Below are 141,192 nucleotides of genomic sequence, written 5' to 3'. Positions count from 1 at the left end.
GGTGGCCATGAGGACCAAAGGCAGCGATGGGCCACTCAGGTAAGAAGCCGTGATGTGTCCGTGCTCACACAGTGGACAGGGAAGATCAAAAGCTGTAGGGGCACCACCAAGGGGACGCCTGCATCTCAGCAGCAGCTCGAACCCGGCTGTGTCTGGGGGGAAGCAGCAGCCCCCGTCCAGCAAGGCAGGCAGCCACCCTGTCCCCAATCAGCACTGCCACCGGCCCTTCGCTCTGTCCTCCCTTCCTCCACTCGCCAGCACAGAGTCCTAAGAACCTGGGCCATGTGATCCTCCACGCCAGGCTAGGCCGGGGCCTCTAGACCTGACAGCATGCCTCCCCTCCCCCTGCCCCCTGGGCACTGGGCCAGGGGGATTGGACGGTTCTGCTGCTGCCCACACGGACTGCTGGAGGAACCTGCGGGGAGGCACTGAGGTGGGCTGGTGGTAGGTGAGAACCCCAGTTCTGGGGTGAGCCTGGGGCCAGGGGCTCCCAGGAAGTTCTGACCCAGCCTGTCTCAGGCCAGACTTTGCACCCTCATGCCCCTCTGTGGGCAAGTGTGCAGAGGTCACCAAAGCTCCCTGCACCTCCACCCTCAGACAGAATGACCACCGGCTCAGCAAGGTAATCCAAGCAAGCGCGTTCCAAGCAGCCCCTGGCCCATGGCCAGCGTTCGTCAGTGTTCCTTGTGCACAGGTGAGAACATGCACCTTGGTGCACCGTGGTGAGAATGCGTGTGGACGGTCTACAGGAAATACCCGTGGGTCAAAATGGGCAGCTTGGGCAAGTTCCCATTCCTTTTAAAGCCTGTCCATAGTACTCCCATAATAACTTCAAGGTTTAGGAAAAAGGCAGAAACCAAGCATCCCCCCAGCCCATATCTGCCTGCCTAAATCCCCCGCCATGACACTCCCGGTGGGAGTGGCCTGCACCTCCTCTCACCCACAGCACAGGCGGCTGTCCTCAGGCTTACGCCAGGACTTCTGTGGCCTCTGTGGGGTCCCTCTGGCTCTGGGGTCCCATGGGACCCCCCCCTTCACGCACCACACCTTCCCTCCCCCCCAGCTTTAGCCAAGGGCTTTTAGACACAGACTAGCAGCTCCCCAGTCCTCCTAGCCAGGGTTTCCAGGAAGGACACCTGCCCCCAATTAGATGGAAAGGCCAGTGGAAAATGCTGAAGTCCCGGGAGATGCAGTGACAGAACGTTACCGGACTCTCAATTCCCAAGGCTGGCTGGGCCCCAGGCTCACCCACAGAGCCTCTAAATACCCAGAGACCTGCCCTTCCCCCTGCAAGGGTCTCCTCTCTTGGACTCCACCTGCCCAGCCTAGGTTTTCGAGCAGAATTGGCCTTGTGGGCTGGGCAGTTTAGCCTGTTGCCTCCTCCACGCAAGCAGCTTGCCCTGGTCCAGAGAGAACAAGTCCGGAAGCAAACCCTGGGTTCTCCCGATGGAGCTGCCGGCCCTGGTTGTTTGTAAGCAGTCTGCCCAGTCCCCAGGAAGCTGTCCTCTGTGCACCCTGTTCCCATCAGGGCACCACTCCTGCATCTGCTTTGCTTCCTCTCCATGACATCAGCCACTCTGCTTCACCCAGCTCTGGACCAGGTCCTCCCCTCCTCCTTCCCTGCACCCCATCCCCCAAGTCGTCTCTCCATCCCCAGCACCCTTGAGCAGGCCAGACCCTTCTCTCACCCCAGGCTCCCTGCAGCAGCCTCCTGGGTCATCTCACCGAACCTCCACCCTCCACAGGCAACCGAGTGGCTATGCCCTCACTTCCCCCTTGCCCTCCCCCAGGGCCTTTGCCTGGCCCATAGCTGGCTCACATCCCCCTGCCCCCAGTCCTCCAGACTAACCAGATCTGCACCGCCCTGCTGTCCCGTGTGCACCGCTGCTCCCCCAGCCAGCCTGGGTTGGCCCTGCCGGTCTCCAGCGTCTGCTAATGAGCTTGCTTGGTCAAGGGCTTCCCTCCCCTCCTTGAAGCCCCCAGGTCCTCTGGGTTGGCCTCCTTTAAACAGTGGCATCTCCTGAGCTTCCAAGCAGACCATAACCTCTCCCAGCCCATCCAGGAGGTGCACGGGTTCATTGAAGGCAGCATGGGGGTGGGGGGCGCTTTTCCCCCTGGGTCCCCACACAGTTGCCTCACTGGCCTCCTATGAGCTTTGCTCAAACTTGACAACCCTTCTAGAAACTGCAGTCCCCAACCCTGCTTTGCTCTTCTATTTTCCATCGCTTATAACCTAACTCGGTATACGACTGACTTTACGTTTCTTTTGAGAATAGCAGGGAGCTTCCCAAAGGTGGGGACCTTCAGCCAATGGGTCCTGGCTGGAGTTCAGCACCCGGATAAGAGCAGCCGCAAGGGGCCCACGGCAGGCACGACATAACGACATATACACTTGCAGTGCAGAGAAAGGGCTGAAGGGCAGCGTGAGTTCTGGCTTCGCTGGCTAACTCATGCGAGGGCTCCGTGGCCCTCGCATCACCGAAACCCAGAGCAAAGCCACAGGGTGACAGGTGACAAACCAAGTCCGTCCGTGTGTGCCCGCAGCATGGGCCGCTCCTGCTTTAATTCAGGCAACACCAGATCCAGGAATTCATCCTTTTCCCTCTTCACACTGGCTCTGGAGAGTTCAGAACCAAATGTGGGCCCAGATGCTGAGTGTGTGGGAAACGGGAGCAAGTGAACAGCAAGGCCATCTTACTTCCTCGTGCTTCACCTCTTACCCCTCGTCTCTCCCCCCCCAATCGCCCTTTTTTTGTTTTCACTTAATCCTTTTGCTCCCAGTGTATGCTTCTGTGCTCCTTGCAGACTTTCTGGAACGCAGAGTCATCAGAGAAAAGCAAGCATTTCCACGTGCATAGGGAGCCCAGCCAAGCAGGCACCAGGGGGAGCAGGCAGCCAAGGTGTGTGGGACGTGTGCCCAGCCCTGCCCCCATTCCCCGTCATGCCAGCCCTTCCTCCCTCAGGGCCTCTGCTCCCCTATCTTGAGGTCAAGTCCCAGGAGCCGCCTTGCTACAGATCGCCTTCTCCCCTGCCCCTCTGCCTCCTTTCCATGCTCCCCACTCCCCACCCCCAGCTTGACGGAAGAAGCAGGAGAAGCCCCTGCTTCTCAAGTGCCTATCCCCTCCGGGAGGGCGCCTGGGGCCTCAGGGGGAGGTGGAGCCTTACCTTGAGGATGAACCCATCGGGGCAGGCACGGTCATACTTGTACACCTTGTAGACAACCAGGAAGACAACACAGGTGAGGAAGGCCAGGGCGAAGAGGACCAGCACGGAGACCTGTGGGTAGAAGTGGGGCCCATCAGGGTGGCTGCGAAGACCCGCGTGCGGGGGCAGCCAGACAGACACACGGACATACTCCAGTGCACGAAGAGACCGTCTCTAGAAGGAGACCCACACTGGAGTCCCGGGAGGCTTTGGGGACGAGAGGTCAGAAGACTCGCTTTTCACTGAACAACTTTCTCACCACATCCACAAGCTCTCTTTATTGTAAACGCCCTGTTTTTAGTCTTCCAGGTCCTGTCTGGGGAGCTCGGGGTACAGACACGATAGACTCATAGACACTTGGAAGCATGGTTGAGCCAGGGGTGCGGGTTGCCTTTCTGCCTGCTGACAGTGACCGAGGTGACTCATCAGCAAGCAGCTCATCAGCTGTTCCAGATGTCTCCTGAGCCCGGGCCACCAGCTCTGCCGTGGGGCCGGGACCGGCGAAGCAGGAAAGCCAGACTCTCCCGGGCCCCCGTCACCTCTGCCCTTAAGCTTCCTGTGTGCTCAGGTGTGCCCCCTCCCCGGAGAGCCGTCCCCGCTGGCGCAGGGGCACGGCCGCCTTCACCGCTGTATGCCAAGCTGGTTGGCACATAGTGTGTGCTCAGCCCACCCATGCGAATGGGTGCGGGACAGGAAAGCGGGTGCGGAGGGCGAGATCCTGCCCCAGCCCGAGAATGCGGAGCATGGGGGACAAAATGACACGGGATCTGAGTACCAAAGCTGCTCGCTTGGCTGCTGGGAGCCCCCTTGGCAAGGGCAGGGCATGTCTGGAGGCTAAAAGCTGATGCAAAGGCTCGACAGGTCAGGTCAGGGGAGCCTCCCCACCCTGCTAGCAGAGACAGCTTTCAGGGGAGAAAGTCCGAGGCAGTGGGCCCCTGGGTGCTGGCACAGGACAGGGGCTCCATAAACGTTAGCTACTCCCCTCCCCCTCCCCTTCCAGAGTCCCCGTGAGCTCCCTCTCCACACTGCACATAGCTCCAAGGCTGCTAAGCACCAGCAGAACTCCACCACTCTCTGGGGCTGCGGAAGAGGCTTGGGGGTGAGCCCCCAGCAAGCTGGGCACGGCCTCAAGCCAAGTGCAATGAGCCCCATCCGGGCTTCAGGAACCCTGGGCAGACGTCCCCTCATCCTGCAGGGCCCCGGTTACCATACTGGCTCTCTCCATCTGTGAAAGAAGAACAGAGTAGCTCTGAGCCAGGTGAGAAGATGCGTGTGAGGAACGCTCACCCAGAGGATAGAGGGACAGACAGCCGCCCCATGCGTCCCCCTCCCCCTGCCTCAGGCACGGCGTCATGGCCCCAGTTCCACTGCAGGGCTGTGGTGGTCCCCAGTCCCCTCACCCATGCCACAAGACGACACTTCCCCACCTCCCAGTTGCTGTGAGGGTAGGAAGGAGGCATGGATGGGCAACACCCACAGAGAATGGTAGTGTCTCCCATGGTGAGTACCGCCCCACCCCTGGGCCCTGCCTCTGTTTCCCAGGCTCTTCGTCACCAGTCTTCAGGGTCCTCGCCAGGCCTGTGTCGTGGTGGCCAGGAGCCCTGGCTGGGGTCAGCGCTGGGCCACTCAGAAGCAAAGCATGTGGCCTGCCATGCTGGGGCCAGCCCCCATGGAGAGCCCTCCCTTTCTGGCACTGGGTGGGCATGAGACATGATCGAGGTAGCCCACACACCTGAGGGCCCACGAGCACCCAGATCCTCCCTCCCCTCACACGCCTACCCTGGCCACCTGCCTCCCCACTCCTCCCCAGGTCACGCTCACAACAGCCAGGGCGACACCTGTCCCCTGTGTTCTCTGGCCCAGGGAACAGCCCTTGAGGCCCCAGGCAGCAAGAAGCCTCTGCATCACCTCCCATGAGGCCCTGCCTCCCCATCCCTAAGTCCCATCCGTCCCAATCACCATTTCTGTCCTCCACTCGCCTTTTCCCTTCCTGTGCCCTTGGGGTACCCTCCCTCACCTGGACTGTCCGGGCCGTGACCCTCTCCAGGTCAGAGAAACCACAGTCTGCCTAGACAGTCCATGCCACACAGGGAGTCCAGGCCTGACACATGGGCACAGGATGAAGTCACAGATAGTTTGGGGCCCGAGGTGCCCACAGGAAAGGCACCATGGGGTTCTGGGGGCTACTACGGCACATGGCAAGAACACAGCCGCAGACCCAGACAGTCCAGGGAGACTGCAGAGGCAGCAGAGAGCAGAGCTGAAGGAGGTCAAATCTGGAAGGAAGGAGAGGGGATGGCAGACCGAGGGCCATACGGTAACAGAGGCAGCAGCCAGAACCCTCGTGCTTTCCAACGAGAGCAGCAGCCTTGCTGGTGCTGACACGGGATGGGCACCTCTGGGCAAGGTGCTCAGCTCCTCTGAGTCTGGCTCCTGTCACCAAAAGGACCCAGCTCTCCTGGCGGATTGGAAGGCTGAAGATTTGATGCGGTCTGACTAAGGCCAGCCCCTGGGCACAGTGTGCACTGTGCAAGGAAGCATTTGCCCTTGTTGCTGCTGCTGTCATGCTTGTCAACCCTGCCCTCACTTGGGTCACAAGGCTACCAGAATGCTGGGCCTACCCCAACCCAATCTCCATGCCTAGGACCCCGCCACCTGCTAGCAGCCCTTCGGGGTAGCAAGGCCCGCTTCAGGGGCTCTGGATTGTCCAGGGCTGCCAGGCTGCCTTCCCCAAGGTGGTCTGTGGCAAGAGCTGTATCTAACAGAACTGGTTTCCTTCATAACCCTCTGTATTTTTTTTTTCCCTAAGTAGGCTCCGTGCCCAGCATGGAGCCCAACACGGGATTGAACTCACGATCCTGAGCTCAAGACCTGAGCTGAGATCAAGAGTAGGATGTTTAACTGACTGAGCCAGCCACATGCCTCATAACCCTTTGTATTTTATTTTAGGCATTTGAAAACATTCCAAAGAGGCACAAAACAGGTTAAGAAGTCCTGTTAGAATATTATCTCCTCAATGAAATATTAGCAAACTGAATTCAGTAATACACTAAAAGGATCATACACTATAATAAAATGGGATTCATTCCAGGAATACAAGGATGGTTCAACACCCGCAAATAAATGTGATCCATCATGTGAATAAAATGAAGGGTAAAAACGTGATCATCTTCAAGAGAGGCTGAACAAGTGTTTGACAAAATTCAACATTTATGATAAAAACTCAACAAAGTGGGTATAGAGGGAACGTGCTTCAACACAATAAAGGCCACCTAGGATGAGCCCACAGCTAACATCGTCATGGTGAAAAACTGAAAGCTTTCCCTCTAAGATCGGGAAAAAGACAAGGATGCCTATTCTCACCCCTTCTATTCACCACAGTACTGCAACCCGAGGCAGAGCATTAAGAAAAAGAAAAGGCATGCACATTGGAAAGGAAGAAGCAAAACTATCACTACTGTAGGATGACATATTACATATTAGAAAACACTGAAGATTCCACCAAATTCCACTCTCAGAACCAATCAACAAATCGATAAAGTTGTAGGACACAAAACCAATACACAAAAAATATGCAGTGTTTCTATACATAATAGCAAACTATCAAAAAGAGAAAGTAAGAAAACAGGCCCATCTGGGGCACCTGGGTGGCTCAGTCAGTTAAGCATCTGCCTTCAGCTCAGGTCTTGATCCCAGGTTCCTAGGATGGAGCCCAGCATTGTGTTCCCCCCTCAGCAGGGAGTCTAATTCTTCCTCTGCCCCTTACCCTGCTCATGCTCTCACACTCTGTGTTCTCTCATAAATAAATAAAATCTTTTTAAAAAATCTGTAATTGCATCTTAAAGAATATCTACAAACAGGTTTAACCAAGGAAGTGAAAGACCTGTACACTGAAATCTCTAAGACACTGATGAGAAAACGTGAAGATGACACAAATAATAGAAAGATACTCTGTGTTCGTGGTTTGGAAGAATATTGTTCAAATGTCCATTCTGCCCAAAGCAATCCACAGATTGAATGCAATGCAATCCCTACCAAAATTGCAGTGGCATTTTTCACAGAAATAGAACAATCTTCAAATCTGTATGGAACCACAAATGACCCCAAATAGCCAAAACCATCTCAAGAAAGAAGAACAAATCTGGAGGTATCGTGCTCCCTGATTTCAAACTACATTACAAAGCAAAAGCAATCAAACTGGTATGGTACAGACATAAAATTAGAGTACAGAACCCAGAAATGAGCCGACATATATGGTCAATTAATTTACAACAAAGAAGCTAAGAATGTACACGGAGCAAGGACAGCCTCTTCAGTAAGCAGTACTGGAAAAACCGGACAGCCAAACGCAAAAGAATGAAACCGGACCACTTTCTTACATGATATACAAAAACTAACTCAAAAGCAATTAAAGACCTAAACATAGGACTTGAAACTATAAAACTCCTAGAAGAACACAGAGGGGAGTTAAGCTCCCTGACACTGGTCTTGGCAATGATTTTTTTACATCTGACTCCAAGAGCAAAGGCAACACATGCAAATAGGCAAGTGGGACATCAGACTAAAAGTGGGACAGCAAAGAAAACCATCAACAAAATGGAAAAGCCAACCTCCTGAGTAGGAGAAAATATTTACAAGCCGTACATATCTGATAAGGGGTTAAAGTCTGAAATACATAAGGAACCCCTACAACTCAATAGCAAAAAACCAAACAATCCAATTTTTATATTGAGTCTTTGTGTTACACTGTTGAAATCACCATAATGGTATATGTCAAACAATTCTCAATGAACATACGCACACACATAATCTTACATCTTAGGGCATTCTTAAGCCTGTCCCTTGAATTTGGAAGCCACAACTGTGTTTGGTTTCCAGCGCCCCATCTGTTTAGGTTTAAAAATAAGCCCCATCTCTCAGCAAGGCTGTGGGGAACCACTTTCTCTGGGGCCCTCCTCCTGGAACCTGGCCTGGGCCTTTTATCTGGGATTCCCAGGCCTGATGACTGAGGAGCTCACAGAACCAAGAAAAGAGAACATGACAGTTCCAGGAATAGTCAAGGGAGAGACGCAAAGAAAGAAATCCATAGACAGGCAGGAGGAGATGCCCGGTGGGGCAAAACCCCTTTCCTGGAGGCTGTCCCCACTCTTCTTCCCCCACACCTTGCAAACCTCAAACCTCTCCTTGGCCCCACGTCTGCACAGACCTGGGAAGTGCCCCATGGTAGGAAAAGAAATGTGGGTTTCCTCTTTGCTCCGTGGCATAATGTTCCCCTGTGGTTATCATGGCCTGAGGAGAGAGCATGGGCCTTTCCAGAAAGATCCCCAGACGGCTCAGAATTGGATCCCAGCTCTGCCACCTGCCAGCTGTGTTCCTAAGCAGATCACCTGCATATCTCATCTCTGGAGAGGAGAACAAAGCCTCGTGCTCTTACACGTTCACTGGGAGAATGACTAGGGATAAAGGGTTTGATCACGTGCTAGGCCCATTAGGGCTTCAACTGTTTCTCTCCCTCCCCAAAATAGGGAAGCCGTACACCTTGGTACCTTTGAATGTGACCTATGGGGTCCCTGCAGATGTGATTAAACTGAGGTCACTGGGCCCTAATCCAATGTGACTATGTCCTTATAAAAAGAGGAAATTTGGACACACACACACACACAAGGAGAACCTTGTGAAGATGGACAGTTGAAGGATGCGTCTGCAAAGCCAACAAATGATAGGGTCACCAGCTACCACTGGAAACTAGGAAGAGGCAACAAAGGATTCCCCTCCCAGCTTCAGAGGGAGCACAGCCCTGCCGACCCCCACCTGGACCTGGGCTTCTGGCCTTTGGAATGGCAAGACCATCAGTTTCTGCTGGTTAAGGCACCAGTCGTGTGTTTGTGAGCTCTGGAGCACATACCATGAGGTTTCTAGCCCATCACTCGATGGCCCAGAGTGAACTCACACGGCCCCGAATGCCAGAGCTCTTTGAGCAGGGCTCACGGCTGGCTCGCCTCCCCTATGGGTGTTCTTTGTCTGTTGTCATCCCTGTCCCTCCCCAGCATGCCAGCCTGCATCACCTTCTCTCCTCCTCACCCTCCAAAGCCCTGACCAGGCCCACTGCCTCCAGGAAGGCTCTGGAACATCCCAGCCCCTCCCAACACCAGCAGCGCGTGCACATACCACATAGCCCAGCATCTCCTCTTCCCCAGTGATTCAAGTGAAATAAAAGTGTGTCCCAATTTGGAGAGTTTCACAAACCTCCCCTTCTCCCATGAGACAACTAAGAATATTCCAGAAAAAAAAAGTGAAAATTACCTACCCAGACATACCTGTCTCCTGGGAGCATTCTTCAGGCTTTCTCAAAGGTCGACAGGCCCTGACCAGAAGCATTCTGGAGAGCCCTAACCACCAGCAGCCCCATCTTTCAATCCATTCCAAAATACTCCAACTAGAAGACAAAACTAGCCATGCACTGCCCAACACGTGTCAAGAGCCCTGGGTTCCAGGCCTGCTCACACCCCACACACAAAGCAACTCTGGAAAAGGCATCCGTCCCCGACCTCTGGTTCCCTCTCTAAAGGAAATGGGCAGGCCAGCCTAGCACCCAAGCTTAGAGGGGGGTGCCCAGGAGACCCCCCCACTGGGCACCCCAGGTCACAGAGTGAACCCTTGTTACACAGCGGGAAGCCCAATCCCACACACTGTTGCAGTGCACATCTGGCCTAACAGAGGCTCAGTCACCCAAAAGACCCCACCTTCAAGTCGAGCCACAAGACCACCACATGATGCGAAGAGCCCAGGGGTGCCTGTGAGACGAGAAGCAGCAGCCACATGCAGGGACCCAGCCTTAAACATAAGGGCTCTGCCTCAGCTGTGTGTGAGAATCACAGGACCCCCCCGAGGATCCCAGCAAGGGGACCCCAGATGGGACCCCCGCCAGAGCCCCAGCAGTGGAATGCTGGGAGCAATACCCAGGCCCTAGTATTCCTTAAAACTTTCCAGATGCTGGGGCGCCTGGGTGGCTCAGTGGGTTAAAGCCTCTGCCTTCGGCTCAGGTCATAATCTCAGGGCCCTGGGATCAAGCCCCGCACCAGGCTCTCTGCTCGCAGGAGCCTGCTTCCCCCTCTCTCTCCCTGCCTGCCTCTCTGCCCACTTCTGGTCTCTGTCTGTCAAATAAATAAATAAAATCTTTTAAAAAAAAAACAAAAAACTTTCCAGATGCTTTGGGACACAACCAAAGCCCAGCACCATGTGGTAAACAGAGGATCCCCTCCTGCATGAAATTCCTGGAGCCTGGGGGCGACTAAGCTCCCACCCCAGCCTTGGCCCCCTTCTGCCAAAGTACCCTATGAAGAGTAGCTCCAGAGACTTCAACCATGCTCTGTGCCAAGGCAGGCAGTTTCAGTAAAGCTGGGGTACCCCTCAGGACAGCACCCGAAGGCACTACTACGGACTGCATTTCTCCTGCAGGGACACTGGGGCTCAGCCAGTGCAGGTGACCAGTGCAAGGCAAGCCAGCTGGGTCGGCTTAGCAGTGTCCCCTAAAGACACCCAGGTCCTAACCCCAGGAACCTGTGCATGTTGTCTTATATGCAAAAAGTGACTCTGCAGATGGATTTAATCCAGGTCTAGAGACAGGAAGGTCTCCTGCGTTATGCAGGTGGGCTCAAGTGAAATCCCAGGGGTCCTTACAAGAGGGAGGCAGAGACAGCAGACACTGGAGGACGCTGGGCTGCAGGTGGAGGAAGGGGCCCCGAGCCAAGGAATGGGGAGATGGTGAGAGCTCAAAAAGGCCAGGAAACAGATCCTCCCCTGGAGCCCCCTGAGGAACCCCCTGCCAATACCATGATGTGGCCCAGTGACGTGGATTCAGGGCTTCGGAGCCCCCAGAACTGTAACAGAATAAATGTGTGTTGTTCTGAGCCGCCCCGCTGGTGGTGCTTGGTTCTGGACGCTCCATGGAGCCAATTCACTTCCTTTGGAGCCCATCTCCCTGGTGCCCACCGAGGGAGGGAGGGTGTGGAGGGATCCAGCTGGCAGGCTGCCCAGCTCCATCTTCTCTGGGGGCACTTATCCAGCCGCCCTCGGGTACCCGAAGCCAACCCAGAGCATCTCCGAATCCAATGGGACATGAATTCAGTTTGCTGAGGTGCCAGTCTGTCTGGGTTTTCCGAGGGAAACGATCATGTACAGGAAGGAGGCGGGACCCGGGATGCTGGAGGCCTGGAGAGCATGGGTCCACAGCCAGCGCTGGTCCCCATCCATGCCCCCAGGGGCGGAGGCCGGGGAGCTCCCAGGGCTGAGGAAGGGGACTCACTTAGATGCAGGGCCACTGCCTCTACGGGGCATGTGAGGCCCAGGGTTGGGCCTGTGATGCTCTCAGCGACCCATGAAAATGGTTTTTAATTTTTGTTAGAAAACCGGAAATAATTATATAATAATTGTGAATCCAGTCTAGATGACAGTCTTCTTTAGACCAAGGTGGTCATAAAATAATGTCCTTTCTTCTTCCACTTTTTTTTTTTTTTAAAAAGAGGAAGGGGCCCACAAAGAAAAGCAAAAAGCCCCTCAGGGCCCAGGGCCCAGCCTTCTTCCATCTTAGAATCCCCTGGTGGCCAGTGGACCTTCTCAAGACAAGACAGAGGCCCCCTTGGCATGTCCTTGGCCGCACGGCTTCAACCCTGGCCTCTCCTGCAAGGTGGTGGCTTGTCACAGCTCCTCCATGGTGGCTGGGGGGTACTGGCAGACCCCACGGTGCTGGAAAAGACTTGGGCTGGGGGAGGGGCAGGGGTACGTCTGGGCCTCGAAGGAAGAGCAGCTCTTCAGGGCAGGAAGGGTGGAAGGTGTGTGCTCTGAGGAAGAAGGCTGTGCCAGAGCCCAGAGGCATCAAGGAATATGGTGCATTCGGCTCGTGTGGCTGGAGCAGCCTGTGTCCTGCAGGAGGGGACCCCCATCCCTGTTTGCCCCATCAAGGAGGAGGAACCCACCAGGCACTGCACAATGCTGGGAGGCAGCTGCCCCTTTGGGACGAATTACCATTTCTCACAGCCCGCGGATATGTGGCCAGTTGGCTGGAAGATGTGTTTGCTACCAATGTGCATTGGGCGGTGGGGGAGCAGATTCTCCATAATCCCCAAATTGTATCACTTTTGTGCAGCTGTCAAGAAGAGCTTTGCAGCAGGACACAGTGGGAAGATGTTAAAGCTACTACGTGGGAGCCGTATCCACTTGGCATCCCCCAGCATGTGATCTGTGGTGGCCCTTGGTGGCTTGGGCCCCACGGCTGGAGGCGGTGGCCTGGAAGGGACAGTGTGTGAGAGCAGCGGGGATCAGGGAGAGCCTGGGGTGGGGTTTCCATATAGATAAGTACACATGTGTATGTGCTTGTTTATTAACACAGCAAACACCAAGATCTCAGAAATACTGTGATTTCAAACCAAAGAGGAGAACACCCCTGTTCTAGGATCCTGGCAGCAGCGGCAGCTGGACACAGAGCCCCGTGTGAGCCGCACTGGCCACAGCCTCAGGCAGAGTGGATACTGCTGGAGTTCAGTACCTCCAGCAGAAAGAGAAGGGCCTCGAACAATGCGAACCAGAGGACACTAATGGAGGAGGTCAGAGACGCAAGTGAATGGAAAGACGTCCTGTGTTCACAGACTCAAGATTCCGTGTTGTGAGGACGAGACTACTTCCAGACTGATCTGCAGATTCAGCGCAATCCCTAGCAGAATCCCGACAGCCTTGTTTGCAGAAATGGAAATTGCAAGGATCCTAAATAGCCAAAGCCATTTTGGAAACAAAGAGTAAGTCAAAGGGCTCATCTTTCCCGATTTCAAAACTTCCTGCAAAGCTACAGTAATTAAAACGGTGTGCTACTGGCATAAGAATCACCATGTAAATGGAAGAGAACAGAGTCCAGAAATAAAACCCAATGTCCGTGATCAGCTGGTTTTCTTAATCTAGATGCTAAGACCATTCAGTGGGGCAAGAAGTCTCTCAGCAGATGGTGTTGGGACAACCGGCCATCTACACCAGAAGCTTGACCCTTACCTCGCACCATATACGAAAATTAACTCAAGGGCGCCAGGGTGGCTCAGTTGGTTAAGCCTCTCTCTGCCTTTGGGTCAGGTCATGATCTCAGGTTATTGGGATCAAGCCCCGCATCAGGCTCTCTGCTCAGTGGGGAGCCTGCTTCCCCCTCTCTCTGCCTGTCTCTCTGCCTACTTGTGATCTGTCAAATAAATAAATAAATATTTTTTTAAAAAATTAACTAAAAATGGAATAAAGACCTAAATATAAAAGCTAAAGCCATAAAACTCTTAGGACAAAACGAAGAGGCAAATCTCCATGACCTTAGACTTGGCAGTGGTAGCTTAGATCTGACACCAAACGCACAAGCAAGGGAAGAGAAAATAAATCGTACTTCCAAATCTAAAAATTGTGTGCAAAGAACAGGAGGAGAACACTGAAAAGGCATCCACAGAACAGTAGCAGATATCTGCAAACGATATGCCTAACAAGAACGTGGTATCCAGAATACCACTGAACACCACAAAAACCACCCAATTAAAAATGGGGAAGGCCCGGAATAGACGTCTCTCCAAAGATACACAAATGACCGTCGGGGCACAGGGACCGATGCTCCCTGTCACTAGCCGTTAGGGAGGGGCAAATCCAAACCACAGTGGGATACCACTTCGCACCCACTCGGCTGGCTACAATTAGACCGAGAATGATAAGTGTTGGCTGGGTGTGCAGATGCTGGGAGCCTTGGACATTACTGGTGGGCTGGGGAATGGGGCAGCTACTCAGTAGGTAAGACATAAAATTACCCCACAAACTCCTGGGTACATACCCAGAAGGACGGAACAAGGACTTTTTGAACAAAAAGTTGTACATGAGTGTTTGCCGCAGTGAATGCTAGAGGTAGTCTAGTCTACTCTAGTCGCTAGTCAAGAGGTAGAAACAGCCCAAGTGTCCATCGCTGGATGAAGGGACAAACAAAAGATGGTCTAGACATACAGCTGCATGTGACTCGGCCAGAAAGAGGAACAAGCACTGACCCCTGGACACATGCGATGTGAAAGCAGCAGTCACAAAGGACACGTACTATATGACTCCACTGATGCGAAATGTCTGGAACCGGGACATCCAGAGACAGAACGTAGGTCTGTGGTCACCTAGGGTTGACAGGAGGAGGAAACGGGGTGCCTGCTGATGGGTAACAGGTCTCCTCTTGGGGTGCTGAAATGTTCTGGAACTAGACACTGGTGAGGGTTGGACAACACCACAAAGGTTCTAAATGTCACTGAGATGAACACTTAAAAATGGGGGCTCCATATGTCACGTCTATTTTATCACACTAAGGAATAATGGGTGAGGGGAGAGAGACGACGCAGGGGAGGCATGGGAGGCACAGGCCTGGGGGTGGGGGTCCTGGCAAGACGAGGAGTCCCAGCCCCAGCAGTCCTGCCCCAGAGGCAGAAGGGATGTTTTCTGGAAAGAACAGCAAGGAAAGGAACGCAAATAGGCTAGGGGCCTCAGGGTGAACTATATACGGAGTTTATAAGGGGGACCCTATCTCCTGGATGCTTATTAGGACAGTCTTGGCCGGTGGTGCCTGCCCCCACATCCCAAATGCAGTGTCCACTGTGCTTCTCCGGAGTGTCCCAGTCCGAGCCTGACTCACAGAGCCACTCGACTTACGAGTCCCTGGTCCACACACCAGTTTTCACCGTGCTGCTGGGGAACTGACAGCTCCCCCACTTTACAGACAGGGGGCTTGAGCGGTATTTGGGTCTGCTTGTGGACATCTGCTCTTCCTGGCCTGGGGCTTCTCCTCCTGCTGGGGGCTTCTTGGTGGGCGGAGGGGCGGGGGAGGAGGGGGTTACACTGCCTGGCTGGGGTGGAACCAGGGCAACGGAAGCAGGGAACAGCCATTCCATGGCGCTCGTGCAGCGGCTGGTGTGGAAGACAGAGCTCGGTGGGCTTCAGGGTGTCAGGTGGGTGTGGGTCTGAACCCTACGTCCGCCCCCGGTTAGCTGGCTGACCTGGAGTTGGCTCCTTAACCTCGCTGACCTTAGTTCCCCACCTACAAAGTCAGGCCAGCAAGATCAACCTTCGAGAGTGTTACTAACACGAAAAGGAGTGCCACTCATACCACTCAGAGCCTCCGCGGGCGCCGGGTCGATGGCGGCTAGGTTATTCCTCCACTGCCCTCCCCCAGGAAGGAGGGGAAAGGAAATGTGTTTTCTGCTGAGTAATGCAGTTAAAAAAAAAAAAAAACTTGGAAAAACAGGATAAATCCTGACATCTTCAAGCATGTGCAACACTAAATATTTTAGGTAACCCACAAAAAAAGTGAACACACAGACACCCCCTCTCCAGGATGATTCAAACCACTTATTATTGGATTCTGGATGAGGCCCCCACTCTAGAGCTGGGCCAGAAAACCGTGGGCTCTGTGACGGAGGACGGCTACGGGATATTGGTAGGCCATTCTAGTCCATTCTAGTCCCCAGTGTCACTGCAGGAAGACCTCCCCCGCTGCTGAATGCCAAGGAAACGGTGTTGCCGTTCATAAATATTTAACAAGTGCATCTTGAAACATGCCGGGGGATTACTGGAGAGTGTGGAAAACAGACGGGCGCGCAGGAAGCTCAAGGTCATTAAGGATGTGAGAAAGATACAAACCGCCCACGGAATCGTTTGTGACAGGATGCAAAGGGACACCCCCGCTGCAGCACCACCAGCCAACAAGGGGAGTGGGGAGCTGTTCAGACAAACTCGGTCTATCCTCCCAGCTCCCAGCTCCGCGTGTACCACGAAAGGCGCTCACATGCAAGGCCATGCAAGGCCGGCCCCAGACCCTCCAGAGCCCTGAGCGCACTGTGGCGCCAGGTGAGAAGGCATGTGGGTTTCAGACACTGCGACAGCTCTCCGCCAAGGCAGCCACAAAGCAGAACTTGATGGAACCTTCCTTTAATGGGCCTAATGATGGCCCCTCCAGCCTCTGTGCTGGGAAAGTGGGCTCAGCAGCACCCCAGCCACACCCCGACCCTCTGCTCTGCTGAGGGGGAGGGGACAGCAGGAACACGTCCCCAGAAGAATGTTTAGGTTTATTTAATTTGAGCTACATCTCAGCCTGTGTTTATTCTCAGCATAAATACACCTTCAATTAATTAAACGAGCACTTTTCCTCGTTGACACTACCCTCTTCAGAAGCCTGGGCTTCTGGCCGCTGCCCCCGGGTGAGTCATCCAGCGATCCCAGTGTGGCAGAGTCTCACAGAACCCTCCCCACCCCCAGCGGTTACCTAGCAACCAGCCTAGCAACCCCAGAGCCAAGAGCTTCATCCCAGAGTGCTAAGCATAAAGTAACGTCCAAAAAGACATCTCCACTCAAGGATGCTATCCAAAGGTATATAAAGAGGAGGCGCAAAGCAGCCAGCTCCCTCCTCCTGAAGTGTACAAATTAGAGACAAAGGAGGACACGTTATGTACTTGTTGCTTCAACAGCCAAAAGACACAATCACATCCTTGCTGTTCACACATGGAAATGAAAAGGACCAAGGAATGACTGGGCAGGCGCCACACAGAAGCTGCCCAGGTCCCTGGCAGGATGAGGAAGACCTTCTGTCCAGACCACAGCCATGAGAGAGCCCCTGGCACCGCCAGGCGTGGGGGTTGGGAGGCAGGTCCTCCTCCCTGCCTCCTGTCGCAGGTTCATCTCCTGCGCCCCCTTTCCCCGCCCACTCCCCAACCCTCCCCCAGCTGCCCCCTCACAGGAGAAGCATGCCCTATTGTGTACTCTCCTCAAAGATGCCAAACACATAACTGGGCAAAAAAAGGCTGGGAGAACACTCCAGAAGGGTGAATGAACACCCTTGGCATTTCCCAAAGGTGTCAGCCCTCCTGAGCCTGCCCCCCACAGATTCAATGTGTCACCTGCAGAGCTCATTACAGTGTGCATTCCCAGGGTCCTGGGTCCCTCTGTTAAAAATCAACCTCTAGGCGATTCCAGTGCGAGCAGTCCCGACCACACTCAGAGCAAGTGCCCTGCGGGCTGCGTCTCCCGCACAGACCTCATGGCAGATGCGTGGGGGACCAGGTACACATCCTTCCCTGCTCAGAAGGGTGTTGGAACTGAAGCCTGATGTGCCCATGGAACACAGGGCATTCAGCTGTGCGAGTCAGTCCCCTGGGCTCCAAGCCAAGTGAGCCAGGCCACCAGGTTCAGGTCACGCTCTGCCACTGACTGACCTTGGGGGTCATTTGCCCGACCGGGTGGGAACTGATGAGTTAACACCTGGAAAGGGCTTACATCCACACACGGCCTAGAGAGAGGGATCCCTAGGGAGCTGCTTTCTTCCACAAGTGAGGGTCCCACAGGCAGACCGTGGAAATCTCCCCAAGTCCCCGTGCACTCCAGGCCAGTGCCATCACTAGTCACCCAGTGACTTGTCAGGCTATTCCTGTGCCAGGACGTACCCCCAGAGAGGACAGGCTCTTATCCAGGCTGGCAGAGGGGCTGCCCCACTGGACCTCACCAGGATGCCCGGTCACACCTGAAGAGAAGCCTGGACCCCTCACTGGGGGAGCCTGGACCCCGTGACATGACGGAAGAGACCAGAGGAAAAGTACTGAAGAACTCAAGAACATGGCCTGCCCCACATCCCGCGGCTGCCAGGAAGGAGGGGGATTTGTGTTCTGTGTGGCTCAGGGGACAGATGGAAGCCCCAGGGCAGAGGTCACCAGGAGGGGTTCAAATCAACAAAGGGGCAAAGGATTCTGAGACGTGCAATAGTCCAGGGGCGCCTGAAGAGCTCAGTCAGTTGAGCGGGTAACTCTTGAATTTGGCTCAGGTCATGATCTCAGATACGTGAGATGGAGCTCCCGGGTCAGTGGGCTCCACGCTTAGCACAGAATCTGCTTGGAATTCTCTCTCTCCACCCCACCCCCTGTGCTGGCTTTCCTCTCTCTAAAATAAATAAATAAAATGTTTATAAAACAAGAGAAAAAGCAGCACCATGGGCTGCCTGGAGCGGGGAGCTCCCCAGGGGAAGCCGCATCACCTCGGGGGGGTCACAGCCAAGTACAGGCTGCCGGGGGCCAAGCTCTCTGCCTCAGTTTCCCCTCCACTGTGAGACGGAGATGACGGGGCACATTTCACAAGGTTTTTATGAGGATTAAGTGAGCTGAGAAGTCTCACGAGCTTGTCGCAGGGTGTGACTCATGGGAGCACTCCCTGTTTTCATCCTGTTACTGCTCCTAACAAAGGACAGCGCAGGCCTCAGGAGGGTGAGGTCAGTCCCCAAAGGTTTCATGGTGGAGCTGGTGGCTGAGCTGGCACTGGAAGGAGCTGGAAGGTGGGCCTGTGCGGAGGTGTGTACGGCAGGAGCGGGGGGGAAGGTACTGGCCTTAGAGGCACAGACCAGTCAGAAGTCTCCTAGCCTCCCGTGACCACCCAGGACTCGAAGGCCTCCGCACTGTGCCCTTCAGTGTGGCTGTGAACCCAATGGAGGCCATGGGCGCTAAGCACATGAACGTGCCCAGACAGTTTAACGTGTAAGACTGGGGACTGTGCTCACTGCGATGCAGTGCTCTACCAATCACGTACTGTATACATCACCTTCTTAGATGTCCCCTAGGAGATGCGGGCAGAGATGAGGCAGGGTTCTGCCACCGCAGCCCCGTCCACAGGGACAGGCTCGGATCCTCTGAGCCCTCAGCTTCTGGGCACCCGGAGCCAGGTAACCACACTGATGCTGGCAAGAGCCCCAGGGGCCCGTATGCATCACCCATGCCTTCCACGGGGGCCCCGGGGACCTGGACCAGGTGAGCATGCGGGAGAAACACAAACAAAGGACATGGGAGCTGGGGGAACAGAGCCAACGGACCCCAAAAGACAAAGGACAGCCTCCCACTCTGGGCGGGTACCTAAAATGCCAGGGCTGAGAGGAACAAAGGTCACATCAGACATGAGAAACCCAGACCCACTCAGATATCCAGATGGCCTCCACCATCAGAATGATGGATAGGATGACCTTGAAATTGAGGTCACTTCTGCCTCCGCCAGGAGGCGATCCCCAGGGCATGGGCTATGCAGGCCGTCTGAGCGGAGCTGGCTGACCAGCGCGAAAGAAAGATGTCAATCTTGGGTCAACCCGATCTGGTCCTGGTAAAGAACTTAATGGTACACGTAGACTGCATAGCCAGGAGCCCCCCGAAGAGCATCTCAGCTCCTACACCATCCTTACACCACCGGCAAGAGCCCCAGACATGGAGCTTTTGCACCTCAACACTGCCACTGCAAAGTGGGGTTTACCAGCTATACCCACCTCTCGGGACAGCTAGGTCACCCGGGGAAACACCCCGCAGACAGAAAATTCTGCGACTCAGGGGGGTCCGCTAGACAGGCAGGCCTGGCAAAGTGTTTTTCCAGCCTGTGTGGCCAGCGGGAGCGATGCGAAGGAGGGATTCAAAGTCACACCCCATCCTGGCATGCCTCCCCGGCCCATGAAGCCACCTCAGCTCTGCGAGCTTCATGTGCAGCTAGGAACCAATCCATGGAGTTTTTGGGACATGGGACAGGACACTGTATGCAGAGGTGCCTTGGGAACTGCAGGGTTGGGGCCCAGGTGTCTGTGCTCCCAAACATCAGCGATCTGCTCACACAGCCACACAGAGCCACAGGAGAGGCGGCCACGGCCACTCTGCAAGGTCGGGGTGACCGCTGGTGTCGATCAAATCACCCCTCTGAAACTGGGTGAGGGCCACCATTTTACAGTCTCTCGTGTGTCCTCAAAGAACAAGCTTTCAGAAGATCCGTATCCAAACTTTCTCCTCCACTGCAGCCGTCTCCACCCTCAGAGGCACCCAGATGTTGGGGGAGGCTCCACCCCCTAGCCTGGCTGAACCCCTGCCCCTTCCAGCAGCTCTTCCTCCCCAGACAACTGTCCAGAACAAGGCCTCCGCCCACTGTGACAGCCATGACTGCTCCGCACCTCAACCTCCCCATCTGTAGGATGGGTCCTCTGGGCAGTCCTGACCTCTGGGGAGGCTCCCTGAGCTCAGAAGCACGAGGAAGGGGCCCAGAAGCGGGTCTTACAGGTAATAAAGAGGCTGCCTTACCTTTGTGTGAGCCTGCGTCCTTCCTGCAACTGTGAGGTAAGGATCTTAAAGTTTGGTAAGTGATTTTTCACATGTCTGTTAGCCGTTGTCTAAAAGAAAGTTTAGGGGTGGGTTTTCCCTGTTATTAAAACTAAGCAAGGGCTGCCTGGGGGGGCTCAGTCGTTAAGCGTCTACCTTCGGCTCAGGTCGTGATCCCAGGGTCCTGGGATTGAGCCCCACATTGGGCTCCCTGCTCAGCGGGGAGCCTGCTTCTCCCCCTGCTTGTGCTCCTGCTCTCACTCCCTCTCTCTCTCTCTCTGTGTCAAATAAATAAATGAAATCTTTAAAACAAACAAACAAACAAACAAAAACCCCCACAAAATGAGACTCTTAACCCTAGAGAACAAACTGGCGGCTGCAGAGGGGAGGGAGGCCAGGGCAGGGGTGAAGTCAGTGAAGGGGATGAAGAAAACACTTACCCTGCCGAGCACTGTGTCACAGACAGACTCAAATCACTATACTGAGCACCCAAAACTCACATAACACTGTAAATTAATCATGCCAGAATTTTTAAAAACAATAAATTAAAATTTAAAAAATGTTCAAACCAAAAAACACTCCTACGAACTTGTATGTGGTCATTCTGGAAGACGAAGGAAAGAAAGAAGATCTGGAAAACCACAGAGTGGGTTCTGCACAGCTGGGATTGGCCAGACAAACGGCATCCGGTCCTATCACTCCAGGGGCCAGTTTACCCTCCACCCCCCACCAGGGCCACTCACCTTGAACCTCTCGGTGACCCCCTCAGTGATGCTGACGGTGAACTCCGCTATCTTGGGAGGACGTGCTTTGCCTTTCTTGCGGTCAGGCTCGTACTCGGTCTTCGTTTTCACAACCACCTTGTCCGGGAAGCAGAGAAGCACAGCATCAGTGGTCAGCGGTGTGGCCCAAAGCCCGTGGACATACCTGTCCGGCGAGGATGGGCATGGGCACCCTGGGGGCCCAGTCAGCATTTCACTGACAACTATTTCACAGAAAAGGAGAACAGCCGTCATTGGCCGGAAATCTCGGGGCCAGGACTTTCGGAGAAATGGCCCATGAGTAATCCTGAGAGCAGCCCCAGGAGGGAAAGACGGTCACTCCCGGCTGGAGAAGTTAAGCTCCTCGGCCAGAGGTGCCCCAGCTAAGAGGGGGCAGGGCTAACTCCTGCTACCATGCTCCTTCCACCACCCAGGGTGCCGCAGAAGCCCCAGTGGTCCAGGGGGTGCCCTCGGCTTCCATGGGTCTTTCTATGCCACCGTGGGTAAAGGGATGGAAGAGGCAATGAGATTAGGAAGGAGCAGGAGCTGGCCTTCATCTCTCAGCCCCCACCCCGCCACCCTCTCCCTCCTCTGCCCCTGCAATGGCCCCCAGAGGATCTCCCTGCTCTTCTTCCCCCTGCTCTCTACTTCGAAGTGAAGAGGTTTCTCCTCCCACGCACCTGCCCCACTCTGCCCCATACACACCCTTCCCTGCTCCCCCAGCAGCTTCCCACGAGCCCCCACCCGCCCTCCATCCTCCCCCGCAGAGACTCCAGCCCCTTCCTCCACTCGCCTGTCAGACGGTTTCCTGCTCTGTTCCCACAGGCCAGGGAGGCCTCAGGGTTTCCACTGCTCTAGTTCCCACTCCTCCACCTCAAATCCAGGAGCCAAGAAGCGGCAGCAGGACTGCAGAGGCCCAGCCACCCATGCTCCCCCCCACCCCAAGACAGCGGGGTTGACCGGCTCTCTGCAACCATAGGCCCCAGGGAAGAGCCAGGGGAGAATCAGGACAGCGAGCCATGGGGGCTGCCGGAGGGGCTCTAGGACTCAGCTATGACCCTGGATCCAGCCGGGAGAAGGAACTGGGAGAGAGAGTGACCCAAGCCAGCTGCCACCGAAAACTGATCCAAGGGCCACAAGACCTGTCATCAACTCTTGCCTTCCCTCCTCAGTCCCTTCCATGCAGGAAGCTCTCTGGATGCCGAGAGGGCGGGCACACTGTGACAGTGCGGGTGCCCACCAGCTCTGGAGCGAGCATTTGTGCATTCCCCTACTGTCCTCAAATCCCAAGTGTCCCTGACTCGCTATGTGACCTTCAGCACCTGCCTGGCCTCTCCAAACCTCAGTGTCCTGGCCTGTGAAATGGGACCAAGGCCTATCTCAGCCCGCTGCAGTGAGGAGGGGGCCGTCCACACAACCCTCAGCACAGCGCGAACCCGGTCAATACTCTACCCGCCCGGATTCAGCTGCCTTTGCCGCTAACATGCTCAGTGACCTCGAACTAGACCCTCTATCTCCACATGTGTAAAACGGGGGCAATGACAGTAAAGTTACTCAACAAATGTCAGGCGAGACCAGCCCGTGCCTTGCTGCCGGCTCCACTGTCACCGGCGACCCTCAGCACTCGGTGCTCGCTCTCAGGACAGGCTCCACTCACAATCCTGGCTGTGTTACCTGACCCCACCAGCCACAGCACCTGGGACAGGAGACATCACCTCCTCTGAGCCCTGCCTGTGAGCAGCACAGCACTGTTGTGCGTGTTAAGCGAGGTCTTGCGTGAGAAGTCACATCCCAAGCAGGATGGAGTGTGGGGCCCTGCCAGAAGCTTCTGTACAGAGGGAGGGGATTGTGGCCTTCCACTGTGTGACCTTGGGCCCATCCCCTTGAACTCTCTGAGACTCAGTCTCCTCATCTGTGACCTCAGAAATCTTCTAGCCCAACCACTGGTTCCTGAATGCCCCAGAGGGGGTTCCCTCCCTCTGACTGAACACTCCCGCCAATTCCCTCCGTCTGTTTGAACACTCCCAGGGATGGGAGACTCACTACCTTTCAGACCTACCTAGGCTACTTCGAAATGGCCCAATTGGTTGGCCAGGATTTCATACCTGCCTGAAATCCACCCCCCCTGGTAGAAGACAACTGTGTGCCAGACAATTCTGGAATGGAACAGACTGAGGGCAAAAGAGGAGACTCAGGCTGAGTGGAGGGAGTCACCTGACAGAGGTGCTGCCTCGGGACACAGAATTCCTGGCACAGGCCACCACCACTCTGGGGCTGAGGAGGGAGGGAAAGGGGGGGGGGCAGCTGAGCTAGCCCAGCAAGTCAGGGAAGGGGGATGCACCGCTGGCAGCCCTGCCCCACCCCTCCCCTCAAGCCTCCTCTAGACCATCAGTACCCCAAATTGGCCTCACGTGGCCTAGGTGCACAGGTGTGCCCTGCGGATCCTCTTCCTGAACCGAAACACCTGCCATCAGCCGCCTTTCCTTCTCCACCCCCCACACCCAATACACAAACAATAGAGTTGGGATGGAAGCCACTCTAGACAGCTGAGTAAGTCAAAGGGTGCACCTGGGAATAAAGGAATCTTCCAGAAGGGAAGGACCCTCTGCTGCCGCCAAGATATCCCCCCATCCCCATCCGGTGGTCAGCAATCACCAGCGAGCCGGAATAAAGGACAAAGACCTGACTCAGAACGTCCTGGTGAGACAATAAATGGAAACGCACTTCGGGAAATAGAATGAACTCGGCTCGCGGCTGGGTGGTTTTTAAGCGGCAGCAAGGTGGTCAGAACGGATGCTGTGTTTATTATTCTAGGTTTGAGTTTTGGAATACAATTGTCGAGACTTTCAATCATTGCCATTTACCTTTTAAAACGTTAACTCCTGAAAAAATTATCCTTCACGTACAGAAACTACTTGATTGGATACTGTACTCAAGAAAAGAAGGGGCTCTAAATTCAGAAAAGGAAAGCCCACTTTGGGGAAACGATGATGAAGGGCTGTCCCCAGTTAGGCTAACACCCGGCCAGCAGAGCACTTACTACAAGATTTCACAAAAGGAACAAAGAGAAGGAAGCTCCCGGGAAGAACAGACGCCCTGCAGCATCTACAGCCGGCCTGGGAGGGGCAGGCGGAGAGGGTGAGGACGGGAACCCAGCCGCTCAATGAGGGTCCACCTGGCCAAGGAGAGGAGCCTCCTCACCGCCACGGGGCGAATCTGAGGGGCGAATGCGACGGAAACCGCCCCACCTGGGCAGGCGCATGGGGCAGCCGCGCCCCAAGGCTCACCCCAGACCCACAGTCCCCTGCTACCTTTGGGAGGGGGCATGGGCGGGGAGAAGCAGGGCCGGGGCCGCCGCGTTGGTACCGGGGGCCCCTCTCGGACAAGACTGCTATGAAAATCCAGAAGGGACCTTCCCCCAATTGCGCTCCCTTGTCGGAACGGAGCTGTCTCCGGATCCCGAATCCCGCGCGGGCACGCGGTCCTCCCGGGGGCCTTCCTCGCGCCGCCCGAGCTCGCCCCCACTTCCCATCTCCCGCGCACGCCGCGCGTCTCTTTTGTTGCGGCCGCCGCCCGAGGCTTGGGGTGCGCACCCGGCAGCGCGGGGGTGCCGGGGGGCTCTCACCTTGTCCGGGGGCGGAAACTGCAGCTGATTGACATCGAGGGGCGTCATCAGGGGGATGGTGTCGAAGCCATCCTCCAGCAGCGGCTGCTTGGTGCCCTTCTCCGCGAAATTGTTCCCCAACTTCACCATCGTTCCGAGAGACCCGAGGCTGCCGCCTGCGAGGGAGGGCCGGGCGGGAGTCACCGCGAGCTCGCCGGCTCCCCCTTGGCCTCTGGGGAGGAGGGGTCGGGAGGACGCAGCTGTCTCGGGCCCAGGACTGGGGTAGGATGGGAAGGAGGGGGTCCCAGGCCCTCCCCGACGCGGGACCCAAGTGCCCGGCTCAGGGGCGCACCGCGGCCGGGGAGAGGGCGCGCCCCGTCCCGGCGCCGGGGACCCGCGCGGAGCACCCCGGTTCCCCACCCACCCACTGGGTGCCCGGCGGCCCGCGAACCCCCGCCTCGGAGGGAAGGCTCGGGCCCGCGGACCCCGCCCTGGGGCGGAAGGCTCGGGCCCGCGGGTCGCACTCACCCACGCCGGCTCGCAGGTCTGGCTCCAAGCGCTCAGCGAGCCTCCGCGTCGGCCGCTCCCGCGCGCAGCAATGGCGGAGGCGGCGCCGCGCGGGGCCGGGCGGGGGAGCCGAGCGATTGGGCTCGCGGCCGCTCCCTCCTCCCGCTCGCCGCCTCCCTTCCCGCCGCCCCCGGGGCCGCCCGTGAGCGGGTGAGTGCGCGCGTGTGGCGGCGGCGGCAACTCCGCCCTGACGCAGCGTGCGGGGCAGCACAAAGGAGCCCTCCCCGGGGACCCGAGCCCGCCCCGACTGCGAGGGGCGCGCCGGGACCCGAGGCTCGGGGCGGCTGCGGGGGGCGGGGCGGGGCGCGGCGAGAAGGGGGAGAGCGGAGGGATGGAGCGATGCGCCAGAGTCGGGGGCACGGGAGCGGGCCCGTGGCGCGCAGCTGGGCTGGGAAGGGGGCCCCGGAAACAGGGCGGAGGGTGTCCCCGCGGGAAGGAGGCGCGGATGCGAATGCTTCGGCAGGAGGGGGAGAGCTCTCCTGAGCGGGGGCCGGCGCCCGGCTGAGAGGACTCCGGGGGGCTACCCGAGGGTTGGGTATTCAGGGCAAAGAGAGCGCTTGGCGCGCTGCGCCGCGTTGGAGGAAGAGGGAAAGGTTTCTCTGGTCTGTTGGTTAGAGGAAGAGGAAGGGGGGTCCCCTCGCTGCAGCCACAGCCTAGAGCATCCCGGTCGCAGAGGAGGGGGGCGCGGAATGAAGGGCGGGGGCTTCCAGCCGCTGTCGCAGCTGCCCAGATTAGGGCGTCGTTTTGCGGACCTGGAGCCAACCCTGGCTGCAGGACTCCCCAGACGAGAAACCGCGCGTGGCGTGCGGGCGAGACCAGAAGCTGGAGGCAGGCCGTTGCAGGGGAATCGGTACCTTGCAGGCACCTGTCTCTTTCGGGCCCTGCTGGAAACACAGACTAGGGGTTCCCGAAGTCTTACTTCCATTCCACACATCAGTTGCACGACTGAAGGCTGAGGCCGCGTCTTTTCCATCAGCCAACTGAGAACCATCACCCGAGCCTGCCTCCCCTCCCCTAGAACCACAGGGAGTACCCAGAGATGGCGGGAGCAGCCACTGCCTGCCTATGCCCTGAGCCTGCAGCCCAGTCTAGGAACCTGGCCCTGGGGGCCCCAATTCCAAATCCCCAGGAGGGCCCCACCCCTTTGACACATGAGCTCCCTGGATTCCTCCACTTGCACCAGCTCCCCAACAGGGTATAAGTGGGCCTTTGACTGCAGGGCAGCCTGGTGGGACCCAGGATCTTGGCAGACACTACCCTTGGCCAGCCTGGGGACAGCAGGTGTCCCAGGTGCTGGCCCCCACCACAGACCTTGGGCGCGGCTGCTAGCATCTTTCCGGCAGAGGCCTTTAAACCACAGCACCAACCCAGTGATACCTGTGAAGTGAAACCCTTTGTGCTTCCGGGAGGAAGTGGCTTTGTCCCCATCTCAGGTGTTGGCATTTTACTGACCCCAACACAGGCCACACACACACACACACTGTGGCTAGAATCTCAGGGAGCTGCAGAGTGGGCTTCCTTGAACCCCATGTGTACCCCTCCTGCTCTCAAAGGCTCTGTGGACAGGGACACAAAGGACCCATGGTTTGACAGAGACAGCAGGGGACAGTCTTGCTTTTTCGTGCTGTCCTGGGTTTTCACGGGGACTTTGCAGTCTCAGTTTGTGTGGTGTCCAAGTGGCATCTGGCCGGGGGAAGGATGCAGGGAAGGACTCGGTGCACAGGCCTACAGCCCAGCCAGCAAAAGCTTGGGGGTGAGTGCCTAGGTGGACAGGGGACCCACCAGAGGGTCACAGTCACTGCCGGGAGGCTGTGGACAAAGTGGGACAGCCCCAGGGAGGGCAAAGGTAACGCAGGAAGGAAAGGGATGTGCAAGGCACTTAGTTTCCTGGCCGCCACGGCAAACCACCGCAAACCGGAGGCATAAAATGTATAGTCTCTCAGGTCCCGAGGCCAGAGGTCCGAAACTCAGGTGTCAGCAGGGCCACACTCCCTACGGAGGCTGCAGGGGACAATGGTTCTGCCTTCTCCAGCCTCCCAGGTCCCGGGAGTCCCTGGGCTTGTGGCCCGGACGGTCTCCCTGCCCCCGGGGATCAGTCACACTGTCTCCTCTTCCCTGGGTGTCCCCCACGAGGACGCTGCTCGCTGGATTTGGGGCCCACTCCATGACCCAGGATTAGCCATCATTGCATGACCTGTGAGATACGTTCGCAGGTCCTGGGGGTTGTGCACGGATGTCTTGGGGGGCCGACCCTGGATTTACCCGGGTACTGAGCCTGCGGGGGGGACCACAGTTCAGGAGCCCCAGGTGGCCCTGGGGGGACAGGGTCTGGGCAAGAGGTCTTCCTGGAGAGGCGGGGGTCACAGAAGTGGAGCCAGCTGAGCCACCACAGTGCTTCTGGGACCGATTTTGGGTGTTTAAAGCATACACACAGTCTCACTGGAGACCTCCTTGCAGGATTTTTGTCATGTATTTAGTTTTTCTAAATGACTCTGTGACACACACCCACCGCCTCTTGGACAATGACCGCAACCCCCATCCCGGTCAGGCTCCCGTTCGCAGGGCAGTCAGCTGCCACTTGGTGCCACTTCCAAGTTCAAGCCTCTCCATGACGCCCTTGCCCAGAGGCTCAAGTCCAGACTGCATGGCAGTGGGGTGGAGGGTGGGGGACAGTGTGATAGCCTGATTTCCAGTCCTGCTGCTCCCACTTCCGTGCTGTGTGACTTCTGACAAGTTGCTTGACTTCTCTGGGCCTCAGTTTCCCCATCCATAAAATGGAGATCGTCATAATACCTCCATCACCGTAGTGCTGGAAGAATCAAACGAGCTACTGCATGATTTTAAACAACAGCACCTATTCTGGCTGCAGCCACGACTTTGAGCGCTACTCGCTGCTCGGTTCCCCTCGATCTCGATTCCCAGGGGACTTACATGGAGCCAGATTGAGGTGCAGGCGCTCATTGTGGGCACAGGATTCAAGCTCGGAGGGACTGAGAAGGCTCTCCCCTAGCATCCTGGTGAGCCTCTAGCAGCTCAGAGAAGGAAATGCCTGGTCCCAGGCCACGGAGGGGGCGGCAGAGTGGAGCAAAGGCAGGGGTGAGGCTGACCCGCAGCTTCCCTGCTAGCAGCCTGGCCCCTGGCACAGGCGAGGGCCACCCAGGGCCACGGCTGCAGGGAGGAGGGGGGAAGGTCCAAGGCCCGAGCATATCGATTAAGGATGGGGCAGACAAGTTTCACCCCCAAGTCTTGCTTTTTTTTTTAATTGAAAAATAATCCACGTGCCACAAATTTCACCATTTTAGATTGTACACATCGTTGAGGTTTTTAGTATACTCACACGGTTGTGCAACCATCACCATTAATTCCAGAACATTTGTATCACCCCAAAAAGAAACCTGTCCCTGTTATAAGCCACTCCCATTCTCCCCGTCCCCCAGCCCCCTACAACTACGAATCTACTTTCTCTTTCAGTGCCAAGACCCTTTCTTTTTAAAAATTTTCCCCAGCTTTACTGATATAAAAGTGTGTCTATTATGGTGTACAACCTGGTGATTCTATGTACGTATAGACTGTGAAGTTATTTCACAATAAGGGTAGTTAACATGTCTAGTACCTTTGTGTGGGGGTGGGAGTAAGAAGTTTAAGACCTATCTAATTACTTTCTCTGGACTTGTCTATTTGGTACACATCCTCCTTTCTGATGGTTTCAAGTCTCTCTGCCCCATCCTTAATTCTGAGTGGGTCAGTACACTGACATGGACTAGGGAGAGAAGCGGGGCTTCTGGATCTTTCTGCGGACGGCAAGAGTCGGCCCACCTGGGCAGTCTTCCCTGTCTCTCCTTGAACCCTACACTCCAGCCACACCCACCTCCTCGTTCCCCAAGCACCTGCCTCCAGGCCTGGGCCAATGCTGTCTCCCTGGCAGGGAACATGTCCCTCATCCCCTCTGCATTTCACAAACTCCTCCTCATCCTTCAGAGCCTAGACCAAATGTCACCTCCTCTTGGAGCCTCACCTGGCCCTTCTCTGTGCTTCTCTCCTGCTGGGTTCCTATATTTATATCTTTTCCTGAATCGTGAGCAAATCCTGGTGGAACAACTTAATCTTTCATTTTTACATCCCCTGAGACTAGAGCAGAGCCCAGCCTATAACAAGGACCTGGAAACGAACACGAAACTGGCATCCCTTCATTTCACATTCACAGTAGATTCAGACATTTAAATGTCAGGTTTGTAAAGCCAAGCTCGAGTGTGTAATAAGGAAATCCACGGTCTAATTCAAGCCAAAGGCAGGCTTGCCCATGACATCACGGTGACATTCTCCCCCCAGATTTAACCTTGCTGCAAATGCTCATTTCTGGAAAACTCCAAACCTTATTTAAAAATACCTAACGTATAGACAAAATCATAAATTCAGTTCCTACTGGCTTTAGTGTTTTGTTTACCTTCGTACTCCATCCCCGACACTTAACACCTACCAAGGACTCAGGCAATGGTTAGGAAATGAATGAAGGACATTTTTGTTTCTTTGTCCTTAGAGAAACTGAGTAAATAGTACTGTGGGGCTCATCATCACCTGGTGACTCGTTACGTATTTAAACAGAGCTCTGTGTGTGTGTGTTTGTGTTTTAGATTTGGGGAGTTCTTGAGTTTTGTTTGTTGTTTTGTGTATGTAGTCTTCACGACCCACTCGGCCATTCCCCACGCCTGTCCCCCCCTCAGCAAATGATCCCCTTGTCATAAATCCCCCTCAGACGATCTGCCCCCCTGGTGCCTTGACAGAACTCGAAGGGAGAACATTCTTGCTCCTGCCTCCATCCTCCCTGGAGCCGCTAGGAAGTGAACCCTCCCCGAGCCTCCTCCAAGGTGAAGAATTATGTGATCTCGCTCTGCCATCTTCTTCTTTTCTTTCCAAGTTTCACGGAAATTCTGAGGGGGAAGGGGCAGGTATGGTTATACCCATTTCACAGCTCAAGGAGCCATCACAACGGGTAGACATGACCCTGTGAGCAACGACTCACATGCAGGGAGTGCTGACGGGCACTTTCTGTGCTCTGTTTCTCGGTGCCCTCCAACCATCTCTGGGGGGGTGGGCTTCTGGTCTTACAGACGCCATAGAGGCTTAGGTGACAGTGTTGTCAAAAAGATGCTTGGAGGACTCACTGGACAAAGAAGGGAGAAAACCAGATGCTTCAAGAACTTCAGACAAAACTGCAGCCCCTCCGGCCATCCAAAGCCCAGCCCTGCCCCACGTGGGTGTCAGGGACCCCGAGGTCCTGGCTACGCCTCTGGTTTCCCAGTTCCATGGTCCACTTAGACCCCCAAAACAGGGGTGGGAGGGGGGAATTCCCTAAACCTGAATATTGCCCCCAGGACCAGCATTCATGGTGCCGTTACTCCCTTAATCGTGGGCAGGCGGGTCATGCTAGTGGTGTGGCCTTGGACAGCACAGGGCCCTCCTGGACCTCAGTTTCCCCATCCACAAAATGAGAGGATTGGGCTAGAATGTTCCAGTTTAGAAGTCCCCGTCTCATTGGTCACAGTCACCATGGAAAGTACAGCCCGGAGCGAATCAGAGTCAAGATTACCGGGGACATGTGGAGGTCAAGGCACTGCACGTGACCTGGGGCATAAACTCTGGGGGCCGCATCATTTCATTCGGCTCTTCCCCTGCCCTGTCCCAGAGCATTCCGTGATCGCCAGCACCGGCTTCTGCACCAGCGTTCCAGCGTGTAGCGATAACTTGGACTAAATTATTTAGCTGGTAACTGATTATAAAAGCACTCTGCCAAAGTAAAGAACCACAGAAAGGCCAAATTCTAATAACAACACCGCCATACGCTTGAATTAATTATTGAATTTTTTAAAAGCCCACAGATGGATGAGTGCAATTCATTCCACGCTCCGTGGAGCCAGGGTCCCTGAGAGAGTGTCTAAAATTCACAGGCTCCCCGGGGTGTGCTGGAGACAGCACAGTGCAAGCCTGAGCTGCATTGCAGGCAGCTTGGCAATGACCTCATGGGGCTTTTCCATCCGCGATGTCTCCGCTCAGCAGCTGCACTGGGCTGGGCTGCGCTGGGCTTGGGTCACAGCAGCATTAGCACGCTCTGAGCTGACCCAGGATTTCTGGCCGTGGCACCCTTTTTTTTTTAAACATCTATAATTTATAACCTTTTCTCTGTCGGGCAGGCTCCCCTGTTTCTCTCATCCAGCTAGGGAAGGGGAGTGGGATCCTTGTGAGCGGATTTTCCAAAGGATTGAAATTTTACCTCTCACTGTCCAATGGTCCTAATTTTGGACCCAGTTTATTCTACAATGCAAGGCACGTTGCCCTTGCCTTCTGAAGCAGAAGATGTTGTAAAGAATCTTATCTCTTCTTGGAAAATCAGGTCAGTTCTCTGCACAGAGCTGGGAGCCCTCACACTGGGCTTGGTCAGTGCTGATTCTGTTTTGGGGAGCTCTTTGACCTCCAGCCCTGCCAGGGGACTGCCTGGGACCATCCTCACCACTCACCCCATCCCCAGTATTTGCTGGGAGCAGACATTCCAAATTGCCCCATTTATTAGAATGACATAAAAAAAAGAGTAAGGAGACTGCAGTGGGTTGATGTGTCCCCTAAAACTTTGTGTCCTTATGGCACCTCAGAATGTGACCTCAGTTGGAAACAGGGTCTCTGCAGATACAATTGGTTGAGGATCCTGGGATGAAACTGCCCTGGATTTGGGTGGGCCCAAAAGCTAATGGCTGGTATCCTTCTATGAGGAGCAGAGGACACAGAAAGATAGGCCAGGTGACTGTTACAAGCCAAGGAACACGGGAGTGCCCCCAGCCACTGGAAACTGGGAGAGAATCACACCACAGATCCTGCCCTAGAGCTATGGGGGGTGGGGTGTAGACCTACTGACACCTTGATTTTGGACCTCTGGCCTCCAGACCTGAGAATAGGTTTTCATTGTTTTAAGCCCCCCAGTCTGTAGTATAGGGGCAAAGGGCAAGCTGCCCCCAAAATGTACTGCTTTGGCATTAATTATTGCCCAGCATAGGGCTCGAACCCAGGACCAAGAGATTAAGACTCAAGCTGAGATCAAGGGTTGGACGCTCAACTGACTGAGCCACCCCAGCGCCCAGGCATTATTTTAAACAAAAGTTACACAAGAGATAGCGAGTGCAAGGACATGCAGACCACCCCTCTGTCCCCTGAAAGCAGGGATAAATCTCCCTGTGAAAAGTACCCTCCCAGCAGCAGGAGGGACAGAGACACCCCAGTCACCAGAGATAGGACATCTGGAGCCAGGAAGGCTACAGAAACAAACCTGATCGCTTTTTACCACCTGACTACCCCGGTCCAAATTGTTTAGAATTCCTTACTAATGGAAGCTCCCAAGCTCCAGTTTTCCCTCTCCTATCAGGACCTCACCGATGTATTATCTCTTTGCCTAAAAAGAATAAAAACTGCCTGCTTGGTCACTTCCTTAGGTCATTTATTACTGGTCCTCCGCACACGTGTCATTAAACTTTGCTTTTCCCTCCTGATAACTTGGTCCCCGTCAATTTCGTTCTTCCTGCAGCCGGAAGACCTTGAAGGTCAGAAGAAAAAGTCTCCCTTGCCTACAACGATCATTTATGATGACGGCCCTAGAAACTTACACAGAAACTCTACAGCCCAAAGAGCTGACCTAATGCTTTTAAGCTTTACATCTTCATCTGTTGAATATGTTGACATCAGATGCAGTTTTAAAATAGCCCCTTAGAGTTTCAAAGCATCTCCCCCTCCCCGGCGTGAATTTGCATGATTGAAGCCCGATAGAGGGAAGGGGCATGGCTGCTGGTCTCTGCGGGGTGGTCCTCACCCCTCACGTGAGCTTGCCAACTCCTTGTCCACACCCTGCCTGCGGGTGATGCCTCTACCCCTGTCCCCCACCCCAGGGGAGCAACTGCATTTTGGGTGTTAGAATCCTGAACCTGGGGGCGCCTGGGTGGCTCAGTGGGTTGGGCTGCTGCCTTCGGCTCGGGTCATGGTCTCAGGGTCCTGGGATCGAGCCCCGCGTCGGGCTCTCTGCTCGGCGGGGAGCCTGCTTCCTCCTCTCTCTCTGCCTGCCTCTCTCTGCCTGCTTGTGATCTCTCTGTCAAGTGAATGAATAAAATCTTTAAAAAAAAAAAAAAAAAAAAAAGAATCCTGAACCTGTATTCCTGAGCTGGAGTGGACTCTAGAGAGTGTTAGCCCAGGGCTGTGGTTTCCAGAGTGGATCCCCAGACCAGGGACATCAGCCTTACCTGGGGACTTGTTAGACATGCAAACTCCTGGGCCCCTGCTCATGGTCACTCTCTCTATCTCTCAAAAAAAACAAAACAAAACCAAAACAAAAAAACAAAAACAAAAACAACACTTAAAAAAATTGCTTTTATTGGAAAGCAGGGAAATTTCACAAAACATCCAGATTCTACTTTCTTTCGAAAATCTGAGACATCTAACAATAAAGACATTCCCATAGAGCAAAAATCTGCTGCAAATGATAACGGCTGCCTGCCCCCAGCCTGCCCTCCACGCCCCCCACCCCCAGCTGCCTCACCCCTGCATTAGAGGAGCTTCTGTTTCATTCACTGGGGCCACCTAACCTGCTTGGCACCTGCAGGCACTTGAATGTGACACCCTAATCTAACCCAGACCTCATTTTACAGGTGGGGAAACGGAGGGACAGACAGGAATGAGCACGTTCCTGGGCTATGCCGTGGTCCACACCTGCCCGCAGGGTGACCCAGCAGCTCAGAAGCCTTTGCTGGCAAACAGAAGAAGCTCATGGAGGGCCCCTAGGAATCCTGCAGTCCCAAGGAAGTGAGACCTGAAATCAGAAACCCGCGGTGGCACCCCAGGGCCTGAGGAAGGGAAAGGGGGGAGGGGCCAAGGCAGTGGTAGGGAGGGGGCAACACAGGAGATACCCCATGGGTGGTGGTGACCACCCCCAGCACCAGAGGACAATGACAAATGTTGGCAGGGAGGTGAGGGACTCAGAACCCTAACCCATGGCCAGTGAGAGTGTCCTGCGGCGTGGCCACCATGGAAAGTGTGGAAAGCAGCCACGTGTCCCCAGAAAGTCAAACACAGATTTGTCATCGGATCCGGCAGTCCCGCCTAAACTGGAGCCCAGAGCACGCGCAGGCAAACAGGGGAGCACGATATTATAAAAGCATCGACTACAGAAGCCAAAGAGGGGAATGACCGAAGTGTCCCCCAGCCAACAGAGAGATACACAACACGTGGGCCATCCCTTCCACCGAGCGTGGCCCGGCCACGGAAAGGAGGGAAGTGTGGGTGCAGGCTGCATGGTGGATGGACCTTGGCGACATCCTGCTGGGTGGAGGAAGGTAGCCATGGAAGATCGCATGCTGTACGGTTCGCTGATGTGAAATGTCCAGGAAAGGCAAGTTCACGCAGACAAAAAGTAGATTCGTGCTTGTCAGACGTTGGGGGTGCGGGGAGAATGGGGGCGACCACCAGCAGACATGGGGCTTCTTTCAGGGGTGACGATAATATTCTAGAATTAGGCGGTTGTGCTGGGTGCATTGCTCCATGAATACACTAAAAGCCAGGGAATGGTACATTTAATGGTATATGAGTTAGGTCTCAAAAAACAAAACAAAACAAAAAAACTGGCTGGTCCTAAATGGCTGGAGCATGAGCAGTTGGGGACGGGGCAGCATGACAAGGAGGGCGTCGACAGCATGACTCAGGCCCAGCAGGACCGGCTGCTAACGTTGTCCGGCACCCACGGGGCAGGCACGCAGCTAAGACCTGGCCGACATCCGAGGCTTGGCACGCGGAACCCGCTGCAAGCATGCGCAGGAGGGGCTGTCCGCGGGAGGGGCTGTCCGCGGAGCCGTTCACACGTGGGGAAACGGAGCACAGGAGGAGCGGCTGGGCTGACACCCCCCCACCCCTCCCTGTCACTGTGGTGGCCTGCGGCATCACGCGGTGACAGCGTGTGTGCGTGTGAGCATGTGAGTATACTGAGCTGGGGTGTGTGTGCACACACACTGGAACTCTGCACACACGTGTACTATGTCTTGCACACCCACAAGAAGCTCCCCAGCATGCCGCAGCTCCCGGTTCCTAGGACACCCCGAGTTCCTCTGCTCCGCCACCGTGACAAAGCACCAGAGACCAGGAGGCTTAAACACTACAAATATGTCTCCCCCCTGTCCTGGCGGCTGGGCATCTGAGACCCGGGCGAGGGCAGCCCTGGTTCCTTGTGAGGCCTCTCTCCTTGGTGGCCAATGACCATCTTCTCCCCGTGTCTCACATGCTCATCCCTGTGCGTGTCTGTGTCCTGATCTCCTTTTCTTGTAAGGGCACCTGTCCTACTGGCTCGGGGCCCACCCAGATGACCTCATTGTAACTAATCACCTCTTTAAAAATCCCATCTCCAAGCACAGTCACATTCTGAGGTCCTGGGGGTTGGGGCTTGGGCACGTGAAATTTGGGGACACGTAATTCAGCTCACAACTGTTCATAGAGCAATGTCGCAGAAGAGAGCTGTGGCTTCCAAGCCAGACCGGCCAGGTAGGGTTCTGACCTGGATCTGGTCGCTTTCCAGTGAAGTGTGAGTCACTTGCCTTCTCTGAGCCTCAATTCCCGCCTCTGAGAAGTAAGAGTCATGAGGAGACCCCAGTGAGAAGACTTCCTGTCTTCTGCAGCTGACAGGGCCCACTCTCCAGCCTCGGGGGAGTCACCCAGCTTCCAGTTCCTGCCCCAAGCTGCAGGGGGGGGCAGCTCTGCAGACTTTCATCTAATCCCCCACCCCCAGCCCTGGGAATGAGGGAGGCACCCTTACATGCTGCATGTTACCCCTGAGGAAACTGAGGCTTACCAAGGTGAAGTACTTGATCAAGGTTGCACAGCTGGGGCTGGACCTGTGTCTCAGGGGTCCCTGTGATCAGAGGCTTCCTCATAAGCCCTCCAGGCCTATCACCCAGCCTTTGTGGGACCGGTTGCCTGGAAGTGACTTGAAATAGACAAGAAATCCGGTTGGGCTGATGGAAGGCCACTGCGTTCGTTATGTTCTCTGGGTCGTCTTGGCTTCCAGAGATTGTTTTTGAACCTCTAACGATGCCCCTTGAATGTGAAATGAAAATATTTTCCCAGCGAAAGACACATTGGTCCGTGTGCAATGGAGGTCGGGCTGCTAATGGCTCAGGCTTAGCAGCTCCCCTCTTCACCCCACGTGGAAGGAGAGGAAATTTATAAGCGATACAGCTAATTGTGTTTTTCTACAAGATTAATTTTATTGTCCCATTATCTGCTCCTTCCGAACCCATTCAGGGGTGGATTATGTCTTCGCTTTCATCTCTGTAGCGTTCATTAATAATTGGGTCACCTTTCAGCCAGAAGCCCGGGATGGCTCAGGCCAGGGAATCTTCCAGCCAGAACGGAAACCCTCAGCATGTTACAGTGTCCTCAGCACTGATGTCAGGGTGCCTCCGGGTCAGGGGAAGCAAGCTTCCTCTAACATCTATTGTCTGTTTGGGGTTTGCTAGATCACAAATACTGTGCCTGGGATACTTTTTCTAGTGAAACTTCATGATAGTCCATTGCACAGAGGAGGGGCCAAGGGTCGCCCCCACAGGATGATAGAGCGGATGTCATCCAACGCCCACACGACCCAGGGACAGCCTGCCTCAAAGCTGGTGCTGCCCCGACCCTGTCCCAGAGCAACTCACCCTCCTGAGTTTAGAGAGTGGGAGGAAAGAGTTTCAGCCAGTTCTGCATAGCTTTGGTTGGTAAAAGATGGGGCGGGTGGTGGGAGGGCTGTAGACTAAGAAGCATGACCATTGACTACGCACTATTTCTTATCTCTGGTCTTCACCATAAGCCTAAAAGATAAGTCCTATTTTCTTCTGTTTTCCAGATGAAGTAGCAGGGGTGCGGGGGCCAGACACTGAATGACTGGCGCACTGTTTGGGCCCCAAACAACGCATGTTGAACACACAGGATGGTTCTGATTTTCCACACTGAGAAGCCACACCGAAACGGACGTCTTTAGGCATATGCCATTCTCGGTGCCCAGCTTTCTTGGTACAGAAATTCCCAGAAGTGAAATCAGTGGTCAAAGGGCACAAATATTTTTGATCTACTATCTGAAAGAAGGCTGGAAAGTGAAATCCTTGGTTTTCCAGACTTCCTTCCATCTAGAGAGGCCATGACACTCAGTTCTGGCCGATAAGCAAAACACACACATATCTTCTGGGAGTGTCCGTGGGAAAGCTTTTGTTTTCCTGTTGATGAGGGACATGCAGGCTGGTGGTACTCTTCATCCTTCTTCCTGGCTTGAATGCAAAAGTGATGCTTGGAGCCACAGCAGCCTTTTTCTGTCCATGAGGTTCCAAGTCTGAGAATGGAAACCAAACCTCCAAGTGTGGTCATCTTCCAAGTGACTATACTGCACCAGCAAGCAAACACTTCTTGTTCTCAGAGAAAACCAAGCCTTATTTGCTCAGGCCCTAATGGGGCAGGATTTTTGTTCCTTGAGGCTGAGCAATTTCTAACTCACAGAGGCTCAAACAGGCTAGGTTTACCAGAAATGAGAATTATTTCCCAATGTACATTCTCCCCTTCTTTCATAATAAAAATCTCCTCCAGGCACATGTCTGCTCAGGTTAAAAATGCCACGGTTTCATCTTCCTTGCAAGGAGGCATGACCTCACAGTACATTCTGGAAAGTAAGTTCTGGAAAGAGAAGCGTTGCGCGGTGGCTGCTAGTCACCGTCTAGGTGCCCACTGCTTGCCTCTGTCCCCTCTGTCCCTTCCTCCCACCTGTCCCTCCTGCTGCCTGTTATGTGGATACCGCCCTCCTGGAGCTTGAGGATAAGGGCCCCAGTGGGGATGGTGCAGCTTGGGCAGGAAGGAGCTGGGCCCCCAAGGACTTCATGGAGCCTCCCACAGCCCTGGCCCCTTAGCCTCCATACTCTGCCTCTGGCTCTTGTCTTTGAGCTGCTGTTCTGTGGGATTTTCTGTCCCAGTCAAACCTAATCCCGACTGTATTCGTTTCCAGGGGTTGCCATAGCAAACTGCCAAAAACTCACAGCCTTACAACCATACAAATGTCTTCTCTTACAGTTCTGGATGCCAGAAGCCTGAAATCAGCCTCACCCAGCCAAAGCTGAGGTGTTGACAAAGCTGGTTCCTCCCGGAGGCTCGTAGGGAGAATCTGTTTCCCTACCTGTCCTACCTTCCAGTGGTTTCCTACATTCCTCAGTTCAAGGCCCCTCCCTCTACCTTCAAAGAGCACACTCCAATCTCTGCTGCAGTCACACTGGCCTCTCCTGTGCCCCCTGACAAGGTCCCCTCGCACAGGGACCCTGCTGATCATGTGAGGCCATCTGGACAATCCAGGATGATCGCCCATCTCAACCTCAACTTGATCTCGTCTGCATTGTCCTTTATTCTCATGTAAGGCAACATTCACAGGTTCCGGGGATGAAGACACACTTAGGTGGAAGGATACTGTTCAGTCTTACCACACTATTATGGACTGAACGTTGTGTCCCCCCACATTCATGGTCTTCTCCAACGGGGAGATGCTCAACCAATACTCAGATGTCACTGCCAATTTCTCTCCTTCTCTCACCACACTCCCATCTGGCCCATCAGCAAATCTTGTTGTTTCCAGCTCCAGACACAGCCCCAGTCTGACCAGCCCTCCCCCTCAATGGCACCCGGCCTTATGCTCACCATCTCTGCCTCGTGGATGACTGGTTGCTCTCCCTGCTTCTACTCGTCTTCTCTGTGTAGTCCTTTCTCCAAACAACAGCCAGATGGGGCTTTCTCCCTGTGACATGAAGCATATTTTTGTAAAATTCACTTTCTGAAGGGGTCCAGTTCTATGAGCTGTGTAACCACTACCACTATGGGAATACAGAGAAGAGTTCATCACCCCCAAATTCCTTTGTAGCTCAAACCTCTTGTCTCTAGTCCCCTGGCCACCACTGGTCTGTTCTCCATGTCTATAGCTTTATCTTTTCCAGAAGGCCATATAAATGAAATCACAGAGAATAGATACCCAGCTTGAGCTCCCATAGCAAAACTAGCATGGACTGGGGTGCTTAAGTCCCATAATGTAGTTTCTCACATTTCTGGAAGCTAGAGCCCAGGATCCAGATGCCAGCCAGCTATGGACTGAAGGTTGGGGGGGGTCCCCTCAAAATTCATGAGTTGAAACCTAATCCCCTAATTCCCACCTGCAATGTACATGGGTTCCATCACCCTGCATCCTCTCCGGCACTGGCACTGGTTTTGTGTGTGTGTGTGTGTGTGTGTGTGTGTGTGTGTGTGTGTGTTTATGTTTTAGCCATTTGAATGGGTTTTTAGTGGTATCTCATTATGCTTTTAATTTGCATTTCTTTAATGCTTAATTATGTTGAGAATATTTCATGCATTGGATGTTCACCTATTTTCCTTGGCAAAGTGTCCACTCAAAATTTTGCCCATTTTAAAAGTTAGATGGCTTGTTCTTTTGTCATTGGTAACATTGGGAAATTCCTTAGTATCCCGAGTAGAAGTTCTTTGTTAGATGTGTGATTTGCAAATATTTTCTCCCAGTCTGTGCCCTTCCTTTCATTTTCTTAGATGTGTCTTTCAAAGAGCAAAAGTTCTAATTGTGATAAAAGTAAATTTATCAGTTTTTTTTTCTTTTATTGTTAGTTGTTACCTAAGAATTCACTGTGGAACTGAAGCCAAAAAGATTTTCTCTTATGCTTTCTTCTAACCATTTCATAGTTTTTTACATTTTACATTTAGGCTTATGATCCATTTTGGGTTAAATTTTTTGTATAAGATGTGAAGTATAGGTGGAGGTCTTTGTTTTGTTTTGTTTTTGCACAAGGATGTCCACTTATTCCAATAATTTGCTGAAAAGATTATTTCTTCTTATTGAATTGCTTTTGTACTTTTGTCAAAATCAGTTAAATATCTGATAAGGGACTTATATTTAGAACATATAAAGAACTCTTACAACTCAATTATAAAAGACAAATAACCCAATTAAAAATGAGAAAAAGATATTTCTCCAAAAAAGATATACAAATGGCCAACAAGCACATGAAAAGATGCCCAACATCATTAGTCATCAGGGAAATGCAAATTAAAACCACAGCGAGATACCACTCTACACCCACTAGGATGGTTATAATTAAAAAGACAGTTAATGACTAGTGTTGGCCCAAATGTAAGGAAGTTGGACTCTCAGGCTCTGCTGGTAGAAACGGAAAATGATGCACCTGCTGTGGGAAGCAGTCTGGCAGTTCCCTACAATGTTAAACTGACTTAACCATATAACCCAGCAGTTATACTCCTTCATGTATACCCTAGAGGATAGCAGCATGTGGCCCCACAGAAATGTGTACATGAATGCTCCCAGCAGCACTGCTCCTAACAGCCAAAAAGTATAAACAACTCCAGTGTCCACCAACCGATGAATCGATGAATAATATATGATATATCCACACAACAACATATTATTCACCGATAAAAAGAAACAAAGCACTGATACACGCTACAACATGGAGGAAGCTTGAAAACATGGCACCACGTGAAGGGAGCCATTCCTGGAAGACCACCGATTGTATGATTCAATTGATATGAAATGTCCGGAATAGGCAAATCCATGGAGATTTGTAGGTTAGCGGTTGCCTAAGGTGTGGGTTAGGTAGGGAGGCAGAATGATGGCCTGAGAGATCAGAATTTCTTTTGGGGGTGATGAAAATATTCCAAAACTGATTATGGTGATGGTTGCACAACTCTGAGGATATACTGAAAACATTGACTTGTACTATGCTTTCAATGGGTAAATTGGGGCTGCTTGGAAGTTGCAGTCAGTTGGGCATCTGACTCCTGGTTTTGGCTTGGGTTGTGATCTCAGGGTCGTGAGATTGAGCCCCTTGTTAGGCTCCGTGCTCAGCTTGGAGATTGCTTGAGATTCTCTCTCCTTTCCCCTCTGCCCCTCCTGCTCTCTGTCTAAAATAAATAAATAAATATTAAAAAAATTAAATCAGTAAAATATATGGTATGGGAATTCTACCTCAATGAGGTATTTCCCAGAAACAAAAATCATGTCATATATTTATGGACTTACTTCTGAACCCTATTCTGTTCCATTGAACTATGTATCTATCCTTTCAACAATACCACAATATTTTGATTACAGTATTTTGATTGTTTTCAGTCTTTAAATCAGGTAGTGTCAGCCTCCAGCTTTGTTCTTCTATTTCAAAGTTGTTTGGGCGTCTTTGTTCTTTTGCTTTTCCATGAGAATTTTTTTCCATATAAATTTTATTTTTTTTAAGATTTTATTTATTTATTTGACAGACAGAGATCACAAGTAGGCAGAGAGGCAGGCAGAGGGAGAGGGAGAAGCAGGCTCCCTGCTGAGTGGAGAGCCCGATGCAGGGCTCAATCCCAGGACCTTGGGATCATGACCTGAGCCTAAGGCAGAGGCTTTAACCCACTGAGTCACCCAGGCGCCCCTCCATATAAATTTTAAATCAGCTTGTTAAGAACTGCAAAAAAAAACCTGTGCATATTGATTTGGATGCGTTATGTATCAATTTGGTGGGAATCAGCAACTTTACAGTATTGACTATTCCAATCCATGAATATAGTATATCTTTCCACTTATTTATATATTCTTTGATTTCTTTCACTAGTGTTTTTGCAGTTTTAACATACGGGTCATGCACATATTTTGTTGTTAATACCTAATTATTTATTTGGAGGGAGAGTAATTATAAATAGCACCATTTTTAAAATTTTAATTTCAAAGAGTTTGTTTTTAGTACATAGAAATATGATTGAATTTTGAATACTGACCCTGTATCCTGTGGCCTTTTTAAGTTAAGTTTTTATTTCTAGAAGCTTTTCTATGTCCTCTGTAAATAGGGATAGTTTTATTTCTTCCTTCCCAATCTATATGCCATTTCTTTCTCTCACCTTATCGTACTGTCTAGGACTTCCATTATGATGTTGAATAGAAGTGTTAAGTGTATATAACTTTGTCTTTTTCCAATTCTGAACATGGAAAGCATTCATTTTTCTACCACTTGTGAGTAAGTTGTAGAATTTTTGAAGATATCTTTTTTCCCAATTAAGGAAGTTGTATTCTATCCTAGTTTGGTAACAGTTTTTGGTTTGGGGCTTTTTTTTTTTTTTTAAATCATGAATGGATATTGATTTTTGTCAAATGACTTTTCTTCATCTGTTGATGTGATCTTGTAGCTCTTCTTCTTTAGTCTTTAACATGGTGAGTTATAAGTGATCAGTTATCAAATGCTGAGCCTTCCTTGAATGCCCCAGATAAATTCCACTTGGTCATGATATAGTATTATTCATTTTATATATTGCTGGAATTGATTTGCTAATGTCTTGTCAATGTTTACATCTACATCCATGAGAGATCTTGGTCTGTAGCTTTTTGTTTTCTGTTTTTAACTTGGAATGTTGCCTGGTTTTCTTATTAGGTCATGCTGATCCTATAAAATGAGTTGGAAAGTGTTTTCCTTCTTCAGTTTTCTTGAAGAATAGTAGTTTCATCCTAATGTGTTAAGTAAAATAAGCTGATGAAGCTATGTGGGCCTGAAATTTTCTTTGTACCACATTTTAAACATTGAAAGTCTGTAATAAATATGACAGGGGCCAAAGCAGGAGGGACCTAGAATAACAGGTTCTTAGTGCATGAGTTGGTAGTTTGTAGATCTCAAAAAGTTGGTCCATTTCATCTATTAATGTCTGTCATCCCGTCTTTCATTCTGCATATTGATAATTCGTCTTCTCTCTTTCTTCTGGGTCAATCTGGTCTAGAAGCTTCTCTCTCTTTCTCCCCAACCAATAATGCTCCAGGGGCCAGACCTTCTTTCTCCTCCTAAAACACAATAATGCTCCCTGAGCTCAGTGCTTGCTGGCACCTCAGTTAGGGATCCTTGAGTTGGAAGGGCTCCTTAAGTGACCCCCTGTTCTGCTCCTTCTTAGGGGATGACTCCAGCTGCATGAGTATGGTTCCCACCAGGGACCGAGCTCACTCGTCATGTCATTTTTTTCCTACCATGGTCAACTGTGCTAGTCATGGGCAATAATAGCTACTGTGTACCAACAGTGATCACGTGTCACATGGCAGGGGTTGGGGGGGACCCCATCTGTCTCTCCAGCAGCCACTTCCCTGGACACTTCCCTCTGCCGAGCTCTGGCTTCTGCTTAGGTCTGTGCTCTGGAACTCCAGGTTCACCCTCATGCCCTCTTCTCTGTAACATCGTACCGCATGACACCTGTTACTGGAGCTAGACTGCTCTAGGTTGCTCACCTTGTGGAAATTACTAAAATTCTCTGAGCCTCTGTGTCCTCATCTACCAAGTGGACCTGATCACATTTTCTCCCTCTTAGGGACATTGTGGGGGCTACATTGGCACCGTCATGTGGCTGGGACAGAGTGAGACCTCAGTCAAACCTCCAAGTTTTTTTTTTTTTTCAAGATTTTATTTATTTATTTGAGAGAGAGACAGTGAGAGAGAGCATGAGCGAGGAGAAGGTCAGAGAGAGAAGCAGACTCCCCACGTAGCCGGGAGCCCGATGCGGGACTCGATCCCGGGACTCCAGGATCATGACCTGAGCCGAAGGCAGTCGTCCAACCAACTGAGCCACCCAGGCGTCCCAACCTCCAAGTTTTCATACTGACCATCGGAGAGCACTTCTGCTCCTGACCCGTGTCTGTTCTAAGCATTCTTGGCTCCTCCAGCTGCTCTCACCTGTCCTGTCCCTTTGTTTCCAATCTCCTACCTTCAAAGTCATGTGCTTGTTCATGGTGTGTCCCTCCCATGGTAGTCTGGAACTGACACGGGGGGATTCGGATGCTGTGGATGGGGGTGCAGATGGACTGCTCTGGGGGTACCAGGGAGGGGCAGCCAGGGAAGCATCACAGGGGTCCCCAGAAGGAGGAACCCTGTGGAAGGGAAGGGAGAGCATTCCAGAAGGAGGTCACTGGCCTATCTGAGCAGGTGGAGCATGTGGGAAGGTGAAGAGCAGAAGCTGCAGAAGGGGACAGGGGCCAAAGCAGGAGGGACCCAGAATAGCAGCTGTGGTGAACTGAATAACAGCCCCCTGGCATTGTGGTCCGGGTCCCTGGAACACATGCCTGTCACTGTATATGGCAAGGGACATGCAGATATAATTACACCGAGACTCTTGTGAAGGGAAGTTTACCCTGGGTTATACAAGCAGACTCTAAGTGTCACTGCAGGTGTCCTTTGAGGAGGGAGGCTGAGGGAGATTTGACACAGAAGGCAGAAGCTTCTGCTTCTGCAAATGGAGGAAGGGGCCACCAGCCAAGGAATGTGAGGCATGTGGGGCTGGCCACTGACTCCCCTGGAGACTCCAGATGGAGCACAATCCCACTGACACCACGAGTTTGGCCCTGTGACACTGTGTTTGGATTTCTGACCTCCAGAATTACAATAAAACTCATTTCTGTGATTTTAAGCCACCCAGTTTGGGGTAATTCATTCCAGCAGCCCCAGAAAACTCATACACCAGGCTAAAGAGGTCTTAGCTTTCTCCTAGGGTCTGCTCCCATGAGGGGTCTGAGCAGGTGTCCTAGGAAAATCGTGCTGGTGACAGGATAGAGGAGTGATTCCCCTTGGGGGCTGAGCAGGTGCAGAGGGCTCTGTATTCTGCAGGCGCACACATCACCCCTGCACCCCTCTGCCCAGGTGAGCTGCCCCTGTCCTCTACCAGCACCTGCCAGAGCCACAGTTTCCCTCCCTGCCCTGTCTCGTGGAGGTGTCCCCCAGTGGCCCCATTTTTGTATAATCTCCTTGCCATCCCTCAGAGCCCAGCAGGAATGTCACTGCACCCCAAGACAGTGGGGTCCTGCCACCCCAGCTGACTAGTAATCCCTTCTTGCCCTGAGGGTGTGTCTCCATGTTTGCTGAGCCCTCCCTGCTGGCCGGATGCCTTTCCAAGTGCTTTGCACAGATCAGTAGGTTGACTTCAAGGAAGCCGCCAACATCCAATTATTTCTGACTTGTAAAAATGGTAATTTAATATAATTCAGCCTAAATACTTGGATCAATCCTTAAGACAACTGTTTAAGTTCAGTGTTATTTACAGGGGAGGGAGGCTGAAACCTGTAAGACTCGGGTCCTTGCATGTCACAAAGCTCAGGATTGGCTTCCTGCGGCGACGGGAACAAACACCACAGGGTGGGGGGCCTTACAAGGACAGGGATCGACTCTGTCAGAGTCTGGGGGCCCAGGCCCAGATTCGGGGTGTCAGTGGAGTTGTGCTCCCTCCAAAAGCTCCAGGGGCAGGGGTCTTTCCTGCTCTTCCCTCTGTGAGGGCGGCCCCATCTCTCAAATTGGGCCTCCTTCTCTGTGTGATCTCCCTCCCAGGAGGACACTTGTTCCTGGATCTTGGATCCAGCTGGATAATCCAGGATTATCTTGCCTGGAGATCCTTATCTTAATCCCACCTGCAAAGACCCTTTTGCCAAATAAGGTGAATACAGAGGACTAGCGGTTCAGCCCACCAGCTCCTAAGTGGTGTCTTGGCACAGCCCTGACAATGGTGTGATCTGCTCTCCTACCACCCACCCCTGCCCCCCACTCTTTCCATGCGGCAGCTGCCCAGCCCCAGACCCGACCCGGAGCTCCGTAATCCGCAGCCTCCTCCACACCCACACCTGACACTCCACACAGAAAGCTTCTCTCCCTCTTTTTGTTTCTCCACCCGAAACGCGTGGAAAGACATTCACATTTTCACAGGATTCTAACAGGCACATGTGGGAGGAGCCCATGCGGACAGGTGTGTGAAGTACTTGATCAGCGAGTGTTTGCTGGGCACAGCGGGGTGCTGTGGGGACACCGACAAGGCTGGCTGGGTTCTGACTCAGGGACCTCACTGGTGGGTGGGTGTGCAGCCCCCACAGCATTAGCTACGGTCTGAGGCAGAAGGGGCCCACGCGGGCGAAGAGGACGGGATGTCTGAGGAGGCTGACTGTATCTGAGGAGGAACCAACACTCCGAGTCCTCCCTAAGCTCACTGAATTCCCTCGGAGCTCCTTTTTGGAAAGCATCATGATCCCCGCTTTGAGGAAGAAGTTGTCCAGAGAGGGTAAGTAACTTGATCCAAGTCACACAGCCGCAAGCAGGGAAAGTGGGTTTTGAGCCCATGTCCCTTTGGCTCTTTTCTTTATGCTAAGGGGAGTGGGCAGGATCTAGGAAAACTGTGTCGTGGAGAAGGGGACAGGAGTGCAGAGCTGGAAGTTTCGGGGTGCTCAGGGTGTGTGGGCGGGGGAGCAGCCCCTGTCAGAAGTTTTCCCCCACAAAGTTCAGCATCCACGTTTCCACATGTGCGTCTACCAGGCCAAGGATGCAAGTCTGTGGTCCCCAGTCAGACCCACTTCTGCCCTGGGGGGCATCCCCTGGGTTATTTCCTCACAGACAATGAATCGGACAGTAAGGCATGGACTCCAGCCATGTGCGAAGGGCTCAGCCCACCTGTGAGCTGCAAGGCCAAATGCTCCATACAGACAGCCAGGTTCCTCCCTCCCAGGGGTACAGGCAGGGCTAGAGGAGGAGCCCCAACCGGGGATGACCAAGTCCTGGGCAAGAAGGCATGGGGGTCACCCCATGGGCAACATCCCCTCCTGCTGTAGGAGGTGTTCAGCTGCTCATGGGTGGCATGCTTTCCAACGCGGTGCTGTCCACCCAACCCCTAATTTAAGACAAGCTCACGGGCTTCTCCAACAACCAACAAGGACGAACCATCATCAACTCTGTTTTACTGAGAAGAACGCAAGCGCACGGGAGTTACCCCGCTTTTAACCTTGGCTAAACCTCTTCATTTGGGGACTTTTTTCATGACGTTACCAAAATGCCCCAACTCTTCATGGCGGGGTGGGGGGCAACACTCAGCTCTGCTCTTGGCCCCTGTTCCAGGGAGCTTCCAAACACCATGGGCACCCTAGCAGCGTCTGAGCGTGTCTTTCAACTTTAGGATGGCTTAGGGGGACAGAGACAGGTCGCATTCTGGCTTAAAATGAGTACTGCCCTAGGTGTCGGTAAGGGGCTTGCAAATGCTTAGCCACTGATTTCACAGGGCAGGAGAGACAAAAAGGTACAATGGTCCACCTCACCACCTCCCAGCAGGACTGACCATATTTGGCAAAGCCTCCAGGCCCCTCACCCCACCCCTGTGGGACAGCCTCCCTGGCTGAGATACTGATTCCCAGGAGTCTGGCCACCTCGCGTCCGCTAAACAAGCCCCAGCCCACGGCTTTGCGAGTGAGCCTCCCTTGGCGTCTCTACCAGGACACGGAGGTCTCCCCAAGCCTTACTTGCAGATGCGGCAGGGGGTGCCAGCTGACCTGCCGTTGCGGGAGCACCCCCCACTTCCAGGCCACATCGTGTCTGGACCCCAGGAGGGGCTGAGACTGTCCCTGGCTGCCTGGCCAGAAAAGGAAGATGTTCTCTTTGCTATATGGACCTGGGGAAGGGGGAGGCTCAGGACCACCGGGAGGGAGGGGGAGAAGAAGGAAGCATTCCCCGTGCTTAGAGGTCCTTCCACTAAACAGCCCCACACCGCCAGCCTTTTGAGCTCTTGTCTGCCCCTCGTAGCTCTTCCCCAGCGGGTCTTGCGGCTCTCAGACCAGCTCCATGAGCATCCAGGGCCCCAGCACCTGGAGCCAGCGGCCTGGGCTCCAGTCTCAGGTCTGCTATTCATTAGCAATGTGACCTTGGGCGAGGGAATTAACCTCTCTGTGCTTCGGTTTCCTTGTCTCTCAAATAGGGATGATAATAAAATCCTGCACTTCCTGAGGCCGTGGGAGGAATGAACAGGAACAAACCCAGGAGAGCTCCGGGTCCCGCCTGTGGGTAACCAAACTCCAGATGTGGTCACCATCTCCGCCCCGCAGCTGTTGAAGACTGGGAGCCCCACGGCCATGTTTGTGGGACTCAGGTCCTGAGAGTATAAAGCCTTTTTTATGAGGAGCTGGGAGGCCACAGCAAGGTCACCAACCTGCCGTATCTGTCTGGGTCTGTCAGACCCTGAATCCTTCCCGTTCTTTCTTCTTGGCAAATGCCGGTCGGTGGCCTGTCCCACACAGGTGGAATTCTCTTCATGACTGAGGTGCCACTCCTCTGCGTGCACCTGTGTGTAGGTGTGTTTCTAAAGGGACACCTGGCCTTGCCCTCTTGGGGCTGACAGCTGTGAGCCCCTCTGTGAGCTCTGAGGGGGACATTCCCAGGATGGGGAGGAGTTCCCTCACCAGCCCATCCAAGAGGGGCCACCCGGACAGAAGGCCACACCCACGATCTCTGATGCTCACAGGATCTCAGCAGGTGCTGGGTGAGCTTTGGAGAATGCGGGTCACCTTCCTGAGGCCACAAAGCAGCCTCATGCCCCAAGCCTCCCCAGCATGCGCCCCCGCCACCGGCTTGGCACCCCACCCCCACCCCCAGCCCCACACACGGAGGGGACCCTTGACCAGAGCACAGGTCAATGGCCATAGATGGGTTGATTCCCTCATCCATTCACTGAACTCGCACCACGAATCAGCCGGATGGATAGCTTTGGGTCAGAATGACCAGAGACACAATATTCTCAGAGAGCTTTCAGCAGAGTCAAGAGATGAATAAAACACCCAGGGTTCCAGCCTTTCCTCCTTCCTATTCCTCTCACACCCTCAGGGATTCACTAAAAGGCTGCGTGGGCACTTAAGTGAGTCTAGACAACCAGGACATCTTCCTGTAGGAGACGGCACGTAACTGAATATTGCTGGGCAAAGCCACTGGGTCAGGCAGAGGAACTGGCACAAACCAAGACTGAAGTCTCCTTGTCAGGGGCTCCCCACAGAGCCGGGGTTTGGTGGGGGTAGGGCAGGAGAAGGTGCTGGGGGGCTGGAGAGGACTTGGATGCTGCTGAGGGAGCTCGGCTCCCCCACGGGGGATGGGGAGCCCCAGGAGACACCAGGATCTAACATTTGCAGGCCTCCTCTCCTCGCTGAGCGCTGCTCTCCCTGCCCCCTCAATTCTCACCTAAACCCCTCTGGAGTACAAGGAAAAATGGGGCAGCCACCAAGGGCCATCCTCTAACTATTCCTCTAGAAGCTAAACATAGATTTCTCCTATGACCCAGCAGTCCCACCTCTGGAGATCTAGCCAGTTCTACTTCTGGGTATCTACTCCAAAGACTTGACCAGGAAGAGAAAAGAATCCAACAGAGATCTGCATGTGAAGTTCCCAGCAGCCGTCCTCCCACCAGCCAAGAGGGGGAAACGGCCCGAGTGTCCGTGGATTGGTGGACGGAGAACAGGGACTTCGGGCTCAGCCTTATGGGGGAAGCTCTGACAGCTGCTTCAGTGTCGAAGGACCTCCAAGACAGGAGGCTAAATGGAAGAAGTCGATCCCTACAGGACAAACACCGCTGGTTCCACATCTTCGAGGTCCTGGAGCCGATGAACCCTGCAGTGGAGAGGAGATGGTGGGTGCGGGGGCTTGGAGTGTGAACAGTTTCATGGGGACAAAGTTTCACTTTGGGAAGAGGAGGAAGTTCTGGAGATGGATGGTGGTGATGGCTGCACTGTAGTGCAGATGTTACTTCATGCCGCTGAACTGCATACTTAACGATGGTCGAAGTGGTAAATGCAAGGTTATATATATTTTAGCTCAATTTAAAGAAAAGGCAGTGAAGCAGAGGTGACAATTATCGCTGTTGTACAGGGGTGCACGGGGAGGCTCAGAAGGAGATGGGAGGCCCGAGCACAGGGGCCCTGCGGAGCACACCGTTGGGGCTGGAGAAATCACTGCAGCCTCGGGAATGAGTGGGATGTGGGAGCCTGAGGCAGGGGTCAGCATGGAGGGACAGAGGAAAGCAAGTGTGCGGGGAGATGTGGTTCCACCTTCCAGCAACTCACAGTGGGGCTGCCTGGGATTTAGAATCTGGACCCCAGGAGCTCAGCGTGGAGGGGCTGGGAGAGGGGGTCCCAGTGAACTCGGTGCTCTTGGAAAGAGCCACAGGAACTCTCACACTCTGAGGGATGGGCAGGGAGATCTGTATGCGTTCACCCTTCATCATCTCATCGGACTGTCTTTTTTGGATCACAATGGCTCTGGTGGGGGCCAGCAAGGGGGAGAGGGCAGGAAGAACAGAGAAAGCCTTTCAACTAGCTCATGTGCTAACGTACTAACGGAGGCCAGTGGGAGCAGGTGTGGAGCACCGCTGCGGTCTGGGTGGCCCTTTTCTTTCATTGTAAAGAGAGCCCGGTGTCATAGTCCCGGGGCAGCCCCAAGGACACCATGAGGCAGCCACAGCCCAAGGGCTTCCGTTGGGAGGAGAGAAAGGGAAGCCGGCCTGCAGACACTGGGTCCTGGGGAGCCTGTGGTGGGTGAGGGTGGGGAGGGCAGAGGGCTCTCTGAGACCCTGGGGGTACTCGGTCCACTTCGCAGAGCCCAGCTGCCAGCACCCTGGGGGGCCCTCTGTGACCGAAGCGCCAGCCGCCTCCTGCAGCAGCTTCCACCGGAGGCCGGCCGGACTCCGCCAGGAACCGCCACCCAGGGCCTTCACGACGTTATGCCAGGGACTTTCCAGTCCCTTGGCTCTTCCTCCTCAGCCACCGGACTTTGCTCAAGAGTCACCTTTTCCGGCAATCCCACCCCTGTTGCAGGCCCACAGCTGCCCCCTCCTGCAAGCCCCCCTCGTCAGAGTGGGGACCCTTTCTGGGGAGGGGCCCACATGGCTCATGTCTGGAACTCGGTCAGGCCTGGTCCATGGCAGGTGTTTAATCAACACTGATGGAACTGAATTGGTTCAAACGAAATCTACTCCATAGAAACAAGACAATTTCCATCAGAAATTCGGGAGCTATAGGTATATGTCACAAGTTGAAAGTTGACTGCCCAAAAGAGCCGTCCACACCCTAACCTCTGTGGACCCGGAAATCTGACCTTATTCGGAAAAAGGGGCTTTGCTGCCGCAATTACCTGGCTGGGCTCTAAGTTCAGGGGCAGCGTCCTTATAAGACACTCGCGGGAAGGACAGATGAGGCTGTGCGAAGTGGAGGTGGAGATGGGAGTGACGCGGCCATGAGGCAAGGAACATCGGGAGGCAAAAGGAGCTGGAGGAGACCAAGAAGGACTGTCACCTAGGGTCTTTGGAGAAAGCTCGGCCCTGCAGGACACCTGGTTTTCAGGCCTGTGGCTCTGGGACTGTGAGACACATTTCTGTTGGTTTGAGTCCCCCAGTTTGTGATGCTTTGTTCCGGCAGCCCCAGGAAGCAGATCCAGGTGTCGGACAAAGAACATGAGCTGTTTGGATTTAGACAACACCAGCTCTGCCTCTTGCTGTCTTTGTCAGATTCTTAAACAGGTTATAGAGGCAGAGGAGGGAAACTCCAAGTCCCTTGGGGATAGTCAGAGAAAGATTCACAGAGGAGACAGGAACCAATCTGGGTTTTGAAGGATGCATAGGAGTTTTCTAGGAGTTAATAAACAAGCAGTGGATTTGGGACAGAGGGAAGAGCATCAGCAAAGGTGCAGAGCAATGGAAGAGCATGGCCTGTGACTGGCAGGGAAGGACGAGGCTGGGAAGACAGGGAAGCTCACTACAAAGCACCTGGCCTTCCCACCCAGGTTTGGATTTACCCTGTGAGTTGCTACAGAAGGGTTTGGGGGCATGGCAGAGCGATGACTAGATTGCATTTTGGAAGGATGACTCTGCCTACAGTGTGGAAGATGGAGGAAGGGAGGGAGACAGAACCTGAGGGGAGTAGGCATGGGGACCAGGGTGGCTGTGATCCCCAGTGCTCCAGAACCACCCATCCTTGAGTGCCCCTGGTCCTTGGGGACAATGGCTAGGCTGCCACTGCCCACCCTGCTGGGGCCCACCTCTGTCCCAGAGACGGTCCCCCTATTCTACAGAGAGATGGGGATGCCTGACAAGGCTCAATATCGCCAGCTCCCCAAGTCCTCGATTTGCACTCAGTCTTACACACCACCGCAGTCCTGCCGATGTGCACTCGGGTCCATGTTTCATCAAACACGGTGTTCTTCTCCATTAGTCCAGGCTCTCTGGGAAACACCTTCCATCAGGGTGATAGGCCATTGTTTACTTGGTCAATCCCTTCTGATTAGACACTGAAACTCCTTCCAATTTGTTTTTCACCACGAGCTTTTAAACGGCTATAACAACATCTTCGTATGGAAAATGTGACCACATCTCTGATATGTCCCAAGGAGAGATTTTTAAAAGTGGAGTCACTGAAGGGAACAGTAGGATGGGACCTTTGGCAGTTCTTTTTTTTTTTTTTTTTAAAATTTTTTTTTCTTTAGATTTTATTTATTTATTTGACAGAGATCACAAGTAGGCAGAGAAGCAGGCAGAGAGAGAGAGGAAGGGAAGCAGGCTCCCTGCTGAGCAGAGAGCCTGATGCGGGGCTTGATCCCAGGACCCTGGGATCATGACCCGAGCTGAAGGCAGAGGCTTTAACCCACTGAGCCACCCAGGCGTCCCATCCTTTGGCAGTTCTTGGGAAACATTATCAAATTACTTTCTAAAAGAGGCCACGAGCATTGCGTGAACATCACTGTTTCAGCACATCTCTGCTGGCACTGGCGATTACGGTAAGAAAAAACCAAAAACATCCACTAATTAGAAAGACAAGAAATGGTATCTAGGTTCAAATTGTATTTGTTGGGCCAACAGGGTGACGGACACACTTCAGCCTTGGTAACTCACAACATGTCCCTGAGCCACCCTTTGCTCCCTTCTCAGGAGCATGGCAACAGCCCGGGAGCTCCCAACCACAGATGGCGGGGAAAGGCCCGGAGGGGACATTTGAGAAAGGATGGTGACACAACCGAGAGGACAAGTCCCTGTTTTCTCAGGACAGAACTGCACAGCTGGCCCCGCACATGGCTCTGTGGGGACCACAGGTGGCTCCCCCAGCCCCTCCTTGTGTGGTGCTAGGGCCTGGGGTCCAGACCAGACAGACAGCTCATCCTGGGCTGAAGAGCATCCCCATGAGATTTCCATCCACCTGGGTCCTCAGGATGTGGCTCCATTTGGAGATGGGGTGTTTGCAGACATCGTTCGTTCAGATGAGATCACGTAGGATTGGATAGGGCTGGTGTCCGCATAGGAAGAGGAGACAGACAGACGCGGGGCAGAAGACCACGAGACAATGGAGGCAGGGATCAGAGTGGGCCAGCCACACGCCAAGGAACACCCAGAGCCACCAGAAGTTGGAGGCCAGAAAGGGTCTCCCCTTGGAGGCGTCAGACAGGACGCAGCCCTGCGTACCTTGATCTCAGACCGCCAGGACCCGGGATTGGGAAGGGGGACATTTCTGCTGTTCCAAGACAGCCAGCTGGTGGCGTCTGCTAAGGGGCTCTGCTCAGGGGCTGTGCACGTGTGGAGGCCAGAAACCCCACGATGGCGCGGACTCAGCGCTGCCTTCTTAGGGCCCACTGACGACTTGGGGCCAGTTTGTGAGCTCCCGTGCCTCAGTTTCCTCTAACAAGTGCGCCATGGTGCTGCTCTGAGGACAGCAGGACAGGACACTCCTCTGGCACATGGCCGTCGCCCAGAAAATCTCAGTCCTTTCCTGCTCTGCTGTTCTGAGTGCAGTCTACCCCTTGGTGAGTCCCTAACTTCCCCATGCCTCAGTTTCCCCGTTTGTAAAAGGCGCCTATTACTCATCAACAAGACACTGTGCGCAAAGCCCTTAGGATGTTCCACTCCCAGGAAGGGCTGAGCAGAAAGTAGTTGTTGGGGGACAAAGGGAGTGTCAGAGATGGTGAGGGAGGATGGTCCTTGGGCATGCCCCCCCCACCCCTCCCTGGGAAGCTGGCTGGGAATGCAGACTCAGCAACCTTCCCCCACCCCCGCCCCAGAAGCTGCTGCATTCCACTCTGTGTCTAACCCGCCCCAGGTAGTTGTGTGCACACATGGAAACGCAGTGTCTCCTAAACTCAGGATCCCCGGGAACAGGCTGGGACCACATGCTCCCAGGCACCCCCACCCCACCCCCGCCTGGACCAGAGCATTCCACCACAAGGGGGGCGGGGCCTGCCAACTCCCAGGTGCTCCTTCTCCTCCGGGGCGGCTGGGAAACACCTCTGGAGGAGCATTCTCTCCTCCAGGTGAGAAGCAGCCGGGGCTGCCCTGCAGGGGGGAGTCCTGCCATTCAGTGGGCATCAGGGCCTGGGGGAGGGTTACAGAGCTCAAAGGAGGTGATGACGGCAAACCAAGGTAAGGAGAGTTGCAGAGATGTTTGTTGACTGACTAACTGAGGGAATAAATGAATGAAGGGCAACAGTGCCGTGTGGAAGGCGGGAAAACCCCCGGATTCTGGCAAGAGTGTTCTGGGCCCTCGTGGGAAGAGTATCTGGGCAGCCAAAGCCTGCATGTGATCCCACCTGTGTGTCATGCCTGAATTTAGCTAATGTGTACATGAATACATTACATACGTGTGTACACACACACACACGCTCGCGTGCAGGACTCAGGACCTGGCACACTGCCCTCCTACCTCATCCCCACACCGGCTCTCTGAGCTGACCATGTTCCCCCACCCCAGCCTTGGTCATTCTCTGAAAATACCTTGCTCGTTCTTTGCTACTTGGCTCCTCCCACTGAACGGAGCCTCCCTAGGATCAGAGTCTCTCTGCTCCCCACATCGCACAGCCTTCGTCCCCTGCCCCCGTCTTGTAAAGATCCCTATGATAACACAGAGGGCCCAGCCCCATAATCCCGGAGAGCCTCTCTACCCCAATATCCTTCCTGTCATGACACCCGCAGAGTCCCTCCTGCTCTCTCCGGTGGTGGTGGTGGGGGGGGATCTGGACCATGCGGCTGGTGTGGGGCTCGCAGGTGGCGTCTGGGTGGGCTGGCCCGCTGGGGGCCCAAACAGGTATTGCCCGCGGCTGTGGGCTCTGGTTTGGGGGGGTGGGGAGCAGTGGGGATGAGGCCAGGGCCTGGAGGGACAGCAGGTGGGACATGGGGGTTAGCCACAGCTGGGGCATTTCTCGGCTGAGAGTGAACGTGAGCTCTGGCAGACTGTCCTGCTGTCGCCCCATGCTGGGGGAGCCCGGCCCGCCCAGGGCATGGAAGACCCCTGCCAGACGAGAGGGGGCAGTGGAGATTGAGGGCATACCCTCCACCCCCGAGAGCCAGGCCGGAGAGCTCTGATCCTGGGATAACGGTGAGAGAAGTTATAGACCCACCCGAAGTGCACCGGGCAGATGGAAGGAAGCAGACACTTGGTTCCACTGTCTCTCACTGTGGGACTGTGCTGTGTGCCCATGGGGCTCGCACCCCTTCCTGGGGGACTGGGGAGGCCTCACTTTATGAGCACCTGGTACCAGCCCCCCGGTCCCCCTGGGGGAGAGGAAGCTGGCCGAGGCATCTTCCTTGATGGGGGATCCTCCCCGGGCTCCTACCGAGAGGAAGCTAGACCCTGAAGATCGGGTTTAATGAACAACAGCAGCGAGGCCACTTTATCCTGATGAATCTTTTATACATGAGCATTTGCCTGTCCCACCAGCCGTGAACCTGTTTCCCAACGTGCAGGAGCTCACTTCCTCCCAGCACCCCCTGCCCCACTCCTGCCATCCTTCTCACTCTGCTTCAACACTTACTCGCGTGTTCAACACGGATGCGGATGTCGGTAAAGCCAAGACTGGCTCCCTCGGGAACCTCTGGGCACCATGGCCTGACTTGTTCCTGAGCCTTTTGTTCCAGCACATTCATATCAGGACCAACGGGTGCCACACAGAAACTAGGGAGTGTGGGGGCCCTGGCCGGGGAGGCAGGTGGTGCGGGGAGGGGTGAGGGATGACAGCACCCGGCAGGTGTCCCAGACCAGGCCCTAGGGTGACTGTCCCAGATGGCTCGCCCATCACCTTGGCCAGGTGAGAGGCCCAGGTGCCATTCTGAGGCTGTTCCAGGCTCCAGGAAGGGTCATCTGTCGCCATGCCTCAGGCTTCCTCCTGCTCCTCTCCCCAAGCCCAGGAGGAGCCAGGCTGGCGAGTAGAGCCGGTCTCCCATCAGAGCAGCTGGATGGGAGCCCAGCCTCCCTGGATCTGGTCTGTACGGGTGGGAAATCTGTTTGAAAAGCTTGGATGCCATCCTCACGGCCTGTGGGGGATTTCCAGGAAATGCCAGACGGCTTGCTGGGGTGCTAGCCTGTGGCTGTGGGGAGGCTGGCACTATTGGGGAAGTGGGGAACAAAGCAGCAGGGATCTCAGGAGAGGGGACACTAGGCCCAATGTCCAATCTTCCCCACCTTTCAACAGCTTTGGAACGAGTTAGGTCCTGCTTGGAGTAACTAGAGAGCCCTCCGTCTTCCCTATGGATCTGTCCAGGGCCCTCGTCTAGCATGTGCACCTAGCAAACACCGGTTCTCTTGCCCTCCCATCCATCATAAACATTTTGCTGGGAGGTGTGAGAGGACCAGCCGCTCCCTGGGGCCCCGCACAACACTTGGGTTGCCACCTCCTCAGACCTCTCCAGGGCTCGGTGGTTGCTCCCTGCCATGGACTCACTTATGCACCAGTCCCCTGAGTGTTATTCAGGGTCTACTCTGTGTCAGGAAAAAACCCATAGGACAGCACATCTGGAGTCCAGCCTATTCAAGTCAACAATACTGAATTTTACCTGAGCCCCGCGCTCATGGAAAACAGCAAGGATTTAGAAATCCTCCCACCCTTTGGTGTTCTGGAAAAAAACAGCTTACTGCAAAGCATCAGACTTCCCATGTGACTTCGATCTGACTCACAGATGTCCCCTTGTTTACCTGTGACAAGGCCAGAGACAAACCATCCAATTCCCATTCTCTGCGCATGAAAGGTTAGCTGACCTGTTTGTCCCTACTCTCCAGTCTGTCCCTTAAGGTCAAACGTGCCCCACCCCCTCACCCCATGAAGCCTGTCTCCTCCCAGCAGGCTGGCTCCCAGCCTGGTCCAGCGTGCGGTGCCCGTGGCCTCCCGAGAACGCCTGGTCGATGACAGGCACCAGGAATGATGCCCTCCGAGATGCTGTCCCCACCCCCATCAATATGACCATCTCACCCCCACCCCCGACTGGTTCTTCCCAGCCAGGACAAGAAAGCCCTTCTCTGCCTGGCCTCAGGGTGTTTGCCAGGCTGGGGTCCGAGCCCTCTCCCCAAACCAATCACCCCGTTCCACAAAGTCCTTGTCTTAAGTCCAGAACTGGTCATTTTTCGTATGTGCTTATCTCTTCTTTTGAGTGGGAGGGCAGAGGGAGAGAGAGAGAGAGAGAGAATCCCTGCACACTCCATGCTGAAAACAGAACCTGACCCGGGGCGCGATCCTACGACCCTGAGACCATGACCCGAGCTGAAATCAAGAGTCAGGTGCTCAACTGCCTGAGCCTCATGGTTCATCTGTGTGACAACACGTGATGCAATTTCCTTCCTTTCTGGGGCCCAACAGCATTACAGGGAAGGTGCACACCAAGGTTCCTTCCGTCGGTGGACAGACACCTGGCCTGACTCCACCTCCGGGCCCACAGGACCAATGCTCCTCTGAACACGGGTGTGCAAACCTCTCTTTGAGCCCCAGCCTTCTGGGGTTGGATATATGCCCGGGAGTGGGTTTGCCGGACCCCTCTGGTCCATCCACCCATGTCGTGTGCACCCACTGGGGCTGGTGGTGTCCTAAGCTCCCAGAAATATACGTGGCTGTTTCCTCATGAGCACAAACCATCTGAGTCTGGGGGCCCCAGCGCCTGAGCGAGCCACAGGGGTGTGAGGGAGGGCGGCGGGGGCTGTGAGGCACCCCCACGTGTGTCCACTGGGGGGAGGCACAACCTAGCGAGAGATGGTCAGACCCCCCAAACACAAAGACCGCCTCAAAGGCCCACCAGACTGTGAGAACAAAAACACAGATGATAAGAAAAGCCGTGGTCGGGGACCCATCCCAGAAATGAGGACGTTCTGGAACATGCAATCCTGATGGAGCTTTACGGATCACGTCCTCTGGGGCCGTCAAAGACCTTCCCTTTGGTACAACCGGTCTGGCCGCAGTGTTTGGAGCATGGTGTTGAGAAGGATCCCCAAATCCATGTGAACTCAGGGGTCGATCGAATGGCAGGTCTGCCCGAAACATGGGTCTGGGTGAGCCCAATACGTGCTGGAAACTCCTGATGGTCTACCCCCATCACTTCACAAAAGAAGAAACAAGGCCCAGAGAGAGTGCATGCTTGCCCCAGTGCAGCACAGCAGGAAGGAGCAGAATTCAAATTGTCTGAGGACACTTCCCTCAGCCACGTGGGAAGACGACTGAAAGCACATATGTGATTCCGATGCTCTCCCCATCACTGACCTTGGGCCACAACCTCAGACACCGGGACATTCACCTCACACACGCCTGGGGAACAGGACCCCTCTCTCTGCACCGGAGCCTGGCTGTGCCCGGCCCCGTGGCTTTGCCCAAGCCCACAGCTCACACGGATCCCTTATCAGCGACTTCTCTGGACTGAAAACCAACATTAGCTACTAGAAGAGGATTATAAAATCTAAAACTGCAGAGCTAGAGGGAAATTTAGGCAGCTTCTAGTCTACTGTTTTCCAAAGGGATGATATTTGGGGGGGAAAAATTCAGTGGCTAGAAAATTAAAAATAAGAAAAATTAAGAAAAATAAAAACTTCAGGTAACACTTATTTTTCAGCACTACCTGGGTGCTAGACGTTGCTCAGAGCACTCTGGACCTAGCAGTTCTCTTAAGATGGCCAGCTTAGCAGACAAGTGCTACTCCAATTCCAGTAAGAGAGTTCTTTGCTTTGGCCACGGAAGCTCCTGGCTAAAGGTGAAGCTCATGGTTGATTGGCAGGACAGCATGTACATTCCTCAGCCTTCCAGAACAAAGTCCCACAAACTGAGAGGCTTAAACAATGGAAATTTATGGTCTCACAGTTTGGGAGGCCTAGATCAAGATGGCGGCAGGGCTGTACCCTCTCTGAAGGTGCAGAGAAGGGTGTGTTCCAGGCTTCTCTTCCAGCTTCTGGTATTTTCTTGGTTTGGGGCAGCAGAACGCCCGTTTCCACATGGAATTCTCTCCGTGTGTGTCTGTCCAAATTTCTCCATTTCATAAGGATACCGGGCATCCCGGGTTGGGCCCACTCTATTCCAGTATGGCCTCATCAAAATGACTTGACTTGGCTCATTATATCTGAACAGCCCTATTTCCAAAGAAGATCAGAGTCTGAGGCTCTGAGCGTTAGGACTTCAGCATAACTTCGTATGGGACAAGCCTCCTTCCTGCTCGCCATGTCCTCACGCAGACGTTCACAGTGTGTGTGGGGGCACGGAGGGGGCTCTCTGGAGTTTCAGGGCCCCCCTCATGAACTTCTTAATCTTAATCATGTCATTAGAGGCCCCATTTCCAATACAGCCACACTGGGTGGCAGGGCTTGACCAAGTGACTTAGGGTGGGGGGTTGGACAGAAACACAGAATGCATCACCACCCATCACCATATGTTAAACATTCCCATGTAACAACCACACTCCTGGATTCCCCTTATCCCCTGCCTCCATTTCTCCTCGTATACTTTAGAAATACAAACATTTATTTGTATTTCTAGGTTTTTTTTGGGGGGGGCAAAGCAGGTCTTGACCATAAATGATGAAATAATGGAACTATTGTGTGTTGATGTACGGGAGCCCAAATGGCAGGAAACGCAGTGTCATGCTGGTCTGGTAGTTCCCAGCGGTCCCTTTGGTCCCTGAGGCCGGCAGTCTTTCCCCTGTTCTCTTTGGAGTCCCCAAGGGTCTCGACAAGTCCCCTCAGGGTCTATGGCAGTGGGGACAGTGATGAGGGGTCTGGCACACAGGGCTTGGGGCCCCCCTGCTCCCTAAGTCAGAGCGTCTCGATTCTTCTCTGTGCACTGGGCTCCCATGTAGCCTGTTATGCCTGAGCCCATGGCCTAGACTGCTGGGAAAACCCTGAGGTCAGAACAGCACCGGCAGGTCAGCCAGCAGGAGGAAATGTCTCTGCTCAGAGCTGACGGTCCATTCTCTGCCCATCTGCCTACAGCCAAAGGGTCGGGCAGTCCAAAGCAAACGCACTAAGAACATCTGGTCGTCTGAAATTCTGAGAGACCAAAAGTAAAAGGACCAGGTCTTTTAGCAATTGGACTTGCGTGTCGGTAGCCTTGCTGCTGATTCCCTCTCGGGTCTGGGAGACACAGGCGGACTGATGAACTGGGTCACCCGGCGTGGTATCCAGGCCAGGCCCTTCGGGGTGTTCAAGCGGCCGCCTCTCCGTGTCATTGACTCGAGCCCACCCTGTCTCTTGCACTATGTCATGGGTTGACCTGTGTCCCCGCCGAATTCAGATCCGAGTCCAAATCCCCAGTGACTCTGAATGTGACTGTAGGTGAAGACAAGGCCTTGAAAGAGATGATTCAGGAAAAATGAGGTCATCTGGGTGGGCTCTGATCCAATATAACCCGTGTCCTTATTAAAGAGGAGGTCAGGACATGGACACAAGGAGAAGACGTCTGTCTCCAAGGCGAGGCCAGAATGATCCAGCCCTGTCCACACCTTGATCTCCAAATTCTGGCCTCCAGAATGCTGAAGAGTCAATGTCTGTTGTGTAAATCCCTAGCCTGTGGTATTTTGGGATGGCAGCCCTAGCGAGCGAGTACTTTCCGTGCTTGGAAACCTACCAAATTCAGGCATCGACAGTAAACAAGAGAAAATTTTTGTCTACATCTGGACCCTTTCGGAAGTCTGTTAAAAATAATTTTCAGAGAAAGGTAAAATCCTGCTTCTCATACAGATATGACTATGCATATGTGTTGAAGGTTTTATTTAACTCATTAATCAGGGAGAGAACCGGGCAGATGTTCTAACTGGTTCAAAAGAGAATCCAAAGAACAGACACATCTTCAGATGGGGAACATTGACATGAATATGAAGTGGAGAGAGGACTGGCTCCTCGCTGTGGAGAGCGGCCCATTGAGGCTCGGCTGGACAGGACGGAGTCTGCCTGTCAGCAGATAAGAATTATTTTGTACTCCTGCGGCCCCAGGCTGAGTTAGGTTTATGCTTTAACTGGAAGGGTGCTCTTTTGAAAATTATTAATTTTATTCTCTTTCACTTCCGAGAACACGACTGTCCTCCTTGATAGCCAGAAGCATCCATCTGCCTTGGGTGGGGATGGGAGTGAGGTTAGGAATATTATGGAAGAAGCAAAGAGAAAGACCAAGGGATTGAAGAAGATCTGTTCTAAGAGGCAGGGTTTGGGTAGAGAGACAGGATTTTCAGAACCCCTGTCTCCTGTCCCTCAGCTTGTCACAGGCCAGGCCCAGCTGGAATGTTCTCAGGAGGTAGTGAGGCCAGCGGGATGTTTTTGTCCCGAAGGTAGAGGAAGGAGAGAAGGCGGTTTGACGTAGGGAGATCAGATAGGTGCCCCATTCTCCCTCTCTGGGGAGCAGAGGGGAGCCCCACTTCCTGATTAGCTCTGGTGTCTCTTCTCCAAAGTTCTGTGGGATAGGACCCCAGCCTTATGACCTCATTTTCGGGGGAGGAGCAGTAGACACAATTCAGTCCACAGCAAGCACTTTCTTTCATTCCAGAACGTCTTTACCCCAAGTGGAAACCCCAAGCTCGTGAGCAATCACTTCCAATTACCCCTCCCCCAGCCCCTGGCATCTGCTTTCTTTCTCCATGGCTTTGCCTGTTCTAGACATTCCATGTGAATGGAATCACATCACGCAGGCCCTCCGGGTCTGGCCTCCTTCACTTTGCATCATGTTTGCAAGGGTTACCCATGTGTTAGAGCTATCATGTAAGCTCATTTGTACAGAGACACGGAGAAGCCAGGGAACTGGGCTGAGTTCACAACGCTGTTGAGTGGGGGCTCCTCTTAGAGCTTCTGGGTTGGGGGAGGGCCCAGGCTGTGGGGCTCCCGGGGCATCTCCTGGGTGAACACTGGAGTCTGGGACACGGAAGGACACTCAACAAGGACAAATGATCCATGACCAGGCAACTTCCCTTCTTAGGACGCATCCCTCCAGACTGGGGAAAGAGAACACTGCTTTGCCAGCAGGTGGCTTGGGAGGCTTGAGGGGGTTCAGGAGGGTGAATGCACTTTGCCACTTGCAGTGTGCTGCGGTGGGGAGGGGGAATGCCCTGCAAGGAGTCTCCCTGCGGGAAGGCTGAGGACGGCACCCACCCCACCCCCACCCCAGCCCGCCTCCGAGGCATTGTGAAGAGTTATGGCGCCATCTGGTGGCTGGAAGAAAAGCCGCCACGAAGCGCCCAGGGAGGCCAGCAGATGAACTTGCAAATTCAAGGGCAGGGAGCTTGTTTGTGGAGCACCAGCTACCTGCCCAAGAGCCCAGGACCAGGCAGGGCCCTTCGCAAACATCCTCAAGCTGAGGGCAAGCGCGATGGGAATATCAGACGCGAGTTCAAGGTGCGCATGGCAATGCACGTTTCTGGGACAAGGGAAGAGGTTTCTCACAATGTGCGGCAGAAAAAGGCAGAGGATTAGGCATGGTACAAGCCGATTAAAAACAGGTCTAAGTGGCGAGATTGATTTGTACCTGAGCGCACCGGAAAACAGCTGCAGGGAAACAAGCCAGGGCGTACACGCGGAACGTGGAAGGGGTACCGAGCCCCTGCGCGTGAAGGGCCGAGGCCAGGCTTGGGCGGAGTCTCAGCAGGTGTTGGCTCCTGTTGTCAGGACAGGATCAGTCTTCATCAGCCTCATCATCACCCCTGGCTGATGAAATCATTTTTCCCTTTTACTTGTACGTATTTTCTGATTTTTCTCTGCTAAGGACTCAGAAAAAAGAAGAAAATAAAACAGAGGACGGGTGCCATTCACCCCCACGGAGAGATGGGCTGTGAGTCTCATGAATATGGTGGCAGCAGGTGGTTCTGTCCACGCCCATCAACACCAGGCAGGCAAGCCCTGCAGGCTGGGCTGGGTCTGGTGCTGGCTCTAGGATCTGCCACCCAGATGCCCTGGGACACAGGGATCCCAGCCCTCAGGGGGTCACTTTCCTCATCTGTAAATGGAGGGATCCCAGGACCAGCCTCACAGGTTACGGTGTTCACACGTGCGGACTCCGGTAGAGCAAGTTCCCTTGTGCCTGGCGCATGGTAAACACGACGTGTCTTTGCTGCTGTAACTGGGCAAACCGCTTCCCATCTCAGAGCATCAGTCCAGCGAGGGATCTAGACAAGACCAAGGTTTCTGCAGGACCGGTCCTTGCACCTCACACCTACCACCTGCCTCAGAGCCATCTGGGAAACTCGCTGAAAGGCAGACACCTAGGCCTTGCCTAAAATGTCCAAATCTGTACTGTTTGCAGAGTCCACAGGGGAAACCTTGCAGCTGAGCTCACAGGAAGTTGAGACCCATGGAAACAGGGTATCATTTCTAAGGTCCCTTCCAGCTCAGACATTCTAAGATGTTGGATTCTTCTGGAGACCTGCCCAGTTTCTTGACCTCTGCACCCCAATTTTATAATAGGAAAGGCAATTCTTGGCCCTGGCAGGCTGTTTTCGGAGACTCAGAAAGCACTAAGGCTGGAGGGGCTCATGCCGTAACAGTCAGGACACTGACGTCCAGAGAAGGGAGGGCACGCTTGGCCCAGGCTTTGTGCATGCCACAAAATCCAGGTCTGTCCCTATCAGATAATTTGCTGTCCCAGCTCACATTCACACACTTCTGAGTCTTTTCACCACTTGTAAGTTTTTCTTTATTACAGTTCAGGCTATGGGGCAGAGTGATAAGGGGAGAAAGGGAAGAGACCGGAAATATGAATGAAAAGAGATTTGAAATTAATGGCTCCCTGGAATTTTATTCTACAGGAACAAACTCCTATCTTTGTCTAGCAGATTTATTCAAGGGGAGGCCCTCAGCCTGGGCAGGTCTTTCTCTTCGAGCCTCAGGCAAACCCAGCACCTGCAGAGGCCCCAGTGCCTTACAGGAGGTGCTCCATAAGTGTTTATGGATGAGGGGCAACTGTGAGGGCTTTTAGCCTGAGCAGCAAGAACAATGAAGCTGCCGTTTCATGATGTCAGAAAGAGTAGGGGGCAGAATCAGGGCCTAGGTTTTGGAAAGTTTTCAGACTGGGGGGCCTACTGGACATTCAGATGAGGATGATGGGGAGATAGCTGGGTATCAGATTCTAGAGGCCAGGGGAGGCCCTGGAGGACACAAGTTTGAGAGTTGTGAGCAAACAGCCCTTAGGCACTCATTAGATGTGAGGAGATGGCCCAGGGAGGCAGCAAGGACAGGGAGGGGTCTGGACCTGGGCTCGGAGGCACCCCAGCTGTCAAGTGTGGACTGATGAGAATCGAGAAAAAGAGACTGAGACTGAGCAGCCGGGGAGTCGATGGGAATCTAGAGGAACAGACCACCCAGGATGTCCTGATGCTTGTCTCATGGAGGAAGGAGGCCTTGACTCACTGCTGGACTGCCAGTACTGCCCAGGAGTCAGCTACAGTGGGGACCCCTGGACACAGCTTGGCTCAGTGGAGTTGTGGGGACAAAAGTTGTCTGACTGAACAGGATTCTAGAGAGAAAAGAAAATTAGAGGATCTATCCAGGAGGCCCAATATTTTGACTAAAAGGTATTTCAAGAACATTCTTTTGACAATTATTTGCTGAGCATCACCAAGTGCCAGGCACTGTCCTGGGCTCAGGGGAGATAGCCGTTAATGGGAGACAAAAGGCCAGGGAGTTCACATCCGGATGAGGAAACCAGTACAATCGAGAGTAGATCAGGCAGTGGTTGTCCTGAAGATGGAAAGAGAGCTGGCGGGGAGGACAGGGGTGTGTGTGGAGAGCTGTAGTTTTACTCGGGGGAGCAACCTACAGACACAGAAAGGCTGGTAGGGGTAGGGGAGGTTCCTATTTGCTTCTACCTTCTCAGAGGAAAAGGAATCAAGATCATGAGCAAGACAATGGGGCAAGAGAATGTGGAGGCTGGAAAGGACTATGAACACCACGGAGCAGAGTCACCGAGGGCAGCATGGGGTCTGGACCAGCGAGGAAGGCTGTGAAGTGGCCGAGGTCACCGGAAGTGAGCTGGAAAGAGGGAAGGGTCAGTTTGCACCGGCTGGGTTCAAACACCCAACTGCGGGAGGAGGGCAGGGTTGGAGGCTGGCCAGACAGCTTTGAGAAGGGGGCTGGGGGGGTGGATCCTGGTGTGAGGGGCCATGGGTTTGTAGCGGGAAGGAGGTGGAAGGGACATGAAGGGTGGGAGGGGCAGTGGACGGATTGAGTGGATCGCTGGACAAGAGGTCCTAGGGGATGAGGGCTGCTGGACCCAGGATACCAGAGGGAGATGTGGAGGACAAGCGGAGGAGGGAGGAAACCCCGCTCACGGGTGGCTCCCGCAGTTCAAGTCAACCCCCAGGCATATCTGCAAGCAGGTTCTCAGCCTGACCGGCCGTGTGTCCCCGTGCAGGCTGCTGTGCCCACGTGAACCTCAGGTTCATCTGTAAGGGGGGTAACTACATGCTTGCTGCTCCAGACCTACAGAGCTGCAGGGCCAGTGGTGGCTGGAAAAACCTGGAAGCGAACCCAAGCCTGACTTCAAAGCAGGCATTCCAGTCTGGAACCACGCCACTTCCCCTGAACACGCTTACCTACCTGCTTCTCTCCTTGATGGCACTCTGTTTTGGGGACCCAGTGGACACAGACGCTATCCATGATCTTCTGTGCAAGCATTTCACGGGCAAGTGACTCACGTTGTGCCCCACGGGGACCTGCATTTACATCACAGTGCTTGAGTCACTCTGACAGTCTGGGGACAGCCCCACACACACCCCTCGTTCCGCTGCACGGAAACCAGCCGGTCAGCGGGGCAGGAGGTACACATTCAGGAAGTCCTGCCAAGCCACTGGACCCTGCGCAGAAATCTGCAAGGGGTGGATGGGGTCACTTGCACCTGGTACGGGTGCCTCAAGATTTCTACTGCAGAGTGTAGAAAAGAAAACCCAGAGAAGATTCTGAGACGTTGAGAAGCTTGCCCGGGGCCCGACCAGTAAGCACCAGTCAGGACGCAGGCCCTGTTCAGTGGTCTCTGAAGCCCACCGTCTGGGTCGCGGACCTGAAGTCGGCACTCAACCTGGCAGGGTGAGCCCTTGTTGATAGTTATTTTTATACCATGATGTTCTTTAAATTAATGAAAATGCTGAAGGACACACACTATATAGAAAGTCAAGTTTCACTTATTCAAATTAAATTATAGCATGGGTTTCATATACAAATAAACTTTCTGTGTAAATAAAAATACAAAACAGTACAAATTTCAATCATGTAAAAATGCAAACATATTTGTGTGTCCATATATAGATTTTCTCCTTTAATGTGACTGAGACGTACAGTAGTTGACCCCTTCGCACCGGTGAAGGTCAGCGGGATGGTTTCCCAGGCCGTCCGCTCCTCCACTCCTGCATCTGCGTGCACGGGGAGCCACTGGGCCTTCTTCCCCAGTTGTGGGCTCCAGAAGCTTCCAGTCGTCAGTCACCATCAGCACGAAATGGTCCAACTATTCTCGGGCTGGTGAGAAAGGGCCACCACGGGGACAATGCTCTCTACCGAAGCACGGACACCGGTCCACTGGGCTCAGAAAAAGCTCCGAGGCTGGGAATGTTGCCTCCAGATGTCACTGGTCTAGCTCGTTTTCATTCTGCAGCGTCTTCATGGCCAGCCCCCAGAGCGTCATGCTGGAGAAGAACTGCCCCTCGGAGTTCCTGTATGGTGTGGTGGCCCCACGGCTGCCCAGCGCATCACCACAGTGGTTCTCCAGTGTGGCCAGGGACGAGCGGCCCAGGGACAGGCCGTCGGGCTGCAGTGAAGGCTCGCTGGCCGCAGCGGCCACATCCGGGTAGGCATAGGCCGGAGGCTGTGTGGGCTGCCGCAGAGGCTTGGCGAGCTGGCCAGGGTCCAGCCCCAGCTTCTCCGGCTCTCCCACTCCGGGTGGCTGCCCCGTGGGCCGGAACTTGCAGAAGGAGCTGGCGGTGTGGCCGTCAAACTCTGTCACTGAATCCTCCGCTGGGTGCCCGGATAGCTTGACTGCCACGGGCATCAGAGTCACAGACACGTCCTGGGAAAAGGAGTCTGAGCTCTGCGATCTGTCCAGGTCGGAGGCCTCGACGGCGTGAGCGAGCCCATCGAGTGTGTCCTGGGCCCCGTCGGGCCGGCAGTGCATCTTTTTGTGCCGCCGGAGCACTGCGGAGCGCGTGAAGCACTTGCTGCAGATGTCACACGCATACGGCTTCTCCCCAGTGTGCGTACGCACATGCCGGCGCAGGTCACCAGAGCCCCCGAAACACTTGCCTGCAAAACGAGCAAGGGACCCGTTTAGAGAAGGTTCTGGAAGGGCATTCCCCCGCCCCCTGTCAAAACACAGAATGACCCTGCTTCAGTGTACATGAGCTCCAGCCCTCCTGTCACCTGCTCACCCTGGAAGGCTCCTCCGTTCTCCAGCGGCATTCCTCTGACCTACAGCCTTTGGGTTGTGGGTACCTCAGGGTGCGCCTTCAAGAGCCCTCGTCTCCCCACACAGGAGCACCTGGCTGGTAAGCCCAGGTGCCTGCCCCCACTGGCCCGTGCTGGCAGACCTCGTCGGTTTTGCTTCAATTTCCTTAAGTCTACCACAGTCAATCTATAACTTAAAAACATCTTTTTGCCTCTGATGTCATTTTACACACACCTCTCCCAGTTCTATCTCCTTTCTGTGCATGGGACAAAGGGAGGGAGGGGATCTACTTCTGTGAGTAGAGTAGGTTAAGAAGGTCAGAAGAGAACCACCACCAAATAACCTTACAGAAGATATCGCCTGTTTATAGAGGACTGAGAAAGCACCATGTGGTTATGCAGACACACATTTAGAACTTCTCCCTTAATCGTGTGAACGCTCAGCCGGCCTGCCCTCGTCAGGCAGCGTCGGGGGCATTCAACACACCTCTGAACAATCAAACTAGGTGTCCATGCGCGGGCCTCATGTCTTGGCACTTCTTCCCCACACAGGCTACTGAGGCACACCGCGGTGACTGTGTCTTCACGTCTATGTCTCATCTGCAGCGCCAGGCTCTGTCGCCTTCGCGGACGCCCCAGCAACAGCCTTCTCACCGTTTGCTGTGCTGTCCATACAACACATGCTATCTCACACAGGCGCGATTTCGTGGACTCGAAGTGGCGGAACCATTCCTTCACCTGTTGCACGTTCGTGTCGTTTCTACCTGTTGCTACTATACTCCATCTTCAATTAACATCTTTCTTTTTCCTGTTTCCTTAAGCTAAGTTCTCAATAATGGAATTACTGGGCAAACGGGAATGATCTTTTCTAGGGTCCTTAAGGCATGTGAATTTTAGCCACAGCAGAGTTCCCACCAGGAGAGGATCAGGGCCAATGTCTCTCTTTGATCCCATCAGTCAAGGCAGGGGAGCCAGACTGCCGAGCCATCCCCATGGAAGGCGTGGCACCTGCCTCCTGCCTCGGACAGCTGACCAGCTGCGCCAGTGGCAGACAGGAGGGTGCCTGTGCACAGCACAGGATGCAGGGTTTCCAGCGACCGGACAAGGGTTGTGCTTGCAAGAGAGCTGCTTGGAGCTGTGCTCAATCTAGCCTAGGAGGACTGCCCAGAGGGGCAAGGAGACCCCAACAGAGAAAGTCTCCAGGAATCACTGCTAGGACCCAGGGCTGGAAGAAAATGCACATCCCTACCTTGGAAAGTGCAGAGAAATGCTGGGAAAGAAAGAGAGGGGAGGGAAGGAGAGAGAGTCTTTGGAAGCAGCATGAAATTGGGGGGGTGCAGGAGGAGGGATGGAGGGATAGAGGGATAGAGGGAGGGGACATAGAAGAGGTGGAGCTCTATTCCCCAAAAAGCCCAGGATGTGAAGCTACCTTAAAACTGAACCCATCTTCTGAACTCAAGAAAATGAAAACAGAACCACACAAACTATACATGAATGTCCACAGATTTGTTAAGTGAAAGAAGTCAGTGACAAAAGACCACACGTAGGATTCTGTTTACATAAAATGCCCAGAACATGCAAATCTGAAGAGAGAAGGCAGACTAATGGTTGCCTGGGCTGCAGTGTGGGAACAGGGAGTGACTGCTAGTGGGCATGGAGTTTCCTTCTCGGGCAGTGAAAATATTCTAAAATAGACCGTGGTGAGTGAGGGTTGCACAACTCTATGAATAACGTACCAAAACCACTGAATTGGTCACTTTAAATGGGTAAGCTTTATGGTATGGGAAATTCACCTCAATAAAGCGGTTATAAAATTTTGATGCTGTGCTATAAGAATGAACACTCTTGCTCTCTTTTTTTCTCTTCCCCTGGCCCCAGGCTGTCCTCGACAGGGTCAGAAACCATGGTTAGTGAGGTGAAGGAAAGGCCCAGAAGCATAAGGTGAGGATGGCAGGGCCCCCTCTGCTCCCTCCTCTCCTGAGGTCGTAACCAGCAACAAGTCCTAGCCGAGGAGGAAAGAGAATGTTTAACCTCAAATCAAGTTGTCCGCTGTAATAGTAATTTGGAACCGACATTTACATTAGTCAAGACATTGCATTTGTGATTTAAGGTAATACTACTTTATTTTAGAGCGTGCACAAGCAGGGAGGCGCGGCAGGGGAGAGGGAAGCAGATTCTGTGCTGAGCGCGGAGCCTGACGCCGGGCTTGATCTCACCACCCCAAGACCATGACCTGAGCCGCAATCCAGAGTCGTACGCTCAACCAACTGCATTACACATGCCCCAACACAATTTTCTCTTAATCAAGAGTAAGGAGAATAGTCACGGAGTTGCCTAAGTCAGTATCCAGGAGATCTGTACACGATTTCAGCAGGAGAGAAAAATGAAGCTACCTTGTGGTTACACCCTGGAAGGCCCGCCTGAGATACCAGCTCCCAGCAGAATGAGCTGCTGCTGGTGCTCAGCTCCAGCCCTCCCACAGCTGGGCCTGAACAGTCTCCCCATGTGCTCTAACTGGGAGACCGTACAGGTGGCCACTCATCCCTCCATGCCTTGGTTCGCACTGTCAAGCACTTGTCACAGGCACACAGTCACAGGCACACAGCACCCCCAGTGCTTCCGAGGCTCCAACACTGTGATCACATGTGACAGAGGACGTTAACTCCGAGTCCTCATTCCTCACGTGTGCAGTGATGCACCCTGATGGTGAGGGCCCCCGCTTTCCCTCTGCTCCCCCCGAGACTCCATGCTGCACTGGATGCCCACAGATGGGACCTTTGCTTCACAGCACCAGCTCCCGAGAAGCCCTCCCTCTTGGCCCCACTGTGTGTTCTCAGGATCCTGCGGGACAGCCCGATGCAGCCCCCATGCCCGGCTCTGCAGGCGGCACACCACGGTCTCCCTCACTTTCCCCACTGTCTATACCCTGCTGACCTGGGCTGGGAGCACATGGCACCAGGGACTCTGTCTCAGTCAGCTCTGTCTGCAGAGCATCTCAGGACACCTCTGGACGCCTCCCAGAGGTGTCCTGAGTCTCCCAGAGACTCACTGAATGTATGATATGTGAACCCAGGACTGACCAAGAGAACATCAAGGGAGGCAGTAAGGAAATCACACTGCCTCCATTTTACCCACGAGAATAGGGATGATTTACCCAAGACACCGAAACGACCAATGAGACTGGCACCCCGCTCCCACTGGGGACGGCAGGGTGTCCGTGCGGCCTGGGCCCAGCGGAAACCCACCGCAGGCGGGACAGCTGTAGGGCCGCTCCCCTGTGTGCCGAATCCGGTGTTTTACCAGCTTCCTCTGCATGTTGAAGGACTTGCCGCACTCATCACAGGTGAAGACTTTATCGGCCGTGTGCGTCTTCTTGTGCTCCTTCAAGTTACTGAAGTTACTGAACCCTGGGGAGACCAGAACAGGTGCTCAGTGGAAGGCCTAAGAACACTGCAACTGGCAGTCTTCAGGACAAAAAAGAGGAAAACACGCAGCAGTACCTCGCCCACAGATGTCACACAAGTGTGGCTTCTCTCCCGAGTGGATAATGATGTGACGCTGGACATCACCAGACGCTGCAAACCTGTAATGTAATTTGTAAATTCAATTATGATTTAATTCAAGTCTTTGTGACTGCAAGTCACTGAGGGAGGAGATGAATTGCTCCCTACATTCCTTCAGAATGGAATAGAAGTGGCCTGATTCGTTTGAATGTGCATTTTTAAGTATCTTTGCTTTTACTTTTTTTCTTTTTATTACTTATCTTTTTTTTTTAAACATTTGAGATACAGAGACAGAGACAGCTACAGAGATAGCGAGAGACAGCATGAGCAGGGAGGAGAGGGAGACGCAGGCTTCCCACTGAGCAGTGAGCCCGATGAGGGGCTCGATCCCAGGACCCTGAGATCACGACCCGCGCCGAAGGCAGATGCTTTGCTGACTGAGCCACCTGGGCTCCCCATCTCTTTTTTAAAAGTAGAAGATGATGCAAGTGTTCTGTTTTTATTTTATTTCTCTACCTAGTTTCATCTTTCTCTTCAGAGAAGGCCAGCAGCTTGGCCCAGGGAACAACTCCAAGCCAGGCTCTCCAATACAGACAGCTGTGCTTCCTTGTACCACAGCTGATTGTAGAACTGGTTCCACGTGAGAGAAGATGCTGCCTACAGACGTGATTTTAAGTACATGCCTTACTTTTCAATGGACCTTAGAAGGTTCCCATTTAAGACGTGGTGTAAAATGAAGCCCGTGGTGAAGCGACAGGACCCCTGAAACAGCGGGGGTCCATGCTACGAGGCACTGAAGTAAGTGGTCGGCACTACCCCGGCACACAACGGGGCTGTCAGTGCTCAGGTGGCCATGTAAGAAAGGGACACATGTCCGGCTAGGCGGCTCTTCTCTGCTTCCTCTCATCTGCAGAGACAGTGCTTTTCCTGGGCCTCACCAAGAGCTGCCTCTTGCTCTGGCGTCCCCACGGCATGTGCTGTGCTGCAGCACAGGACTCGGACTCCAGCTGTCTGTCTCTGCCCACCATTCCTGAGGATGACCTTATCAGAGGCAGAACTTGTACTGTTTATTTCTGTGTTCCCCTCACAGCACACAGCACTCAGCACACAGTAGGCGCCAAATAAAGGCTGAATGGTGAAATATATGAACAATTGAATCACTGTTGACTGGGGGCTGCTGCCTGAGCATACCTGCTCGATGAGACCATGTGGACTCCGGACAAATGACCCAATGAGGGAAGGAGGGTCCCCCCAGACTCCATCACAAGTCACAGCCCTGCCCAGCCCCAACTCAGGGCTGCTCCTCCACTGCTGAGCCCTCAAGGCCTTTCCCCGATTCAGCTCGGGGCACCTCCGCCAGCCCTCTCTCCTGACACCCAGGCTTCCTGGCTGCCAAGTCTCATTTTCCCCACAAGACAGTCACTTCCATGGGGACATCTGTCTACGTTAATAGACATTCTTGGAATGAATGGAAATTTTAGTAACAAAATAACTTTGTTTCATGTAAAATCCCATTTCGTAAGCCTTGTGTCTTAGATTTTCTGTTAGTTAACGTTTCTTTTTTTTTATTCTTATCGTGTAACCCATGGAAAGCCAGAAGGTTGACCTGTGTTCCTCAGCAACAGAGGGAAGCCACAGGTGGCTCAGAAAACACTGAATTCAAAGACAGACTGTGAGCTGTTCCTTACAAACGGACTAAGCCCAGCACTGACCTCTTTCCACAGATCTCGCAGATGTATGGTTTTTCACCAGAATGCCGACGTAAGTGAGTCTGCAAGTTACCTGCCTGCAAGAAAGTGGGGGAGAAAAAGCACACACCAGTCACGAAAAATTCCCTTACAGACTCTGCAATGCACAAGGCAAATGGGCAGCTTGAGCCAGGCCCCGGTCCCACATTCTCAGTGAAGATTAGCTTGACTCAAAAGCAGCCATGTGCAAAGAGACCAGGGGCCAGCCCGAGTCTAACTCTGGGGAGGGGATCTGCCCAGCAGCCTGCCGAACACGGACGTGTCTCCATTCTGCCTGCCCCACATGGGCCCCAGGCTTGTCCCGTCTCAGGCGTGCACTGTGCTGCTTCCCTCGGAAATGGGCCCGGCACACTGTGGAGGCTGCTTTGGGGGCTGCGGAGCTTGTATTTTAAATAGACCTTGATGTGCTTTATTTGGGTTTTTTAACTTGGACCATCTATATTTAAGTGTCCTTGAAAAGGAAAGGAGCCCCTGTACTTCGTTATCTCAGGATTTCTGATTTTTCAAAAACCCGCTTTTGCTTCTAGAGAAGGTGAGACACGTGCAGACAGGCCTTCCCGTGGCAGCATGGCTGTTCTCCTGGCCAGGCTGTCGTTTTTTTACCTTTGTGCAAACATGCACGTCTGGGGCTTCAGGGCAGCCAGCTCACTGCAGGGCCTTTTATGTTCCTAATTTCTGAAGCTTGCAGGGCTTCACAAAGAATAACGTATTTAAGTAGAGATCCCAAAATTGATTTCCAAGTAATAATCAATAGGAAGTCCACAGGAAATTGCCTAAAGTACACTGAAATTAAAATTGTAATTGCCTCGCATTAAAAAAGCTCCTGGCTAATGTTTCAAATTAGGATTTGAAAACAAAATCCTCCATTCCTGGAACTTAACTTAATAGACTCAATCTGTCATGTCCCCTGCCTAATTTTTTATAGTGTTCTGTTACAAAAACACTGAAATGAATGAATATACCCAAGGGGAGTATGTGCAGGCATTATGCACAAAATAAGCCAAAAAAGGAGAATGAGCAGTAACACCCCACTAACAAATCAGGCTTTGGAAATCTACAAACTTGATTTTAAACAAAATGCATAGACAGTTCACAGCTACGGGTTTGAAAATGGTCTTAAGTTCACGTGTGCGTGGAAACTTACAAGCAGAGAAAAGTGTGGTCTGGAGGTTTTATATCACAGAATGTGGAGATTCTGTGTGTCAGGCTCTGGGGAATCACCGAGTCAGAGGTTATCTTTCAGAATATGATAAATATGGCTTAAGAAAAAACCCAGGTTTATTTCAGTTAACAAAAAGGAAAGAATTGGGCAAAACACTGGGAAATCCGCAGCTTTTAATAGAACAGCTACTAATCACAATAAAACAACAGCTGTCAACCGCGGTCTACATTTGGGCTGCCGGCCCTTCCACGCATCACAGAACCAGGCTGAGCCACTGCTGTATCATCTCTTTTCCAGACGAAAGACTCCGATTCAGAGAACTAAAACAGCTGCTCCTGTTACGTGGTTGGGCCAAAAATGAGCCCTGGTTCGTGTCAGTCTACACCCTCACGAGTCTCTGAGAATAAACTAGCTTGTGCTGACGATTCAGCACAATAGTCACTTGGCCGTGAGGGAAACAGCTCGCTGGAGGTAAGCTAAGGCACCACTGACTGTTTCAAGTCAGTCAATTCCAAATTCCAGAAAAGCTCATCAATTGTGTAACAATTTGAATTGCACCATCTGCTCGTCTGTTAAATTCAGTCCTTCTTGTTTTAAGCTATTTCGTAAATGATGCATTATGACTGAAGCATTCTCTGAGTCAATTCTGAGTAGTGCCGCATCCTTTCTTGGTAAGTAAAGCCTAACAATTACTTGTTTTCAAAGCAAGTAACGGTGGCCTTCCACTTAAAATAGTGTAATAAACGACAGTAAAACAAACCCTTGAAAGTTTTTTGTAGCTATTTAATATCAGAAAAGTATAAGGAAAGTCTTCCATCAGCTAAAAGGAGCACATATTGATCTGATCACTGGTATAAAAGTAGATTAAAGGGACACCTGGGTGGCTCAGTTGGTTAAGCGGCTGCCTTCGGCTCAGGTCATGATCCCAGTGTCCTGGGATCGAGTCCCACATCGGGCTCCTTGCTCGGCAGGGAACCTCCTTCTCCCTCTGCCTCTGCCTGCCTCTCTGTCTGCCTGTGCTCGCTCGCTCTCTCTCCCTCTGTCCTTGACAAATAAATAAATAAAATCTTTAAAAAAAAATAAAAGTAGATTAAATACTTAAAGATTCAGGCAAAAAAGTCCAATAATGCCGTCAATGATTTATGCCAAATTACACAGCAAACGGGGAGCCAGATTATTTGGTCTTCGGTCAAGTATCTGTATTTTTGGTAAACTCTGACTTCCTCTAGTACTAACTACACGCTAAGTACCTAGTCCACATCTTGGAGATTATCTACAGCTGGATATGTGGCCGCTCTGGCCCGCAGTCATGACAGGAACTACTATCGATTAGTAAGAGATCACCAGGAATGAAGCATTCTGCTCAGCAGCTGCAGATGCCCGTCTCCATGTCGCCACAATTCCCTTACAAAGTTGTAGTGTCACAGTCTATGGAAAAGTGAACAGATGCTATGGGAAGGAAGTAATCAGCCTTGGCTCCTACGGGGGGATCAAATATCCTGACCCAGGCCCGACTGTGGTCTTGAAGGCTGGCGGCGCTGCCGTGCTGTCTAGCTGTGTTCCAGAATATTAGCACAGAAGAGGGCTCCGCTCCTTCTAAGCAAATATTTTATATTAGGAGGGAACTGTCAGGGTTTTTCAGAGAAAAACTTTGCTGTAGAAAAGAACTAACATCTGATTTGTTGAATAATTAAAAAAATAACTCCTTCTAATAGGTATGTGAGCATCTGTATTTAAATGTGGACAAACCAAGCATATATTTTCTATCAGAGCATTCTTCTAAAGGCAACAGATTATTTACAGGGAAAACAGCCAAGGAATCACACCATTTTAGACACAAAAGGGATCTCAGATCCTAAAAGTCATCTAGAGTTTGGGGGCTTCAGGATTTCACAAAATAAAATTAACAGGGGAGAAAAAAATCTGGAGATGAACACAGAACTGTCACCTAAATGGCAGTGATCATTCTCCTGAGAGCAGGGCCTTCAACCCTGGGAATGCACGGATACCAGCTCAGGGCCAGAAGTCTCATGACTCACGAGAAGCTCCCTGAAACCCTCTTACTTCTGCATGTTGCCTGTGGCACCAGGCCATGCCAGTGTCCTGGGGAGCACATCCGTCTCCGGGCAGGGCTCCTCCATACAGCTATGTCCTTCCCACCGTGCCCTGGACCTGGGGCACCCCTCTCCAGACAGCACTGCCAGAAGGTACTGCACCAGCTGCTCAGAGTGTCCATTTTTACCTCTTTGGAGAGATCAAACCGCTCTCCTCTCCCAAAGCCAGCTCAGTGCAGCCAGGTTTCCTCCCTCTGTTGCTCACATCACAGATACGCAGACCTGCCCCTCCCTACCTTCTCCTCTGGGGGTACCCACTGGTCCAGGTTCTACTCCACATAGGGGCCCTGGCACTGTGGACAGAGCCTCACCCACACTTTAAAGTATGCAGGGCTCCTGAGGGCTGAGATCCACGCAAAGACCGTGTTCAGAATGATGTTAACAGACGAAGAGTCTGTTGTCACAATCTCGGATTATGGTAGCTTCTCAAAGCTCACGTACAATACTGCTTACAACTCATCATCAAGGTTGTGGTAAACTTTTGTTTTCTTCCAAGACTGATCCTACTAAACAGAAATGGAGTAAACAGCATAAAAGATTGATTCTCATTGGTAAATCTGTTTTCTCACTTTCAAGTCTTCCAAAAGGGAAAATATTTACAAGCTCCCTTCTACCGAAGCAAATACGCCAGCAACAGCATGGGAGCGTTCCAATCCAGCGTAACCACAAACACTGACTCCAATTCATTCTAAGAAGGGAACACTTGGCTTAAGGTGAAGAACGGTTAGTTAGTGGGCACTACTCGCAAAGTACCCCTGTAGAGAGCAGCCAACAAGCTCTCTTGGCCCAGAATGCCGGAGACCCCAAGGCTTATCACGTGCGGGCTCGTCCTTGGGGCTGTGTCCTCTGAACACATTTCACATGGAGGGCGTGAAACACCCCAAACACCACTTCTTCCAGGCAGAAATGACCACTCTTTTCTCTGCCCGTCTTGCTCCCTATGTAGATTTTTCCAGCTCACGGCAGAGCTCCTTGGACACGGGAAGCTCGCAACAAACTCTTGCTGCATGAAGTTTTTTCAAAAGTCCTTCTCCATAAAAAATTTTACAACTTGGCTATGAAATGAAACAGCAATATATATCCAAAAACTGCAACTATACATAATCCTGCATTCATAGAAATGGGACAGAAATACAGATGCCGGTGCAGAGGGGAGTTCGGCGGCATCTGTCAGCCGGACTGCCCTGACAAGACCCAAGAGGGCAGGTGCAGGACAAGGCCTGAGCAGTAGTTCCCCACCTCAGCGGCACACTTTGGAATCGCTGTAATACAACTTGCCCACACGCGAGTCCCACCCCAGAGCAACGGAATCGGAGTCTCGGAAGGGGGGTCCTGGCCTGGCCTCGGGGCCAGGAGAGGAGGCTGAAGGCTGACTCCAGACGCCTGAATGGCTGGCTTCCTCTGATTAGCAATGAAGAGTCACAGAAGGCTCCCAAGCAAGGACAGAACCTACACTGTCACCACATTTTAGAGGATGAAGGGCTTTCGTGTCTACTGTCCCAGTCACTGCTCCTAAGACCCCCACGAGGCAGTATATCCCTGTTGTAAGAATTAGAAAAATAAGGCCCAGAGAAGTTATGGTTGCTAATTATGAACAGTCATTAGTCCAGGCCTTCGTCTCTCCCCCACCCCAGAGCTGTAAGGTTAGGATGGTGGCAGAAGACTGGTCTGCAAGAACAGAGGGGCCGGCACCGGGACGGGAAAGTGATGTCCCCTGAGCACGATCTACGTGCCAGACAGCAGTTTGTACTCCCCCCAACTCAGGTACTCTCCCTCTCCACATACACACCTGATGGGCTCAGTCATCTCATCTCCCCAGTTTTACACACAAGGAAGCTGAGGTGCCGAAAGGGGAGGCTGCCTGCCTGAGCTGACTTGAGCAGTAAGCCAGGGGCAGGATCCAAATGCAGAATGCCCGGCCCCACAGCCCCAGCTCGGAAGCCCTGGGCACAGCTGCAATGAAGACACAAGGCCTCTAGTGCCCGGTGGCTGGAGGGGTGAGGACTCCCTTCGGCTGTGCAAAAACTCACTGCAAGTCTAATGGTTGCCTGGCGTTCTCCTGGATGGCAAGTGCAGACTAAAGACGCAAAGGCAGAGCTTCGGACTTGGTCAGTCATTGTACGTGGGGGGCCGCAGGCATGAGAAGTCACGGAGAGCACAGGTCTGGGTGTGTGGGAGGGTGAAGGGGACCCTGGGAGAGCCGGCTCTGTGGGGAATGTGTCAGAACACAGCCCTGCCACTGAGTTTCTGGGCTCTAGGGAGGGCCTGCCGCCCAGCCCTCACCAGCCTCAAGGGCTCTTCTCTTGGATCAAGGCCCGGCCTGGAGTTCACGGCCGGGGAACAGCATCTGCAGCAGCTACTACTGCATGATCCACCGCACCCTCCACCAGCCGGGTTTACGAACAGCTGTGGGGCGGCTTCTTGTGCACCTCTGGAATGCCCTGGAATGCCAGGGTCCGGCGCAGGGCAGAGCAGGTCACCTTCTCCTACTTCAGAAGTAGGTTCCCTCAACATTTTCTCCAAAACATGAAATCTCTAGGTTCCTTTCTGTCCAGTGCCAGATCAGCACATGGCCCAAGGGAGGGTGCGGCATACATGGGCCGGAAAAGAGAACTGACACGTGTCCAGATGAGCTGCTGGTAGTCAGCTAAAAGGCAGTCTGAGAAGGAACGAGAACCGCTCACCCTGTTCCCCACCTCCTACAACCTCGGGCCGCCAAAGAGTGAGACACCACGAGTCCTGGATCTAGCCCAGCTGCACACAGCCCCCAGCTGTGTGCTCACTGTGGTTCACTGGAAACGTCACTCATGGATACTAGGACTGGACCCATCCTTAAGGAGGGCTGGGGGGGAGTTCACACGCTTACCAAAAAAATGCTACTTTTGCCCCAATGAACTAAAAATTTGCTTTCTTTAAAATTATTTTCTCCCGATTTAGTGTGAAATCAAAGTTACAGATACCATCAGAGGCTTCTCTCGTTAAGTCCAAACGTAGGTCTTATTTGTAATAATGATAGTAAGAAAACACTGGGTTTCAGGTTTCCAATTATTAACAGTAAATAAGAGTATTCCCACCTGAGAGAAATGTTTCCCACAAATGTTACATTCAAAAGGTTTCTCACCTAAAACAAAACAAAATAACAACTTGTAAAATCATTAGTCATATTTGCACAGTAATTTACAATGTTTAAAACTATTGCCCATGTCCTTTCAAAAAGGAGCGTCCTGTTCTTTATCAAAGTATGAAAATCGGTCGGTACATCCTTAGAATTCTCTCTGGCCCTGAGATGGTGAACAGAGATGATCTGCCCTACGGCAGCATCGTGTCCCCTGCCCTGCAGCCTGACTCCTCCACCAGCAATTGCTGTTGCCACGAGGGTGACTCGTTCATACCACGTGAGGCATACACACAGAGGAGCCCAAGACAGAGAGTGCCGGGAAGAAGCCCCTCTCCACCGCCCTTCAGCCTCGGCTGATACATGCTGATGGGGTCAACGAGATTTGAGCATGGGAGATGAGCCTCCCTGCCCACTTCTCACCTCTGATTCTAGGAACTCTGCATAACTGCATTCTGGAATAGAACAGACGCAGACTGGACTCCACTACAAAGAGGCCACAGCAGTTCTGAATAGTTTCTAGAATGTGATCTATTTGAAAGTGTACTTCGAGGTATCACCTTTCACCTGTAAAAACACTCTCAGGTCTTGAAGATCAAGAACCTTCCTTTTACCCCATTCCCCTCAAATCAAGTGGTTTCATTAAGATTCTTTTAAAAAATTAGCGTTTCCCTTCTTACTGTGTTGCTCAGGTTTGCTACCCCGCTAGCTTTCTGAGCTCCTGCCAGGACATTTTCGTGTTGATCTTTTCCTAAAACTGTTGAATGGCTTCCTCAAGGCCTAGGTGGAGGTTTTGACCCTGAGTAATTATAATCACATGAATCCTGTATTTGGTGAGGATATTTAGGTCTGAAATTATGGCGAGGTTAAAGTGAAAGCCCCCAGTACGAGTTACAACAGTTTGAAAAAAAAAAAAAAAAGAGGCCACCTGTCACTGAGACTCACAAGTGACCAAAGGTCGGTAACCCTACTGTCGTGGTTCTCAACCTTTTTACTCTTAGGCTCCTTCACACCCGTAAGGAGCTATTGTTTACATAGGCTGTATCTGTTGGTATAGCCTGTATCAGAAACGAAAGCAGTGATTTTTAAAACACACGACCAAACATTACACTGGCCATCAGAGTGGCTGTGGCCTTTAGGTGACTCCCCTGCACACTCATGGGAGAAGGAAAAGAAAGCGAGTTAACGTCACAAACTATGATGGAAATGGTCTGGGCCTCAAAGGCCCCCTGAAGGGGCTCTCCAGACCATAATCTGAGAAGTGCTGCTCTCCTCAGTTTTTGCCCCAGGAAACATCTGTGCCAGGACTATGACTACGGGCATCCAAAGATGTTCCTTCAGAACAAACCACGTCATTTCTGTTTCCTTTAAAGCTAACCAGTATGCTTCTCAAATACAAACTCAAATGATCACTCGGCTCTAGGAAATTTATGCAAACAGAATGACCTAAATCAAGTTCTTCCAGGGCAAGACGGAGTCAATAAAAATACTGCCTTCTTATAAACTAATTCTGAACTCCTCCTCCTCCTCCTTATGTTCAAGCACCTTATGTTCAAATACATTAAAACTTGTGAAGGGCTTCCAGCTGTTATTAATTCTCTCAATAATACAACGAGGGAGCAAACACCTGCGCAAATGGGGAATCCAAAGTGGTAAGAGAATGTCAGATCAGCAATCACAATTACATAAGCACCTTAAAGTGGTTACACTAGCGGCATCCCTTAGTGTATTACTTTCATGCTTTTAATTGTCATTAATTTAAAATAGTGTATTAGAGTCATCAAGTTTAACTACAGGAAGGAAAGTGAAACGTAATTGCATCATGTGATGTATATGTACTATATCACACCTCAAATGAGCACCTGGAAAAAATAAACTTTTTGGAAAGGGGACAAGGTATGAATCAAGGTAGTAAGACTTTGAAAATTCAAAGTTCCAAGTGGAGGAATCGTCATTTGAAAATATCAAATAGTTAAAGCTGACCCTTATTAAAAAGTTTACCTCTTCCTTCCAAACCACAATTTTAAAAAATCTGGTATGAAAATTACTTCCCAAAGAACTCTTACTATTACTCTACGTTAGTTCAGTCTGAATGAACCAACATCATGCTTTAAAAAAGATAAACCTATTCTAATTCTAAAGGGCAAATACAGCTTATCTGCTTTAGAATATATCTGAAATTTTCAGTGCATCAAAACAATTCACTATACTTCTTTAGAGATGAAAACTTTATCATATAAAACCATAATTAAAAACGAAAAGGGCACCATCTTTTCAAACCAGTTCTATGAAAGCATCTGCAGATCTTGGAGATTATTCTGTAAAAGTAATCACCAAAAACACAAAAAGCAGCTAAGGCTCCTCGACTGCGGGGGGGGGGCATTATCAATGACGTCATCAAGCAACAGCAAAACTTCTTACAAAAGCAGGAGCAGGCAGTGGTGTCTGATCGTCTGCATCCTCTCCTTTCCTTTTGCCTGTGGGTACTGAATCAGTGTACCTGTATGTGACCGTTTGTGAAGCTCCAAATTGCTTGGGTGTTTAAAAGGTTTCCCACACAATTCACACGTGTACTGTCTCTGTGACGGAAGCATCTGGGCCGGGTCCTCCAGCGCGGCAGCCTCTTCGGGCCTCTCTGTTTCGTTAATGCAGTTAAAATGCTCAGCATGGACGAGGTCTTCGCCTTCGTTTTCTTCAGCACCGTGGCTGCTGGCTTTCTCTGTAGTATTTGCACCAGCACATTCTACCCTCTTCGTTAAGCTGTCGTCCGGCTTGGCTTCGGAGGGCCGCTCCGCCGATTTCTGGGACTTAAGGAAATTTAGCTTCTTAAGGTGAATGGCCTTTTTGAGCCTCAGCTGTCTGGCAGGCGGCTGGCACGGGTTGTCCGACTCGGGGTCTGGGGCTGAGTCGCTCAAGGGCGGGGCCAAGAAGTGGGGAGGCAAGTGCTCTGAAGACTCCAGGACACATTCAGGGTGACTGCCGGGGCAAGGCTGGCTGTTGCTGGCCCCAAGGTCTGCAGCTGTGCGGAAAGCGCGGGGCTGCTCAGCCGTCCTGTCATGGCCGGGACCCGCAGCCTGTTTGTAGTAGTGCTTGCTGTAGAAGTTTCTGAGCTTGTAGTAGTAACTCGGCTGTCTGAAAGGCAACTCAGGGCAGGGGCCGTCTAGCACGTCGGGTGCTTGTTTGGATGCCTCGCCAGCACAGTGAGGGAGAGTCACGGACGGCGGAGGGGAAGTGTGGGAATCGGCCAGAACCTGACTCTGCTGGACATCGGTGGGACACTCCTGCAGCAAATGAGGAGGGTAGTTTTCACTCCCGGCACAGTGTGCTTCTGCAGGCAGAGCACCCTGCAGGGAGAACGTGCTGTCACAAGCCACGCCTGGGAGCTGCTCCACAGTGGCTGATTTTAAAAATGTGTGACACAGATTCAGAACATTCTGAACTTGCAAACACTGGGCTGTGTCCAACATTACTTGTATATTGTCCTGGTTAAGATCTAGGTGAGAGGTGTACATGAAGTCCAGGATCTGCCCAATGCCACTCACATTTTTAATATCCAAGTGAAAAACATCACTTTTTTGGCCTGAAGAATTCTGAAAGAGGCTCCTGATAAAAGAAAGGATATCTGTTTACAGTATGATAATTTTTCTCCTATAAATAATGCTCAGGATACTCTTAAAAAATACTATCCTTCCATAAATGCCAAGATTTTAAAATTAAGTATATTTTAATCCTTTAAAAAGTTTTGATAAGCCATTCAACAAAGCAACTCAAATGATTTAAATTATTGTGCTGGATATCCAACCTTCCAAACAGATATCAAAATAAAATTCTGAAATACACTCATTGTTCCTTTCAAAATGTAGTTATCCATATGTATTATTAATTGCATTTAGATAGAGATAGTAAACTAAAGGACACATATTTTTCATTATTTCATGTCTAGCCTGACAAATTATATTTCAGGCCATAAAACACATAACAAAAATATTTCCATATCTAAGTGCCTTAAAAATGTCTAAAGAAAGAAATAGCGGGGTGCCTGGGTGGCTCAGTTGGTTAAGTGTCTGCCTTCAGGTCAGGTCATGATCCCGGGGTCCTGGGATCAAGCCCTGCATCAGGCTCCCTGCTCAGTGGGAAGCCTGCTTCTCCCTCTCCCACTCCCCCTGCTTGTGCTGCCTCTCTCGCTGTGTCCCTATCAAATAAATAAAATCTTTAAAAAAAATAGTGTAATAAACCAACATTTGATATTCATTTTTCTATTTTAATTTTTTGATCCATTTTTTTTTTTTTTAAAGTGGAGCCCAATGCGGGGCTTAAACTCACAACCCTCAGATCAAGACCTGAGCTGAGATCAAGAGTTGAGATGCTTAACCAACTGACCACTCAGGTGCCCCACATTTGATCCACTCTGAAGTGTTGAAAAACTTTATACTTGAATATAGTTCAAACTGTAAATTCAGTGGCATTAAGTACATTCACACTGTTGTGTAACAGAACCACCAGCCATTTCCAGAATCTTTGATCTTCCCCAAAATAAACTCTGTACCCATTTAACAATCAATCCCATTCCCCACCCTCAGCCCCTCACAACCACCATTCTTTCTGTCTCTAAGAATCTGACAGCTCTAGGGACTTACATATACTCATTTTGTAATCAGATCTGTTAGAGGTTTCTCAGCAACCCAATGGTCCACAAACCAGCAGTGAGAAAACGAAAAGGCCTACGAGTTAATGAGGGAAAACAGGGAAAATAAAGCCCAGGCATTTTATTCTGGCGACACATCAAGTTCCAGGTGAATGAATTTGTACTGTATATAAACCAGCAAGCTGACTTAGGTAACTGGTCTTGCAAATTTGCTGAAGATTTATCTAATCGGATCACCTGCTTCCCCCAAACAGCCTTCAACTCTGTTCTTACCTAAAGGCAAGAACAAATTAAAAAGGTGTAGGGAAAGCCGAGTCTAGGACTAGGCTGCATGGGGACAAATAGCGCTGCCCACCTCAGTGAGCTGACCTGTTCTACTATCGGTACTTAGAGCATATATGAGAGCTGAGGTTTAACTGGATGATTCAAGATTATCAAGGAGAGATGGAATCACATTCCATATATTGTTTACTAGAGCAGTAAAATGGTATGCAGTTTAAGGAAAAGAAAGGTATTTAAAAAAGAAGCTTTAGTGCTTAGACAAATCTCAGTTGATCAGAAAATGTATATAAAATACTTAACTCTAATAATTGAAAAATGATTATATTAATAAGTAAACTAAATTCAAACTTATTTTCTTCAAATATTCAAATGCAAAATGAACACAAAAATATTTTAATAAAAAAATAGAACATGGAATGTTTCCCCTCTCTAATTTCTTATCACAAGGAAGTTCCTACCAGGAATTCTACTCTTCAATCTTTTTAACCTGAAAGGGTAAGAAATATATAGAAAAGACTGACATTAATTAGAACTATTAAAATCAAAGACAGAGTGCCAAAATACGCTCAATCAGCCCAAATATATTTTAGTTAAAAGGCTCTTTGCCTCACAGGTTCTTCTAAATATAAAAAGCAAAAAATCCACAATGTGCTACAAAGATAGGGACGGTGAAACCCAAGAAGATAAAATTTAGTCAAGATACATCCATGATAGAAGAGCTTTTCCTCTGTGCAGTTAGTAGAAGGGTTTAAATACATACCTAAAATACTGACTAAACGCTGCTAGAACATTCTTATGTGCTTTAAAGCACACTCCTTTCACGACCAACATACAGTCACAAAGCAGGCCTTGAATGCGCTGCTCATGCAGCTGCTGGAGGAGATGGCAGCTGTGCGTAGCCACTGAGTCCATGCTCAACCACCCGGGAGACCTGCAACAAAGAACGTGAATGAGACAGGTTCAGCGATACGACTGGGAGCTGACCGCCCAGGAACCCACGGACTGACGGGCAGCTCGTGGTCATGATTCCCGGTTGGTCACACTTCCAACGAACCAACAAAGAACCACAAACGCCTTGTGTCTTAGGCATTAGGCCAGTGCAGCTCAACAGAAACCTCTGCATTGATGAAAAAACTCCGCATCTGCACTGCTCACTACAGTAGCCTCTGGCCACGTGTGGCCACCGAGCACTTGAAATGTGGCTAGAGTGACTGAGGAACAGAACCTTTAACTTATCTAAACAGCCACCATACTTGATAGGGTCCATGTAGAATATGACCCTGATAATGTTATGTGCACTTCTGTCCTTTCTACTTAGGAACAATTCAGTGAGAACATACAGACACTCGTAAGTTAGGCAAAAGTCAACCAGATGAGATCAGTCAATATTTCCTAAGCACCCATACAAGGGGCACTGAGTCGAAAGGTGGGAAAATCAGAAGCTTATTTGGGGAGATATAGAAGAAGTTAAAATAAACTAGCATCACTAGACAGTAATAAAAGACGTATCACAAAGTGGCATGTCTGCCCATTTGTTCCTTTTTCCCTACGATTTTATTTATTTGAGAGAGAAAGAGAATGTGCGGGTGCATGCACATGAGCAGGAGGGGGAGAGGGAGAGAGAATCTCAAGCAGACTCCCCCTTGAGCGTGGAGCCTGACACGGGGCTCAACGTGGGGCTCAATCTCATGACCCTAAGATCATGACCTGAGTCGAAATTAAGAGTCAGATGCTTAACCAACTGAGCCCCCTGGGCGCCCGAGTCTCATCTTTTCCTTCCTGCATTTCTGCTAGGGCACCACTATAGCAGACACCTGTCTTGCAGGTACCCCGGGGAGGGAATACTAGAATGCGACACACCGCTGAGCGGTGACCAACTCCTAGAAGCCTTTCCTGCCATTTTAAAACTTGTTCCTTCCTCCCCACTGTTCGTTCCTGAAGTGTGACTCTGGGGTCCCTCCTCTGCGATCTCATCCAGAAGATAACTTCTCATTATGCCCCATCAATTGTATCTCCAACTCTGTTGTGAGCTCTGAGGGTACCATCTTATCCATCCTTGCCTGGCACAGAGCAGATACTCAACTATTAAAATCCATGCTAGTTAGCCTTTATTGCTAATTGGCAACAGTTAATAATGTTGATTTATTTATGTCTTTTTGACTCCCTCTACGCTCTTCTGAGTCCTTTCCATTCTCTTCAATCCCACCATGTCTGTGTCCCTCATCCATAAAGGTGACTGTGACCTGACTTCACTTAGATGGTTGAGCCCACAGGTAAGCTGATGTAACGTGAGTGCCTTTAAATTCTTTTCTCAATTCCAAATTTCTCCCTCACCGTTCACGCGATCCCTTCAGCTTTATAGGATGAAGCAGCAGTGCCTTCTCTTACGGAAAGTCAGCTTCCTGTCTTCCCTTGACCCCACCCAGCCTGCCTCCCCCAGGATCCGGCTTCATGTTCAGCTCTTCTGTTGCTTCTTTCTGTCCCCAGCTGACTGGCTCACCAGTTCCTGCAAACACCAAGATTGTCCCACGGGGAGAAAAAGCAAAACAAAACAGGACAACAAAACCCTCCTGCTAGGTACATCTACTCATCACAGGCCTCTCTTTTACACCTCTCAAAACAGCAACTTTTTTATACTTTAAATTCAGTTGGCCAGCATACAGTACATCATTAGTTTCAGATGTAGAACCCAGTAATTCATCAGTTGTGTATAACACCCAGGGCTCACCACATAAGGTGCCCTCCTTAAAGCCCATCACCCAGTGATCCTGTCCCCCCACCTCCCCTTTTTATTTTCTTATGAGTCTTCTTCCCCCCTGCAGCCTTGCTGCCATTCTCACTGTGCTGAAACAGACTTGCCCAGTGGCCTTTCCTCAATCCATTCTCCCCAGCTGGTCTGCCCATGTCCTTCTCAACATCCTCCCTCCCCAGGACCCTTTGGGCCCTCTTACTGTGCCCCTGACCTATTCCATCTCTATGCTGTACTTCTTCCTCTATGAGCCCCCAAACATTAATGTCCTTTTAGATTCAGCCCCTAAGCCTTTTCTTCCCCTTGACGATCACATATACTCTTAGCCTTCGTCTGTTCTAAGCAGACAACTCCTAAATGTGAATCTTCAGCTTTGACCATCACTTACAAATGCCCAACTTTCTGCTAAATGTCTCCAAATGCATGACCCCTCAACTTTGAATCTCTAAAACTCACCCCTACCAACTCACCCCCAGCTCTATACCTTGTTCTGAGTGCCCTATTTCTTTGTGGAAAGCTTAGTTTCTGATATGTGAGTTTGGCACATTGGCCCGATTTCCTGGTTTGAGATCAGGGCAGGATGTGAGGAAAACTGGTGACGTCACCTATAAAGAGCAACCACTGGCACTGGGAGAGCATGGTATCACCTAATACAAGACTATGGACCAGGAGGCACGAGGTCAGCTGGTGGGGCACTGTCCTGTGCTGAATCCTCAGGGGACCTGAACAGACAAATGATGGAGCAATCAGTCACCTACCCTCACCCGCTTGGTGGCTTGAAAAGAAAAGGATTATTGGCTTATTCTTATGACCCCTCACTTACAGACTATTTACCATGGGCCAGAAACTGTGCTATGCACATTCTATCCACTAACTCAAATAATGCCACCATAACCCTATTATCATCATTTTATAAGGGAGGAAATTAAGAAATGAGGAGTTAAGTAACTAGCCCAAGATCATAAAACTGTTGTGTTCCAAAGCCAGGGTTAGTTCCTGATCCTGGAGCCCATGAAGCTATGCTATGGCTCATGAGAAAAAGGACATTAAAAATACAACACAAAACCTTCCTCTATAGACTTAAATGCTACACTGCAGCAAATATTCTGACTCTGCTTTAGACATTTTCCAGCTATAGAAATAACATGCACAGTTATAAACTCTCCCACAATTTACACTGACTGTAAAAATCGTAACTACCATACTAGTCGATATAGTTCTCTAATGGCTTCATGATGTCAATCCTGTACTTCCCCAATAAGATTATAGAGAGCTGTGGGAAAACAATTTACTTAAATTCCTAGTGTGTCCTAGGAATAACGACTATAAATAACAACTTATCATAGACCTAAGGTCAGTAATAATAAATGGCACATACTTGTAAAATGCTTCTAACATGCCAGCTGCTATGCTAAGCCCTTTACCCACACCTTTTAATTATCATGTTCATTTCATACTTAATTCACACTCATTTAATTCTCATGATAAATGTAGGATAAGTGCTATTGTTATCCTCATTTTATACATGAGGGCAATGAAGTACCTGGAGGATTAAAGACAGCTACAACTTTGACCTTCCTCCCAAGGGAAGGTGGGATCTAGGTCTCTCCTGCCTTGAATCTAACCCTAACCTATTAATCAATGGAACAGGCAAAAGGAAGGGTGTAAAGCTGTGCTCCTTTCTGGGCTGAGGCCCTAAGAGCTGACCGCTACCACTGTCTTTCTTCTGGAAAAGTGACTCTGGAGGCCCGAGTCGGCTGTAAAGCACCCAACTCGAGAGAATATGTGGAGTCCAAGAACTCGGCTGAGCTCAGCCTTCCAGGCCCCCCTACCCAGGTACCAGATATGGGAACACAGCACCCTCTAACTCCCCAGAGCAGCCCCCGCCTCCAGCTGAATATCACGTGGAACTGAAGAAATGCCCAGTGGAGCCCTGCTTGAATTCCTGGCCCACGAAACTGTGAGATAAAACTTTTTGAGTCACTAAGTTTTGGGGTAGTTTGTTGCAATGCAAGTGATAACCTGACCAGGTACAGAAAAGACAGACACAGCTAATAAGTAACAGTAAGAGACAGAGTTAGGATTTAAAGCCAGGGAACGGCTCCAAAGCCCACATGCTTAACCACTACTCTGAGTTACACATGACAAGACACAGGCGTTCCTTGGACCAAATCAGCTGTCCCTTCAGTCTACCACCCAAGCCTCACCGCCCAGGTACAGCATCTGTGGGGATGAAAGCGTGCTTGTGTGACACAAAGAGCATAGACGTATCTCCATCTCTGCAGCTTCTCACACTGTGTGACAAGGAACAAAAATCTGTGGTAAAGACACTGCCTACTTCTGTCTTATTGATCAGTGTATCCCTGGATCTTGTATCCCTATGAGAGCGCCCTGGACACAGCAGGTGCTCAATATATCGCTTCTGGATGGGTGGAGACTCTGGGCCTCTTTTGTGATATGTAAAAATGGAGGGGTCCCCCACTGGGTTAGATCATTTTCTAAAGTATCTTCCTGTTTCATTTTTTAAAAGCATTTTTTTGTTTATTTTTAGAGAGAAAGAGACAGCAAGCATGCGAGTGGGGCATGGAGGAACAGAGTGAGAGGGAGGGAATCTTAAGCAGGCTCTACACTCAGTGCGGAGCCTTACATGGGGCTTGATCTCCCCACCCTGGGATCATGACCTGAGTAGAAATCAATCGTGAGACACTCAGCCAATGGAGCCAGCCAGGAGCTCCAGTATCTTCCTATTTTAAATGCTATAAATCTATACCAAAAATGTGATGGTGGAAAGAGGGACTGAATGGCATCAGAAGGAATGAAAATATGGGAAAAGAGAAAAACACAAGAAAAAGCTTAAATGGGGGCGCCTGAGTGGCTCAGTGGGTTAAGCCTCTGCCTTCAGCTCGAGTCATGATCTCAGGGTCCTGGGGTGGAGCCCCGCATTGGGCTCTCTGCTGAGCGGGGAGTCTGCTTCCCTCTCTCTCTCTGCCTGCCTCTCTGCCTGCTTGTGATCTCTCTCTCTCTCTGTGTCAAATAAATAAATAAAATTTAAAAAAAAAAAAAAAAGAAAGAAAGAAAAAGCTTAAATGTGAATGGAGAGGTGCTTCTAAATAGAAAAAGAGCCAGAACGTAATTTTATCCTGTAGAGAGGCTCCTAGAGCAAAGAGCTTTCTGTTCTGTTTACCAACTGGTCAAAACAACAAGAATTTGTAGAAATTTGTTCCCTGGGCCATTAATGGATCATTTCTCAAGGGTCCACAGTTCACACACCCCAGCACCCAGCCTGCCTTAAAGTGGGCCTACCTTTGTCTTTGGCCATCCATGATGGTTTTCAAACGGCTTATTTCTAATCCACCTCTCACCCCGACTCCAAACCCCATGACAAGCAAGCAAGTCTGGTTCTTGTCCTAGCTCTACGCTGACCCTACGATGCTATGTAGGCCAACGAGGCTAACTGCTGATGTGTGCCTGACATATGCGAGACATTGCTGTGAGGTGGAAATGCTGATAAACTGAGGCCTGCTCCCTGTCCTCCACAGACTGTCTCGGTTTTCACATCATTCACCTAACTTTATAGAGCGTCACTCCATGCCAGACACTGAGGGTATGAGAGTGAAACACTCACACATGGTCACCTATACCTTCAGGAAGCGTCGGTCCACCAGAGTGAAAGAGCAATTCAACTCCCTCCATCCTAACCTCAGTCTGCACTTTCTGATTATGTTCTTCTTCCCGATTTATCTCGGGCAAAAGACCCTGTGGGCAATGCATTCCAACTGATCGAAACTACCCCGTCAAGCCATAAGCACTGCCCTGAACCAGGAAGACCCCATGTGACTGACCCCAAGACAACAATGGGCTTCCTTCACGGCCCACCTGCACTTATCTACCAACATTTGTCCCAGATTTTCCTTAACATAAACCTGAAAGCACTTCCATGACTTTGGAGACGGTCTTTGCCTTCCCCATGTTGGCCTCCTTGAAATAAATCCTTTTCCGGTTTCACCACCACCCATTTGTCTGCCTTTGGATTTTGTCAGCAGTCTCTTTGGGACTCCCCGAGCCAGGTGCTCTTGTACCCAGATGCCCCAGACACAGGAAAAACAATAGCACTATCCTGGAGATACTGAATAAGGGAAGTAGAAATTAATTTGAAGGAGGAGGGTCAGGGAAAAAAAATCTCAAGGAAGAGATATGTGTGCTGAAAGCTGAAAAAATGGGTTACAGAGAAAGAATGATGAGAGCCCCTCACCCCAGGGGGAAGAAATGAAAAAAAAAAAAAATGCAGGAGAGAGCAAGAATGAGGCATACAAAATACTCAAGCACCTGCTTTTTAAACAGGGAGGCCATGCTGTCACTTCTGTTGGAAAATGTTTTCTTTCTTGTCCATTCTGGTGAATGCCTTCTCTGATGGGCTGAATCCTTTCCCTCCAAGATCCCTATGTTGAAACCCTAACCCTCAGTACCTCAGAGTATTTCAGGGCTGGAGATTCGGTATTCAGAGAGATAATTAAGTTAAAATGAGGCCGTTAGGGTGGACCCTAATTCCACCTGACTGATGTCCCTGTAAGAGATCTGGACACAGAGACAGCAGGGATGCACCTGCACAGAAGAAAGGCCATGTGAAAACGCGGCACAAACGTGGGTGTCTGGGATCCGAGCAGTGCAGCCTCAGGAGAAACCAGTCCGCTGCTACCTTCATCTTGGACTTCCAGCCTCCAGAGCGGCGAAAGGATGCGCTCCCTGCTCCAAGAACCCGCTCCCCTCTGGGGTGAAACCTCCGCACCGCCCCCCGCCGCCCCCGGTTCCCGAAGTTCCCAAGCCTCCGTCAGGCAGCTCAGGGACCATCCCCGAGTGCCAGCCTCGTGTCGGGGCCGCAGGAGCAGCTAAACCACCACGCGGCAGGCGCTGTGCCCAGGGCCCCACGTTCATCGCCTTCGGAACCGGACCCGGACGGCGTCCTGCGCCCGCTGCACTAGCGCTCGGCTCGCACGGAAACGAGGCTACGAGGGGCCAGGGACTCCCCGGTGCTCAGCACCGCCCCGACTACAGGGTGACGGGAGCAAATAGGGAGCGCACCCGGGGGCCGCAGCCAAGTCCCGCGCGACCCTCGCGCGACCAGAGGGCCGCAGCCAAGTCCCGCGCGAACCGGGGGCGGCGGCGGCTCCGGCCCAGTCCCACTGCACCGCGCCAGGCCCCGCGCCCTCGGGAGGCAGGCCTTTGGCCCCGCGGTCACCTACCCTGGGAGGCCGCTCCCAGCCCCGCCGCCGCCTCCTTACCTGCCGCCGCCGACGCCCTTACCGCCACTCGCCGGGCCCCGGCAGCCGCGGAACCAGCCCGACTACGCCCCCTCGGCAGGCCGGATCCGCCTCCGGCTTCCGGGGCCGTCACTTCCGCCGGGAGGTGGCCGCGGCGCGCAGGCGCGGGGGGCGGCCCCGAAGCGGGTTCTGCGCTGGGGCTTTCTGGAGGGAGGTGGCTGCGGCGCTGCACCGGCGGCGGCGTTTCCACGTGCTCTTTACGGCCGGTTGAAACCGTTGGCGGGCGCTGGCTGAGAGGTGAGGGGCGGCGGCCCAGAGGTCTGACCCGGGACGCTGGGGCTCCGGGGCGGGCGGTGTGGCCGCTGCCTGCGTTTCCCCCATTAGAGCCCCTCCTCGGACTTCCCCACGGAAGGAGGAGGCAGCGCATTCAGATCCCGCTCGTGCTCTGGGGCAATGGAGGGACCCCTGGACTTAGAATGACCGATTCGTCCGGGTTTTCAGGCGGAAAGGCCCTCGTGTCGGGAACCCCTTCTGTCCAGGGTGACCGGGGGTCGGGGGCAAGGCTCTCGTCTCCCCTGAGGCCTGGGGAGCTCTGTCCCTAAGGAGGAGGCTTTAGGGCTCAGTGCTGGAGACCACCGACTTAGGGCCGCTGTATATAACTGCCTGGAAGTCCAGGTTTGCCGCTGACTGGCTGTGTGACTTTCTGCAAGTTACTCGTTTTTGTGCCTCTGTGCCTTGGTCTCTCAAAAGGAAATCCTATAGAACCTAACTCAGAGTAGTGCTGCAAGGAGTACATGAGCAGAAATGTATTAATCACCTAGGACAGGGCTTGGCACCTGGACCGGTGAAGGTCTGGATTTTCTGCAGCACCTGCCTCTGGGGAGACAGGCGGGGTGTACTTGCAAGGCTGACTTCCCTGCAGAGAGCTCGCTTGGGACCCACACAGCAACCCCCAGGCCCTCAGTGCCCAGCATAGTGTCTGACACGTGGCAGACTCCACAGCTGCTAACACCCACGAAGGAATGCTGGTGATGCAGTGCTATGGGGAGGTGGAGAGACAAGGCTCAACTTTGGCCCGCCTCCCTGTGCTTATGTGTTGAGTGGAGTTAGAGGTGCCAGCCTCACAGGGTGAGCACACGTGGAGAACATCCTCACCCCCCACAGGGGCTTGGGCAAGATGGTGGACAGTGTGTACTCTTCTGTCCTTCCCTTGTCCCATACTCTTGGTTTCTTGGAATTCTACCCCTGGAAGGGACTCCTGATCCCTTGTTTCATAGATGGGAGAATTTCAGAGGGGACAGTGGCTTGTTGGAGGTCACAGGGCTCACTGGGGATTGTGCTGACATTGCCAGCCTGGCCTCCGAGGTGGGCTGTTTTGGCAGTGGTCATGGGGTCTGGGTCTCTGCATACATGTCTGTGAGAGAATGTTTTAAGAGTAGTGACTGTAGTTTTTTGTAAAAATAAACAATATAAAAATGTAGAGGCAGGAAGGTTTAAAGAGAACTCGAAATCCCCATTCTAGAACTAAACTTGAATTCTTTGTATCGGGGAACAGGGTGGCAGAGTAGGTCCCCATGGGACGGGACCCAGAGGAGATGAGTGATTTTATGAAGCTAGTCATGTTTAAAGAGACATGGGTTTAGCAGGGAATCAGATGCAATAGCATTGATAGGGAAATTAATAGGTCATGAGAAATGCTACCATTGGATAAGGATGAATCTTTCCTATCTCTTATTTTCCACGCAGTGCTCTAAGATAGGTATTAGACCCATTTTATAGGTGAACAGAATCTGGAAAGTTAAGGTAGCTTGAGGTCATTTTTCATTGGCAGATGCAGGCTCCCTCTCAGATCTCTGGCCCTAAGTCACCAGAACATTGAACAGAACTGGGCCACCACCCTGATAAGAGGAGTCTGAGGTGCCCCACGTCCCTCACAAGTTCCCAGCCCCTGTTGTTGCCATCTGTTGCCCTCAATTCAGCCTCATTTTCCATCACCTGATATCTTCAGCTGTGACATGGGTGGTATCCTTGCTCAGTGTGTGGGGACCTTCAGAATCCTTACAGTGTAAAATGGAAGGTCACTGTAGAGCCTTGTTGTTGTTGTTCTTATTCTTGTTTTTCTTTTGGGATGAGGGTCTCAGGGTCCCACATGCTGAATAATGGCCAAGCAAATGGCCACAAACATGGCAAGTCAAGATGACAAGGCAGGGCAGAAGCTTGGGCTTGTCACAGGCCAACTGTGCCATTCCCTGTGTCTCCAGCCTAATGACTTAACCTCTCTGAGCCTCCGTTTTCTCTTACAGATGCCGGGGTGGTGGCATGATCACACCTGTTCTGGAGGTGTTGGGTGCAGTTGTGATTGTTAGTGTGAAATGGCTTTATGGAGAGCTGATGATTGTATTCTGTAATTCATCTTTTTCTTGGGTTATGGCCTCTGCTGAGAGCTCAGTAAGTTGACCAAACAGATGACTAGAGACCCGGAAGCTCACACAGTGTGACTGGTCTCCTTTGGGGAAGGCTCCCAGGTGTATCTGGATCCCAGTGCACCCTGGGCATTGACCAAAGGTCTGCGAAAATGAATTACAGTGACTTACGGGGGGTGAGAACCCGAGTATGCTCTTGACCAGTCCACAAACACTTGCTTTCTCTTTTCATGTGTCCACATCTCTAGAAGGAAGAGCACACAGAATGTCTGTGGCTGTATTGGGACCTGGCCTTGTGCACAGAGAGTTGGGGAGCCAGGGAACGAAAATGGGGATCCTTATTTAGGCTCAACCCCATAAAAAATGCCATTGTGTCTTTACACTTGGGACTACAGGTTGAAATACATAATATCTAAGCCCTGTGGAGAGAGTGTCCTAGAAGTCTTAATGCAGCTTGTTTCCAGCTTTCCAAATGTCTGAAGTGTAAATGTCACAAATTTACCAAAAATATCCACTTGAAAGTTTATTAGAAGTTCTTTCACGTTTACTTACTTTTGTGAAATCTGAGTAAGCTTTTTTTGTTCTAGGCAGTGCTTGCTACCTTCCATTAGAGGGACTGACTTTTCAGAAGGCGCCTTTTTGTAAGCGTGTAGCATTTATGCTTCTGCCTTTGTTAAGCCTGCTCTAAGACTTGGGCCACTTGGCCCACTGTGTGGTGCGCCCCCCCCCCCCCGCACAGGTGTTTGGTGTTTGCTGCATACAGGAAAGGTGTTCAGATCTGAGGCTTGATCAAGGTGACTCTCGGCTAATGCTGAGGTGTCCTCAGAGCTCTAAAAGGGAGGGGTAAGCTCCTTACAAACCTTATCTCATTAACAAGTGGGTGGCCACACCGTCCCCGTTTGAGAGCAAGTGTAAAAATGCACGGGTGGCTCTGGAGATCTGAGGCACTGAGAGACTGAGCTGTGACTTTCCCTGCAAGCTACCCATTCTGCTTGGCAGCCGGCCCCCCCCCCCCAAATTCTAGATGTGAACATTTGCCACAAAAGACCAAATGAAAAGGGTGGAAGGGGTAGTTTTCCAATGGGACACATGACCAAATTCTAATCCTCTTCTGAACTGATGTTTACTCGGTGTGTGGCTAATCCCTAGAGAGATAATGTGTTTTGCACAGATATTCCGAGCATCTTTTTTGTCAACATCACTGGCTTCTTTCAGTTGATACATTTTGTTTCCAGCTAACCTCCCTGGGCCTTTAATTCCTGACCTTCAGTGACAGGCTGTGTCTTTCAGTTGGATCTCAAAGCTTGCTGAAACCTTTTCCCCTCCCCTCATCCCCTCGATTGAGAAACAGAATGGACCTCTGCAGTGAAAGTCAGAAAGCTCTAGGCCATAGCTTAAGTTTGAGGGGGTATTTTTCATTGTTGGATTTCATAATGAAAGTATTTTTAAAATTTTCATCAGATAATTTGGCTGGACGTAGCTGCTTATACCGTGTGGTCACAAAGGCCATCCATTTCTTGGTGACTAACGATTTGCACTGGTCCTTACACAAAAGTGCCTCCACAGACTATTGAATAACATGTTGGTTCTTGTTCTGGCCTTTGTTTTCCCCTTGTGAGGCCAAGCAGCCGATGATCTCATTGCCTGCCATTGAGCATCCATCTGCTATCTACAGAATGCCAGGGTCGGGGGGAGCAGGGTCCCAGTCCACTTGATGGCAGCTCCCTAGGACTTGTGACTGGTTGGCACGTCTTTACGATAACCAGATGAGAAGATGGTCATGGTTGCCTCACATCCAAGAACAATCAGGTTTGCTTCCATCTGGATTGGGTGCGAGGCTGTGGCTGACCACAGTCCCTCCCTTGCCAGGCCACACTGTTGGCAAGCTGCGCAGGGGAACCCAGAGCCGGGGACCTGCCTTTGCGTGTAGTGTATTAGGCAAGCTGATGTCCGACGGGCAAGAGGCTTCCACGGGCATCGGCTGGGTCTTCGTAAACCCTGGGGTTGCAGCCAGGATGTACATTTCCATTCAAGGCTGAATGGAAGGGAACAGCCCTGAAACTTCCTTATATGTGACCTGACAGTGACCGAGAACATGGGAGTGGAAGAGAGGGTGATTTCATGCATGGAAATTCTCTTGTGAACCCCATTGCTCATCTGTGAAGGATTTTTGTGTGAATCAGAGTGCACCAGTTTACTTGACCCTTACCCTTGCCTTTATAAAGAGGAAGAATATGCTGGGTTAAACAGTTGTCAGTATTTTTGCTGTGAAATTTATAATGCAAAATTACAATATTCTTTGAGGATGTAGTGATTAAAAAACTATGTAGCCATGGAAAGTTACTGTGACTCCTGTAACACTTTTGGATGAATTTGTTTTGTTGAGCACGGTCGTGTCTGCGTGAAATCTGTAAATGGTAGTTATGTATTTGCCACAGACATACTAAATCTTGGGGCAGTGCTTGGGACCCCTGGGTCTGTAATTCAGTGCCCAGCAGCTGGGACGACACCTTGATACATGGTTCCACTTCTTTACTGATCCAGTAAGAAGCCACATGAAGGAGGCCTCTCCCTCACCTACTCCCTGTGCACTAAATCTGAGGGCATATCCTCAGAGCTAACACCTGTGGGTATGTAGTCACGCCTATATGAATGTTTTCTGTGTTTTAAGAAATGTTTACACCTCTTCATTTTCTAATCCCTCCTGAATTCCCCTCTCACTATGTTCTGAAATAATTTGGCAATTCACATCTAAAGGCATGGGGGGGGGGGGCAAGCAAGCTTTCCATTAGAAAATGTAAGACATTTTGCTTAATGTCCCTAAAACTTCTTCCCTGGAGCCAGCCTACCAAAATTAAATCCTGGGTCTGCTACTTTGTGACCTTGGAGAAGTAACTTAATCTCTCTGTTTCCATTCGCCATGTAAATTGTACACAGTTAACAGTCCTTCCCTCCAAGGTTGCTGTGAGGATTAAATAGGTTAATATGTATAAAACTCTTAGAACAGGCCCTCACATGGTGAGCATGCTTAACAAATGTCAACCACCCTCACTGTTAGTTATAACTTTACTTACATGCTGGTAGAGTTTTATGTAGTTCGCTAATCAACTTGGATTCTGTTCTTTGTAGCTATTTTCATGTGAAATTATGGTTGAAAAGTGAGCTGTATGATTCTTTATTGGGAACAGAAGTTTCATATTACAGTGATATTTATTTTTTCCTTTCTTTTAATTTTCTTTTAGGACGAGACTTCAAACCTAGCTTGTATAGAGAATACATAACCATTTAGCTAAAAATGGTATTTTTTACGTGCAATGCATGTGGTGAATCAGTGAAGAAAGTACAAGTAGAAAAGCATGTGGCTATTTGCAGAAATTGTGAATGCCTATCTTGCATTGACTGCGGTAAAGATTTCTGGTAAGTTCTACACAATTCTTGAAGATCATATTAAAGGTCCAGACCAGTTTTAGAAGCCCTGACCCCATGAAGCCTTAAGAAAAAAAAAAAAAAAAAAAATAGAGGTAAGTTTGAGGAAAGAAATTAAGTGAAAAAAAGTGTTTTATGGCTTGTTTTCTAAGGACAGTCCAAAGAGAAGACAAGGGGGAGGGGGGAAGATGAGGATGTTTGGAGGATTTGGTCCATCGGTGGCACTCAGCGACACCTCCTTGCCACCGTTAGGAGACCCTGAGAGGTGAAAAGTAAGGCTTCAGGAGCACAGTGCGCTGGTCACACTGAGGAGTGGGACTTATAAACCAGAAAAAGAGTTGACTCATTCACAGTGGGGGCTGGGGGAAGACTGGGCTCCCCCAGAAGTTCACGGGTGATGGTAGAGGTGAGCTCCTGGCCCCCTAGTGTGTCAGGTACTTCCACTGTGAGGGGTCTTGGGAAAGGTGAGGACTGGGGGTGGGCACAGGACAGACCTCTGACTTGCTTACCTACTCTTTCCTGAGGTGGGTCATTATTTGCAGATGGCTCACCTCAGTCTTCTGCTGAGTCCCCTTGAGCTTCACACAGTTTAAGTGCAAAGGCGGCTTTTGGTGCGTCGGCCTCAGTGTCCTCTGTGGCGTTTGGAAGCCATCTGCTAAAAATCCATTTTACTTTCATTTTAGAGCAGTGATTTTTTTAAAAGTAGTTTTTGGAAACTGCTAAAGACTTTGTTCATAACTAATGCTGGGAGGAAGCCTGATCTATAAAGCAGGTGAAAATTGGGTTGTTTCTCATTGGGGGACCTTGCCCCCAACCTGGTCCCAGACATTTCCCCAAGGATCCTGCAGAGCTTCAAAATGATTGTAGGAGACAGAATCAAGTCTCCTTGTTTGCCAAGACTCGCAGATCTAGAACTTTTTAGTGATAAGATTCCACTATTTTACTCCAACTTTTAACTTACTCTATAATGAATTAGTGCTGACCTACTATATACATACTATGACCAAAAAAAAAAAAAAAAAAGTACTCCCTGTCAGTGGGAGACATCTGTATAAAAATGGGTAGGAAGTTTGGGGGTGGGCTTTATACTGAACAATCTGGAGGAAGGAGGTGATAAGCATAGGAGAACTGTGGAGTGCAGGAGGTCTGAGCAGCTGCGAGCATCAGAGCCTCCAGTTGGAGAATCCATCTGAAGGCAGAACTTTCTATCACTTTGAAGGGGCGATGACTACAAAAACCATGTGAAGTGCATCAGTGAAGAACAGAAGTATGGTGGCAAAGGTTATGAAGGTAAAACCCACAAAGGCGATATTAAACAGCAGGCGTGGATTCAGGTAAGGTCTTTCTAATTCATCAGGTAGCTTCTTCTGACATCTTCCGTTTTCTCTGGAAGCCTAAGAACAAGTGCATCATATATACAGGCAAGATGCAGAAACATTGTCTTGGGACAGGTTGAGGTTGAATAACTAAATCATGACAAGGAGTTCTTATTTTTCTGTTAATACAGTTGCAGTGTAATTTGTCTTTAGTCCCATGTTTTGCAGACTTCTTGCAAAAAAGGGTTTTAAAATTCTCACTATTTTTCCCTCGGCTATGAGACTGAATGGATGCTTTCTAATCTTTATCTGCTTCTGGTGATAATTCAGCTCTTATCACTCAAACCATGTAGTAATCTGCCATATCTATCAGTCACCAGAATCGAGCAAAATAAAGATATTTTCATAAATACAAGGAATTTTCCATTTAAATAAAATGGAAACATGCACAGTAAAAATGGCAAATGCAGCAAAATCCCTAATTCACCGAGAGGTACAGCTTCCAGAATGGTACCCCCCGTTTACAGAATGGATAGCAGGAAGGATTCAGAATAGAAGGTAGGAGAAAGAAAAGATAAATGCCGTCTTTATGGAAATTCTCTGTTCTCCTAGAAACCAAATAAATAGTAGTTAACTCCCTTTGGTGTTAGAGTTTAAATGTGAGTTTTCAGACTTCTGGGAGGGAAAATCCATTCACAAAGGACTAACTCGGTGCCCACTGCAGAAGCCAGTGAAACTCCTTTTTTTAACAAAGATATTTAGGCCGGAGACCATCAGGCTCACTTTTGGGCTCATACTGAATCTTGATTCCCCCTCAAGAAACAAAAAAGACATTCTAGGCCCCGAGCTTGCGGTACCTGGGTGGAGGAGTTCCTTTGTGTCTTGAAGGAAATCTTCTGAAGGCAGGGTCTGCAGCCTGCAGCCCGCTGGTTTACATGTTGTCTGTTGTTACCTAGAGCTACCAGGGCAGCGCTGAGTAGTTGGGACAGAAACCAGGTGGTCCTCAAAGCCTAACATCTTGACTACCTGGCCCTTCACAGAAAAGGTTTGCTGGGCCTACTGTAAACTGTCAGACTTCAGTAGCACTGTCACTGGATTCTAGATCAAGAGCTGTCTGCCAGCTTCCGTCCTGGTCCACCTGCCCACCAGTCATCGGATTCCTCCCTGAGCCCCTAGCTGGCTGTGTGAACAGATGGATGCGTGTACTGGGAGAATGAATGAGCTGGCTGTGACCTCTCTGACAGCTGGACTCAGGGCGGGGTGGGGGGTTGTACTTTTTTAAAAATCCTTAAACCCCTTCAGTTTTAAAGACAGAATTTTGGAATCCTGTCAGTATTAACGTTCTTGGAGCATCCTTCTAGAGTTCTCTGTGCTCACACACAGAGTGGATAGATGGCTCAGGGAGAGAGCGCCTGCTTGCTGGGGTCACAGTGTTTTCCTCCGAGCTTTGTCCCCAGTGCCCTGTTCTCTTGTGACACTACGTGGCCAGTGCCCAGCCAGCTTGACTTCTTCCTATGCCGCCTTGTGTCATTGTCTTGATTGGTTTTTCTGCCTGAGGGCCTAGAAAATCTTTGTCTCAGCCTCCTCTGAGTCTCCTGTACCCATTTTTTCTGGTGTGTTTATATGTAGCTTTCTTTCCTAATGCAAGGACATTATCCTGCATTATGCTATGTTGATTTGTCCTGTTGGCTCATATGAGTGACCATCTTTCTTGTGTGCTATCATTGCTCTCATTTGAATAGCTATCTTTTTCCTCTGCCTTCACTCAGATTGCCATAAGCATTTTTCACTTATTTAATTTTCATCCCTGTTCTTTTCTTGCCATTTCAGATTTATTAGATCTAGACAATCGCTTGTTGTCTTGGTCCTCAGGTAATTTCCTAGTCTGTAATAGCCATTTTTGTCTTAGTCTTTGGATCACTTTTGGCTTTTTTTTTTTCCAAGTTTCTTTAGAAAATTATAAGTTACATAAGACCTAGCATTGACCACTTTAACCATTTTTAAGTACACAATTAAGTACATTTCACACTGCTATGCAACCAGCACCACCGTCCATCTCTAGAATGTTTTCATCTTCCCAAACTGAAACTCTGGTCCTGTCAAACACTAACTCTTCATGTTCCCTCCTCCCCCAGCCCCTGACACCTACCATTCTGCTTTCTCTCTCTCTGAATCTGACTACTCTAGGGACTTCGTACATTATTAGCCCTTTGGCTCTTGTTGACGTGGCCATTCTTATGCCAGTGCCATGCATTTGTGATTACTCTAGCTTTATGATGGGCTTGGAAATCAGAAAGCATGAGACCTCCAGCTTTTTCTTTTTCAAGACTATTGTAGCTATTTGGTGTCCCTTCAGATTCCATGTGCATTTTAGGGTGGAGTTTTCTATTTTCGCAAAAAAAAAAAAAACCCACAAATGTCAATTGGATTTTCATAGGCTTGCATCTGAACCTATACCTCACTTTGGTTGGTAATGCCATCTTAATATTAAGTCTTTCAACCCGCAACACAATGTCTTTCCATTTATTTGTGACTTTTTTCTTTTTCAAATCATTTTTTTAAGTTTTATTTTTTAAGAAATCTGTACATCCAGCATGGGGCTTGAACTCACAACCCTGAGATCAAGAGTAACATGCTCCTCCTACTGAGCCAGCCAGGAACCCCTGTTTGTGTCTTATTTAGATTCTTTCAATGATGTTCATAGTTTTCAGCATATAAGTCTTTCCCCTCCTTAATGATTAAGTTTATTTCATTCTTTTTGTTGCTGTTGTAAATGGACTTAATTTCTTGATTTCATTCTCAGAGTGTCTGTTAGTATCTAGAAATCTAGAACTTAATTTTCAAGTGTGGATTTTGCATCCTGTGACTGCTGAATTTATTGGTTCTAATGGGATTTTTTTTTTTTTTTATAGAATCTTTAGGGCATTCTGCACGTAAGACAAATCATTTATGAAGAATTGATTTTACTTCTTTCTAATTTGGATGCTTTTATTTCTTTTTCTTGCCTAATTGCTCCGGTTAGGACTTTTAGTACTGTGGTGAATTTATAAGCATAGACATGAAAATAAAATCTAGCCTTGGGATGAGAAACCTCTAGCCATGGGAAAGGATACTTAATTTGGCTTTCATGAAACTCCTGTGCCAGTTGTTTATTACTTTTGCTTTATCTTCCTTTTTTGTAGAAAATTAATGAATTAATAAAAAGACCCAATGTCAGCCCCAAAGTGAGAGAACTTTTAGAGCAAATTAGTGGTTTTGACAACGTTCCCAGGAAAAAGGCAAAATTTCAGGTATGGATTTGCTGTGTCTTCCCTGAGTGGAGGGGATGTGTGGCCCACTGGTAACTGAGCATGCATGTACCTGTCAAAATGGAACAAGTGGTTCTTTTTTTTTTTTCTTCTTCTTCTTTTTGTTCCTTATAGAATTGGATGAAGAACAGTTTAAAAGTTCATAATGAATCTATTCTGGAACAGGTGTGGAATATCTTTTCTGAAGCTTCCAGCAATGTAAGTCAGATCTAATTTTAGATTTCCAGTGTGGCAAAAGTGATTAGTAATAATGAAATGGGAATGTCTTATTTTTGGAGGTCAAGACAGCCTTCTTTTTCAGAGAGCCTCTTTGTGCCTTCATTTATGGGAAAGAATATACTGAATGCACTGCAGAGAAGATTTCCTTATTGTGCAGAGAAAGGTATTTAATCTCGATGTTTGATAATGGTAGCAGCTAACATTTCCTTAGAAATCAGGCATTGGGATGCACTGGAAAGAGCAGGAGCTTTGGGTGTCTGACAGACCTGGTTTGAATCCCTGCCGTGCTGTTGGCCAAATGTTTGATTTTGGGCACTTTATTTAACCTCTCTGAGCCTCAGTTTCCTTGTTTTAAAGAAAAGTGGATAGTCTTGTTCATGTCTTTATTCAGTACTTGGTGAGCGCCTAATCTGTGGCAGGCCCTGAACAAAAATGTGTAATATGTCAGGTGGCGACGGTGCCATGAAGAGAATAAACAGTGAGGACATGGGCGTGACCAGGGGTTCTTGTAGGGGAGGGGTTCCCAGAAGGCCCCGTACATGGATTAAAGCAGCTGAGGCTATGGAAGCACCCCTTTTTGCAGGTGCTGGTGTGGCGTGGGCATCTGCTGAGCTTCTGTCTCCTTCCCCTGCAGAGTGGGCACCTGCCTGCAGTAACTCAGTTAGCCTCCTAGCACGTTCGATCTGAGAGACCCCTAGATGTGGACTCTGTGCAGAGAGTCTTGGTTTGATATCCTGTGGCCATCTTACTGGTGACATTGTTCATTTAAAATTTTTTCCCCACTAATTCACCTGCACTTTGTTCCGACTTGGAGCTTATATCCCATTTGGAGACTTACATCATTAGTAGTTTGAAAAACAGCAGTGAGCTTTACTGACCGTGTTTTATTCTGTTCACGTTGCCAGGAGTAGACGGACTTATGTAGAGTAGTTTGGGCAGGACCTCGGGACAACGATGAAACTGTCCTGGCATTTGACTCTTTCAGAACATACAAATTGGGCCTTTGGAGTCTTAGAACCAGTCACACGTGTGCCATCTTGCACGGGGCTGTGCTAGTCTCTGCATTATCCCAGTTGTGGTACGTGTGCTGCCGAAGTGGGCGCTGTCACCAGTCATTTAATTAGCATTTCTGAGGCACCGTCTTTGTAAAGGTTATTTCCATGATTTTTAAGTAAGAATCAAAGATTTGGAATCACTTAGGTCGCTGCAGAGTTTAGGAAAAATGTCTTTTCTGATTGCCCTTTTGAAACTGAACATATTAAGAAGTAAATTAATAATCAGTACGCAGCTCATGGAAACTGAGCTCTGTAAGACATGGCTTGTTGCTGCTTTGCCTCTGGTGTTGATCCAGCCAGCCAGAGGCCCTATGTCCTCGTCTGCTGGGATGCTTCCTCTGCCCTAGCAGAGCAGGCCTGGTCCCCGTGCAGGCAGCTGTAATCAGGACAATGTCCTGCCCTCAGAGAGCTTTGTTCCAATGTGGAACAGATTACTATGTACGGGGGTCTAGGCCAGAACACCACGACAGGGCGTGGGAGGTACAAGGAAGAAATGGAAGGCAGGAGGAGGGGTGCAGAGTGGGAGGGGCTCTGTTTGGAAAAAGGGTCAACGAAGGTGTCACTGAAGAGACTGCATTTAGAGAGAGTCTGGAATGAAGTAGAAAGAAGATGGGGAATGACTTTGTTCACTCATTACTAAGTGGCTGCAAGATGGGGTGACTGTCTCCCCCTCTGGGTGCAGAGGGGAGGCAACAGCTGGAGACATGGTCTGCACTGGGTAGAAGGCAGGCTCAGGTTTGTGGCTTTCAGCGGTCATACAGTGCCTGACTAAGATAGAAAATGAAACCGTAGGCCAGGAGTGAAGCGACTTTGTCCCTTCTTCCTCCTGAGTCTGCTTCTGAGCTCATTTCCTGCCCGTCTGGCTGATTTCCCTGAGCTGCTGGGGAAATGGCAGCTGGTCAGTTTACCATTCCTCTCCCAAGGTCTGTGCTCTCAGCCAGGGCTGAGCACTGAATGAGGCGTGAGGCAAAGCCAGTCCTTTTTTCGGCTCATTTTGGGGGGTAGGAGCTCCCTCCTTGAGACCCAGGCTCCCAAAGGAGGAAGACTGGAGGTGACTTGGCCTGTCACCTGGCTGGTACCTAATGAAGATGGCGCCCCTTGTTGGGTGAGGAGTCCAGGGTTCCCAGAGCAGTTCAGGACATTTCTGGGGCCATCTCCTGTGAAGGGGCTATCATGGAGACCAGCAGATGTTCAGGGGTGGGGCAGTGGACAGTGGGACCCATTCTGCTGGAGTCTGTTCTCAGTCGGATCTGCGTGCTGGCTTGAATGAGGCAGTGCAGCAGCCGGACATTTATCTTCCTCCGGGGCATGTAGCTCTTTTGCTTCCTCTGCTTCCCTGCTCCCCGGGCTTCACCCTCCAGCCACGTGTCCCGGAGGCCCGTCCTCCAATCTGAATAACAAGTACATGAGACCTGTCTAGTACTGCAGAGCTCACAGAGCCTGTCCTGTACGCTCAGTGGCTCCTTTGAGCATCCTCAGTCTGCTCCTCCTTACTGAGTGCCATGAGCTGTAAGCCCAGGACATCACTTCCCATTTTATTCATACATCAGCTGTACAAGGTACATCTTACACCCTTTCATTCTGTCAGTGAGGAAATCGGTTCAGAGAAGATAAATAACTTGCCCTGAGTCACCCGGCTAGTAATTAATAAGCTGGTGCTTGAATCCAGGTCTGCAGATCCCGTGGTTTCTGCTGTACCCAAGTGCTCACCTTCTATCAGAAAGAAAGGTGAAGAGTGCACTAAAATTAAAGGTTTAGCTTATGTGACATAAGGATTCATCAGTTTTCCAGTGGAACGAAATGTTTGTTAAATTCAGGGTGGAGTGTGGGCTGGGGGAAGTTTTTTCCCCCCCATTGGATAATATTTACTGCTACATTTTAGCTCTTGGTTGGAGGGCGTCAGAGTTATAAAATGGTAAGTAGTAGACATTTTTCTTGGAACAGTTTGCTTAGTAGCCATGTGCAGTGATGTGAACGGTCTGGGATGAGTATTTATGCGTCTCTTGGTTTTGCCTCGTAATAAGGAAGCAGTCGGTAAGGGTCAAGACCGGCAGCCCCTCACCCAGGCGGTCAGCCCACCCCGCGCAGAGCTCTCTGCTAAGGTGCCAGCCTCTGAAACAAATGACCGCACTGAAAAGCAAGCAGAGGTGAAGAAGAATAAGAGAGAAAGGAAGGAAGAAAGGCAGAAGAATAGGAAAAAGGAGAAGAAAGAACTAAAATTAGAAAACCACCAAGAGAACTCGAAGAATCAAAAGCCTAAGAAGCACAAAACAGCCCAGGCGGCTGGAGGGGAAGCCCTGAGGTCTGCAGGGAAGAAAAGCCAGAGAAAGGCGGGCGAGGCAGAGGGGGCTGCTGACAGGGCAGAGGATGGAGCTGGGGCCTGTGCAGGAGACGCCGAGGAGGAGCCCACAAAAGCTCGGCCTGGGAAGAGAAAGCAGAAGCACTTGGAAGGTGTGTGGCAAGTGTACGCTCTGGGCTTTGTGAAGCAGATTGTAAAGCAGTGAATTGGGGCTGGGTCAACTCTGTTAGACCTCACATTTGAACCAAGTAAGGCCAAGGGCTTAAGCTTTGGGCTCTGGCCAGGCAAGTGATTTGCCATGTGCTCCTATGATGCGGAGAAGGAGAAGCCCACAGGTGCTGGGTTGCTTGGGCAGTGGGCAAGATGACGGATGTAAGCAGCCTGGCCTTTTGTTAAATGGTAGCAGCTATTATAAATGCAAACCTTTTTTTTTCAATCCTGCTACTTAGATGACACAGATTATAAGAAGAAAAAGAGAAAGTTCTCAGGACCTCCTGAGGGCGGAGAACCAGAAAACCATGAGGCTCCTACAAAAGGTATGACTGCCATCATTTGGAGAGGTCTGCCTTCCAGGGTGGGGAAGGACTTTTTCAGGCAGGTCATCCCCTCCAGAGGCACATGGAAGACTGAAAGCAGATTCAGGTAGGGTGTGAGAGCTCTGTGGGTCACTGTCCAGTGTCTTTCTAGTTTTAAGGGTAAAACTGTCTGGACTTGAAATACATGATCTTTGGAACTGAAGGTAAAGCCAGCATGGCCTTCTGAGGTGGTGTTTCCTTTCCCTTCTCCCTGCTTCCCTTGACCCTGCCCCTCTTACTCTCCTGGAAGTGCCCACCAGCCTCCCATCTCTGGCTGCTCCCCACGTCTCCTTGCTTGGAACTCCCTCAGCCAGAATGTATACTTGTCAGAACCCAGTCCCTGGCCTTCACTATTGCTCTAAAACGCTGCCTCCTCCAGTGAGATCCAAGGCTTTATTAGTGGAGGTTCAGTAACTGCCTAAGCTGGGTTAGACCTCTTAGTTTGGAACCCACCTGCACCTGACTTGGAATGTGTAAGGCTTTTTTAAATTCCTTTTTTGTTTTGTTTTAAGACAATAGTAGATTCACATGCAGTTGTAAGAAGTAAAAGAGACCTAGGTATCCTTTTCCCAGTTTCCTCCAAGGGTCACACCCTGCACAACTGAGTGTCTCCATCGATGCTGACATCAGTACAGTCAAGAGGGGAAGGTTTCCAGTGCCCCAGGGAGCCCCACTGTGGGCCCGTGTCACATGTCTGTTTCTCCCCTGCCCCACTTGCCCCCAGCAATCACCAATCTGTTCACTGTTTTTGTAATTTCGTACTTTCAGAACATTACCCAAATGACATCATTTAGTATGTCAGTTTTTGAGATTAACTCTTTTCGCTCGGCCTTATTATCTGGAAATACATCCAGGTTGCACGAATTGGTAATCCTGTCCTTTGATTAAGTCCCAGTCCATGGCATGGGTGGACGAGTTTGCTTGACCGTCATCTCCTGAAGGACACGTGGGTTGTTTCCAGGCTTTGGTTGCTCTGAGTGACTTCTTAGAGGTGAACAAAGCTGTGTCAGCATTTATGCACTGGTTTGTGTGGAGCACACATCACTTTTTCCGGAAGAAATGTCCAGGAGTGCAGTTGCTGTGTGGTGTGGGGCCTGCATATTGTTTTTAAAGAAACTGCCTGAATTTTTAGGGTGGCTGCACTGCTCTGTATTACCCAGCAATGTGAGACTCTCCCGGGTCTCCCAGGTCCCAGCCAGAGTTTGATAGTGATACTAGTTCTTTTTCCATTCTGATTAGTGTGCAGTAATAGCTCGGGCTGATTTCAACTTGTTCATCCCTCATGATGTTGAACGTCTTTTTGTGTACTTGTTTGCTATCTGTTATCTCTTCATTATAACATCTGTTCCTATCTTCTGCCCCTTGTGAAGCTGGTTTTCCTTCTTACTATTAAGAGTTGAGAGTTCTTTACATATTCAGTCCCAAATACTAATTCTTGTTGGCTGTGTGGTTTGTAAGGGTTATTTTTTTCCTTCGGCTTATAGTTTATCTTTACTTTCTTAAGAGAATCTTTTCTAAATTTTTTTCCTTTTTTTTTTTTTTTTAAAAAAGAGAGAAGGAGCAAGAACACAAGTGGCAGAGGGGGAGGGGCAAAGGGCAAGGAAGAGAGAAAATCCCAGGCAGGCTCCACAGTCCATGCAGAGCCCAGCAGTAGGTTTGATCTCACAACCTGGAGCCAAAATCAAGAGTCAGACATTCAACTGACAGAGCCACCCAAGCGCCCCATTAACAGAATCTTTTATAGAGCAAACTTTTTAGTTTTGATGAAGCCTAATTTGTAATTTCCCCTTTACAGGTCATGTTTTGGTCCCATGTCTGAGAACTCTTTGCTTATTAACCCGGGATCCCAAAGGTTTTTTCCCACGTTTTCCTAAATGTTACAGTTTTATATTTTATTCTTCAGCCCGTGATCCAGCTGGAGTTGATTTTCAAGTAAAAGAAGAGACTGAGTGCAAGGTTCATTTTTTTTGCAGGTCCCTGTGTAATAGCTCCAGCGATTTATTAAGAAGGCTGTCACCTCACTGAATTGCTTTTGTACCTTCTCAAAAGTCAGCTTGGCGTCTTTGTGTAGTTCTCTTCTGGTTCTTAATTCTGTTTCATTGATGTGTGTGTGCCCTCTCCAAATACCACACAGTCTTGGTCCCTATAAGTGTATCAGAGGTCTCAAAACCGGGGACCACTTGTCCTGCTTCATCCTTACAGTGGCGATGGCACTCAGGGTGCCCGCATGACATGCAGTTCACTCACTCTGTGAGTGCATGCTGGGAGGCAAGTCGGGCTTGTTGACCCCTGTGCTCGGACAAGTCAGGCACACCTGCTACTTGGTACTGTCAGGTGTGTTAGTTTCCTGGGTGGCAAACAGATGTCACACAGATAGTTTCTTTATCCCTCTGGTAGTACACCAAAACAAAATGTTTTATGTATTATTCTTTATATTGTAGGTAAATTCAACTGGAAGGGAACCATTAAAGCAGTTCTGAAACAGGCCCCAGACAATGAAGTAGCCATCAAAAAGCTAAGGAAAAAGGTATGGCTCCTGAACCCAGGTATATAAGCTGGGGAGAGCCCCTTCTTAAAGCTGTACATGTTTTGTGTTTTTTCCCCCATCTAAAATACTACACATTTGTTTTTATCTTGGTGATTTTCAATCTGCTTACTAGCTCCTCAGGGCTGATGGGAGGGAATTGGGCCAAATCCCATCGTACTTTGTTAGCCAGAACAGTGCCCACATTAAACTTGAAAATGACAGTTTTTGGTGTTTTGCTCTCTTCTGCTTATTCCAGAGCAGTCGTTTCTTCTGTTCTTGCATCTAATTCTGCATTTCTGTGTGATACCCATCCAGCAGAGTGCTCCTATGTGTACAGGTGTCTGAATTTCCACAGAACACACCTGTGCTACCAATGCCTGTTCCTTTTGTTTTTTACTGTTGTCCTAATTCTGGGTTAAAGAAACAACATTCCAGGCAAATTTTCAGGAAAAAGATCACCAATTTGATGATTGTTTTTCCTTGTGAAGGTTTTAGCTCAGTATTACGCAGTGACGAATGAGCATCACAAGTCTGAAGAGGAGCTCCTGACCATCTTTAACAAGAAAATCAGCAAGAACCCTACCTTTAAGTTACTAAAGGACAAAGTCAAGCTTTTGAAATGAACATTTTTATATTTAAAAATGGAATCTGTTCTGTTGATGTCTTTCACTGCTGTTTATAAAACGTAATGAATTATAACAACTCCTAATTTTGCTTTCCAAAGCTGTATTTTTAAGTTAAGGATAAAGTCTATTTTTGGTAGAACTTTTATGAGAAAATATATTCTTACCCAAGATTCTAAATCTGGTGGTGAAAATTGTTGTACTTGATGGAATACTTTTATGGTGAAAAACTTTTAAAATTTTACAAGTAAAAAAAAAATTCCTCCTTTGGAGCAGACAAAAAAAGTGTTTTAACTGCATCACTTCTATACAGTTTTAATTAGAGGTTTTGGTGGGTTTGTTGTGTTGTCAGAACATGTGAAATGGTCACGAGAGTCCTCAGTCTGTGGCAGTCCGTGGACTCTCCGGAAGGCCCCCTCTTCAGATGAGGTTTGTTTGTAACAGTCTGGCCCGTCTGCACTGTGGCCCTGTCCTGCTTTGGCCTGAGACAGACTGTGACCACCTAGGGGAAATCGCTTGCCTGAAACAGAGCCCATCACTTAGCTGTGTTGATGTCCCAGGGTTCTGAGTGGATGGAAATGCTCTCAGACGAGGTATTCTGAGTCCCGGTGTGTGGTGCCAGAGGAGAGCTGTGTCTGGCCACTTGCTGAGATTGGAGTAGGCTCTGCCCACAGGTCCCTTACTCGCCCCCAAATTCAGCAGCAATGTGTCCCATTCCGATCTGGGGACATGCCGCTGTGATGATGGGATTCAGGGGCACTGTGTTGGGATGAAGGCTTTGGAATCGGGCTCACAGTCTGGTCCTGGCTTAGTCCTTTAATAGTTAACCTTTGTGAACCTCCCTTCTCCCATCTAAACAGTGGGGATGCCGAAGGCTCCTCTTGGGCTGTGAGTGAATGGACTCGCATGTGAAGCAAACAGCACCGTGCCTGAAGCCTGGCAGATGCTCACCCACTGCTGTTAGCATTCTCAGTATCGAGTTTCCAGCCACGAGAAGGCTCAGACATTCTGGAAAGCAAAGGGGAAAGTGAGGCTTGACCCAGACCACATACTTTAGGGACGAGCAGAGCCCAGCTATGACTCCTGAGTGCAGTCCAGGAAGCCTTCCTGCTCCCCTGTCCTCCCTGTGCACAGTGGGAGCTGAGAACCTACTTGCCACCCCCGCATTTTCATGTTCAAGAGAAGCTCCACAGCATTTCAAGATCTATGCTGGTTTTTATTTTTTGTCAATTTTACCAGGATGCATTTTTTAGAAATTTATTCTTTAGAGTGCGAGTGTGGGGTGGGGGTAGAGTGGTGGGAGGGGCAGAGGAGAATGGGGAGAGAATCTCCAGCAGACTCCTCGCTAAGCAGAATCTGAGATGCCAGGCTCCATCTCACAACCGTGAGATCATGACCTGAGCGAAAACCAAGAGTTGGATGCTCAACTGACTGAGCCACCCCGGTACCCCTTTACTAGGATGCATTTAAGGCAGAGTTGGGCAAATGGGGCAGAATTAAGTACAACCTAGACTTAGACCCTGGCAGAGTCCTCAGTTCTGTCATCCTGTCTGTTAACCCAAGGTTCTTGAGTTAGAACTTGCTGGCAACACCCAGCAACCATGGGGCCGACAGCTGCTTGGCAACGCTAGCGTAGTGCCTGGGCGCTGGGGCTGGAGGCAGCGGCCTCCCTGTTCCCTTGAGCTCCATGAGGATGAAGAAGCAAGGCCAGCTCTGCGGGTTCTGATAGTCAGTGTCATGGATAGGGGTCTTCAGTGCTGCGGCTGGTGGTGGGAAGGGCTCCCTAGGTGTGTAGTTATGCCTCTGGGTCTGGCGACGAGCACGATCCACAGACCATTCCTGAGGGCCCTGCACACAGACCACCCTTTGGTTTTGGCAGCTGCCTGCCTGCCTTAGACTCGAACACAATACTGGAGCCCCAGAGACTGTAGAAACCGATCTAATGGTATTTGTGACTGACTTTATAGCTTCATGTCTGAGTTGAGTGTAACATTGAATTCTGCCATATTCTGCCTATTCCCACACTGGTCTGCTGCATCTGGCCCTCGGGTATCTCTGAACCTGCCAGGATGCATTTGGACACTGTGGTTTTTGTATGGGACACCTTTCTGGTGCTGCCTGGATTTGTCAGCTGTGCACATTGCTGTTTTCCATGATGCCACTGACAAGCTAGATTTGGGAGAAGATGGGCTATATCTTCTGCTCCAAAACATGAAGATGTGGAACCGTCCTGGGCTGGGCCCTCTTTAATGTCAGGCACACTAGGCATCTTGCAGTCCAATGAGGAAGCCACAGCTCAGCACAAAGAGGGAGGCCAAGCAGGACTGAACCCAGGGCTGCCCTTCCTTCTGCACCGACTAGTGAGCATAGCTGGACGTGGGCTGATGAAGAAGCCAAAGAATGCAGCAGCTGTGGGTACAGGGACATTTATGTGGAGAAAGTTTGAAAGCAGCAAAATTAATGTGGATAACCCTGCGTGATTTTGCAAAATTTTGCTTCAGGCAAGGACAAGTGGTTTGCTCCTGGGGTGCAGGAAGATGACCCCTCTGAGGAAAGAGGCTTTCAAGGACCCTGGTTCCCAGGGGTCCTTGTGAGAATAAGCTCATAAAAGTCAAGGTCAATAGCATTTTTATAGGCTTGCAGACTTTCATGAATATCTTTGAGAAGTTCTCATCTTTCTAAACATACCATTTCTCTTTCAGAGTTAAAACTTGAGCTGCCCAGGTCCTATTAAAACATTTACCTTGAGGGGCACCTGCGTGGCTCAGTTGGTTAAGCGTCTGCCTTCAGCTCAGGTTGTGATCCCAGAGTCCTGGGATCTGGTGGGCATCAGGCTCCCTCTTCAGTGGGAAGTCTGCCTCTCCCTCCATCTGCCTCTTTACTGCCCCAGATCATGTTCTCTCTCTCTCTCAAATAAGTAAATAAAATCTTTTTTAAAAAATTTACTTTGAAAATCTCACTAGCCTGTAATTACCTCTTTTTTTCCAAAATAGATTTCTTGGAATTGGGGAGGGGAAAAGACAACAGTTTTTGATATAGATTGTTTTTTAGATAATGCTTTTGCGGTTGAAGGAGGCAAGTTCGCAGAGATCAGAGGTTTTATTCAACTCATTTCCATTAGTGAAAGCTCTGGACAGTTTGTCTTACTTCGTTATTCCCCCACTGAAAACGGATCCTCCTGGCTGATGTTATTCTTTTTTGTCTCCGTGATGAAGGTGGACTCCAGCGCAAAGTAGATAACCGAACACTGTTGACTTATACCTAGATACAGAACCATCATCGCACTCTTAAACAATTCTAATTCCCTGTGTTATGGAAGGAAACCGGAGATCAATTATTCATCCAAAAAAAAAGGCATATTGTATATATTTCCCCATACTTTGTGGTTACTAGAGCTTAGTTTATTTTCAGCTTTCAAGAAATGGCTAACATAGGCCTTCTAAGTTCCTTTTCTATTCAGTGAGTGGATGCTGTCTTTATGGATGCCCGACATCGATCCCTTTTTTTGCTGAGGACACGCTCAGCTGGCCCCAGTGTGGCAGGATTTCTAAGGACATCGGTGTCCTCTGTGAGGCTCCTGGTGCAGGTACGGGGCTTGTCCCTTTCTACTGGGTGTCTACTGAGGACCAGAATCACGGAGTCATCGCCTGCATTTCAGCTGTAAGAGATGAGGCCCAAAGGTTTTCCAGAGCCTTCTTACCAGTTTATAGGGCACCCCTCAGTGCATGAGGGCAGGTGAGGTTTTTTTGCCCAGAAGTGTACTGAAATTTAGTTGTTCTCAAATTTCCATCTCTGGGTCTGTCTCCTCATGCTAGCTCTGCTAGTCAATGCTATCAAGTCACTGGGGGTTACCAGCAGCTTCATAGCTGCAGAAAACTACCTCTAGGTTTTCACAGATTTGAATGATGTTGAATCAGCACAGCAACACCCTCCCCCGCAAAGAATGACATACTAGTAGATAAATCTACCACTGTCTTTTCAGCATTTAAAGAAACTCAGGATCCTGCTCAGCTCACTTACTAGATTTCCAGACTCCCTTCTAATTCCCCGTCTTGGGTACAAAGCAGTCGTACGCACTGGGGGAAAGAGAAGCCCTTTGTTTTGAGCATGAAGCCTTGTCCAGATTTTCTTAGGGTGGGATCCAGGGATGCTCTAATTTAGTCCCTTTGGTAGTTTAAGCTATAATTGCTGAGTAAACACAGGTGTCAGAGTTGAAAGGTCAGACATGGCTTGGAAGGTCAGGCCTTTGTTTGGCCACAGAGCGGTTATTGTGAGCTGCTGAAACATGACCTTTGCTGCTCTGCCTTCCCTGGTGACCTCAGGCCGACTTGTGCTGGAGGCCCTCGGTGGTCCGTATATTAGATATCCCCCCTGTAGATCAAAGATGGGTACAGCCTCAGTTCTACTGGGTAGTTGCCAACAGCTCTGCTCTTGGAACCTGGCATCAGGTTTGCATTGGGATGCTAATGGTAATGTTATAGGCTCTCCCTGCTCTGACCAAGCTGATCCTGAACAGAGAGCTATTTTATAGCTAAAATTGAAATGGCAGTCCCTCTTCTAGGTTTCAGGGGAAAAAAAAAAAAAGTCCAGGCAACGGAACTTTCTCCTTGATAAGGAGTCCCTGCCTAAAAAATTTCACCACATCTGTCACCATGCATGCGATTCTAGCTCAGGTACAATGGAAGTGGCTGTGAACTTTTATAGCACTGGGTCAGTTTTCATTTAATTTATCCATATTTCATGATATTCCACAAAAGCGCCTGGCACTCTACTGCCTGGGAGTGATTCTACTCAGTGGCTGAAGAGTTGAGTAGTATTTGAATGAGTTTGAGAACCAAGGGTTAAAGGGAGCTGGTGGTTCTAAATCCTTGTCCTGATGACAGGCAGTGACCTCGAGGGCTCTCTGTGCCCGACCGTGTTGGTCCCTGAAACCAGGCCTCCATCCAGCCTTGTCAAGAGCCTGGTGCTGTGATTCGTGATGTGGCCTTGCAAACAGGGACTCTGCTCTCCACCACCAATCTCAGAAGGCTGGGATTTTCTTCCCCTTGTTTTGTCTTTTTAATGTGAGGTTTCCTCGGGAGTTGTGGCCATGGCCTTGGGGTGGTGCCCAAGGAGGGGGTAGAGTCCAAGGGACCCTCCTCAAGCAAGGATTCACCCTCTAGTACAACCTGGTAATACCTTCATTTTTCTGAGCTTGGCAGGACGATTTCCCTGTGTGACTTTTGTGATTTTTGGGGCACTTGTTCTATGTTGGATGTCTTAAGGAAATGACAGGCAGACGCTTACTGGCATAAAAGCAACCCCCGGTTTGCACTTCTGTACTATTGTCTGGCATGCCTTAAGACTTCATGAGAGGTACAGCAACTAGATTTTATCTGATGTGTTAATGCTAGTCAACTGGTGATTTTCTGGTGTCCTTCAGGATTTGGAGGCCCTACCCCAGTGCTTAGGAAGGATAAGAAATGCCAGGATTGATTAGCCATGCCTGCCACAGGTCTGGGTGGGAAAAGGGCAAGCAGGTCACATATACTGTCTTCCTGGTGTCTAGCTGAATGAATGAAGTGGCCCAGCATCTCAGAGCCAGCACTTGGCAAGAATGAGCTCTGGGCTCTCTGACTTTTCTGTAACTTATGTCCTGAAATGCTGAGTCATCAGAGCCTGCTTAGCCTAGCAGCTCAGAGCTTAGGCTCTGAGGCCAAACCTGCCTGGGTTCACGTCTACGCTCCAGTTCACAAGCTGGGAGGCGACAGGCCAAGACCCGGGCAATGAGGGGCCTTTCGGCTCTGATAAATAAATAAGGTATGTACTCAGCAATTACAACGAATCTCCCAAAAAGATCACTGAATCCTTCTATCAAAGGACTAACGTAATGCTTCATCAGATCCCAGTCATGCTGGTGACTACCTCATGTGGTTGCTGTGAAGATTAGTCCTTCCAGGTAAGGTGCTGGTCAAAGACGGCTACTGTTTCCATCAGCATCTGTTCTCCTGCTGCTCCACAGCCTGACCTCTTCCTATGGGAAGGCCACTAGGCTCACCCCTTCGAGGCTGCAATGCTGGGACCTGTCACTGCTTCACTGGTATTGACCATGTGCCACTCCCGGGCTGCTCTCCCCACTGCCTAGACTTCACTTCCCCAATGACACCGGGTTCCTCATGTGGAGTGCTAAGCCCTTTACGTCTGCATCTGTCCATCTCACAAATCTTTCACCTAGTCCAGGAGGGGGCTGTAAAACGCCCATTCTGTGGATGAGATGTGAGAGCTTAAGTGACTTGCCTCAGGTCACGTCAGGAGTAGCAGGATTAGGATATGAACTCTGCTGTCTCCTTGATATCGTAGTTTTTTTTCCTCCTGATCAAATATTCCTTGGGTCAGGACCCCCTTCTTGTTTCCACCTGCCTTTTCTTAGAAATGAGCTTGTTTTATTTGATGACATGCACACCATCAACAGGCCAAATTCTGGGTACTGAATGATTTAGATCTTGTCAAGGACAAGACCGGTGTTAAAAGCCTGGAGGACTCTGGGCATCTGGGAGGCCAGTTAGCCAGGTCACACCTCTACTCTCTAGGTTTGCAAGCCTGATGGTGGCTCTCAACTTAAGTGTGAGCAATTAAAACGAGAGAGATTGTCCTTCCACAGAACACGATGGACCCAAACGTAGCTCCCAAATTGGCCCCAGAGCCAGAAATTTCAGGAGTGCTTGGGGATACCTTCATAGGTCCTGCCCACCTGGCCTCTCATTCTAGGCCAGTCCCCGCCCTTACCCCCTCCTTCTCCGTCTAGCTTTAGGAACAGTCCTTTTCCTGTCCTGTTCTTGTGGCTGAGCTGAGCACCTCCCTGCCGCCTGACCCACTAGCCCCCGCAGGAAGTTTCTCCATTCTTCTCCCTAACACCCTATCCCAGAACACAGCACACTGCGTGTCTTCAGAGGTTCGCCGGGGGCTGCTCTGGTGCTGGGCAGCAGGGCTCCAGACTCACACTGATGTCCCTTATCTGACAATTCCATCTCTCACTGCTGCAGGACAGTGTGACCAGAGAAAACTCCAAAGTGACACAGATGCTGAGGGTCCGAAGCTGGCATGCGAGTGGCAATGGGCAGAGGGCGCGAGCCAGCTCTTACCCTCTGCCACAGACACACAGTGTCCTCAAAGCCGAGTCACGTGGGTGCTCCCGGAGCTAGCCTCACTCAGACTTGGTTGAAATCCTAGTTTCTTCAATCCTGTAAAATTCTTCAGTGGAATTCCAATAGGCTTCTTCAAAAAAAAAAAAAAAAATTTGCACGTATATTTTATAATGGTTATTGCTGTGGTTGTCATTATTGTTTTTCTTGGGCTGGTTAGGGTTGGTTTTAGTTGTGGTGAACTAAAAAAAAGTCTCTCTGGGGATAACCAGGTGCCTAACAGGCAGGCAGGCCACAACTAGGTCCATCTGAAGAGGGTTCAGGTGGAGTCATCATGTGATTCATCCCCTAAGTGACTGAGCATTTCCCAACTGCCAGGATTTTCCAACTGTACCCCACCTGGTCCCAACTCTGCCTTCACCAAAAGCTACAAGTGAAGAAACCCAAACCTAAACATAGGTATGAAAGTGATCAAACGTAAAAGATAAACAGTAAAGTGACAAAAGCATAATGAACACAGATCTGATATTCAAAGGCATCTCTGACCTGTAAAAACAACCAAAGAATGAAAATCCCCAAAGGAAAATGACATGCGAATAGACAAGTGGGAAAAAAACCCTGTTAATAATAAAGAAAATTAAAACGGCAGAAACAGGGTGTTTGGGTGGCTCAGTCGATTAAGCACCCGACTCTTGACTTGGCTCAGGCTGAACTCACAACCTGAGTGCAGCACAGAGTCTGAATGAGATTTTTTTCTCCCTCTCCTGCCCCTCCTCCCCATCTGCTCTCTCTCTCAAATAAATCTTTAAAGAATAAAAAATAAAATGGTAGAAACACCCCTCTCCCATTATCACTTAGGAAAAATTTACCAGAATGATCACGTCAGCTGTGGGTGCAAAGTTATAGAAGGTTTCTCTTGCCTGCTGCTGGTGGAAGTGTGAAGTGACCGCCCATTTGGGAGCTGTTTTCAAAGTACTGATCAGAAGCCTCCAAAATGCTGTCTTTTTAGGTAGTGATCCCAATGCCACAGTTTTCATCAGGGAAATGGAGTTGTGCAGGAAGAGAAACCTGTACTTCATTGCATTGTTTATATAATTAAAGACACCCCCTTTTTTTTTAAACTGGCTTTCCTTTCGGAATGAAGGGCAGTATCCCAAGTGATACAAATGAGCATTTACTGAGCACTTCCCACGGGCCAAGCGCTTTCTTCAGAGCTCTGCATGTCTGACCTCATTCCTGGAGATGCTCACCATCCAGCTGAGCCCAATGCAACAGCTACATGGCCCAATGGGAGGACAGAGCCACACTGGTCTGGACTCCAGGTGGCACATAATAGAAAACCTCTTAAGTGGCATTAGTTTTTTTAAAAAGTGGTGGTGTTTTTTTTGCCTCAGAAATCAGTGACGTCTCAGCAATGGATTAATGACAACAGGTTAGACTTATTGAGAGCTTTCTCTGGGTCAGACGCTGTTCTAAGCACTTTGCATGTATTAATACTTTTGATCTTTACCCAATCCTGTGAGGTAGATGCTATCCTTAATCCATTTTGCAAATGAGGAAACTAAGGCAGAAGAGCAGATTCATGGCTTGCCCAACACTGGAACAGCAAGTTGTGGCAGAATCAGTGATGCCCGTCAGCCAGGCAGCTGGCTCCAGAGCTCATGTTCTTACCTAGGTTAACCAGGGCTTGGCGGGAGTCAAGATTGAAATGATGCTACCAACAATGCTTGGCTTGCATCTCAGAGCTTCCTTCCTAGGTAGGCTTTCTCCATGGGTCTCCATGGTGGCAGCCCCAAGACCATACTGGCCTCACAGCTTATCATACCATCAGAGGAGGTCTTCCCAACAGCCCCAGCTCAAGTCCCAGGGACTGTCAGGTCTGGTATAGGTCCGGTGTCCTCCCCTAGGACAGGCTGGATCTCATGGGAACTCTGCAGGACTACTACAGAGAGGAGGGAAAGTAGCTTCTCAGAGGAAGGGATATGTGTCCACACTGAAGACCAGTTAACTGTGACCAACGGTCAAGGTGAAAACTGGGTAATGAAATTCCTGCTACGTGTCAGGTGTTTGCAAGGTACTGGGGAGCTACTAAGATATGGTTGTTGCCCACAGTCAGGTGGGAGAGCACAAGTGGAAGGAAAATCACAAGAAGCCTTTCTGGAGCCCAAGGAGAAGGGAATAACTGATTAGGAGGTGAGCAGGATCTGGAAGACTAAGTAAGTAGTACAGAATAGTAACTACCTTCTTGAACACATATTTTCCAGGAAATAGGCTAAGCGATTGGTACACATTTATCATCACTCTGGTACCTATTGTGTCCAGATGAGGAAACTGATATTTAGAAAAATGAAATACCTTGTCCAAAGACCCATCATGATGGAGACAGGATTCAAAATTTTATAAACACATTGGATGTAACCAAGTTGCTAAGGACACCCAGCAAAGGTCATAGTCAATTTCATTTTTTCCCATAAGTAATTGACATTGAAAATGAAATCCCTTGGTTGGTAGCACTCTGATATCAGGTTATCTATTAAGGTACACAGAACACACAGTTAAGAACTTATTTAACTGGCCCCAGCAAAGAAGATGTGGTCATTAAATACCGGACTTTTTCCAACCTGCTTAAGTATCATCAATATGGTGTGCAAGTAATGCCATTAAAAATATCAGGGGAAAAAGGCTAAAAGGGCTTCAGATCCAAATACAAAGACCCTGAAACCATCAAAGGGGAAACTGGATCTGACCTGAACATACTACGTATGGAAACCCTGGAGTCACTGTGATGCTCTGGGGAATATTCAGTTACAAGGGAGACCCAGCACTGACCTTCTTGCAAGGAGACAATCAACAGAAGACTGTATTTGATAGGAAGAATTCACTTCCTGTTGACAAGGCTTCTAACCCTGTACAAGAGAGAAAAGAGGGGAGGGCAAAGACCTCAGTTGGCTTTGAACTGATGAATCCTGGTTCTTGAGGAGTCTGAAAAGAAGAAGAAAAAACAAAACCAAACAAAAAGGGAGGCATTGTGTAGAAAGGCCATATGATCTACCCAGCTGTTACATCCTTTGCTCCTACGAGTTTGCTAGAAAGGCTGAAGGAATGACAGAAGCCATCCAGCAGAAACTTGGCATTCTTCTCTTGAATACTTATTAAATCTCTTTTGCAAATACTCATGACATATAGAAGATACCAAAGTGCTTATTAATGCAAACTTTACTTCCTGGGCTGCTTCCTAGGCTATCCACCCATGTATTCAATCCACCTCAAGCCACTACCCCTGCTGCCCACACGCCAAGCAGAGCACACAGCTCTTTATTTGGTGCCCCCATAACCCCACATATGGTATTTCTATTACGGCCCTGTATTGAAATTGACTCCTCCACTAGATTCTAACTCACCTCTGTCCCCAGCACTTTAGTGGATATGGCTGCTCAGAAAACGCTGACTGAATTAACAAAAAAGCTTCTGCACATTTATAAACACTGCACTACACTGTAGTAGTTCTCTGTGGTCATCTTCGGTCCAGGAGTGCCTCAAGGGCAACGTGATCTCTTACTCGTCTTTATCTATTGCCAAGCATAATGTCTAACAGTTCCCAGCAAATAGCAGGTGCTCAGTAATCATACTGCAATAGTTAAGCACAAAATTTCTCAACACATGATGCATAGAGCCGGGTAGGAGAGTAATAAACGGGTCTCCTGCTGGAAAAAGCTTGTGAATTCGTGACACAGTCTTTCTTGGTTGATGTACGTGATGGGAAGCGGCAGTTCTCCGGCCAAGGACAAATTCGGCTCCCACGTTCCTGGCAGAGGCAATTTCTCACGAGTCGGGAGGGGGCTAACATGAACCACACACGCGCGCTCCCCACTTAAACCCCACAACAGATCCAAGGTATAGGTGGGTTATCTCCCGTGGTGCCGAAGAGGATACAGGCCCAGAGAGGTTTATCTCTTGCCCAAGCCCATCCAAGGCAGGGGCGAGGATAGAGGCTGGGCAGCGGGCACTGGGACCTGGCGGCTGGCCTTTCCTCCTCCCGGGGCTTCCTTCGGCCCTTTCAAGTCTAGCTGGACGACTCCTGAAGAGGAAAAGCAGGGAAGAAGCCGGGGTGCTAAGATGCTCTGGGGACAGGGAGTCAGAGGAGGCTCGGTCAGTAAAGAGCCGAGGGAAACAGGCAGCGCCACTTAGCCGCGCATCCTCGCCTGGCACGCATTTGGCGGCACTGGTAAGCCTGGTCCTTCTGGGCTTCCGTAGGTCGGAATCCAACTGGGATCTCTTCCGCGGGGGCAGGGTCGTATTTTTTGAAATTCAGATTCTGTCTGTGTACTCGAACCCGGAGGTTGCGAACCCAACCCCACCCTAGAGTCTCACCAACTAAAACCGCGAGAACTACATAATCCCCACTCCTCACAGCCTCACACACTTCTGTCGGAGATCCAATGGCGGAAGTTCCTGATGTTGTGTCACTTCCGTCGCGCTTCTGGGCGGTGCCAAGATGGACGCTCCGCGGGCCCGGGAGCAGCTCCGACGGCGATACCTGTTCCCGCCGGACACCGAGGCCCCACTGGACAGCGAGGGCTACGCCGGGCCGGGTGAGGGGCTCCCCCGGGCGTGCCCCGAGCCGCGCCGAGGTGGCCGGGGCCGAGGCGCCCGGAAACGGCCGGCTCCGTCGGTCTCCTGCAGCCCTGCCCTGGCAGGAGGAACCGGGTTTCGCTTTTCAAGGCTTGCCGAGTAGTTGTGCAAGTCGGGTATCTAGCTACATAAAAGATTACGGGTGATCGCGTAGCCCCGCGAATCTTCATCCCAGCTGCGCTTCAGGATTCCCGGGAGACCTGGTTAACACCTGTTTGGTAATAGCCATTAAAATAAAAAATACCGTCCGATTGTATTTCTAAGAATCTACCAAAGAATCATACTCGTACCACAACCCGAGGACGTATGTACGAAGGGTTTAACCTCAGCATTGCTTGTAATAGTGAACGGCTGGCAACATCTAATTGCCCATCAGCAGAGCGCTGGTTAAACATTTGGATGTATTCATACTTGACACAGCAGGCAGACTTTTTTCTTTTTTAACCAGGGTGGATGATTTTCCAAGGCAAGCGCAGAACAAAGTATGGTATGCCACCATTTGGGTATGAACCTGGTGACGTGTGATGTGTGTTCACCTGTAAATACATAAAATATGGAAGAATTCATAGTTGATACTGGCAGTTGCTTTCGGGTTGTAAAACTAGGGTTAAGGGTAGGAGAAAGAGATTTCATTTTAGATTTATCTGTCCTGCATGTTGTAAGTCAGGTGCACTTATTACCCTTTTAAAAATAAACAGAAAACATCATGCCCAGGCATGCTTATTTATAAATTTTGAGGGTATCTCTCAGAATTTGTATTATGACCATGCCTCCTGGGGATTCTGATGGTTTGCTAAAGGTTGGGGACCTCAGATGTATGCCAGTGGTTCTCACAAGAACTGAGAAGGCATGTCACTCATCTGGGGAACTTGTTAGAAATAACTCATCAGACCCAACCCCAGGCACCTTTTCTTTCAGGTTGGGTCTCAAATGGAAGAAATTTGATTTGTCCATCACCTGTCTGGACACTACTGTGCCAAGACTAGACCTCCAGTGTGCCCTTGCCACTTTTGAGCTGCCTCACAAGGTTGTGTTTGTTTGCAATAATCAAAATATGTAGTTAAAAGTAGTATTTTGGGGGAAATTACAAGTCTGTTTTGTGCTATAATGTCTGCTGTCTCCATTTTTCTTAATTAAGACTAACTACTTTCCTAGGCAATATATGAAACATAATACTAAAATTCTACACTACCGGAAGGTGTCATTCTTTCCAAAAGACGATAATAACTGTAAATTTGATCTTAAAATTTGTTTAAAGGGAAAAATCTGCCTATATTGAACATGTTTTATAACAGGTTCCTATTAATTATTTCTGCATATATAAACCTATTTGCATGGTTGTACAGAAGAAACCGGTACTCTGATTGGAGAGAATCTGGGTTTTGGAAAGCTCCAGGAAATTATTTTATCTGGCTTAAAATAGCTGTTCTTTGTCTTTATAAACTTATGTTAACCTGATAAGTTAAAATCTTCCTTGTTTGCAGAAACCTCTACAGCTGTTGAAAAAAAGGAGAAACCTCTTCCAAGACTTAATATCCATTCCGGATTCTGGATTTTGGCATCCATTGTTGTGACATACTACGTTGATTTCTTTAAAACTGTTAAAGAAAACTTTCACACTAGTAGGTGAGAAAACTTCATTGCTTCCTAAGTTAAACACCGTCATCTTATTTTTCAAGTTCCGTTTTGTTGGTTGAATTTTGCAAATGTTTGGAAAGCTCTTACTTTCTGCCGGGCACTGTGTTAGAGGTACTGGTGATAACAAAGGTGAATAAGAGCGTGTGTGGTTTGGACATGTACAGCAGAACGTATGAGCCTGGAAAGTATTTAATTATGCCTTTCAGCGCAAGTGTGTTGTGGGATGTAAAGGTAGTGAATTTAAGAAGGAGCTAATCCATTTGTAAAAGGTGAAAGAAGAAAGATTCTGCCTGACGGTCTTGCTGAAGATAAAGCTCAGGAGCACTGGGAGGAGGGGGTAAGGACCGTGGTGGGTAAGAACTGGGTCTCAGAGCTTGTTTTCAGAGAGTAGTTAACAGCTAACAAGGTAGCTATAGGGAGGGATGAATTAGAGTTGACATCACTCGAGGGAGGAGTTGGGATTGTCGGTCATTCAGGAGGATTGGGATTTCTTTCATATAATCTCAGGAGCTAACATGGGGGGACAAGGTGGTGAATCAGACCTTAGTCCTCACTGAGCATTGGAGAGTGTTCTGGAGGCTCCCCTCCCCCATAGCAGAACAAAGAGGGGGAGATGTTGATGAGCATTGGAGCTGGCATTGGCGGGGGGGTGGTTTACATAGGATGCAAGCACAATTATTGACAAGGAGCAGCAGTGTTAGAAAGATGTGGATATGACTGTTTGATCCCATGTTTTGTTCTCTTCAAAGGAAGGTTGGTGACCACTGGAGGGAGAACCAGGAGATGCATGCAGTCAGGAAAAAAAGAAGCATGTGGGACTTTAAACTGTGGAGGGAAAAAGCTTGTTCTGTCCTCATTCCCATGAGCTGGAGCTTTTCTTAAACACTCCCACCTTCTTGCGCATTGCCTGCCTTGTTCCCTCCTTGACTGAGTTTGGGGTGAAGAACCAGACATGTGTCACTCAGCACCTTCTTTCTCTTGGGAGCCAGCTGCCCATGGGAAGCACAGATTCTGGTCTTCTGCTCTCTGCCATCATTTATGGGGGCAGCCCCAACATGCGAGGGTCTCTAGGTTTTCACATCAACTTAGAGCCTGGCAGGTACATCTGGTCACCAAAGCCATCTTCCCGTAGCTCCATGAGTTAAAAAAAAAAAAAAAAAAGAAGAAGCTGACAGTTGACCTCATCAGCCTAACTCCTTCGTGTCTCTCAGTTGGTTTAGAACGTGGGCTGGGAAAAGAGAAAATGGTTACTTTGCACACTGCTCGTGGCAGCTGTCTCTTTGTTATTCAAAGGTGTCATGAGAACCTGAGGTGTGTTTGGCTAGGGTGACAGTGATGAATAAGGCATATTTCTAGACCTCACCAGTCCCTTCTGGGCCAGGACAGATAACTCGATCACGCAGTGGTGCTGTTTAAGTTTATGCACAGGATTTACCTCTTTGTCTTGTTATAGGAAGTATTCTCCCCAGTTTAAGGAATCGGTGTGGTAAGGGGTAATTAGTTACCCATTAAAGGTGCTGGAAGCAAGCGGGAGTAAGTGGAATGCCTCAGAGCACATAACAGAATCTGGAGCCAGGCTTTGCAACAGGAGAAGGAAATAGACGTCCCAGGCCTGGCCTCAGAAAAGTGTCCCCTTAGAGAAAAAAGACAGGAATGGATACTCAAAGGCTGAGGACTTTGAGTAGCACTGGATTCTCGCTGAGGGCCTCCATAAGCGGTGGGGAAGGAAGCGGGGGGCGGGCAGGGGGTTGGAGTAGCCACGGGATGAGAGTGGTACCTGAGAGGGAGTATGGGCTGCGATCCGCTTTCCTGCATACGGTTCATTCTTCCCATACTTGAGGTCGTTGCTTATTTCTTGCCCTGTTGTTAGCCCAAGTTCAGAAGCTCGAGGCCTTAGGGTTCTTTAAATCTGAGCAAGGTGAGGGGCACCTGGATGGCTCAGTGGGTTGAATGTCTGACTCTTTCGGCTCAGGTCATGGTTTCAGGGTCGTTAATATCGATTCCTGCATTGGGGTCTGTGCTGAACATGGCGCCTGCTTAAGATTCACTCTGCTCTCCCTTCCCCACACACCACTGCCCCAGCTCATATATGCTCTCTCTCAAAAAAAAAAAAAAAAAACTATACAAGGTTGTAAGACTGTGTGTTCAAAGACAGGAGAGACAGGTCAGCATTAAAGTGAACACCATGATGCTTTGAAAATTTCAATTTTTAGGAAACTGCTTGTTGTGCGCATGTGCACTGAGACACTGATTAACACTACAATGGATATTACCATCCCTGATGCCCAGGCTCCTCTTCGACCCACCCAGCCAGAATTTGGGAGGCTGGGGCAAGGTAGCTTCCTTTGGGAATGTTGCAGTGACTCTAATAGACATCCAGGGTGGAGGGCCACCGACTTGTAGTGTCATCTTGGTTCAGGAAGGTTCTTCAACTGTTTCTCTCCTCCACTGTATCGGGACTCCGTGGCCGTGCTAGGATCTCTATGAAGTTAAGAACAGATGAGCAGAAGGATCCTGACCAAGCAAGGAGGTCACCGTAACAGTGTTCCTCAGCCTTTCTCAGTACCCTTAAGGAGCCTTGGCAAGACATTCCTAATTGCCTCTTACATTCTACGTGAGTATCTGTGCTTTGTACATACAGGAAGAGTAAGATTATTTCTTCATTTTGGGAGCCCCCCTGTTGAGAATGCACACTCGAGTGGAAGAGAAGTCTGTGAAGACCACTTTGAAGAGGAACATGGAACTCTTTTTTCTCAGGGATCACCTCGGTGGAATAGGGATGATTGCTGCTGGGTGTTAACTGTGTGGGAAGCACTTTTCTGAGCAACTGTGTGATTCTCACAGCTATTCTATGAGTTCTGGCAACATTTCCAAAGCCAGTGAGGCTAAGTAGTTTGCCCAGAGCCACAAAGCTAGTCCTGCTGGAGCTGAGATCCAGACCCAGACCAGCAAATAGGACAGGCTGTGCTCTCCCGCCTCTCATCATTAATCCCAGAACCCAGCGTCATAAAATGCCTGTCTGGAACCTTGCCACCGTGGGAAGTGCACTCACGCCCTGCCTGTGTGACTTGACTGTTCCAGGCCCCCCATGAACCCTCTCTGGTTCATGCGGAACACCGGTCTTCTCCCCTCGGAGAAGCGGGGAATAATGGGGACATGGGGAGACAGGAGCAGGGCTTTGGTCCCCAGATCTGGCCTCCTTTCCTGACCAGCAGGGGCGAGGAGGCTACCTTCATGTGCAGAGCTAGCTCTTGGGTAGAATGAGAAGTGAGAAAAGGCCTGCCCCTGAGAGGATTGGCGCTGTTCTCAAAATGGGTGCGTCTCCCCAAGAAACTTGTTGCGAGAGGCAGTTTGAAGAAACCATCGTCCAGATTGATCATCAGTATTCCCAGAAACTCCTTTACTTGGAGGCATTCATGGGCCCTGTTTCTGACTCTCACACTCCAGTCTTCAGAAAGACACAGAAAGCTGCCGTCTGCCCTGGATCATGAAAGGGACGTGTGGCCGGGAGCTCCCTCCTGTTTCGCACAGTAGTTTCCGGGCGTGCGCTGTGCGTATGTGTTTATAACCTCCCTGTCTTCCTGCGGCTCACGTTGCTAAGTGCTGTCAACCCTCCTGTCGCTCTCTTCTCTGCAGCTGGTTTGTCATTGGCGGTGCCCTGCTGCTCCTCAGCCTGTCGATCGCATGTTACTGTATCCTCTACCTGGAGTGGTGTCGGGGGATTGAAGATTACGACGTCCGGTATCCCACCTTGATCCCCGTCACCACCGCTGCTTTTCTTGCGGCTGGAATTTGGTAAGTTAACTTTGAAATGGCAACCGGGAATAAAATGGTTTTTGATCAGTGCTGAGGTACGTGGTACAAAACTTGGAGGAAAGGAGTAACAGGAAAATGGCCTCCTGTCATTGCTGGTCTCCGAGTCCTTTTCCAGTAGGATCTTTCTTTATGTATTTAGCTATTTAATACAGAAATGGTGACATGCTATTTATATTCTGCATTTTGCTTTTTCAGTCATTTTCATTGTGAAATACAATGTACACGGAAAGTGGAAAAACAGAAATTGCCTGGTTGAACCAATTAAGAGATGCATTGGCGAAAGCCACCCAGGTCAAGGAGGAGAACCATGCCAGCCCCAGAATCCTTTTCTGTCTCCCCACCCCCTCCCTGGGCGCCATCCTTCCTGCCCAGGGACAGACACTGCCCCGACCTGTGTGGGACTTGTTTTCTTTTGCATCTCTTCAATACCCAGTTTTATCTCTTTGAACTTGATAGAAATCCATTCATATATTGTGTATTATTTCACATTTGGCTGTTTACATGCAATACTATCTATGCTGTTTATTACTCTCATGCTCAAAACTTCAGAGACAAATGGAAAGCTGCTGTCTTTCCTGTATCATGAGACAAAATGCATCTCCATGAGCGGAGTTGTGGTCTGGGCGGTGTCTGCAAAGCCTGACTTTTGTTCCTGCCTCGTGTCTCAGTCTCGTGCTGTCCCACCCCAGCTCCTGTTAGATCTGCCTTGTGAATCACAGGTGCTCATTGCTGGGTGGCATTCCAGCCTATAGCTGAAGCCCAGTTTATTGGCTCTAGTGTCACTAGCATGTGGATTATTTCCAGTTTGGTGGTGTTACTAAGGATGCTGTTAACAATGTGGACTATGACTCTCATGTGCACACATGTCTGTTGGATGTGTATATGCTCACATACGTGTATGTACTTAGCTCTAGAAGTGAAATTGCTGGCTTACCGGTTGTCCATACCTCCAATTTCAGTAAATAGCAGCCCTTTTTTCCAAAGTGACCTTTTTTTTTTAATGGAGCCTTATTGTTAATCATTTTTCCATATTTGTACCTATAGATGTGCCTTATTGTTTTGAATTATTCCGTAGTTATCAGTACATAGATGTAACCAGGATTTACTTAACCTATTCTCTTGTTGGATTTAGAGCTGTTCTTACTGTTTTACTGCTATAAAAACACAACAGTGTTTTTTTCTTAATAGTTATTCAGTGAAAAACACTGATTTTTTCATGTGTATAAAAGTACACTTCTCACCAAAGAGAAATGTATTATAGAAAAACACAAAGGAGATAAATCACCATGGTCCCGCAAGGCAGAAAGAAAAACTACTCTTACGTGTTGTGTATATGCCTGTAGCTTTTTTCCTTTTTCTGTGTTGGTTGAATTTTGATTTTGGAAAAACCTATATACTTTTGTGCATGTTCCGTTTTAATGCCTATTTTTTATGATGAATTTTCTGTAGTTGAAGTTTAAGGGTATTGACACGTGTTACCCTGTGATGTGGCCATTACTAGCCCTTCAGTGATGTGGGTGGATAGGTGTGCTCTTGTATATTAGAAGCGTAAGATTATCCCAGAAAGTCAGGTTTTAGAGCAGTGGGATTGTAGCTGTTTAAAGTTCTGTTTATCAGACTATTACATGTTAAAGTCTTGATTTAATTGACTATAGCTTTTGCTACTTGACTTCTGCTCTTTCAGATTTAGTCCCAAAAAAATCATTTGCACTTAGAAGCTGTCTTATTCTCACCTTGGTAACAAGAATAGTGTTTTTCTCAATAGGACATTTAATAGCAACTTTTAAGTGGTTACTTTTTTCATTCTGTTTCTGATAAAAAAAATATTTGGAACTGTGTTGACTGTAACTGTTGGATGGCGTGCACATCGTAAAAGGCTGTAGTCGCCATTGTCATTCCTGTTGCATCCCAGATGTTGACCCTTAGACCCTCAGGTTCCCCTTGGGCAACCTTTAGCAGTTCCATTTCCAAGTGCTTTGGGAGAGTCTGTGCTATTTCCAGTATGGGCTAAATCACATCTCAGAGGACAGGAAACCCATATAAAGTTGCTGGCTAAGTGAACTTTCCCAAACTGAGGAAACAGCAAGTTCTCTAAATCTGGATTCCATTGTGGGACGTGTGTGTGGATTGTGGCCAGAGTTGCTAACCACGTGTCCTTTGTCCTTTTCAGCTTCAACGTTGCTCTGTGGCACGTGTGGTCCTTCCTCACTCCACTGGTGTTGTTCACTCAGTTTATGGGGGTTGTGATGCTCATCTCACTGCTTGGCTGATTTCTAAAGGTAGGCATTCGGGAACAGTATTTCTGGTATTGAACTCATTAGAACCGTGTCTTCAATGACAGTTTTCAGGTGGCGGCCCAGAAATAGCAGACTACTTATCACCCATTCATTCACTGAACTCTGAGGTCAAAGGGACTGAGACCCCTTTCTTTAGCATAATTTAGTGCTTCTTTGATAAGGCACCCGCCTTTCAGAGATGTCACCAAGACTGTCCCGCACCCTCCAGTATAGAGAAATTGACACTGTTGATCATGTTCTCCTGAAGTCAGCTTCCGCCAGTTGCTACACATGTGATGACTAGCCAGATTGCTTTGACGGAGTGGGGACGTAGGAAGAACGGGCATTCTAACCTTCTCTGACTGTTCTGGCTGCTTCCTAACAGACGACACATCAACCTCTTCCTTCCACATTCCTTATGGAATTTTTTCCTCCCTGCAAACAATGGGCCCCTGGACCCCGCTGTCTTACACAGTGGGTTCTGTCTGTTGAATTTCAGATGAGCCATTTATCATACAAATACATATCAAGAGCACTCCCTCTACCTCCTGAGGGACATGGTGAAAGAGACCAAGGCACCCCCTCCCTTCATGTCACTTACTTAAGGGCTTGGAGGAAATCTACTTGGTGCATCAGTTTATAGGCATGAAAACAGGCCCAGAGAAGTAAAAGTTAATATATACTAAGCAAATGATTGGGGTGCTACAGAAAACACATGCTCCCTTTGGAGTTTATTTTTTCTTTTTCAAGATTTTATTGATTTATTTGAGAATGAGAGACACAGAGAGAGGGAGTACACACAAGCAGGGGGAAGGGCAGAGGGAGAGGGAGAAGCAGGCTCCCTGCTGAGCACAGAGCCTGACTTGGGGCCCAATCCCAAGACCCCAGGATCATGACCTGAGCTGAAGGCAGGTGCTTTATGGGCTGAGCCACCCAGATGCCTCCGACTTTGGCGTTTTATTTTTATTTATTTATTTATTTTTTATTTTATTTTTTTTAAAGATTTTATTTATTTATTTGACAGAGATCACAGGTAGGCAGAGAGGCAGGCAGAGAGAGAGGAAGGGAAGCAGGCTCCCTGCCGAGCAGAGAGCCCGATGCGGGGCTTGATTCCAGGACGCTGGGATCATGACCTGAGCCGAAGGCAGAGGCTTTAACCCACTGAGCCACCCAGGCGCTCTGACTTTGGCGTTTTAAAGGAGAGTCACTGTACCCATGTAAAGGAGAAACAGACATAATGCCATCACTGTCAGGCTGCAGGTCGTCCCTCGCATGGCCCTGACCGCGCTGGGGCGGAGAGTCCCTTCCACTCACTGTGCTGTGTCTGGGGCCTCCTGGCCCCTCTCAGTGGCCCTTTGTCCTGGTTGACGTGTGTCGCTACAAGACGTCACCTCACCTGACTGCATGTCCCGCCTCTCCCCTTTCCCCTGATGTCGTTACCTGTTTGGCTGTTCAGTTTTTTTTTTTTTTTTAATTTTTAATTTTTTAAATTTCTTTTCAGGGTACCAAAATTCATTGTTTATGCACCACACCCAGTGCTCCATGGAATACATGCCCTCCATAATACCCACCACCAGGCTCACCCAAACTCCCACCCCCACCCCTTCAAAATCCTCAGATTGTTTTTCAGAGTCCATAGTCTTTCATGGTCCATCTCCCCCTCCAATTTCCCCCAACTCACTTCTCCTCTCCATCTCCCAATGTCCTCCATGTTATTTCTTATGCTCCACAAATAAGTGAAACCATATGATAATTGACTCTCTCTGCTTGACTTATTTCACTCAGCATAATCTCCTCCAGTCCCGTCCGTGTTGATACAAAAGTTGGGTATTCATCCTTTCTGATGGAGGCATAATACTCCGTAGTGTATATGGACCACATCTCCCTTATCCATTCATCTGTTGAAGGGCATCTTGGCTCTTTCCACAGTTTGGCGACCGTGGCCATTGCTGCTATGAACATTGGGGTCCAGATGGCCCTTCTTTTCACTACATCTGTATCTTTGGGTTAAATACCCAGTAGTGCAATTGCAGGGTCATAGGGAAGCTCTATTTTTAATTTCTTAAGGAATCTCCACACTGTTTTCCAAAGTGGCTGCACCAACTTGCATTCCCACCAACAGTGTAAGAGGGTTCCTCTTTCTCCACATCCTCTCCAACACTTGTTGTTGACTGTCTTGTTAATTTTGGCCATTCTGACTGGTGTAAGGTGGTATCTCAATGTGGTTTTGATTTGAATCTCCCTGACGGCTAGTGATGGTGAACATTTTTTCATGTGTCTGATTGGCTGTTCAGTTTTGACTTTTTACATGCGTTCAGGAACTTTTGACTTCCTGCTGATGTGAATTTATATTTAGTGAGGGAGAGCCAGAGATGTTGTAGGGCATGTGGACTGCACTGTGCTTCTAACAACAGATCCCGCAGTTGCAGATAGAATGCCTCACGGAGGATATCCATGCTCATTGCCTTGCAGGTTTTAGAGTGTGTCAGTGTGAATGCTTCCATGTCCAGCCAGAAGAAGGCACCGCAGACGGAATGCAAAGGCTACAATGTGTTTTTGCTTCTAGGAAGTGAGTGGTTTCCTGGGAAAAATTATAACTTTGCAGTCTGGTTGAAATCAGAATAAATTCAAGCTCATTTGCCGATTCTTAAACTCAACAGTTATTGAATTTTTCAAATCCAAAACAGAGATCTTCTGTTCAAAATAGAAGTAATTAGTTTGCAGTGTTAATCTGAATCATTGGAGCAAGTATTGGTGTAAATATTTAAGCAGCGTTTCATTATAGGTACATGGTGTCCTCCCAAAACGGCAGATAAATTGTTGACTCCTTGGTTGTATACGATCACTGGGTGTATATAAAGGAATGATCGTGTCCTGTGCCTTTAACCCAGCTTCAGCAATTACTGTATTTCTCATTTTTATAATAGTCTTGTTAGGTGAGAGGACCAACTGGAAGCATTTTATGTATTCCTATCACTTTAGATGTTATCATGTGTACATTACTGGGTTTCTAGCATTTATTTAATGTAGGTTTAAGTATGTGTAATTTTTTCCTTAACATTTAAATAAATATTTTTATAACTTTCTTATGGGTTTTCTTACTACAGATTTTGGAAAGTGTTTTCAGCTATTAGCACTTGGCGTTAACTAAAGCAATAGGGCTTCTTAAGACGTCTGCTCTTCAGAGACCTCAGGAAGACACTCTTCACACTGTCAGATGCAAATATGTTTACGTTAAACTCAAATGTCATACAAGTTGTGGTGTTGATCCTCACCCCACCCCCTTATAGGACTTCTGCCAATGGTGGGATTCAGCCACCCACCAGCTGTGTCTGTTGGACACCCCCCCCCACTGCCCCCCGCCACACGCACACCTACCATTACTGGGCCAGGGGTAGTAATCTTTCTCCAGCTGGGAAGTGGGAACAATATCTGTTTTGCAGGGCTGTGGATAATAGGAATAATGTTAACAAAACACCCATTACAGTGCCTGGTACACAGTAGGCACTCACTCCATTAATGGTAATGGAAAGAGAATGAAAGACCAAGTAGATCAGGATCAGGAGTGGGAAAAGGTAGGCATGATCAATGAGCAGACTCGAGCCCAGTCTGGGTACACACACGTGAGAATTTCATTACAAGTCAGGAGCAAGGTCAGACAGAGGTCAGAGTCAGGTAGCCACGTTGGTCAGGGATGTGGGGGTTTCAGCTCAGGGTTGAGGGTGCAAACCCTGGGTGTTAGGATGAGAGTGAGTAAGGGACAGGCGGGGCAATGTAGGGAGAGAGAGGTAGGGGGCTACCTGATGAGGCTCAGCAGAAATCCCCCAAATGCTGAGGTGTAAGGAAACGAGAGATAAGGGAACATCATTTGTCTTAAACCTCAGAGGCAAGATACTTAAAGGAACAGTAATCATGGTGCTCTCAGTGGTGACGTCAAGAAGATTGACATTCCCTGATCAATTTTCTATAAAAGACTGACCATAAAAGCCCTCAGTGGCAACCCATTTGGGACCCCCTCTCACCCGAAAGCTTTTTCTTTCTTTTCTGTTCCCACCTTCGCTTAATAAACTTCCACTCCACTTCACCCTTTTGTGTCCTCGAGACTCATTCTTCAGCCCCGTGAGACAAGAACCCTGTAACAAGAGCATCGGTTCTGACCCTCCGGAGGGGCAGGGGACAAAGGACAGCGCCTTAGCGACGGCACCTACAAGTTCTATGTCTGGAGAGAGACTGCAAGAAAATACCTATCCTTCTCCCTTGTGCTCCCTGCTCCTTATCACAGAGTGTAGTTCTATTTGGATAGAAATCTAAGGCTGGGATTTTCTGTAGGTAGCTCATTAAAACCCAGTTAGCAAAATGCTGATGTTGTGGCCAACGAAGAGGGTAAGATGACCCTGTTAGTTGCAAAGAGACATTTTAATAAATTTTTTATATTTGGATTATGCCTAGGCCCTGTTTCTGTTACATAGCTGCCATGCATGTTATTGATGGGTCTTTCCCTGTTACTATAACTACTAAATAAATGAAAATGGTATCGGGCCATCCTTTCAGTGCTTCTAAACAAGCCTGTGGGAGGAGCACTGCTCTTCAAAGTAAAGAGTATGAACACTTGCCAATCTCTACCATGAAGGCCAGGGATATGGTAGGTCATGAGATGGAGCCCCACATCGGGCTGTGTGCTCTGCGTGGAATCTGCCTGCCCCCCCCAATACATTAGATCTTTTAAAAAATTAAAGGAAAAAAAATCCCTGACTCTGACTATCCAAGTGTCAAGTCCAAGTTTTCTACCCGGCTTGCACACACGTTGCCCAGGCCTACTGCTTAGGTTGAGGTTCAGTTGGTGAGCAGGGCTGTTTGGTGTGAAGCCTTCTCCAGGCGATTCTAATGTCAGGCCAAGTCAAGAACTCTCCTAGTCCATTCCTGTCTGGGGAAGAGACCTCTCAACAGAAGCTAGAACCTTCAAATTGGCAGGGAACAGAGAGATAAGGGAATCTAATTTTGCTCACTAGCGTCAAAACCAGACTGAGATTCCTTCGCCCCTTCTCAAACCCACAGTTTGTCTGGGACCCAGCTTGGGAGACAGTAGCCTTTCTAGGAGACTAACAGGATCTAAGACCCTGGCCCTGGCTCGGGCGCTTGAGTTTGATGCACCATAAAAAGATCTCTTAAGGCAGAGAGGCCCTGAAGGGGCCTGGGGGAAGCTGAAGAGCGTGTCTCTGCAGGTGGGTTCCCTTGGGGGAGGGGCTGGGGCTAAGACCAGTTACTCCCTGGTGCTGTCTGCAGCTGTCCCACTCCAGATAAATGCCCTCACTTAAAGAGGTGTGTGGTTTTGTTTTTTAAGATATTATCTATTTGAGAGAGCACAAGGGTGGGGGAGGAGCAGAGGGAGAGGGAGAAGCCCAACGTGGGGCTTGATCCCAGGACCTTGAGATCAGGACCTGAGCGGAAGGCAGACACTTAACAGACGGAGTCACCCACGTGTCCCAAATGCCCTGGACTTAAAAAATATATATATATATTTTTTTGAAAGACTGATTCAGCTCAGTATTTCTTGAGGTGGGAAAGAGTGTGGTGGGTTCTAGGAACATGGAATTCATAAAAATAACGCAATGCCACAACGACAGGACTGTTTTGCTCATGCCGAGGATTGATCCCAAAGGAGCAGCTTTGCAGGTCTTGGGCCGAGTGTGGTGGGGAGTTGAAGAGGAGAATTGACCGGCTGCGAAGCCCTTCTCGCCTGAGTCTCAGACTCAAGTCTCCAAGTTGAGGACCACGATTTGTCCATTTGGGCAGAAGGGGGAGGGGCAGCTGCTCTATTTGTAAAGCAGCGTGAGCAGCTAGCTTTTGCATTAGCTGCAGCTTTTGCAAACCTTGTAATAGCTCACTTGGGGCATATTTTTTGTACCTTGAGATGCATCATTCTGACACGCACACAGATCTGTTGTCCTGTTTCCCTTCTCTGAACACACACCCCGAGTTGGGTTCCCTCATGCTCCTGCAGTTACTGACCATTTTCTCCCGTCCCCCTTACGGCACAACACCACCAAAGGGCGCCCTGAGCTCATGATCTCCAGCTGTGCTCCTTATTTTAAAAAGTGTGTTACAACATACATTTGCAAAAGAGTGTTTCCTTATGTTTACAGTATGAAAGAGTCCAAAGGGACCTCAGGAATTGGGTGCCACCTGGCCCACAGGCCTCCAGTGGCAGAAGTGACTCCCCACAGTTCAGCCACTGCTCCCCCACGGTCCTCCACCACTCACCTGAGCACCACGTCTCTCTCGGGACCATCCAGACTCTTCTCATGATCCCTTTATTCCTGTCAGGGTGACCAGCACAAAAGGCCTGGGACTCCCAGCGCACATCTCCTCTCCATATGTCTGTGTTCCGGTTTTCTGTTGCTGCGTGACAAGCCACACGACACGCTTGGGCTTAAAACCACCACCACTGTGGTTTTGTTCACGAATCTGAAGTCTGAACAGGAATTTGCAGGAACAGCTTGTTTGCACTCGACTTGGGGGGGACTCGATCGGCTGGCTGGACCTTCCAAGGAGGGTCGCTCAGCGTTGGATCTGTGCCCATTTCTCTCCCCAGGGCCCTCCTCCATGGAGCAGCCGGGGTTTCCTCCCCGCAGAGGAGCTCCAATCCAAAGGTGAAGCTTGCGTATTCAGTTTTCAGTTCCTGCTGTAACAAATGGCCACACACAGCAGCTAAAAACAACAGAAATTGATTATTTCACAGCTCTGTCCTTTGCAGTCTGGTATAGGTCTCAGGTGCGGGCAGGGCTGTGGTCCTCTCTGGAGGCTCCCGGGGGTGGGGGGAACCCATTACCTGTACTTCCAGGTGGTTAGCAGAGTTCAATTCCTCGCAGTTCTAGGACTGAGCTCCCCATTCTGAGCTGGCTGTCAGCGAGGCCGTTCCCAGCTCCTAGAGGCACCTGTGTTTCTGGCCTCATGTCGCTCTCCCTCCATCTCCAAGCTTTACATCTCTCCTGCCTCCCCTTCCTCATCCTATCGCCCTGACACCCTCTTCCGCCTTCCCCTCCTGCTGAAGGGCCTGTGTGATTACACCAGGCTCACCTGGGCAACCCCAGATCTACTCCCTATTTTAAAGCCCTTAATTCATCTTCAGTGTTCTTTGGGCACGTAAAGCAACAGCATCAATAGCTTCCAGAGATCAGGGCGGGGACCTGTTTGGGGACATCATTCTTCCCACCCCTGTGTCCCAGAGATAGGAGATGGGAGCTCCCACTTAAAACCTGAGCTCAGGAACTGTTCAAGTAGCTACAGACCCCAGACTCAAGGGGGCATAGCTTCCCCCATCCTAAAGGTTAAGGAATGTGTGGGCCATGTTTTAAAATTGCCCCGGTCTCTGGCCACACATAGTCTGTATCCCGCCCCCATGCAAAAGCCAGAAACCCTGGGGAGCCTCGTCCTGTAATCAGCACCAGACACAGGCAGGCACTCCAGGATCTCATCATCTAAATCAACACAGGTGCTGGCATGTTGCTCAAGTGCAGGGACCTTGACCCGAACACCTTCACAGGCAGGCTACTGGTCAATTACGCACAGAACCTACGGTGGCCAGGCAGGCATGGGCTGCCTGCGGTAACCTGCCCATTCAGAAAGGGGTGAGCAAGGCATGCAGTCACCAGTCCATAGAAGTTCTGAAATCCAGCGGGGAGCATGTCCCTACCCCCCCTCCTTGATTAGGGACAGGGGCCACTTCCAAGGACCCTGTCAAAGCTTTAAGCTCTACCCTCTGGGCCCTATCTTACCCCCTGTGTCATCCTTTTCTGTAAAAGAACAGTTTGGAATTCAGCAACATTTTCAGCCTGCTTCCTGTCCAGAAAACTTTTGAGGTCCTGAGGGCTCTTTATTTTGTGCTGTTCTTTTCTGTCTCAGCTGGAGCTCTTTTCACTAGAATAATTTGCAAACAATGATAGCTAGGAGGTCTTCTCAGGGCATTTAAAGAAATCTTTACCTCCTGGAGCTAGAGGGTAGATCAGGATCAGGACCTCATTGTGGGAGAGTATCCCAGGCGGCTGACTTCTCAGTCTGGGAAATCTCATCCACCAGAGTCAGGGCCTGAAGGGGAAGGACCTGGTCTTGGGAAATGGACACCTACCTATGGCATGAAATGGGTGTCCTCTGAGCCACCCAACATAAGGTTGGGCAGGCACAGCGGTAAGATACTGCCCAGTAGAAATAGTATGTAAAACTTGAACTTGAGCAGGGCTGGAGACCATGAGTACATTGCCTGTACAGTGGCTCAGGGGCCTTTGAGATCCATTCCTGCTGTGTTGTCTCCTTTACTTTAAACTACACCTGTAGTTCCCTGGGGAGTTTCTCATGATGGATGAGAAGTAGCTTGGGCTGAGTTTACAGGTGGTTTTGATAGGACGTCTGACCGCGTAGACAGCTGCAACGCCACGGCCCCACCCAGGGGGGCCCTTGGAGGGAAGGTGGTGAAGGAAAATCCTCCCAGCGGGCTGAATGCTAAGTGCTACATTTGGTTGGCCGCCTTGCCTGGACTGGGAGATGTCCAGAGTGCAAATCTCCATGAATTCAGGGATGGTTGGTCAACAGGCTACTGGTTTGGCTAGATGGTCCGTGATGTGGAAAGAACTAGAACCTGAGTGACCAAGAAGTTTGGGGAGGAATACATCGAGGGGCCTGTCAACATGGATTCAGAGTGAAGCAGGAATCACACAGATGTGCACCCACAGCATCCCCTACAGAGGAGGGGGTTGGCCAGCCTCTGCCTAGCCACGTTTGCTCAACGGCCCGTGTACGAGGATGGTGGTGGCAGGAGGGTCAGGGTTGGGCCAGTGCTCAGCAACACAGAAGCCCCTCCCCAAGGCTGACCTGGGGGACACCAGCACTCAGTGCAGACCCTGCTGTGATGATCTGAAAAGAGCATTCTGAATTTCGGTCATTTCTTCCTTCCCTTGAATCCAGATGGCCTTGGGACTACCTTCACCGACAGAGTACGCCAGAAAGGACGCTGTGTGGCTTCTAAGGCTGGGTCGTAAAGGCCATTCGGCTTCTGCTGGGTCTCTTGGAGCGCTTGCCATCCAGGTGTTCCCTCCTGGGATGCTCCCTCTCAAAGCCCAGCTGTAAAGCCATGGCAGGTTCAAGCCACATGCAGAGGGTGAGTGGGGAACCCAGCTGAGCCCAACCTTTGGGTTCATTCAGGTGCCAGAATGTGAATGAAACCTTCAGGGGTTTCAGCCCTGGCCATCAAGCCATCTGCAGCTGCTCTCATCTTCCCCGATAAGGGCCTGAACACCGTAGACCAAAGGAAAAAGCAGCCCGCTTCCCCCATGTCCCCTGCAAATTCTGACCCCAGATCCATGGGCACAACAAAATGGTCACTATGCGCCCCTAAGTTGGGTGGGTGATTGGGTTGTGGTAGAACTTGCTGCTGACAGCAGACGCCATCACTGAGCTGCCTTTCCCTGGGAAGACCTGCCTGGTTGACGTTTGATCACATCAGATCCCTTCCATCTTGGAGGGAGCAGAGATTTGTCCTCCCTAGAAGAGACACGGACGCCGAAGGTGAGTTTGCCTTTCCTCTCCGTGCCACTTCTGCTGGCTTGTCCACGATCAGTCTTCCACACCACACTGCTGCTGACCCCCGACCATGGACTTAACCCAGTGCCCAGGACTTCCCATCCAGCCAGAGCCCATTCTAGTGCTTCCCAAAGGATCTGCATAAAAAAGAATGATAGTAGCGGAAAAAGAAGTTAAATCCTAATAAAGACTGCAGCTTAGCAAATACTTAGCAAATACTTTGGTATCAACGTTAATTTCTCAGTTTAGACAAAGGTCCTAGGGCGTATGATATTAGCAGGAGGTGAGGGGAGCTGGGCGAAGGGGACACCGAAACACCGATACTATCTTTGCAACTCTTCTGTAAATCTAACATTATTTCAAGAGGAAAAGTCAAGAAAATAGACCCAGTAGTGACCTCTTCCGGGTGAATGGCCACCGCGCCATCATGCTGCATGTCCTTTTGGGGAAGGCTCAGAGGAAGAGTCACAGGGTACCTGTGGTGATGTGCCAAGGGCTTTTCTCAAGGGGACCCAACCCCCTTTTCATTTGAGGACCCCAGGTCTGTGAACGGGCTCAGGTTTGGGACACTGAGTGAGAGGGTTTGACTCTCTCTTGTAATGAGTCGACATAGATCTCTGTTTCCCTTACCTGGAGATTTTCCAGTGATACAGATCGAATAATGCATGGCTTGAATTGTGCCTCCCACCCCCCAAAGTTATGCTGCGGTCCTAACCCTTGGTACCTGTGAATGTGGCCTTCTTTGCAGATGTGACAACAAAGTAAGTTAAGCTGAGGTCATGCTAAAGTAGGGTGTACCCTTAATTCAGTATGACCGGCATCCTTACACAAAGAGGAGAGAGACAGGTGCAGAGGGGAGATGGCTATGTGACAATGACAGGGGCAGGGTTATGCAGCTGGAGGCTAAGGGGCACTAGGGATTAGGAACAGGCACCGGAAACTAGAAGAGACAAGGAAGGAGCCCTCAGCCCCTTAGGGGGATCGAGTCTCTGCTGACACCTGGTTACCAACCTTGGGGCCCCAGAACTGTGAGATAATGAATTTGTTGTTTTAAGCACCTTGTAATAGTCACCCTAGAAAATTGGTTAACATCGCTCCCCTCTTTTATTCTTAGAAACTGGGATTCTGTAGCCACCATACAAGGTGACTGGGGGTGATGCCTTCTACTGGGTGCTGGGTCCTGTGGCTTGTGTTGTCTGTGGCAGTTTAGCACTCTGCCAGCTGGCTCTGTCCCTCTGGAAGCCCAGCATCCTCGCTGAAACCGGGGAGTCCCTGTCTCGGGGGCAGCGTGTCTCACCGCTGTCCGTGTGGCACTGAACTGCCCCCGGAAAGCAGCTGCCTGGTCCTTTACGGAGAGGAGCGTGCGATCAGTGGAACGTGGGTGGGGGTAACATGTAGTTAGGAGGCCAAAGCCAGGGGCCTGGATGCCACTGGGGCTCATGGTTTCTCACTACCGAGCTGGGGGCAGCGGTGAACGATGGAGGGTCCTGTAGGGCTCAGACCTTTGAAGTGGAAGGCAGGAAGATGGGTAAGTCTCTGAACCTTGAGTATTGTCTTGAGTACAGAGTTAAGGGCACAGACTTCAGTGTCTCTTTTCTGGGTCCAGAAACTTACATTTTGTTTCTTCTTTTTTTAAAAAATTTTAAAGATTTTTATTTTATTTAAGTGACAGAGCGAGAGAGAGAACAAGCACACAGGTAGGCAGAGCTATAGGCAGAGGGAGAGGGAGAAGCAGACTCCCCAGCAAGCAGGGAACCCAATATGGGGCTCGATCCCAGGACCCTGGGATCATGACCTGACTTGAAGGCAGACTCTTAACTGACTGAGTCACACAAGTGCCCCCATTTCATTGCTTAATAAAGGGGGTTGAGTTAGCCCAGAAAAGGGAGCCCCAGTTGCTCATCAGATGGGGAGTGCATGTTATCTTTCTCTGTGTTCTATAGGAGTAAATGTAGGGCTAGCTCTCTAACAGTGAACAGAGTAATCATAGTGGCTTGGTACAACAGAAGT

The 141,192-nt window shown here is 50.4% G+C and overlaps 4 protein-coding genes and 1 long non-coding RNA gene across 6 annotated transcripts in view; 2 read left to right on the top strand and 3 right to left on the bottom strand.

Annotated features, from left to right (window-relative positions):
* Positions 1-25,293, bottom strand: part of LOC111148922 (neuronal vesicle trafficking associated 1) — a 30,422-nt gene extending 5,129 nt beyond the window's left edge. The window contains exons 1-4 of the mRNA XM_022505713.1: positions 25,236-25,293; positions 24,729-24,883; positions 21,086-21,202; positions 3,166-3,276 (exon numbers count right to left, since the gene is read on the bottom strand). Coding sequence (XP_022361421.1) covers positions 3,166-3,276; positions 21,086-21,202; positions 24,729-24,857 — 357 coding nt within the window. The 5' untranslated portion in view covers positions 24,858-24,883; positions 25,236-25,293. The remainder of the gene's footprint in view (positions 1-3,165; positions 3,277-21,085; positions 21,203-24,728; positions 24,884-25,235) is intronic.
* A 41,216-nt stretch (positions 25,294-66,509) lies between these two features.
* LOC111149122 (zinc finger and BTB domain containing 49) lies at positions 66,510-92,393 on the bottom strand. Of its 2 annotated transcripts, none has more exons than XM_022506046.1 (8): positions 92,377-92,393; positions 85,109-85,279; positions 81,922-83,024; positions 79,381-79,427; positions 72,995-73,068; positions 71,280-71,362; positions 71,025-71,186; positions 66,510-67,638 (listed from the first exon to the last, which is right to left on the bottom strand). In XM_022506046.1, exons 2-8 carry the CDS (start codon positions 85,258-85,260, stop codon positions 66,965-66,967), a joined length of 2,295 nt encoding a protein of 764 aa, XP_022361754.1. In that variant the 5' UTR covers positions 85,261-85,279; positions 92,377-92,393; the 3' UTR covers positions 66,510-66,964. The 2 variants fall into 2 exon arrangements, with proteins under 2 accessions (XP_022361754.1, XP_022361755.1); XM_022506047.1 differs by lacking the exon at positions 92,377-92,393 and adding an exon at positions 84,059-84,142 and having other exon boundaries at positions 85,109-85,160.
* Positions 92,394-92,500: 107 nt separating this feature from the next.
* LOC111148956 (Ly1 antibody reactive) lies at positions 92,501-111,358 on the top strand. The gene is made up of 9 exons (XM_022505795.1): positions 92,501-92,652; positions 98,021-98,195; positions 99,424-99,538; positions 102,703-102,810; positions 102,943-103,026; positions 106,127-106,553; positions 106,851-106,937; positions 109,418-109,503; positions 109,992-111,358. Exons 2-9 carry the CDS (start codon positions 98,074-98,076, stop codon positions 110,124-110,126), a joined length of 1,164 nt encoding a protein of 387 aa, XP_022361503.1. The 5' UTR covers positions 92,501-92,652; positions 98,021-98,073; the 3' UTR covers positions 110,127-111,358.
* Positions 111,359-114,741: 3,383 nt separating this feature from the next.
* Positions 114,742-121,552, bottom strand: LOC111149066. The gene is made up of 3 exons (XR_002640738.1): positions 120,649-121,552; positions 120,077-120,153; positions 114,742-117,380 (listed from the first exon to the last, which is right to left on the bottom strand). It is a non-coding gene; the product is annotated as an uncharacterized LOC111149066 (long non-coding RNA).
* Positions 121,553-121,718: 166 nt separating this feature from the next.
* LOC111149172 (transmembrane protein 128) lies at positions 121,719-132,695 on the top strand. Its single transcript, XM_022506111.1, has 5 exons — positions 121,719-121,839; positions 123,364-123,505; positions 127,154-127,312; positions 129,504-129,612; positions 132,082-132,695. The coding sequence occupies exons 1-4, from the start codon at positions 121,743-121,745 to the stop codon at positions 129,601-129,603; spliced, it is 498 nt and encodes a 165-aa protein (XP_022361819.1). The 5' UTR covers positions 121,719-121,742; the 3' UTR covers positions 129,604-129,612; positions 132,082-132,695.
* The last annotated feature ends 8,497 nt before the right edge of the window (positions 132,696-141,192 follow it).

This window comes from Enhydra lutris, unplaced genomic scaffold (genome assembly GCF_002288905.1).
Source record: "Enhydra lutris kenyoni isolate GAN:26980312 unplaced genomic scaffold, ASM228890v2 scaffoldscaffold21, whole genome shotgun sequence".
NCBI classification, from domain to species: Eukaryota; Metazoa; Chordata; class Mammalia; order Carnivora; family Mustelidae; genus Enhydra; species Enhydra lutris.
The sequence above is the reverse complement of the archived record's forward strand: the minus strand, read 5'-3'. Positions and strand labels throughout refer to the sequence as shown.

Bases quoted from the DNA above. Each gene is read 5' to 3' on its own strand.
- LOC111149122 (XM_022506046.1), bottom strand. From the start codon at position 85,260: ATGGACTCAGTGGCTACGCACAGCTGCCATCTCCTCCAGCAGCTGCAT. The intron at 73,069-79,380 runs GTGGGAATACTC...ACTTTCTTGCAG, and splicing joins GTGGGAAACATTTCTCTCAG to GCAGGTAACTTGCAGACTCA. The intron at 71,363-72,994 runs GTCAGTGCTGGG...ATTACATTACAG, and splicing joins TGCGAGATCTGTGGAAAGAG to GTTTGCAGCGTCTGGTGATG.
- LOC111148956 (XM_022505795.1), top strand. From the start codon at position 98,074: ATGGTATTTTTTACGTGCAATGCATGTGGTGAATCAGTGAAGAAAGTA. The intron at 98,196-99,423 runs GTAAGTTCTACA...ATCACTTTGAAG, and splicing joins GACTGCGGTAAAGATTTCTG to GGGCGATGACTACAAAAACC. The intron at 103,027-106,126 runs GTAAGTCAGATC...CCTCGTAATAAG, and splicing joins TTTCTGAAGCTTCCAGCAAT to GAAGCAGTCGGTAAGGGTCA.
- LOC111149172 (XM_022506111.1), top strand. From the start codon at position 121,743: ATGGACGCTCCGCGGGCCCGGGAGCAGCTCCGACGGCGATACCTGTTC. The intron at 121,840-123,363 runs GTGAGGGGCTCC...CCTTGTTTGCAG, and splicing joins CGAGGGCTACGCCGGGCCGG to AAACCTCTACAGCTGTTGAA. The intron at 123,506-127,153 runs GTGAGAAAACTT...TCTTCTCTGCAG, and splicing joins GAAAACTTTCACACTAGTAG to CTGGTTTGTCATTGGCGGTG.